Source organism: Oreochromis aureus, linkage group 10 (genome assembly GCF_013358895.1).
Source record: "Oreochromis aureus strain Israel breed Guangdong linkage group 10, ZZ_aureus, whole genome shotgun sequence".
Classification (NCBI taxonomy): Eukaryota; Metazoa; Chordata; class Actinopteri; order Cichliformes; family Cichlidae; genus Oreochromis; species Oreochromis aureus.
In genome coordinates, this window is record NC_052951.1 from 24,439,103 (window position 1) to 24,554,906 (window position 115,804).

At 41.2% G+C, this 115,804-nt stretch overlaps 4 protein-coding genes and 1 non-coding gene across 17 annotated transcripts; 3 read left to right on the forward strand and 2 right to left on the reverse strand.

Moving 5' to 3' along the window:
• The first annotated feature begins 9,791 nt into the window (after window positions 1–9,791).
• On the forward strand, window positions 9,792–83,667 carry tcf7 (transcription factor 7). Of its 11 annotated transcripts, XR_005614543.1 has the most exons (14): window positions 9,792–10,375; window positions 10,701–10,770; window positions 12,307–12,413; window positions 52,056–52,182; window positions 64,000–64,087; window positions 69,183–69,272; window positions 70,533–70,652; window positions 70,772–70,934; window positions 72,218–72,325; window positions 73,043–73,090; window positions 75,349–75,397; window positions 77,670–77,742; window positions 77,916–78,029; window positions 81,685–81,842. XR_005614543.1 is itself a non-coding variant. In XM_039618025.1 (13 exons), the coding sequence occupies exons 1-13, from the start codon at window positions 10,193–10,195 to the stop codon at window positions 82,094–82,096; spliced, it is 1,614 nt and encodes a 537-aa protein (XP_039473959.1). In that variant the 5' UTR covers window positions 9,792–10,192; the 3' UTR covers window positions 82,097–83,667. The 11 variants fall into 11 exon arrangements, 10 of the variants coding, with proteins under 10 accessions (XP_039473959.1, XP_039473963.1, XP_039473964.1 ...); XM_039618025.1 differs by lacking the exon at window positions 77,916–78,029 and having other exon boundaries at window positions 81,709–83,667; XM_039618029.1 differs by lacking the exon at window positions 77,916–78,029 and having other exon boundaries at window positions 9,796–10,375.
• Window positions 83,668–83,735: 68 nt separating this feature from the next.
• On the reverse strand, window positions 83,736–91,586 carry skp1 (S-phase kinase-associated protein 1). 2 transcript variants are annotated; one of them, XM_031734230.2, is made up of 6 exons: window positions 91,433–91,586; window positions 90,692–90,791; window positions 90,472–90,545; window positions 88,931–89,074; window positions 84,624–84,764; window positions 83,736–84,465 (listed from the first exon to the last, which is right to left on the reverse strand). In XM_031734230.2, the coding sequence occupies exons 2-6, from the start codon at window positions 90,786–90,788 to the stop codon at window positions 84,430–84,432; spliced, it is 492 nt and encodes a 163-aa protein (XP_031590090.1). In that variant the 5' UTR covers window positions 90,789–90,791; window positions 91,433–91,586; the 3' UTR covers window positions 83,736–84,429. The 2 variants fall into 2 exon arrangements, with proteins under 2 accessions (XP_031590090.1, XP_039473970.1); XM_039618036.1 differs by lacking the exon at window positions 91,433–91,586 and adding an exon at window positions 91,055–91,073.
• A 4,265-nt stretch (window positions 91,587–95,851) lies between these two features.
• On the reverse strand, window positions 95,852–110,156 carry ppp2cab (protein phosphatase 2 catalytic subunit alpha b). 2 transcript variants are annotated; one of them, XR_004199121.2, is made up of 8 exons: window positions 109,810–110,156; window positions 98,054–98,263; window positions 97,766–97,939; window positions 97,567–97,656; window positions 97,293–97,454; window positions 96,820–96,938; window positions 96,523–96,660; window positions 95,852–95,982 (listed from the first exon to the last, which is right to left on the reverse strand). XR_004199121.2 is itself a non-coding variant. In XM_031734243.2 (7 exons), exons 1-7 carry the CDS (start codon window positions 109,909–109,911, stop codon window positions 96,588–96,590), a joined length of 930 nt encoding a protein of 309 aa, XP_031590103.1. In that variant the 5' UTR covers window positions 109,912–110,156; the 3' UTR covers window positions 95,852–96,587. The 2 variants fall into 2 exon arrangements, 1 of the variants encoding a protein (XP_031590103.1); XM_031734243.2 differs by having other exon boundaries at window positions 95,852–96,660.
• Window positions 108,457–109,247, forward strand: LOC120442279 (piggyBac transposable element-derived protein 3-like). Its single transcript, XM_039618457.1, has 2 exons — window positions 108,457–108,669; window positions 108,909–109,247. The coding sequence occupies exons 1-2, from the start codon at window positions 108,491–108,493 to the stop codon at window positions 109,189–109,191; spliced, it is 462 nt and encodes a 153-aa protein (XP_039474391.1). The 5' UTR covers window positions 108,457–108,490; the 3' UTR covers window positions 109,192–109,247.
• A 1,164-nt stretch (window positions 110,157–111,320) lies between the features above and the next one.
• Window positions 111,321–111,409, forward strand: trnay-gua. The gene is given in 2 exon segments: window positions 111,321–111,357; window positions 111,374–111,409. It is a non-coding gene; the product is annotated as a tRNA-Tyr (tRNA).
• Window positions 111,410–115,804: the final 4,395 nt, after the last annotated feature.

Here is a 115,804-nt window from a genome sequence, read left to right on the forward strand (position 1 = left end):
GGGGAATCTGTATGGTTAACTCATCAGCGCCACCACAAGTGCTTCTCTGTGCCAGACACAAAGTGATTTTTTATTTTACCATTTTCCAGTCTCTTGGCAGCTAAGTCGACCAGTACGTAAAGGTGGACGCAGCGAAGATAAATGTTGAGATTTGGTTCACTGAATGTTTTAAACAACATGGTTTTCATGGGAGACTGCAAATGGAGAGTGGGTACGGAGCCGGCGAGTGAGTTTACACTAAAAGAATTATAAATCTGCTCTGACTTTACAGCTTTTTCCACGGCGTGTAAACTACAATTAAAGGAGCAAAGTGAATGAAAGAAGAGCAGCTGTTACTGAAAACGTTGCGACAAAAATCGACCGTTTTTTAAAATAAAAATTTCTCTTCCACAAAGAATTTTTTTTTTCTTTTGCACTAAAGCAAACAAAGCAGCTGAAGAGGAAAATACAAGAGCGATTGTCACCATCAAAAAATTCTGTAAACCAATGTGGTCTTAGCACTGGAAGCAAATGAGTGCAATCTTCTTTTTTTTATACATTCATTAGAGTCCTAAACCGACATGGGAAAACCAAGCTGATGAAATCAAAGGTACCCAAAAATGAAATTAAAAGAATCAGAAATTAAACTCGCCAAACATCTCTCACATCTACTTACGCCAAAGACGAGAGAACCAGCTGGATCGATTAGCACGAGGACTGATAAGACTTTATCAGTGTCCGGTTTCATGCAGGGCATTCTGACTCTTCCCAAACCTTCATCAGAGAGAGTCGGGCCTCTCTGCCTGTGGCGAACACACTAACCACTAATATCAGGTTGGCTCAGCAGAGGAGAACAACAGCACGGCCGCACTAACCAGGCAGCTGCAGCTTTCTGCATTACAATATGCTACAAGAGGGATTAGCCACTCAACTAGGATAACAACAACAATACTGACAACAATAACACAAGAAATTATCATAATTACTCTCAGACCATGTTACACTATATTGTGACATCCACTACCATAGAAATGTGGCACACTGTATACAGTAACTGAAAGTCATAATAATGGATCGATACTAAAGGTGATGCTACACGTAAGGTTTTATTGAACATCAAACTTCTGAGGGTGATTTTTTTAAGGGAGTTTGCAGGAACACGGGCAGCTCTGTAGGCACATGGCAGTGCTTCAAGCTAAATGCTATTGCAGTTGGCACGCTAATATTTGCTACTGAAAACATTTAGAGGTGGGTAGAAATTTAGTTTTGTGAAAACAAAGTTTTCTGCAGGTTTGTCATCTTTTTTAATGAAATCTACCAGGCACTTTCTTTTTCTTCTTCTTCTTCTTCTTCTTCTTCTTTCAGGTGGCCACAGCAGACTATCTGCCTCCATCTCACATGTCCTTTCTTTTACACCAACTGTCGGTCACTGAAAAAACAAAACGTCAGCCACAAGGTGATGCTAAAGTAAAGGTCAAAAGATACCGAAAGTCATAAAGTAAGCAACAAACTGCTATTCCCGGAGACCATGCTACACAATGTATATGTAGCTTTTTAAAACTCCAAAACAATTTCCAATCTTGATCTCAAGGTTGCTTACCACCAGTTGCAGCCCTGCAACAAAGATCGCTTATTGCAATATTACTACAAGGACCAAGCCTGGCTGTAGCTCGGTCTTACGCAGAGCTGTGCAGACCATAAGTTACATGTTGCAACTGCATACTTTCACCAGGGGGGCATTGTCAAAAACATGTGGGCTACTGTTGTTTGTGTTTATGCTGCCTGTTTTTGCTCCTTTAGCTCAGCACCTGCTACAGAGAACACAGAAGTCATAATGCACAAAGAGCTTCTTTGTGTCGAGGTGTCAGAAACAGTGGAAACTGTCCATTGCAACCACTTTGTGCTTTTCGCACATGCTTTTTTGATCTTTTACTACCTTTCCTGTTCAAGCATTCTTATCAACCAGTAATCATTCTAGCCACTGCCTTTTGGTCAAAGCGATGTTGGTTTTCTGGAGGACTGCACAAAAGTGTAGCTGAAGAGCTACCCAAATGCAAACAAGATCTTTAATTCCTCATAATATGACAACTAGTCTCTCCTTTCGCAAAAAGGACTTCACATACTGATCCGTGCAACCCCGAAGCATTGCCCCCTTCATCGTATTTACGCACCAAATCTCACCAAACCTGGCCCCTCGTGGCACGTTTTGATGTTGGTAAATAATCTCATTCTGCCATACGACTACCACAACCACGGCATTTTCTACCCCGGGAGAACAAATTTCTTGAGTTTACGAGCCAAATCACTAACTCGTTTTGTGATTACTGAAATCAAACAGCAAATGGTGGGAACTGACATCACAACTCAAAACGTGCAAAGAGGTGGGGGGGAAAAAGTTTGTTTCCATTGAACCAAGCTGTAGCTTTGTGGTTCATCAGCGTGTGAGCGTGTTTGCTGTCGGCTGATTCAAATCTAATACATCAAGCTTTAAATAGCAGGCACGTTGCCTCCACTCATGCAGATTGCACTCTTTTCAGCATTTTTTTTTTTTTTTTTTTTGAAAAAGGCACATGAGTACGTCTGGATGTGCGCACATGTGCATGTTTATGTCATCTTCTAAGTGTGTGTGTGTGTGTGTGTGTGTGTGTGTGTGTGTGTGTGTGTGTGTGTGTGTGTGTGTGTGTGTGTGTGTGTGTGTGGAGCAAGGAGTGAATGGCTTGGCTCCACATCAAAGGCCCCTGCGAGTCTCTGCATTAACGAGGCCCTTTGTTTCCTGCCTTCCAGATTACAGCACGTCTCTCCCCATGCTGCCAGTGTGTTTGGGTGTGCATGTATATGTGTGTGTGTATGTGTGTGTTTGTGCGCTCATATGCCTATGTATGTGTGTGAGTGTGCTGAGGGCACAGTAACCTGTAGACCAAAGGCCAAAGACGGATCCTCCCTCCTCATTTTCTTCATCTAGTGTAATCAAAATGAAGGAAAAACAAAGGTGACTGCGTTTTCCTTTTGCCTAAAATCTGCTTGATAAATTCCAAAAATTAAGAACTTATATTCAAAAGCTGTGATATTTGTCACGTTTTCCTGTACTTTTGTATATTTTACAATAAGTTTTTGCAATATTTGTTTTGTGACAATAAATTACAGCACAAAAAAGTTCCTTCAAAGTAGAACACGTGGAAAATATCAAATCAAGATTCAACTTAAGTTAAAGAGCAATGATGAGCAAATGATGACACTTTTCCTTATTTGGGATAAATCATATGTTGAAGCTGTCATGATTCATGTTTGACTAAAATAGCTGCACATTTGGAGACGTGTTGGAAGGACTGTAAAAGTGTGTGCGTCGTTAACTCGAAGAACTGAAACACACTTTTCAGCAAGACACAAGCGACTTGTAGTGGAATACGTTTCAAAACTAAACTTCCATCTCCCTGCCTCTTGCTTCAAAACCTGAAGCCTCAACCTTCCCTCACCACACACTCTGACAACCCTTGAGGTGTGTGTATGCGTGTGTGTGTGTGTGTGCGGTGACATGGGGCGACGCAGAAGCTCTTCTGCTGCTATTTCCAGCCACTATCAGACCCGTTTTGTATGAGCTGGGGCATGATTTGTTGATGCACGTCTTTAAAAAGTTCAGAGCTGTTCCAACCACAGCTCGCTTGTTCTTTCCTCTGAGAACTGGAGGAGAAGAGAGCCAACTGCTTGCACGCCGGCATGAATGTTTCGTTGAGGCAGAGATGTACGTGATTCAAAACAACGTGTAATATCAGATAGCATGAAAGAACGAGGTTGTTTATCATCTGCTGCAAAAAAGAACGCTTGTTTAAAGTGCATTTAATCGAGATAAGCATAATTAAATGGTAAATGGTAAATGGCCTGTATTTATATAGCGCTTTCTAGTCCCTAAGGACCCAAAGCGCTTTACATATCCAGTCATCCACCCATTCACACACACATTCACACACTGGTGATGGCAAGCTACGTTGTAGCCACAGCCACCCTGGGGCGCACTGACAGAGGCCAATTAATGAATTGGCAATTTAGCTTCAGATTATTCAATAAAAATCACTATCTTTATGTATCTGCAGATGTTTTTTAAGTTGCTCAGCATAAGCTCTTATTTTAGATTTTGCTCTGGACTAAAAGTTATAAATAAAACGCTTGAATCTTTGTCCACTGATCCTCAGCAATGTGTTTTCAAAGCTCTTTTTTCCACCCTTCCACTGTTTATGTTTGTTGATTTCCAGACAAGATTTTACCCCACCCCACTCCCCAAAAGCCCCACACAGATCTGTGATATCAACTCATAAATGTTTGATAAGGAGTTAACGAAGAGGTAAAGAGACTGCATTCTGCTAAATCAAAAGAGACAGACACATTCAAATCAGCAAACACTCAGCAAACTAGAACTCAAGTGAGCCTCGTTAGCTGCCACTCTATATCACGTCGCTTCTCCTCTGCTTTTTTTCCCGTCTTTTGCTTGTTTTGCTGATCCTGTATCCTCCCTTTACAGCACACGCTCACAGACACATGGGAGCTGAAAGCAGGTCTTTATCATAGGGCCAGTGAGTAGTTTCAGGTGTTTAGGTGCGGGATGACTTCGATTTGGTAGCTGATGAAGGAAAATACTGAACCTTTGCCCACCTGTTTTCTTCTTCGGTCTCAGTCTTATCATCTTTGTTTGATGCTGGTGTCGGTAACCTTTATTCTTGGTGGTGCTTCTGCTCTTACTCATGTTGCTACCTTTGAATGTAACAACTTTCTAAATAAGTGTTTCAAATTCTGAAATGATTTTGAGTTTTTTTGTTTTGCTTTTTTTCTTTTTGCAGCCTCCTACAGATATTAAACCCACCTTCACAGGAGCCATGCAACATCCTGTGAGTGCACCACTTAAGACGAGCTCTTTGTTTAAAGACGGTTCATTGGTATTTCTAGATTTTTAAAGTGCTTTGAAAGGCGTGCTTTGTCTGGATGACTGCATGCAGCCCAAACATAACTCTTTACTTCCTGTAGTGTGGTGGTTATCATGTTCTAGCTAATATTTAGAAACAATTAAGCATAAATCAGTTATACTTTATTTACCATTCCAGTCGATTAGTTCACTGTTTTATAGCCAAAACTGAGGCACAAAATTAAACCGTTGTAAAGATTTGTTGAGGTTCTACGTTGCTGGCTGGATGCTGCCTGGAAGGACATGGTTTTGATTGTAGGAAAACTACCAATAAAAAAGCACACAAGTGGTTCCAGTTAAGAGCCGTTCGCTTGGATGTGGCTTAACCCCAATGAAAGGACATGATTTAATTACTCTGCAGCTTTAATGCGCCTGGTGTTTCTTTAGAAAGCACAGTGTATAATCTTTTTTGAACCAACTGTGATTCATCTTCGAAGAAAAAAAAGAAGAAACATGTTAAAGAAAGAACTTTTCCACCACCAATGATTAGGCAATGGAAAGGGGCTTGCTGAAGTGATCGTCTTGTATTAAATGGGCTCTGTACACACTGACGGTGAAGTTCACGCTATTAGGCTCTCCATTCAGGGGCCGAGGATAAGATGTAATCCTGGTTTTTGCACTGTATCGCAGATGATCCTGATGGTTAATGGGGTTTACTGCACCACAGTTATTCAGTTATCTAGTAAGAAAAAAGGGAAGAAATCGTGTTTTTAGCTCTTCTCCATGTTGGTGTTCTTCATTAAAAAAAGAATTCCCCTTTTGCTACATGACATATTTCATGTTTCTACACTTTACACATTGTTACACACAAACATAAAGCTCATCAAACGCTCCTCCTTTATCAGTGCCGGTCTTATTCAGATGCAGAGCTTGTACTGTATCTGTGCCTGTGTGTGAAAAGCATGTCTTGTGGGGTCGCAGCAGCTACGCAGGCTTGTGTTTTCTGTGTGGGCTGCTTATCGTTTCTATCTGCTCAAGTTTCCTTTTTTGGCCTTTCCTGTCAACAGTTATTGTCTGATGTCACAGACGACACTCATTAGAGTTAGAGATAAAAAGATGATGAGAAAGGATGCACGGGGTGTGTGTGAGCATCAAACCTCTGAACTGATAAGGCAGGGTGATGTGAACTTAAAATATGACTCTGATCTGACAAGAATAATCAAACTGCTCATAGCAAAAAGAAAGAGAGAGTCTGTCTGCTCGTGTGTGTGTGTGTGTGTGTGTGTGTGTGTGTGTGTGTGTGTGTGTGTGTGTGTGTGTGTGTGTGTGTGTGTGTGTGTGTGTGTGTGTGTGTGTGTGTGTGTGTAACAGAGAAAGGCGTAGATATAAAAAGAGAAAAGGTGTTTGTAGGTCAGAGACCCTGAGAGTATTTCAAGAGCTCGTGTAGAGAAAATTTGCTCATCTCTGGTTCGTCTGTTGTTATCAGACAGGCTGACTGCATCCTTTAGCCCCAGGTGAACCTGTGAACCCATGAATGTGCGTAACTATCAGCGCAGATATTCAAGGGAACCGCGTTTGAGATCAGAGCACGGCGAGCTCGTGAGGCAGCGTGGCCCACGCAGGAGAGGTGCTGCCTCTCTGGAAAAACAGCTGTCTATATTTAATCAAGGCGAATAAACAAGGAGTTTAAACAACTCATTTATAATTTAGATTTGCATACATTAACACTGCTCATTTTAATCTTTTTATTAATATGCATCAACGATATTGTATAAATATGCAGTTTTATGCAAATACCGGGCCCATTTTCTGTTTGTATTTAATTTTGTTTCCCAGCTGTGGATCATCATTTTCATTCAAGGCAACCGACTCAGATTAAGTCAAATATTAAGTCACAGCATGGGAGTGTATAAATATTTCTCAATTAAAAACTCTGAAGACCAGCTATGCTACTGTATCAGCATTAAAAATGCATTGGCATTGGGAGGAAAATAGGGGGAGGCAAGTTACGAGTTTGATAAGACATCAGAACTTCGAGTCTACATCTTTGAACTATGTTTTTTTTTTTTTTCCTTGTTTCCCTCCTCAAATCAAGTAGTTGCAATAGCTAGCACTTTTCGCTGTTTTTGAGACTGTTACAAGATCTGGGGGATGTAAGGACCAGCCAAAAACATGCCGTGCCTCTGTTATTGATGAGCAAGCCGTGCCTTCTGATGTTTTTCACAGAATGTCCTAGATTTTGCTGCTTCTTGCCTGAGCTGCCACTTTTCTTTTGATGCAAATGAGGAGTTTTGTTCCAAAATGTGAAAACTACCAACTGAACAGTGTGACAGCAGCTGCTACAAAAGGGCTGCTGAGACAGTGCAAAGCTCACAATGCATAATTACCAAAGTTATTAACTAGCTTGATGATAACATCCCAGAAGTACGCTAATAACAATATACCAGCCACATCTTTGACATGTTGAACAATTGAGATATGTGTTACATTTATTGTGAGGTTTGAAATATGGTGGGTAAGGGAGGAAAAAGCCAAATTGAATCCCTTGACAAGGTCCATATTTTATTTGAACCAATCACAAAGAAGAGAAGTTGCAACTGTCAGCAAAAGCTACAAAACAAAAATGCTTTTAGCTGCCAACTGTTTTTTCGAATCTGCTTTTTATGTTTTGTGTGCTAATCAGCATCAGTTTTATGAGGTAAACAAAACGATGACTGCTGTAAGAACGGAGCCAGTTTTCAGCCCTCGAGTTTAACGCTGAAGACCAAACCGCTTTTTTTTAGGAGAATAAGATAAATAGAGTTCAGCTCTTACTATCCTGTAGTTTTTATTGGCATGCTCCCTGTTGGTCTCTTGAGCAACATCGACATCTGTTTGCGGCTGCTGTTGCCTCTCTGCTCACTGTCTCTGTCGCTTCTCACAGTGTCATCTGTGCTGAGTGTTGCTGAAAGTTTTTAAAAAATATGATAGGGCCATATAGACACTTTAATTTTACGCGAACAGACATCAGAGCAGCTATTGAATACACAACACATGCACAGTGACTTAACATGAAGTGTTTTTGTACATGCAGACCTGATTTGACTGTTATTTATTGATCTCATTTAATTTACTTATACACTTCTGTTTTCTTTGAAGCTACAATATAAAGATCCAAATCCATTTATCAGTGTTTGTTTAATTTCTTTGTAAATACAAGGCTTGCATTATTTGTACATTTTACTCCATATTCGGGTCATGCTTAAAACATATTTGTTTTTCTGCTTTCTTGCATTTTATTACTTCTTTAACTTACCTTGAAGTAAGTTCCAAAGTTCCGTGTTATATTATATTTCTTAGAAAAATATTTGTTGCTAGTTTATAGGTTACTTTAAAAGCAGATTAACTAATGAAATGATTGTCATATTTTGTTTATGGAATATATTCTGTGACAGTGGCAGATGCTCACATAACATGGCCAGAGTTGCAGTGAACTACTTATACTTATACTCTTTTGATTTCCAGATCTGTTACAAAGTATCATTTTTTTTTTTTATTGAAACTTTTAAGGATAGAATTTATAAGCAGTAACAATGACATATGACCTATTAAGATTTTTCCTTATTTTTGTTGCTGTTGGGATGATAGATGTTCATATTAAACATGGCCAAATTTTTAAATAATGACTGTATGGGCAAAAATTTCAGGTTCCATGCAGCTCTAAATGCTCTGTTTCTGGCGGATTTTTTATTCTTGGCTCTGTGTGATGTCATTAAAAGCAGATGTCCTTATATGGTCATTTCAAGTGCACAGCGCTAGCTGTAAGAACCGCAGCACCACCCACATGCCATTCAAATCTTCCATTTATAAGTGGCTGCCAATGAGAAGAAAGCTACTTTCCTTTCTTGTTATTTCTTTATTTTATTTTTTATTTTTTGGCTTTGGATGAGCTGAGGGGCTTGACCATAGGTCAGTTTGAGACAATACGGTTTATTTTGAATTAAAATCACCTAAAGCTACTCCAAAAGAGTCCAAGAAGAAAAAGTAACCATACTAAAACCCACAGCTCTCATTTATAAATAAATATGTAAATATAATCTAAGTACAATGTAAGCATATAAAGGAATATGTAATAGCCTATATAGATGGAAATTAATGTTCTATGGCTGAGGTCAAGCCAAAAATCATTTCCTCAAGTTTGGATAATATATTTTTTAGCTCTCTCAGAGTGCATAAATTGGCTTTAAACCAGTAGGTGAAGAAAAGAAAACTGAGATTCTGTGCGAGCTTTACAGTAGCATTATATCTAAGCACTACATGAATGAGTGATTATGATTTAAATATCAAAAACAGGAATTCTAGAGTGAAATTCTTTTTTTTAAAGTGGTAAAAAAGACTCTAGATACAGCTACTTTAGAATATAAACAGTGCTGAAGAAAGTATTTGATTATTTTACTACAATGAAAGTAACAGTATTAGACTATAAATATACTCCATTAAAAGTAAAAGTCTTTCATTTTAAATGTTACTTACATGAAGTAGCGTTACTGCAATGTATTCAAAGTATCAAAAGCATTAATTAAAAAGGAATGACTACAATACAATATAGCTGATATAACCGGATTATTGCTAATAATTGTTATGTAAATAAAGTTGATTTAAAAAATATATATATTTAATATGTTTATATTATTACATATATTTTTATATTAAATAGTAAAACAGTATCTACAGCTAAGTCTGATAAGTTGCATCAACTGCAAAGCAGCAGTGTGTATTTTACTACACTGATTCAGTGTACGTAAATACACCGCACTGCACTGGCGGAATTCATGACGAAAAAGTTGCAGAAGCGCAACAAAACTGATCTCCCAGCTCAGCTTGAAGTTTAGGTGGCAGCCGTGGGATCGTGGAAGGTGTAAAGTCGCCCCTGGAAGTCATGAATAACGTCTGTTCGCCTGAGCTGGGAGAGGTGATGTCTCTTTAAGAAGCTCAGCCCTCTGCCGAAACAATTGTACAACCCCCCAACAAGTCATCGGGCCTGTCAATCATCCGGTCGGCGCCCTTTGATGTCGGACTCCTCGCCTTGTCTTGGGCTCAAATGAGCTGTTTGCTGCTGTAGGGAAACATTAGTCTTCTACCAACCAACCAGCCGGGGGACGCCACATCTCAACTTTTTTCTGTATGCGGTGGGGGTTTCTGTACTTCGGAGGCGTCCCAGACTGAGGAGATTTTAACAGAGAAGTCCCGCTGAATCTTTTTCTTTCTACTTTTTTATTTTTATTTTTTGTCAGTATCATTTTTTAAACGTGTATAACATCGAAGAGGAGGGGGGAAGTAGACATGCCTCAGCTTAGCAGCGGCGGCGGGGACGACCTGGGAGCCAATGATGAGATGATATCGTTTAAGGACGAAGGAGAGCAAGAGGAGAAAATCCAAGAAAACGCGTTCACGGAGAGAGACCTGGCCGACCTCAAGTCCTCTCTGGTGAACGAGTCGGAAATAAATCAAAGTCCGAACGCAGCGGTAGGTGTCACGGAGTGTGAGTGTATGTGAGAGACAGAGGGAGAAAGTGTGTGTAAAGCTTGTTTTATTTTACGCACTGCTGAGAAGCTTTGAATGAAACCAAGTCGCGCAGTCAACTTGCCTCCAGGGTTATAGTAGTTAAAAAAAGAAGAGGGGGTGGTGGTGGTGGTGGTACAGGTCTACTACAGGACGAGAGGAAAATTGAATTGCACTTATTAGCGTGATAAGGTCAATATAAAGTCACTCTTGTTTGGCAGCGGTTTGTGGCTTTTTCGTGACTTTTTCGGGTAATTCTCACTCAGTGTTTGTTTACGATCCCTTCTAGGCGGTCAGACGGGGACAGCAGGGCGAGCAGAGGGGCTTCCCAGACAAACACCGGGAGCATCTCGACGTTGGTAAGCAGAAAATACAAATAAAAAAAACTTGGGAAAACAAACAAACAAACAAACAAACCAAAAAAACATGAACATACTCACTCTCATCCCTATGAGCAGTCAAGTACTGTGTAAGAAAGCGGTAAAAACCACCCACTGTGTCAAAGCAAGGAGTTATTTTGGTCACGGGCGCACGTGCTGCTGCATTAAAACTTCAAAGAAGCACCTCTCAGGTGTACACTGCAAAACAAAACAAAAAAAAAACCCAAAAAAAGATGGCCATCCTGTCTTCAGCTCTTTAGTTTATCTCTAAGATCTATAGCTTGCTGGGGAGATTTCCTCTGCTGCTCAGTCAAATTAGCAGAGCTCAGCAGAGATGCAAGCAGACACTAGCTGTCTTTAAAAAAGTGGAACCCTCTTGGCCTTAAATTGTCATTAGGCTTAGGTAAAGGCACTGGTGTGCAGGGCAAAGCAACTTCTCAGTAGCTGTAAAAATTGCTCGTGCCTTTAATTTTAATTCACTATGTTTTAAGCTTACTTATCTAGTGATCTTTTATAAGATTTTGCCAAAAAAGCAAGGTCAGGCTTCCTTTTTCTTCAAACCTACCACCCAAAAAGATAGAGAAAAAAAAATAAAGCAAATTCCCCTACCTACGCCAGGGTGCATTTAGACAACATATACAAAGCAGCTTTAATTATAGGCATCACTGTTGTGTGTACTCATCTCTGAAAGGAAGAATGCTCTCACCTTGTGATCCTTTGATCAAAAAAAGAAAAAAATCCTCATCAAATGTGGATTTGTGGGTTTTAAAAACTGGTCTATTTGATGGTCCTCGAGAAAAAGTGAAACCCGCAGAAATGAGAAAAAAAGTTCCGCCCTGAGGGATGCTGATTGCCCTCAGATTCTGTCACTCTGGTTCTGGCCACGTTAAAAGTTTTGTCATCTTCGCAAGAAAGCTCAGCGCTCACGAGGGAAGCCAGTTGTTTTCTGTTTGTGTTTTGTGTGTGTGTGTGTGTGTGTGTGTGTGTGTGTGTGTGTGTGTGTGTGTGTCTTTCTAAGCAGGTATAACCTAGTCGTATCTGACCTCCACATAGGCCTCTCGTGCTTAACATGGGTGGTGGTAAGAAATAAATTAACACATAGGCTACAGAAGTTCACGCCTCTAAGACTATGTGGTGGTTGTAACGCTTTTGTCTCCAGTATTGTTGCCTCTGCTCATTCACGGATGTAAAGTGTAGTAACTAGAATGCCTGTAAATAGCTGAGCTGCTTTATATGCACGTTTACCTTCTTTTTATTTTGACCTTAACACCTTAGCAGCATTGTGTGAGTAAGTATCAGGTTTGATTTTTATTTTAATCCTCACATTCAGCATTTGCACCCACAGCTTTACCTTTATTGTTGTTGATTTCTTTTCCCCCGAGTTGTCATGAGTTTCACTGTAAATTAAATACATTATTAAATGATAAATATTGAGATTTAGACAGCAAATCAAAAGAGTTTGGAAAAATTTGGCAACAAAGGTCACAGTTTCTAATTGTTTGTTTTTCCTGTCAGTGTCGAAGCAGCAAGATGGAGGTATGTACAAGTCGCCGGGATATCCAGGGTACCCGTTCCTGATGCTGCCAGACCCCTATCTCCCCAACAGCTCCGTTTCTCCATCTGTAAGTCCACTTCTCGTTGAATCCTTCTGCTGGCTATGGTTCTCCTCTTAGTAGCTGATGATATTATATGCTCCTGAGGACTCCTTAAGGTGCAAGTTTTTGCGCCTCAGCTTGTCTTTGTATTATTTAGTATCAAGTCCAGACTGTGAACACACAGTGCTGAGCCCCAGGAGAGAAATCCAGTGTTTTGTAGTTAGGGAGAATAAAAAGGACGCACACTCGTAGATGGAGATCTCGAGCCTGGTGTCCTCTGAGTGATTTTATTTTTTAATCTTTAATATTTTTTTGGGCTGGTGCAAAGATGTCCTCAGTAGTCTCAGTTCGAGAGAAAAGAGATGCAAAGCAGTGGAGAATTTACTCGACTTTTTGTGCATAAAAGCATAAAACATTTCTTCTTGGTATTTTCTGTTTCATAATTCATAATTTCTATTTTTTATGTGCATGCAGTTTTGAGAATTAGGAAAGTTCCCCTCACATCAGCCTAAATTTCAGTGATGTTTTCCCCTTTTAGATGCAATTAGCATATTGTGGCTCAGCTATAACCCCCTAAAACATTATACAGAATTTTAATGCTGCTTCTCTTATTTAGAGGGGTTTAAACTACCAGCTTTATTTTATTTTTTTGGAGGGGGGGTCTCTTTCACATTACAAAGCAGAATCAGTCAGCTTATGTTGCACTAAGTTTTAGATTCAGAAGAGACAACACGAGTCTGTCAGACTGAAGATGAATGGCACATCACTGCAGATCTCTCTCAAACTTTACACGTGCTCTGATTTGGCTTTGAACTGTGCTGCTAACTCCCCCCACACCCCATCCCCAACGCTCACACCATCCCTAACTGCCTTATAAAATAAAGCTGCATTTAAAACACAGCGGAATGAAATCAAAGTGCCGCAGCCTCATGAGGCAAAGCAAAAAACAGAAAAGAAAAAAAAGCTTGTTTTTGTTTACGCCGTTGCTGAAGTTGGAATTTGATTGATGTCGTCATCGCGAACCATTTCACGTGACGTTTTCCCATCTGTTTGTACCCCGGGTGAATGACAAGAGGTTTACTGCACAGCCTTAATAGCAGTTCTAAGTGTTAAAACCGCTAAAACAAACATCAGAACGACTCGTGGAAAGATTTCAAGTATGCAGTATCGCTCACCCAGCCAGACAGCCCTTAAAGAATTCATCATAAAAAAAAAAAAATCCCTTCGAGTCACCCGTTAAGAACCAATATCCATGGATAGGCTGAGTAATTGCGCCGAATGTGAACGGTTGTGCCTAATTCATTTTTCACGTGCTGCGTAATCCTGTTGCCTGAATTAACCCCCTGCTCTAGCAGACAAGACGTTGCTAAACAGCATAGATGCCTGTTTGTGAGGTGACATGTGCTGTAGGCTGATTTCATGTGAGAGCATAGTGAATAAGGAATATGCTGATTTATGGCTGGAAAATATGATTTTCTAATGGCACCTTGAAGCTTCTTAAGAGTGTTTCAAGACGCCGTCAGTGTCCAGGTCAGGGCCCGTTGGCTGGTCATGGGAGACTTTAATAGGGTCGGTGATTTTTCAGAATAAAAGCTGACAGTTGTTAGAGACTTACCTTCATTTTCCATGGTTTTTTAAATGAAACTAAAATTTAAAATTGTAGTCTGTGGGGAAAATACATAGTATGAGAGTGGCTTCTTTTCTCTGCCACAGCTCTAAAGAAAAACATATAATGGAGCTAAATGCATGTGTAAAGTAAAGACAGGTTATGCTGTTCATACATGTGATTTGGCTACACAGTGCCCTTTCACTTTAGTTTTATATTTGCTCCTTTCAGGCTTGCTAGAAAAAAAATACAGTGTGAAAACTCTTGTTTTACTGTTTATTTCTTTTTATATTCTTGTATAGAATACATCCTTGACCTGCTAGCTCCATTTAATTGTGCTGTTTTGCACATAAAGCAAAGCCTTTGCTTGTAAGAGAAGCACTTGTAGGTACAGCAGCGTCTCCTAGGAAATCACTTTTCATTTTCAGAGTCTTTATTCAGTAACCAGTTACATTCTGAGAATACGACTGAATGAACTACGAGTCTTAGTGAGCATGCTTGTTGTTTCCTCAAACGTCTTTATAGTCGAAGCTGCATAACACGGCACATCCGGCATCGTGACAAACATTGTGAAGAAGTGGAGACAAACGTGGTGTCTTCCACCTTCTTCTCTTCTCTTCTCTTCTCTTCTCTTCTCTTCTCTTCTCTTCTCCAACCACAGAAGCCTCGCATAGATTGTTCTCGTTGGGGGTGGGATTGGCGAGTTGGGTAGAGTGAGGGGGGGTGAAGGGGTACCGGTGGTGGCGGCGGTGGTGGTGGCACGATAAAGAGCACTTTCTTCCCCCCCCCCGCGTGTCTTCGAGACTCCACACAATGCTCACTTGTTGCTGCTTCCCTTGTAATTAGCCCGCTGGTTGTGAGGCGGTAGCGGGGTATCAGGCCCCGTCTAACCTGCCACTTGAAAGGGGCTGACAGTAGTGGTTTAGCGGGTGAGGTGGGGGGGTGATGATTATGGATGGCAGAGCTGGATCAGAAGTTCAGGGTCAGGGTGACTGACAGAAAAAAGAGCTGTTTGTGGTTTTCCCGTTATTGTGATGTTGACATGGGACATTTCTGTGTGCGTGTGTCCATGTCTCACTGCTAGCCTGTCTTGTCCTGGAGCTGTGATTTCAACTTCTAGTGTCTCATGTCGCACATGCACTGGAGCCTGGATCTTTTTTAGATCTTTTTTTGCAGGTGAAAAAATGTCAGATCCTGTCAGAATGGACATTAAATGGTCTTCAGCCTGCCAGTCCTGTAGTACAAAGTCTCTCCAATTGTGCCAGGTTGCACAAGTGTTAGAGCAGTGCAGGTGAATTCATCGCTATTAAGTGGTCGCCTCATGTCTTGCCCATGCACGCTCTACTCTGGCAGCACCAGAGTTAGATTTTTCAGACATTTTTTTCTGTAGAATATGTGTGTAAACAGCTTTATCATTGATGTTTGTTGTATTTTCACTCATCAAGTAGTCTTTAAAATGTGAGATGATTGCGACTTCTTGATTTTGTGTGTACCTGATGAGAGGGTAGCTTTTGCTCACATTCGGCGGAGGCAGATTTATGCTCACTGTTGCCCGGACCCTGCTATCAAACTTACCTGTTTGGCCATAAAAAATGTAAACCTTAAATCATCCGTCTGTCTTAATTCAGATATTTTATCAATAACAAGAAGTAATAACTGCCTTACGTCCTGAGGGTATACACTTATGTTTAGTTTCGTGGATTAACCTACGTGCAGTTACTTAAGAGTCAAAATAATGAATTAGTAAATCATTAATTACTAATCAACATAAAATGAATCAGGAGATAACTGAAATAATTCATTGGTCAAGTACACATATATTAATCGAAACAGTTTTGATCAGTTTTCTGCTTTTGTTACACTAGACTGTCAAATCGTTCACAAATCGCTTTTCTCCTGAGTTTATTTTTTTATCTTCAGTTACGTACCAATTCTTTATTCATTCTGTTTATTTCTCATTTTTTATCCTAGAAGAAAGCCAAACCAAATATCATTGCACTGTGTGTAATGACAATAAGATGATTCAATCATCAGAACACTTGAATATATTATAAGCACTGCTTTTCTCATGTTTTAAACGTATTAAGAAACCTATTAAGAAAAAAGAAAGTGTAGCTTCATCTGTGTTATTTTAAGTCAAACCCTTTGATATACTTTCTTTTTTTAAACATGAATTTATTTAACAGGCTGTGGTGTAAAAATTTCTGCAGTGTTGCCCACATGTCACCAGCTCACCTGAACAAACAACAACACCTTTGTGCGTTCCCGTAAACTGCTTTGAACTGTTGCAGTCATTGTGAGAACTTCAGCTGAATGACTGAAAGTCAGAAATTAATTGTAAAATCAGTCTGCTTGTGTCTGTCCTCCTCTGTGTGGGTTTATCCTCACTTGTAAAGGTCTAGCCAACTTTTTGCACTTTTTAATCGCCAACTGATGAAAAAACATTTGAATGAAAACCTGCGCAGCCCCTGACCGTCGGAGTGGGCTGACTTACATTTCACATAGGAGGGGGAAAAATTCCCTGAGCTGTTGTTATGAAAGATTAACGCATTGTTTTCCTTATACAGCTGAATCAAAGTGGCAGAAATGGACGCAAACAGACTGATAATCACTCCTTGTTATTTTGGTATTAACATTTAAAATTTTAGATTTAAAGAGAAAAGAAGAAGCCTCTAATCTCTGCTGAGAAGTGGTTTTTACAAAGCGACTACATGCTGGAGAGCGCGTATTGGCTCCTTATCCCATTCAGCGATAATACTCCTATTACAGCATTTCATGGGACATTTCACTGTTGTTGCATTAATGGAGATATCAGCCGTCCTTTCAGGGGAAGTGGCCAGAGAAGGAGATTTGTGGGATTCAGAGATATGACTAAACTCCCTCAGCTTGTTGTCTTTGGATAAAGCTTTATCTCGAGTGTGTTTGTCAGCACGCGTGCGTGTCAGTGTTTGCTGTTTAAGTTCATTACACTAAGTAATCTGTATGTATCAAAGCTTTTGGCATGTTCTGTGTTTATGTGTGTTTTCTAGTTTGTTGCCTTAGGCTTGTGTTTGTACCCAGGGTTCATGGTGTGTTTTGTGTGATGATGCTGGCCGTATACTGTGGATGCAGCGTGTGTGTGTCAGCCCTCTTCTTGCTGTGTGTATAATGCTGTGAATTACCAGCAGAAACTCTCTCTCTCTTTTTTTTTATTATTATTTTTGAAGGGATCATGAGTCTTTGTCGTCTCAGGGAGTTAAACCCTGTCGCAGGGGAGACCTTCAGTAGAAATAAGAGTGTTTTTCTGTCTTCAGCTTCCATCCATCTTCCTCCTCACTCCCTTTGCTCGCTTGCCATTTCCACATATCCATCTCTTTTATTGTCTTGTGCTGTCTTCAGCAACTGAGGTGGTTCCAAGCATCTCTCCTCACTTTCGTCATTTTCCTACTCGGAGAGATAACTTCTCGGTAATTGCGAACTATTAAAAGGAGATCAGAGGGGAAAATAGCAAAGCTTATTTTCATTCATTTCCAATTATATGCATCGGAAGCATAAGAACTTTTTTGTGTGTGTGTATTTCGTTAACCTCTTAAGTAACACAGGATCACACAGGATCAACTTATCTGAGCATGAGCACCAGCTCTTCATTACTTAATGTTTTGATTGATTATGAAGGAAAGCAGATGACGAATCGATAGAAGAAGAAACAGAAGTGATGTGAAAAACATGGTGTTATAGAGCTGCATTGCAACACATTTTGGTTCTGCTGATTTTTTGTGGTTTGTTTGCATTAATATCAAATATTTAATATGTTAGTGGCCATTTTTAGGTAAACATCTGGCGATTACTCACATGACTTCCCCTAAAACGCCTGTTATTAGTGGACAGTTTGGATATTAATTTGTAAGGAGGAGGCAGTTGTTTTTTTCTCAGTTCCTGGAACCTACAACTCTTAGAAAACTAGTCAAATATCTCAAAGTTGTGGGCTCTTAAAAGAAGTGCATATTTTACTCTAGACTGGAAGTTAACAGTTGTTACTGGTTTCTATAACACCAGCTGCACTTCCTACAGCTGCTTCACAATAAAAGACTCTTAATTTTAATCTCGCGTGAGATTTTTATTGTGACGATTCTCTGCTGCGAAGGAATCGAGAGGGTTAGACTGAAGTAAGAGGAGAAGCAAAGTAGAAGCAACATTGCTTGATTGTTGATGGGGATTGATGGATGTTTGGTTGAAATTAGTGGGTGGCCTGCCCGCTGAAGCAAAAACCAGGGTTTTTACTTTATCTGAAGTGGCCAGTGAGTCATGCGCAAAGTGATTGGTGGTTAGCGGTTGTATATTAATGAGCCAAGTATTTGGATTTTAATCAGTAACCTTTTACCACCAGTTGTCTAAGAGATCCAGCGTGCCTCGTGGTTAGTTTGAAAGAAGCACACCTTTCTGGATTGATGTTCGCATGTAGAGCAGCTTCGACATGATTCGATCAAAAAGGAATCTGTAAGACTGAAGATGTTTGAGGTTCGGTGATAAAGCGCTGAATTGTTGCACAACTTTGTCCACAGACTTCAAAAATTGTCCGTCTGGTCTGTTTGTGGGTCATTATCTGAAAAATTAAACAGTTTAAGCTAATATCTGATATTTGTCTGCATGCAAATCTATTCGCTGTCAGAGAGGCTGTGAAACTCCCTGTGATGTGGAAGCTGTGGTCACACTGTGACGTCAGCACGCTCTGAAGGCAGCAGGCTGCTCTAAAACACTTTCCCGCTCAGCCTACCTGGACACTGACTGTAAATGGCTCAGGTTCTTTGGGATAACAGTAAATGTTTGGTCGAAATGCAGTTTGACAGCGTGCTTTCAGTCAGTGGAATTTACGAGCCTGTGTTTTACAGCTCAGTGTTGTCTGATTTGGGGGAATTTCCTGCTCATTTGACATTTCGGTTCACAGAGCAGAATTAAAAATTGACAGGAAGGCTGCTAAGAGATGGTTTACATGTTTGGGAAAGGCGGCGGGGGAACGTCGTCATTTCTGTGACTCTAAAGAGTCAGCTGAAGTGTGTGTTTTGAACATTTCAGTGTCTCAGCCTACAAAGAAATATCAGTTTGATTGTTTTCACCCACTTCAGCTGAAAGCTTATGCTTTCTGTTTGAGTAATTTCACATCTTTTAGCCCATAAAGGTTTTTCATACATCTCCTCCTTTTTCTTGTATCCATTCAGAAATCAGTTGCCGTTGTGAACAAGCTCTCCTCCCCGTTCCCCTTTCCTCCTCCTCCAATCTCCCAAATAATACAAGGTCGATCCTCCAAGATCAAGGGAATGGATGTGTGTGCGCAAGTCTCTAGGATCTTGCCACTTCCTTGTTTCCCATTGTATTGCAGTGTTGACAGGGGGGTTGTTCAGCCTTCCCCTAGTCTCTTGGTAAACAATGGCAGCAACACAGGCTGAGGCCTCCCTAATCCCCCCTTCATACAGACCCAGGGGCTGGGATGAGCAGTGCTGGGGCCTCCCTGTCTCTGACTGCCTACGATAAGGACCCTGCACACTCGGATTTAAGAGGCCTAAAAGAAAAGCAGCTTTCACTAGAATGCAGGAAAAGTTCGGATGGAAAGCTTGCATCTTGTCTTTTCTAGGATCGCGTTCTCCTTTAACTATAACTGAAAACTCTGCTTTAAAGTAACACCCGTGCTGCGTTGCATCCATGAAGTAAAAGTTTTACTTTTAATGTATTCAAAGTGTGCTGAGAAGGCTTCATGAAGCCCCGGCTGACAGCATTTTCTATTGTTATGATGTGTGTAAGTCTGTGATTATGTTTGTGCAGAGTGTAAACGGGAGTCAATTACTGCTACAGCCAAACATGAAAACATCGAGTGTCCTCGTTCACAAGTTATTAACTATTAAAACTAAATTTGGGACTCAATAAAAGAAGACATGAAGCAATGTGATCACAATATGTTAAAAATAGTATCATATTACAGCAGCAGCATTTACAAGACTTTAATATATCAGTGTAACTGAGGACAAAAATACACCCAAATCCTCTAAAACTATCTATTTATATGAAGCGTTTGTATATCTAATTACTATATATCAACATTATTTAGTATTGTGTCAGTTCAGTTTAATTTACCGTCTTATTAGCTCTCCACACCTGCCCTGCTGTTCACCATTTTCCATCACAGTCACCTCACGTTGGTTAACTTCTGCGAGGACCTCTTAAAGGGAACCTGTTACGCTCATTTTCCACCTCCATATTTTATTTTTGGACTCTCCTGGAATGGCTTTGCATAATTCACAGCTCAAAATAATCCTCGTTGATCTTATACTGGGCTTCAGCGCGGCCCCTCGGTTCATCCCACTTTGCTGGGGGAAAGAAAAAAAAAAGCTTTTCCCGACATTAAGAACAACTTTCTCTCTGATCGGCTACCCCTCGCAAACAGAAGGTCTCAACACACAGATGGGCGGGGCTTCTATGCTCACAGCCAGAGACGACTTTATAATCAAGTCGGATCTTACTGACATCATACAGAGACAAGAATATAATAAAAAACAGTCCAAATGTGAGCATAAGCTTATTTAAAACTCTAGCTGTGTTTAATATAGACATGTATCATTGTAACAGTATCAAAATAAGATGAAACAAAGAAACTTTTTCTTTAAGCTTTATGGTTTAGGCTTTAAGGAAGTGGCAACTGGCTGTGATTTGAAGGAGTATTGACTAATGTTGAAACATTGGTTTAAATTGTAAGTGTATATTCTCTTTATTATTTGACAGCGTGAATAAAATATTGAGAGAAAAAAGGAAGTGCATCTCATAATCTGACGCTTTCTTGCAAATTTGCACCCATGAACGCCAAAATACTCAATTCAGTGCCTTAGATATAAAAAGATATCTATCTAAAAAGTTATTCGCCTATCAGATTATTTTCTGATGTAAATATGGCTTCTGATGTGTACTTTCATCTTGTGTCAGTGATAAAAGACATGAAAAGCAAATGCAAGGACCAAACAAAGATGTTTCTAGTTGATATAAATCATAATCTTTATAATTACTATATAAATATACTTTATAATAACATGCTTGTTTGTTTGAGGTTGCCATGTTCACTTAGTCTCAGGTAGACCACAGCCCACGGAAAATGTGAGCCCAAGATCAAAATAGATGCGGATGAAGACAGATAAATAGATTTTTATAGAGGAGAGGCTGGAGAGGTAAAGACAGCGCTATAGAAGGAGGAGAAGAGGAGGGGGAAAGATTAAAATACAAATGACCATAAGAGCCTCCTCATCGTCCTGCTGGCTTTGAAGTAGCGGGCTGTGAAGGCACCTGAAGAGAAACTGTTCAGAAGACTATTTGAAGAGGCGGTAATGTTAAGAAGAATATCAGGAGGGGGAGAAAAAAACCCTTTGGATAGCCCCGAGGTGTTTATACCTGTAATTATTCATCCACTTATTTCTTTCCGGCGTTGAAGGAAGATGGGGTGGGGGAAGTGGTAGAGCAGTAAAAGACAGGTGTTGGCAGAGGAACTGTGGGTTTATTTGATTATTATTAACTGTATTTCTCTCTCTCTCGCTCTCTCTCTCTGCCTTCATACACTCAAACGCACCAGCGGAGACAAAACAGCATGTGTTCGCTCAGCGAGCACCACGCCGAACTAAGTGTGCTAAAGTTTCTGCAGTTAGTATGAAACTAAAATGAAAACAAGGGGTCTTGAAGGTTGGTAACCTCATGTGGCGTTAGTGCAGGTGTTTTTCTAAATGAAGACCACATTTCCCATGATTCCACCTACGTTTCCTGCCAGCAAGAATATGCTAGAGGTCAAACATGTTAAAACACAGAGGGCCTTGATTTTAGTTGCCGTCTTGTAGCGTTGGCGCTGCATCGAGGTCTCCGTAAAGCAGCACTTCGGAGCACCTCAGATCCCGTGTTGTGCAACATGTGGTTCAAGGAAACCTTAAGCAAACATAAACTCACTCAAAGTGTTTTTTTTGTTTGTTTTAAGTTCATTTTTATTCCTTTACTCTCTAAGCTGTGTGCACAAGCCAGTTTTCTGCTTGAATGGGAGAGTTATGCACTGTAACAGCTTGAAGGGGGAAGTGGTCGCATTTTAGCAGGATTGAAAAAAAAAAAGAAACACAGAGAGACATAAAGGTAGTTGACATAAGGTCAAGGTTCACAAAGAGGCTCTTTGTTTAGGTCCCAGTGTTTGTTTATGAGGTGTGTGTGTGTGTGCGCGCGCACATGTATGTCTGTGTGAGTCAGTGAGAGAGTTGCGGGATGTTGCACCCAGGTGAGTCATTGGCCTGTGGAGCGAAACCATGCAAAACTTCTACGTTGTTGTTTACAGAGCGAGCTGTCCAGACCTCCCAGATGTGTGTTCACAGCCTGTAGTTAATCAGTGACAGCAATGTCTCTCTCTTACACCAGCAGATATCAAAGCAGCCACACGCACATGCATATGTGTCTATGTGCATCTTTGCGTTGCATGCATGGTTTGCTGGTCAAGTAAAAAGAACTGGAGAAAAATTTGAAGTGCTAGTTTCTCACATATCTTGTCCACAATATCATGTTTTTTTATTTTATTTTTAAAACGTGTGGTTTTTGCTTTAAGGAAGTAGTGATGCAGCAGAGTTTACTCACTGGATAACAAACCCGCATGGTGTCCAGCTGAAACTGAAAGAAAACTGCGAGCCCTAAGATTACTTTAACTTTTAGTATGCACTTCCAAAAATTACATGTCTATGCTGCCTTCAGGATAGGTCACAAAGACAAGTTGGTTCAAAGAAGTGCAAAAGGATATTATATCGAATATGTGTTTTAACACACGTGCAGTGTGTAGTCTAATGTGTCACTGTTATCATGATTGGGCATCTGGCAGCTCCCCAGAACAAGCGTGTTGCTGCTTTGTGGAACAGGCCATTTAAAGAGACACACGCACACACACCGAACCACATCACAAAGTTTGTAGGTTAGCAGGCCACACACGCAACCAGTTAACAGGCTGAATCCCTCCTTCATCCTGGGTCTTTGGGCAATGAGGACATTCGTAGTGCACTGATGAATAAACAACATATTCAGACTATATATATATATGAAGATATAAATATGAGAAGTTAAAGTAAATCTACATGAATTAATTAATGATTAAGGTTTCTTTTAAAAAGCAAAGGGTAAGTTCCTATATGTTACTGCCGTGAAGGGATTACACCAACACCTTGCACCTGCAAGAGTAGTTTGCAGAGTCGGCATGTTTTAGTTAAAGTTATTAATTCAATAGAGTTCAGTTTTATTTATATAGCGCCAAATCACAACAGCAGTCACATCAAGGGGCTTTATACTGTCACGTAAAGACCGTATAATTATAAACATTCAATTTTGTTGTAATTTAAACTTTTAAACGTATAAGAAATTCCAACATGGATGTTAGGTTTACATATCGGTAGGAGATCAAGTGATATTCAGGTGATTACACTCTGTACTGGGTTTCACAGAATGTGTAGTAGTCTGTGCGTGTGTGTTTGTGTGTGTGTCAGACAGACAGAGAGAAAGCGAGAGAGAGTGGGATTTTTTTAGGTCACATGACCTATGGGAATTAAAAGTGTAGTTTCATTTCCTCTTCATTACTGACAATAATCAGACAGTTTCGCAAAAGAAGTTGCTACCTTTCTCGAAGAGTTTTACACATAACTCACACATAATCATCTCGTACTTTCCAAAAAAAGAAACCAAGTGATGGGTTACACAATTTTATTCAGAAACAATGAGAAATATGAATTTCAGGAATGGGCCCTGATGAGTCGCTGATCAGATAAACTGAGCTAATTTGATATATGCTGTCATTTTTATCTGCACTACAAAAGTGTAAGATCTGCATCGTAAGATTGGCGCAGGACAGTTTATCACACGCAAATATTAAAAGAGCAACAACATTTAGTCCTTAAGTCCCGACTGGGTTCAGTCTAATAAGTAAATCGTGCGTTCCTGTCATCATAGTTTAGCTTCAATGTGCTGACATTGAAAATATAGGCATAAAAAACTTCCTTAAAGAAGTTCTAGGAATTGGATTTGTAACTTGTGCACCTGTGAGCTAGAAATCTAAAATAAACTGAAGTTGATAGCATCTGCTTTGTAATTTCCCCTTTATAAAATGCCCCCACAAACCATGGTTTAATCAGAAGAGCCATAGACTAAAAGACAATAGTTAAGTAAGCAGTGGGAGTGCGGTGTGTTCTGGGGCAGAAACTCTGAGCAAATGAGTGCAGAGTTCACCACAAGCTTAAATGCACGTTTTTAGATTTGTAGTACCTCTACTTAACCAACAGGGGAAAAAAAGCTTTCATCAAGACTCACAACGTCATAGTGCTTGCATTTGTTTTTCTTCTTAAGTCTTACTTAAGCTGAACATTTATCCTAATGCTTAATTTATACTTATCTGATGAAGAAGCTGTTTGTACCTGTAAGGGCAACATGGATGGCACATAGTTACATCTCCAGGGAGGTTACAGCGTAGGGTTTCACAAGGGTGTAGATTTAACAGAGAAGTATAGATGCCCTATAAGTCTGTCTAAAAAGTGACTCCTCAGGTAATGAAACTGACACATAACTTTGTTGTGGTGCCACCTGTCCAGCTGCAACATAAACTAATCTGCAGAGGACAATGTTAAAGAATAGTTCAGACAGCAGAGAAAAGCAAAAACTTTATTTCAATTCTGTCTCTTAAAAATCAGAATAGTCGTTCAGGTGTTTAAAGTATATTTCCTCTGTTCGTGTTTACAATTTTATAACCCTTCCCCCTCAGCCACTTGTGGGGCGTTTCGCCACTGTGCTGTGCTGCGCTGGCATATCTGCTGTTTGCACTGTGACGACCACATGCAGTCGTAAATGACAAATTTCCATGTGAGCTCTGATTCTTTTCATCCATCCACTGTAAGGAAATTTACAACCTGTTTACACTCTCCTACTGAGGGGTGGGCGTGTGTGTGTTTCCAGATTGGCGACACTGATGTCACATCTTCTTGTGAGTGTTGATCTGGTTTAGAACGGTACACTGTGTGCGCTGAACACTTGGTGGGTATGTTTCTTTATTTCTGCGCTAATGGGAATTTCAAGTTTTCTGGAATTTTGTTTGATGTCTTCAGGATTTCCAGAAGGGCACTTTAGACGATAAAGTACAACAGTATAAACTCTGCAGTGTTCTCTTTAGGGAATTGTGGAAAACAACATGAAACAGCAGCTTAATAAAACCTGTGAATGCTTATGTTAAAAAAATGTAACCAATGACCTAATACCAACCAAAATGACTTAATAAGAGGCCTTTTATGAGTAAGTAACTGCTTGCATGCCCACCTGTTATAAAAAGAAAACCCACTGTTGAATAGAGTTTCTCAGATAAGTTTCAAATATCATCATAGTTGATATTTAAGATTGATATGTGGTCATTAATTGAGATAAATAGGTAAGTTTGTTGGACTGATTTTGAACAATAACCTTAAATGCCTACACACTCTTATCTGACATTCTTGTTAGTTGAGTGGTCTAGCTGATCACTGACTCACTGACTTAAATTAATAATCTCCATCATCAATCATAATGGGCTTTCCACTGCAAATAAAACATTCATATTTGCTGTGTTGATGCTAGTAATTGATAATGTTCTTCCACTGACTTTTCCCTCCTCCACTCATTTCGCCCTCCAAACCTCAGCCTCCGCAGCTGACCTTTATCATCATTTTAATATGTACTTTATTGAAAGAGTGTTCATAAAAATAGTCGACTAAATGAAACTCAAACCCCATCCTCCTCCGCCCCTCTCCACCCCATGCCCGTGGCTCTGCCTAGACCAGCTGGAGCCTCCACAGCCGCATGAAGCAGCCCAGCACACATGGCTGTGATCTTAAACACACACACGCACACACGAATACTGAGACACACACACACGCGCGCGGGAGCAGAAATCTTTTCCTCCCTCTGACGATAATCGCCTGCTACAGACGGTGGCAGCCATTAACTTTATGTGCTATTTATATATATTATACGGTATATACTAGAGACCGATATGATTCATATGGTCTCTAATGCACATTTATGACACAGGACAAAAAGTCACGTGTTGTTGTTTGTGTGATTGTTAGGGTTCATGGTCTAACCCCAAGTTTATGTTACCTTTTCAAACGGTAATGCCCCAAAATGGGTTTACACCTGCTGTTAAGCACTGTGCTTTGGTGTCATTTCAGCTTCCCCGTGCAGCTCTTGATTTTTTGTTACCTGGCCAGGTCTTTCCCGCCATTTCAATGATATATCAGTGCAACTGCAGAGAATTTCTGGAATTCCTGCTTTGCTTCCTGTTTCACCTTCTCGTGTTCCTTTTCCAGCGCTAATGGGGAGGTGTTTTTGAGGAGCAACTAGACTGCAGCGAATCTCATTCCCAACGCACCTCAAGCGCTGGTATAAACAGTCATGGGCGACATCGCAGTCGGCGTGCAAAACGACTCGGGTGGCGACCGTGAACTAGGCTCTAGTATTTGGCTAAGAACCAGAAAGGGCAAAGTTATGACATATGAAGAGCTGAAGTGAAAAGTGTCCACTTTTTTCACCCTTGAAGTTTGTTTCACGGTTCTCCCACTGCCGCCCAACTGGTCAGGCAGTCAGCATTCGGCAGACACTTATGCCATCCGCTTCCAGCGATGTGCAGTTAGGATCTTCCATCTGCTGTCTGAACTGAAACGTGTATGCAGATGCTTTTTTCACAAGGGGGTCAGCACAGCAGGAAGCTTTTATCCCAGATCCCATTCCTGACACAACTCCAATGGGATTTGTCTCCTCCTGGGATCAAAGACAGGGATCTTTTGCCTGTTAGGCGAATGTGTAAACCACTACACTATGGAGACACTGCTGTAATATTCAGCTATGACGCTATGAACACCTGACATATGAAACTACTAGGATCCACTGTTTTCTTCTTTCAGTTATAGCTAAGTGTCCACACCACATTCAACTTGAGTGAGTATGAAAAAATTACAGAAAAATTACAATCCTTGGCAATAAAAGGTACTGAAAAAACTCATGTTGCAAAGCATTGCCCCAAAATTCCCCCAAATATTCCAGATTTTATCTCAAATATTCCTACGTGTCCTATCATCAGTTACTTTCCAGCACCTCGTAAAGCTGTTTCCCACAATATGCCAGCATGTTTGCCAAGCATGTTAGCGACTGGTTATAGTTTGAGTTTGAGAGGATGATGTTATGAACGGAGCTACGGGACGCTGCACGTTGGACTAACAGCTTGTTCCTGTTTGAGCTCATATGTTTTTGGCATTGTGTCCATTTTAAAGCGAGAAAAAGGAGGAATTCCCTCTTCAACAAGTTTCCTCAAAAGGAGCTCGGCCATGCGTCAAATTGATTTCCTACCTTTGTTTGGCCCTGTTCTCCAGAAAATGGGAGATACTCCCATCCCCACATTTACAGTCATGGGAACTTTTCATTTGGTCATTAGAAAGAAGAAAAAAAAACCCCAGGCTTTTAAGGAGTGCAGTACTCACGCACATGCACAGATGGACACGCGACGAGAGCATGTTTTTTCCCCATCAGCCGGTGATGAGAGAGCAGAAATGACATGCAGAAAATGTCGATTGAAGTCATGATGCAATTATCGGAAGTGTGGAGTTGACGTAAAAAGGGGGGCGAAGAATAAAGGGGTGGATTTGAGGAAGAGGAAGAGGTGATTTGAAAGGCGAGGCATTAAAAACCAACCAAAACATAAACAAGAAGCCCCACTAACAATAACATTGATGTCATTGATACATTAATATGTTTGAGGAAGTAATGGAGCTCATAAAGCATTTTTATTCAGTGTTTTGTGCGTGTAGGTGTGAGAGAAGGTGTTGTGGTAAATCAGCTTGTGCGAACGTTTTTTGGGGCCAAACAAAAAACTAGAGCAACCGTGATATGCATTGCACTGTGGTTGATCTGTGTGTGAGCGTGGGTGTGTGCGATCGTGTAGGTGTTGTACATAGTACATGACATGTATGTGGGAAACACTGTATGCACACCAAGGACAGATGAAAGGGAAGAGGTGGGTGGGCAGGAAGTGAACAACAAAAGAAACACATCATCTGATTTATCAGATGGGTACAGATTGGGTTGATCAGATGGAGGAAAAACATGGAGAAATTTGCACCAAGAATGAAAGAAGTTGAAAGAGGGAGAGACTGAGAGTGAGAGAGAACGAGAACAATGGAGGAAGAAGGTAACTGCAGTAGCGGAAGGGAGTTAGCAGTAAACAATGAGAAGCTGGAAACCGCGTTGTGCACCTGGTAGAAAAAAAACCACAGGCTCAGTTGAAACAGACTCTGACACCTTACGAACACCTTTAACCGTTTCACCACCGCACTCAAGGAAAAGGAACACGAATCCACGGCTAGCTCGAATTCTGACAGTCAGTTTCTGCTTTCAGCAATAGGAAGTGGATCTCTTTGAAAAAGAAACAAACAAAGGGAGCAGAGAGGCTGCTGCAGCCAAAATGACTGCAGATTTTTTTCCTGGCCTGCACTGAGAAACAGTGCAGCTCTCTGTTGTAGCTGATATCATTTATTACATTAATATTTGGCTTTTATTCAACATAAGGTGGGAAATGGTGTTAGATCTGCCAGTGTTAGTAGTCCTTCCCTTGTCAAATGTTGTTCTTTAAAGAGATTCTTGATCTGCAGAATGATTAAATAGGGCCATCAGTAAATTAGTCCGCACCCAAATTATTACTCTTAAATGACTGATGGTATTCTGTATACATTAAAAAGATTACAATCACAAACCTTTTTATGCAATAAAACATACACGTTAAACTTCAGCGCTCAGTGCTGTCGTTAGTCATACTGCAGTAAAAACAGGACGGCAACCTTCTTGCAACTAGGAAAAATCGGCAATGGCCTGGGATTGCACTGCATTCTTTGAATTTCCTAACTGGGTGCAAGTAGTTATGGCAACCAGAGGTTGAACATGCAAAGCAAGACTCAAGACTGCAGTCACTATCAGAAAGATTGACAAAGGGTTGCAAGTAATTGCAGTCTTAATTTATGAACGCGGTCAGGGTGCAAGTGTGTTGCCGGTTGACTCTGCACATTGAATCTGATTCACTTTGCGCCAGTGAGAACAACTTGTCTGTGTCTGCAGTATAGGATTCGACTCAGCTGGTTGCCAACTGGTTGTATTCTGATTATATCCGTATAAAAGTGCATTGTGTCATTTTAAATAGCCGTCCTGCACCAACTTTTCTAGGAGGGATTTCAGAGTTTCTGAATGAGGGTCTGAATGTAACTACAGAATATCAATTTGTATGCATGTAGACGATAACAGATTAGCAATTTCAGCTAATAGTTAGTTGCTGTTAAATTTCACATGCGATTGCCAACTACACTCCAATTAATAACAGACCAGTCGGTTTGAATGCAGCAACTGATCGAGAGAGGTCCTAGACTTGCTGCCTGTCTTCAAAGCAACCTCCGCATTGGCAGTGAGGTTGTAAACTTATTTGTTTCGTCGTGGTCTCCAAGCACTGTTTTTCACAGTGTGACTGTAGCATAAGGGATGCATGGACAAGAAGTATGTGATGGTGTGTTTCAGACTACGATATAACCTGCTGACATTTTATTTCAGTTTAAAAGAATTACCAGCAAACAGTCACATTGATCATGTCCTACAGTTTTGATTCTGTATACGACAACATGACGACACCGACAGGATCGCCCTTGAGGTTTCTATAGATTTGAGGAAAGCACAGTATGAAAAACAACTTGCTGGGAAATTAAGCAGTTTAAAAAACAAATCAAAATCCCACAAAATTCTGTGAATGAAAAGATCTGAGCTAATCTGATGCGATTTGGCCAAATGAACTCACAATCGCTGACTCCTCCACCCGTCACCACCATCTTCTCGCTGCAGATGTCACGCTGTCATTTTTATTTCATTCAGAGGGAAGAGAAGAGGACAGACTCTATTCTGACAGTCAGTCAGACAAACAGTCTCCATCAGTGATGTTTTTATGGTCCCCTTGCCGAATCATCCCCCAGACAGAAGCAGATTTACAGCAGGCACAGGCGCAGTCAACCCACTGTCAGGACCCAGAGGACTTGTTGGCTCCCCTACTGAGCTGCAAAGCGTGGCGACCTCCATCCCGTTTCGATTCTCTGTCTCGCATTCATTCTTTTTTACCCTTCGCCTCTCTTCTTCGCCCTGTCTGCGCTATAATTTGTTTTCTGTTTTTATTTTAAAACGGGCCTAGGGTCTTAATGCCTCCAATTAAAGACAGCCATAACTCTGACACTGTCTCAAACAAGCAGCGCAGCTTGAGTGCCATCCAGGCTCCAGTTGATCCCCCGCAGAGGCACATTAATCCCAGAGCAGCTGAGGGAATACTGGTTTCAATTAAGCATCCATTAGCTAAACATCAAGTCAGTGGTATGCTGTTTTGATTAGAGGAAGCAAGAGAAGAGGACTGTTGATTTTTATTTTTCTCATTTTTTCCGCCGTCTTTTTTAAAGGAGAGAATGTCCCCAAATGTCCCCGGAGAAACCCTGCTGACAGTTAGAGTTAAAGAGTTACACTCCAGAAAACAAAAACAGGACCCAAGAAAAATAACAACTTTATTGATCATTATTGCAGAACTGGATGACCTTTAGGAGGAGTGATTGCTATGAGCAGATTTTCTGGTTAAGATGCGTTTGTTTTCTTTTTTCACTGGTGGAAATATTCTGTTTGGTTAAGGTGAGAGGGGAGTGGTTAGAGTGTCATTTGTGTCCACACACAGCTCTTTTAATGTAATTTGTCAGGGATGCAGTACATGTTATTAAAGCAAGACTTCCACCTTCAACTTCTCCTACTTCCTACTTGTTTGTAGCAGTTCTATCCACTGTTTAACGGCACTGATTCATAACATATTAATGGCAAAATGCAATCCTTCATTTATTTTACTCAAAAGATGCTTCTGCTGTTGATCTGTAGGGTTTTTTTTTTTAAAAAAAAACAAGAACCTCTTCGGTGCCTGCAAGGCCGTCCAAATTAATGCGAGGTGCTGTTGCATAAAACATAACCTGGATATTACATTCAGAAGTTTCTGCTTATGGCAACAGAAACAGTATTACCAAGCATAGTAGAGCTAAACAGCGCATGTAGATATTATTTGTGGCTCTGCAAGGCACAAGTGCACTGTTTTTTCATTTGCAATAAAAATTTTACTATGTTTTGGCAATACAAATCTTCTCTGTGTCACTCTGTGTGTGTGTGTGTGTGTGTGTGTGTGTGTGTGTGTGTGTGTGTGTGTGTGTGTGTGTGTGTGTGTGTGTGTGTGTGTGTGTGTGTCCAAGTGCATTTTGTGTCTTTGTATTTGCATGTGCACACCCGTGTTTCTTGTGTACAGTTGAACGAGGTTAAGCCTACTGTGGTTTACCATGGAAAATAAAGGCCTCGAGTCTCATTGTCACCTGAACAGTGTACACACACACACACACACACACACACACACACACACACACACACCCACACACACACACACACACACACACAGCTCCTCCTTAACCGTGTGCTGTTGTTAAGTTGTTGGTGGAAAATTTTAAGGGTTCGCTTGCTCAACTGCATCTCCTTCTTTCCTATTTCCACTTTAAATGGAGATGATTTTGCTGTCTGCAAAAGCATCTGAACCTGCAGTGGAAACTGTAACAGAAACAGCAAAAAAAGATAAGTACAAACAAAACATTGGTTTAAAAAAAAAAGAAAGAAAAGAGGATGTGGTTTAGCTTTGTTGACAAAGAAATCGCCATTCCAGCCTGAACCAGCACTGAAGCTTTCTAAAGGGAGGCATTAAAAATGAAACAGGAATTTCCGCATGTTACTCTTTCCTAAAGTCTTCATCGGACAGGAGTTTGTTTTTTTTGTTTTTTAAAGCCGTTATCAGTCATGCAGCAAAGGTGGAAAAACTAAATCACTCCATCACCTGTCGTCATGGAAAACAATACCATGTTTAAAGTCACATTTTCCAGGTGTTGCATTAAACAGCACATCAGCAGCAGAGCGGAGCAGAATTCTTGGAAACTGCAAATCTTTGTTGCGCGAGATGAAATTATCCTAAGATATGTTGGCTCTGGATGGATGGATGTTTCCTCGTGAGCCAGTCGTGGAAAATGAAATCAGAGGAATCACGGAGTTTGATCAGTGGGAGTAATTGGTTGAAAGCCCGTTCGAAAGCAGCGGCGTCGCATGCAGTAGCTGGAGGGAGGGAAGCAGTCCAGGATGAGAGCAGCGATCGCTGGTTTGGCCTCGGTCGCGCTGCTTGGCTTTTTGCTCGCCCGACATGTTTTGCTTGGACTGACATTAAACAAGTGAGGCAGTGAGAGAGATAGGATGGGGGCTTTAAGACTGAGAAGCAGATAAGTACTGTCTACTGGAGACAGCATGAGGGTAACAAAGATGTCGAGATGAGAATCAGATAAATGATGTTTTACTTGTAAATTTTGTACTTTTGCTGGAAGCTTTGCCTCATATTCTTGATTCCTACTCTTTGGAATCATCTCACCGACTTCTAATAAAAACACCAACTCACTAACCAGTTGCACATTTGACTAAGAAAGCTAAGTAGCCTTACTAATCATCTGAGACTGCCCTGCGATGGAGACTGTCGACTCCATCGAGGGCAGTCCAAGCCTGAAGGCGAAGCGAGCCATAAGGGCTGCTCATGGTTAGCCGCTTGGCTCGGGTGGACCCGCGCTGAGAGAGGAGAGGCCCGGGAACAATTATGGCTTAGTAGGAGTAACAGAGCTGAGCCAGGCAGCTGCTGTTTGCTCTCTGAATATGCAGTGTGCATTTGTGTGTGTGAGCACGCGCTTGTCTGTGTGTGTGTGTGTGTGTGTGTGTTCAGGCGGCGTCAAGAGGGAGCGATGCTCTCATACGCAACCGCATATTTACATTACAAATCACGGCTAAACAATTCAGCCGACCACAGACGCAAACATTAGACGTTTTTATAGAGAAGATGGATAGATCAGAATGATAGAGGGACGGGCAGAAGAATGCACGAACGAGAGCACGAAAACAAGAAGGAATGAATGGATGAGTGACAAGAATAAATTGGTTAAATGGTTAAAGGACCATTATAGTCGCATACCAGTCATCGATTTTCTGTCATAAAAGAAGCAAAAAAGAGAGATTTTCTGCGGCAGAGGAGCAAAAAAAATAAATAAATAAATAAATAAATCCATCTGATAAACTCCGTGAGGCCTGGTCTGGTCTTGAGATGAGCTGTTCCAGTTGTTGTTGATTTAAAGAATCAAACCATACCTAATTTTTTTCTCTTTTTAAAGAGAATAAGGCAAGTTGTTTAAAAATTACGACCCCCTCGAGGCAGAGACGTGACCTTTGGTGAACGATGTCACTTTGGTTAACACTTGTATGTTTGTTTACTTTGTTAAAGAGGCAGAATGAAGTTGGATAGATGAAGACGCTGTAAACTCTTTCAGACATACTGCTGTTGTGAACTGGCACTGAATGAATATATTTTAATTTAGTGAAATGTAACAGATCAAACGTCAAAGACTTCAATGATCCCGGCTATCCAAGTCAGTGGTTTTGGTCTGTCCCACATGGCATTATGGTTACGGACAGATTGGACAGTCATAGCTGGAAGTGGCATACTTATCAGCGTCGTGAAGTTCGATGCACTTTACCCCACACTGCTGCTGCTTTTGTTCCCACCACAGCTGTGGAAGAAGCCTTAAAGAAATCGTACAAACTCCTGAGGTGGAAAATTGCAGGAGTGTCTGACACAGAAACTTCTGCGACCTCAGTTCCCACATGACACCCACAAGGAAAATCTTTTCTTCATCTTTTTTGAACTTAAAGGTGTAGAGAGGGAATTCATGCGTGAGGAGTACAAGAAGAAGAAGTCGAAAAAAATAAGTGCAGAAGTGCGCAGATGACCGAAGTTGATTGAAAGGCACAGTCCCTAAGTAGAGCCAGCTATTTTATTTTGGGGGGTGATAATTACACACTGCTGGTAAGTAACCATGTTATTTGTACATATGATCGATAGCAGAATATCAACCCTAGCCCCGTAAGCCAGCCGGGTAGCTTTTGGCAGGCGCTCTGCAAAACACAGGCGTGCCATGCCCTCTCCAGGGACCCTTTCATACACAAACACACAACGATACGCACACATCGACTTATAAAACACGTTCCCAAACAGATGGAAAGTAATAACACGATACGCATAAATACATGCGAGCGCGCACATGTGGTGCAAACACATAAATACATGGACACGGTAGGGCAGAGAGAGAGCACTGTGCCACAGAGATGGCACGCGGTGACAGGCAGCCTCTGTGTTGCTGCCGCACAGCGAGGCCCCGCGGGCCCGTGCATGCAGCTCTGTGGTCGAAACGCACCAGCGCTGGCTCTCGCAGGGTTTTGGACGAACTCCACATGTGGTCAGCTGGATGGTAGCGCCCTCGCTTCGCTCTACCAACAAATACAGAGGACTCCTGCAGAGCGGGGCTGTGTCGAAATCCTCGACACTGTTTTTTTCTTCTTTTTTTGGTCCAAACCGAGAGCGAACCCTTCTCTTTTTCTCCTTGGAGTCTTGTGTATGTTAAAAACATCAGATCTAAACGCTTTGACTTCAAAAGAAGACTGCTGATGATTTGTGAGATGTCTTTTTTTTTCTGCATTCAAATATACTGATGTGGGAAAACGGTAGTCTTGTTGCTTTGATTTGATATGGTAAATGTCACTGTCTAAGATCAAATGTCATGCTTAGACTGAGTTACGTGATGCCAGTAAAGGCTCAAAATGAGGTAAAATCCAGAGTGTGGTGCTCATAGTTCACACGCAAGGTTTGCGTGATGATACAAAACAAACCGCCTTTAGCCTCATTTACAAACTGATTTTAAGTTTAGGCTGTTTTATCAAGGATAAAGGATAGTCGCATTTGCATAAACACTATCTATGATTCTACAATTTCCAAAGTCAGTAAATGATCTCTCAACCCATCTCTTAAAAGGGCTCTGACCACCTCAGGTTAAGAAGGACTGTCTTGTAAAAAAAAAAGAAGAAGAAGAAGAAGAGAAAAAAAAACCCCAGTCTGCTTGGTTGGACCTGGTGGGGAGTGCATCTCTTCTCTCGCGCACCTCTTTGAGTTCCTGGAGATAAAAGCAGCTGGCGCAACATCAAATCAATAGGCCCATCAATGGTAACATCTCCTGAAGATTAAAGAGAAACTCACTCAGAGGCAGAGAGGGAAGGTAGGGTGCTAATATAGTACAAGACCCAGCCAATGGAAAGAGATTTAATTGATGTGTAGAAGAGGGATGGATGAAAAGGGTGGGAGCTGACGATGTTGTAATGGTGTGCGTGCATGCGTGTGCGCCGAGCTTCCTTTGGTCAGCTGTTTCCATTAGTAGGAGTCTGTTTGTCTACATGTTTTCCACTATAACACCACGATTATTTATCCATCTTTTTAGGCCTGCATTTAGCACAATGCTCATTTGTACCTATGTGCATTAACATCTGTATCCTCTTGTCTGTCTGCATTTTTCCCCCCCAAACTCTTTTGTAATTTTTGGTGGTTTTCTCTCCATCTTTTGACCTCCTAGCTTTTCATTACACTGTTTATCTGCTCATCAGATTCTCTGCTCGATCCATTAAGATATGTGGGTCTATTAAAAATATATATAATGTCATTTGTTTGTTGCCCACACATTAATTTCAATAATATATTCCAGGATTGTGATTTCTATAATTTTGTCCCGTATAATGGAGTTCTACCACTACTACTCATCTCTACTCATCTGTCCTGGTTGTATAAGGGAAATAGTGTTAATATATCTCCAGTCTGATGCTTTTTGTAATGCGAAAATAAGGAGACCTCATCTGTGATGCTGATTAGTTATCCTTGATTCGTCTCCACTCTTACCCAAGCCTTCTGTCCAAACCTAAAAACCTATGAAACTGCGTACGCATCCCTTCAGAGCCACTTGTCACAGCCACTGGCGCTCTTTGGACTCACCCCAGTATTAAAAAAAAAAAAAAATCTAAATGAGAGCAGCATGTGGAGGAGGGGGGAGTATAGTTAGGAAATGTTAAAGGCATTCAAAAATATTCTTTCATAGCATGGAGACCACAGGATGGGGCCTGCGCTGAGCTGGGCTGTGTGGTTGCAGGCCGGGGTTTGTATGCTCTCTATCTGAAGCCACATCAGAGCCCTGAGCCATGTGTAATGTAATCTGGATGGGTAGAGGAGGGTTCCCCCTTGGATTCAGAAGAACCGCCGCTGAGGTGCAGCGCAGGGACCGGCGGTCGGTGATGTAAGATGGCACTTGGCGACAAACTATTATGGCTGCGGGTATGGTTACTATGAAACGGGCTGTTTTCTGCTCCCATTACGATCACTCTGCATCTGTTTCTGTGTTACTGCTTCGCTTGCTTCTTTTTGCTTTTGCTAATTCTTTTTGCCTCTAATAATATCTTTCATGTCTTCTGTTTCTGATGAGCTTTTTAAATTTCTCATCATATACCTGGATGGATATTAGTGTCTAAAATCAGCCTCTAAACTTGAACGCAACACGTCTTCAGCTCTGTTGCAGAAATCTTGGGAGCTGGCTACAAATACACTTCCAAATGTCGCAGCGCGGGATGTCGACGGTCTTTTCAGCTCGTTTTTTATGCACATTGTTGTATCAGCAGCACAGATGGCCTCCTCAGGATTCCCAACCTCGACAGTGCTCAGCAAGCTCCTGTAGATTGCATTCCTCTCCTTTTCTGTCGTTTCCCGTTCTGTCCATCTTTCCACCATCCTTTCTTCATCTTCGCTGCTCTCTCCGTCTCTTGTTTCATCTCTCCCTCTCTCTCGGTTCCTTTGGCGTTCCCTCTGCTTACTCAAAGTCTTGAGCAAACAAACAAGCAGCGGGTGGCTCGCGTCTCCTATCTATAATTCAAGCCAGTCAAACTACAGCGAGGATGTTTGCCAGACACATGAAGTGCATCTCTCAGCATCATAGCGAGAGAAAAAAGGAATATGTTTTACCATCATGGCTTGGACTCAACACACAGGGAATATCCCATCATCCAGCCGGGAGATTAAAATCATGTTTATAGCATTTCTGCTTTTAGTTGATCTAAAACACCACAGGGAAAGGCAGAGATGATATAACAGTATTGATATTATGCGATCAAATTTGTGAAGCCAACATATTAACAGGTTTTTCGCAGAAATGAGATTTCCTGTCTTTACTAACCGAATGAAATCACAATGAAAATGTTCCAGCTGTCGAGCGTCGCGTTGTTGCAGCGCTAAAGGGACACGAGAGGATATTCGCTCTTTCTGTTTTTTCTGTCTTTTCACTTCAGACTTTTGCTCAGGGACACTGATGCAGCTGTGTAACAGTAACTGACTGCAGACGTTATCCATCCTACAGAAAAGCATCGAATCCCCCCCAGAGACCAAGCCAAACCACTTGTGGTAACAACAACTTATAACGATAAATGAGTCGAGAGGAAAACCAAAGCTGTTTTTCCAGGTGTTTGGATGAAACTCCAGAGTATAGTTTTCAACTTGAAACTGTTCTCTTCTCCTGAAAGCAGTCTTGTAACATTCAATTATTTTTTTTTCTTTTTTTGAAAAGCACGACTTGAATGCCCTGGGTGAAGCAGTAACGTGAGAGCTCTATAAATTTCTTTAGATTTAAACTTCTGCCTGTTTGGACAGGTCACATGCTACCAGAGCTCTCAGGTAATATACATATATATATTTATTTATTTATATTTACAGTTTATTCACACAAAATCGGTTCAATTTAACGTTAATACACCTTTTTTCCCTCAGACTGAGTTGATCTGAAAAACAAAAAACAAATTGCCTTTCGCCTTTTCAAAAATTCTCTTTCCTTGCGCTTCCTGATTAAACTTCCTAGATTGATTTCTTCTAATCTTCTCATTTCTCAGAAATAAGGAGACTCGGGTAACAATTTAGTAATCTTTAAAATTCAAATAATTTTTTTGATGATGTAAAGGAAGTGTAAGGAAAGCGAGAAAGAGAGAGATTTTTATAAGCGGCAAAACTTTATTCTGGGAATTGATGCCATCGCCATGCCAACCTACCCGATAATATTTCTTATAAATATAAAAACCTTTTTTTTTTAAAAAGCTAACAGTCAGTTCTAACAGTTAATATTTAATGAAATGAGTCAACCAATTAGTCAGTGATCAAAATTAGTCATCTTTGGATACAAAAGGCTGCTTTAGAGAGTCATTTCGCCACCCAGAAAATTCATGCTTTTTTTTCCCCTGACGCCTCATATTGACAAATCAAAACTGTTGCAGTGGATGAAAGAGGAAGCTAAGTACGTCTTATTATTGTTTTTTGGTTTTTCTTTTGGGTGAACTTACCCTTTAATGACTAAACTTGGCATTATTCTGTCTGTGGAATCGAAACAAGTCGCGCGGCAGATCTCAGATTAGGTGGCGGAGACTTGTTGCAACCTGCGGTGGAAGCGGTGTTATGGTTACCATGGCTACGGCACTCCTCCTGTGTTTTCTGGCTGCTCTGTGGTGAGCAGAAAGAGAGGAGTGGGGGGGTCTAGCTCAGCAGGTGGGCCTGAGAGGGGAAGAGGGGGTACAGTAGAGAGGGAGAGCAGAGCAGGTTAAGTTGCTGGGAGCTGGGTGGGGTTGGGGGGGGAGGAGGCGGGTGGGACATGCAGAGGAATCACTCCAGCCGCTGGGGTAAAAGGAATTAATCAGACAGCATAAATTAGAACATGAAAGGAGCAAGGGAGAGACAGAGTCACATTCACCCCTCCCTCTACACTTCCATCCGTCTACTTTTCACTCCATCCTGTCATTTCCGTGCTTTTCCTGCATCCGTCACAACCACCCATGTCTTCTTTTTGTCTCCCTAAATGAACTGAATGATCATATGAACTGTTTCAGCAATAACCAGCTCACTAACTCATTCCAGTCTTTCTGCTACCAATACAGATACTGTTTTAAGCGATCCCCTCCTCTAATGTCCCGAAGCTCATATTATTGAAACACACACACTAAATCAGTGATCAGCTGTGATTCAGGTAATGAATCACTTTAAGGACCCAGATGATTGTTTTATTACATTATTTTCCATTTTTTTCCTGGAAAAGTTATTTTTCGAGAGGACGAGCACACAAATCCAAATCCCCCCCTTTGTTGAATGCATGTCAGCATGCACTGAGACTTCTGCAAAACCCTTTCAAACTGTTTAGTATCTGCCCTGAGTTTCCACATTGGTTACCGCTGATGAAAAGCCTGTTTTCAAAACTGTTTGTTGCAGCGACTGTAATCTTTGGTGAAAGATGGCTCTTTAAGTGCTCCTCAGTCAGACTGCTTGATCTTTAAGAAGACAATGAAAAGAGCGCGCGTTGATTGGACAGCAGCCTCGGGGCTTGGGCTCGCTCCTGATGTCATCTGTTTGTGAGTCACCTCTTCCAATCAGTGTACATGTCTGCTGGTTTGTGTGCTGTCTGGCTGGGTTTGGGTTTATTTTTTCTCCCCCTCGCCACCTAAATGGTCTTGTATTAACAATCAAACAAACGGGGCACTTTATGTTTTTTGGAACTATAAGAAGTCGTAAAGCAAAGTTGAAATAACGAACAGATAAATCATCTCTACCTTTATTTCGAATCTTCAGCTTTCAAGAATTTTCTTATCTACTGATAAATATCACTTTCGGCATGCAATAAAAAACTGCCTGCTGATGTGTGAGAGTCAACCATATTTATAGGCCAGTTCAAATAAAGTTGTTTTATGTAACTCTATGCAAGTGTTGCAGGGGGTTTTCACTTCTTTAAATGATCATGTTAGCTGCTTCTTTAGCTGTTTTTAGCTCAGCACTTATGAGATATGATAAGAAACCAATCTTCTCATCTAGCTGGTAGCATGAAAGCCAGAAGTGTATGGTCGTGGAAATAATGCGTTTTATGTTTATTTCCACGAACAGAAAGGCAAAGCTGCAGTGATTCATTAGGTGATTAAAAAGAGAATAAAGTTAAAGCTGTATGAATAATCAGTTAACAGCGTTTGGTATTTTGTTATTCTCGAAAACTTGATTTTTGAGGTTTCCGATGGTTTAGATAAATACCTTCCTGCATGATCTATTATAGCAAAATGAATTTTACATTTTTTGCTATTTGTCGAGTAAAAGAAGCTTTCAAAAGAGAATGATTAAGTTCTGTTTTTGAAATAAAATGTCATGAGTGTTTTTCATTGTTTAATCTTTGTAGATGATTGGAATAATTATTAGTGACATCCTTAGTTTTAATAATTTTTTTTTCTTTAAAAAAAAACCCTTGACCTCGTACAAGCTCATGAGTAGAACTCCAATAAATAGACATTTGGTTTATTGGTCTGTACAACAAAGAGTGAGCAACTTCAAGGAAAACAGAAAATTCAGCCTTTTTTTTCATTAAATGTTCCAATTCAACAATATGAGAAAGTAATGCAACTAAGAATAACTTTTTCTAGTTCTGGTCAGTGTTTTACTTTGAGTTTCCACAGCAATAAAAAGAGAAATATATTATACAAATCAAATGTAAATTTGTGCAAAAACTTCTCACTTTTCAAAAAAGTAGATATCCCTTCATATTTGCCAAATCACCCATAGAGCGCAAGTGTGCATGCAAATAAAAAATAAATATTTCTGTTTGGGTTTGGGGGATGTTAAGGCCATTCAGCGCACTCTGCCCGCCGGTTATTTCTTTTGCGTGGCCTTCAATACGTCCCGTAACACAAATGCCACGGGGATGAGATGATTTCGATAGAAACATCAAAGCGGCAGATCAGACAGAAAGCACCGTACATGTGAAGCAAACCGGTGACCCGGAGGGCAGAAAGCATGTAAGCTGATTGAGTCGCCCGCTTCCCCAAAAACTTCACTCAAAAGCAGTTGGCTTATATGTAGAGTCAGCCATGTATGACCCCCTTGTCAACGCCCCGACGCCACAAACACAGACACAACACATGAAAGTTGCGTGTGCTGCAAGGGAAACGTCTTATATATATTGAAGTGCATTTCAGGAAAAAGGTGTATGTTTGTGTGTTATTTAAGTCTTTAAATTACACAATTGTGTTCATTTCCAGCTACTAGCATAGCTTTGCATGATTCAAAGTTCAAAATAATCCCTATTTAATCTATACTTGCCTTTGGGAGTACCCTCTCACTTTGTAAGGGATGTGACTCCCCCTTAACTGTAAGCAGCTTTAATTCTGATTGGCTGTACTTCACAAACTTGGGGGGGGGGGGCTGAACATTTAGAGCATTGTAAAGCCTGATCTTTGACTTATCTACATGTTGACCACATCCAGTATTTTAAGTGAATTTGTGTAGTCTGTGCCAGGGATTAGGAAAGCACATTATGACAACTTTAATAGTTTTTAAATGGATTCTTATTGGCTGGCATACATATGGTGAGCACTCTCTGCACAGAAGTTGGCAAGGAAAGCAGTCTTTTTCTTGCAGAAACTGGTTACTGGTCAGCAGTGTTAGAGCTGTAAGCTGCTTCTCCAATTAACAGATCGGACATTAAAGACATAAAAAGTTCACAAAGTGGCAAAAAATGTCCAGGGCTGATAGCAGAACATTTTATTTTCAAGTGGCAATACGTGATGCGTAACAATAGAAAATTGTAGGTGAGACAAAAAACAAGAACTAAATCAGCATTTTCCTCCTTCATGTGTCAAAAGACATTCTGAGGAGTGTTTTGTAGCTTTAAACTTAAGTAGTTGAGTTAGGAGTTCATTATGAGGTAGGCCATCCAAATGCACACTAAAATGCACATTTTTCACTTCTTTACTTTAAGCCCACCCATCACTTAAACCATTAAGTTTCACCACTGCACTTACTTGAGCTCCCAGCAGTGTAGCCGTCAAGAGTGAAACGCGCCGAACAACCGGTTTTCAAGTAGTGACATACAGAGATTTCTCGATTCACTGGAGCGATGTTTCGATTGATAATTACAAGATTTAGTAAATCTTTTCTTGAAACAAAAAAAGGGAATTAGTGAGAAAGAATCAGAGTAATTGAGAGAGCCGCTGAATCTCTCTTCATCTAGAAAGGAGGGGCAAGGGGGAAGTGCTTTCACTATGACCTGTGAGAGTCTTTTAATGTGGTATTGGGTGGCCATATTTGTGTAATAAATAGATACTGGCACAAAGGAAGCGCGTCACTGCAGGGGTTTTTTTCATGTGTGGCGGCATTTCCCATTTGGGCACATGGTCTGGTATTTAGGCTGAGTGAAAGCTGTGCTCTGCAGCCATAGAGGAAAGGTTTCACAATGAGTGAGCGATAGACTCGCTCAGTCATCTCAGCAGGGGGGGGACGGGACCACATAAACCTGCAGACGGGATCAGTATCACACTTTGGGGATCTTTGAGAAGAAGAAAAAAAACATTAAAAAATAAAGATCTCAAGTCTTAACCAGTACAGTAGGTAGGTGATTCTCCAAAAGGTCACTTTCTTGGCTTTGTTTACATCTTGATGAGTGGGTTAAAAAAAAAAAAAAGTCCATCACCAAAGCCACTAGATAAATCAGGTCAGATAAACACATCGAAGTTACAGATCGGGAACAATCCTGTCTGGCTTGGCTGACAGTAAATGCAAACAAAGACGCCTTTTCTGACAATGCTCTTATCAAACCGCTACATTTTTTTGCTTCTGCTAACAGGCTCCCACAAGACGGACAAACAGGGCTGCGGCCTGAAGTAGTCGTAGTATGTATTGTTCGAGTAAACCAAAACCCTGGAGGAAGTGCGTGTCAAAGAGGATTTATGCCTTGCATGGTCGCCTCATTTCCTGCCGACTCCGTGTGTCAATATTTTTGTTGCAAACTATCGCCGGGATGTCACAAACAACTCGTTGATTGCGGAACGCTCTGATCGAAATAAACAAGTACACCATTAATTAGCTCTCTGTAGGACCAATCATTAGAGGTAATTTGTGCAGAGTGAAACTGCCGCCGCAGTCTGAAGGAGAAAGTTGCCCGCTTGTCTGTCTCCGTCCACTCATTAAGGGAGTGATAACTCATCTCTAAATGCCATCACAGCGGTCGGATTTGATTTTGCACCCTGTCATATCCAGGGGCCGGCGCCAACTGCAGCAGAGCGTTGCCTCGCTGCGATGCTACAGCGAACCTCCCTACACGTCCCATCTCGGCTGCTTGGCAAGCTTAGGCAGTGCTACAGCCTCAACGACTAGTACTGCTGCCGCCGTCACTTATTCTCCTCCTAGGGCCGCTGACGAACAAAAGAAATGAACAAAACTTTGCTTGCAGGAAGCTCGTCACTCTTAAACATGCGACGTGAATCGAAAAAAGGACGTTAAACAGGAGCAAATATGGGCGAAGATTAGACAAATATTAGAGGTCCTATTATTATGTATAAATATTAGGAGTGGAAGTAGCAGTAGTAGAAGTGGAAGGAAAGGTTGTAGTTAGGGGACCTGATGGGCAATAAGATAAAAATAGTAATAGTTACAATTTTTGTCATTTGTATGTTTAAATATGTGAAATGAATAATTAGTTTGCATTATGTACATAAATCCAAACACTTGATAAAGACAGCTTCTTATGTAGCTCTTTTCATTTTTAAGTGCTTTTTTTTTCAGTGTGCCTCATTCACTTTAGGTTTTTTTTTACTGAACATTCACACAAACTCCAGTGAATGCATCAGGAGCTACGGGTGCAACGTCCTGCCTCAGGATACTTTGGCATGCAGACTGGAGCACCAGCCTTCCAATTAGTAGATGACCTGCTCTACCTCCATAGCCATCCAGTCTTTGCAGAACAGAAGAAAATACCATAAAGAGCAAAAAAAAAAGACTAAAAGGTCCTATGAATTGGGCTCTAAATGGTATATAGTGAAATCTGCAGACAGGGGGGAAAAAAGGAAATAGAAGGTTGGGGGATGTGTACTGCTGCTGAAGTTGAGACTAGCTCAGAATGTGAGAAAACAGCAGAAAAACATAAAAGATCATATGCATCTTTTCCTTCTCTTCGTATTTAGATTAATACTAACGCAAAACCCCAAAGAAAATGTGTTTTGTTTCTTGCTCTTCGATCCTCCTTAACACCCGGAAAAGCAGCCTTCACGTTTCAAATCAAGCTCCCGTCCTGACACTGAATTCATCGTTTTCATTTATTTTTACATTTAGCTTTACAGTTTCATATGCATAGTAATATGCATATGACAATAAAAAGCTATTCTATTCTATTCTATTCTATTCTATTCTATTCTAATACATATGGACACACATGCGTACAAATACTGCTGCTTACTGATTCATCCTGGCCACAGCCCAGATGTTCCAGTGGTGTGTGGCAGCAGTGGACGGCAGTGTGCAACAGCGTGTGTGTGTGTACTTGCATGCACTCCACTAGGCGTGTCCATGCTTACATGCATTCATGCATGTATACGAGTATTGATGTGTGTGTGTGTGTGTGCTCGTATGTGTGTGTAATTGGGGAGTGGGCGGGCTTGTTGTGGTGGTGGTGGGGGGTGTTTGGTCCTTTTTTAAACATAGCTGCGTTGTTATGGTTGCCTAGGCTTTGATGTTGCCCAAACCTCCTACTAAGAGGCTCTCATTTTCGGCTCCTGACTCGGGAGAAGGCAATGACTTCCAGATTGGGGGGACCTACAGAGTGCTCGCTACTCAGGATTGACTGCTGGGGTGGGAAGGGTTTTTAGGGGGGGGGTCAAGAAGGGCAGAGGAGGGTGCCTCGATGGCAGAGGAGAGGGTGCGACAGCTGTGCTCCGTAAATGTACTCTGCAGAGCAGATAGAGAAAAGGTACTGACATCAGAGACTCAGGTCTGCACGTGATGCTCACTGAAACACTTGCTGGCAATAAACTGTTTGCAGAACTGTTTTCAAAAAGTAAATAAATAAGTGATCCAGGAGACATTATATTTAATAATGCGCTGCATGTAACTGTACTGTGTGGAAGGCAGGATTGTCTGCTTGGCTCGAGCAACGACGGAAGAGAGAGTTGTCAAAACCTGCTGAAGTATTTGATACCGCAAGGAAATTGAATGCATAAATTAAATGTTTCGCGAGGTTAAATATTCTGGAAGCTAAAAACGTGTGTATGTGTGCATCCTCTCATGTAGATTTGTGTAAATTTCAGTCTCCGTGCAGAAAGTAAGACTTTCTGGCGGTTCGTCAAAATTCTGTGAGCCGTTTCTTTTGCAGAAACACATTAATCATAATCGTGTGCTCAAACTCACATGGGCCAGTTTCAGAATTGTTATACATTTCGTATAGCTGTGTGTGTTTTCATGCACGCACATTAATCTCATCTGAAAATCAAGTCTGATCTAGGGCAGGACTTTCCATGGGATCAAACAAACACAAATTCTCTGGTCTCTAGTGAGGCACTGCCACCTCATGTTCCCTCTTTCTCATTTTTTTTTCTGTCTCTTTTTTTCTGTGGTGCTTCTCTGTTTTGCACTTGCTCTCTGCATGCAGGTGTGGGGAATTTTACCGCGCCTTTACGCTCAGGTTTTTTTTTTAATCTTCCCCCCCCCCCGCTCCTGTTCACCCATAAACCCAAAGTCATTCGCGTAGTGAGAGTGTGTCTGTGCGTGTGGTGCGTGTTATGCTCGAGACGGTCGACCCTGCCCTCTGACCTCTCTGTGCAAAGCTTTGTGTCTTTTAAAGTTGGAAAAAAATTCAAATGCACTGCTTAATCAGTGTGAAATGATCATAGGTAACAAAACCTTGGTGTGTTGCTTCTGCATCAAACTGCATCAGCTGGAGACGGCTTTAGCTTCCACGCAGCATAAATAATCCCGGCTTCTCCTCCAGTTTATTCTCTCATAGCCGGATCGTTCCAAACAAAAGCTCAGTTCTTCAGTTTTCACTTTCCTTTTGCTCCATCCAGAGCGAGATTGACCCAAATTAAAATGATAAAGGCTTGATTAGTATCAGTATTCCTTAGCCTTCAAGAATTTAGTGGTCATAAACCACAGAAAGTGGAAATGACACTGTAGCATAATATAAAACCGACTGTGAATATAAAGTTTGTCAGTTGTCAGATTTGTATCTGTATCTAGTCAGTAAAATCTCAACTCATTTGATAGTATCATAAGAAAGGTTCTGCACAACAGTTTGATTGCAGCCACTTGAAAGGATTGCATGAGCTCTACTGTCCATACCTTCTATTTAATCATTTATACCTTCTTTTTTCAAATTTCCGCTATGCCAGGGCAAAGGGTGACGGTGAAAGAAAGAGTGAATGAACGTTTTGAAAGTGCCATCTCCATGAAATGTGAGATTAAAGACATTAAACTCAAAAGCACTCTCGAGAGAGAGGAGGCTTTAATTTCCGCTGCAAATATAAAGAGACGGAGCTACTTAGTGTGTCATCTGAAAACTAAAGAATACATTAAAGGAGGGTTTTTTTTCCCCCACTATAAGATCTTCTGAATCAAGGTGTGTGTGTGTGTCTGTGCGTTTCTTTGCACACGTGTGTATGCGAGATGCTTCCATACGCACACGCGCGTGTGCGAGGGTCAAGGTGGAGGGCCGTCATTACAAACAAGTGATGTCTGAGATCCCATTAACTCTTGTATTCAGCCGCAGATTTCTGTTCAAATAGAGAGGAGATAAAAGGCAGCAACAATATGCTGATAATTCAAAGGCCTTTCAAGTGAAATGAGACTACAGAGACACTGAGGACCACGTTTACGATTTCCTGACGCACTTAAAAAGGTGTTGCTGTCTAATTGTAATTTTTTAAAGTAATCGCCTCTTTGAAGTATTTAAATCTTTGATGTAATCAACAAATAGGAGCTTTATTATTCAGCGCAGCCGTTCTCGCTGGGGTTCGACACCGAGTTTCTTCACGTGCACGGCCGGTCGATTGATGTAGTTCACCCAGTTCAACCAGAGCTCCGCCACTGCTGCAGGAACTCGTGTTTCGTGAGCCGTGCGCCAAAACGCATCCTGGCATAGTGACATGGTTACAGGTGGTTCTTGAAACCACAGTAAGAGATTCCTTTTGAGTGTCCTCACACTAAACTGCAGGTTTACCTGCATCTCTCTTTTTAAAAGTAGTGAGTTTAGAAGCGTTGCGGCACACCAGAACAAACTCCCATCAGCAGTGAATGCAGATTAAATCAGCAGAAAAGGGGATGTGAATGCACAGAGAGATAAATGTATGCACAGCTATGCATTTTTAGGTGCACCCACCTGGTCAGTCACCGCAGATAGAGGGCATGGCTGACATTGTTTCCCGGCGACACAGATTCTGGGTATCTGATAAGAGCACACACTGGCCTTGAGTTACGATCAGCACTTCCTATAGGCGAAAGCACCCATATGCATGTTATTTTCCTATTAAAGAAATAAACTCAGGGTTCAGTTGGCCACAGTTAACTCCCCCCCCTTCCCTCTGTATTTAATATTGATTTGTACCATAAATTTATAACGCTTGGATGTATGTCAGTCTGAAGTGGTGGGTAACTCAACTGTTGCAAATTAAAGGGTGAATGAACTTTTCCCTCATCTGTTTGTCTGCGCGCGTGCACCGACACATGTGTGTCTATTTTTTTGCCTTTTTTTTCTTTCTCCAATTTACCAAAAACATAGCTGCAGGTTTACAGTCTCAGAGATGTCTTTTGCGTGTGTGTGTCCCACACATGCATGTACACGCTTGTCTGTTTCAGCAAAGGTAATTATGTGTAAGTTATGTGTGCGTGTGGGGGGTTGGGGGGGGATTTTTTTTTTTTTTTTAAACACAGAGGGGTTGATAATTATGGGTTAAATGAGTGCTCTCAGTCAGCCTCCCTGAGTGTGTGTAAAAAAAGGAAGGCACAGCGAAAGCCACTTCAAGGCCGGCTAATTACCCCGAGGAAGAGAGGAAACATAAATGGACGATTTTGCGGCTATAATGTTACAGCAAAACGGCTAAATCAACCTCAGCACGTGAAACAGAGCCACAGCTACTTTTGAAGGCTCCTAGCAGCCCTGAGTACATGTGTGTATGTGTGCGTGCGTGTGTGTGCATTTTCGCCCCATATGCGCAGGATCTGCCGAGAAGCAGAAGATGTGCGTATGTGTCTGTACGCAAACTGTATGTGAGTGTGATTTGTGTGCAGAAAAGTCACACTTGCTGAGTGCTGATGTTATTTAGCCTCTGCATTTCTGTCCCAGGCGGTCTTTTTTCTGTAACGTGAAGAATCATGTAGAGTTTTGTTGGTGCTCGCCACCTTTGTGTCATGAACATTCATTGCCTTACTTGTGGTTTTGACTCCTATTACAGGCAAAGTTTTTTTAATGTCATGCAACCTTTTTACCAGCTATACCAGTTCTGAAACTCTTTCTAGTTTTCCCCCAACCAAAGGCCTCATCTAACCCTACAGTTCATATCAACCCTTGTGAATAAAAAAGGACCCAAATTCAATTTTAGTGAAGAGAGAGGGAGAAGAAAAAAAATCAGCATGCTATCTTTGCAAACTCTTGTTTATTTTCCCTGCATAAATCACGTTCATTCCACACAGCGCTCCATATTTTTCCACTAGGTCATCCAGGCAGTAGTTTTACACCCGGTGCAGTTTGAGAACCTCCACATTCGTATGCCACTCACCGCCGGTGCCAGTTGCATCGTTTGGGGATTTTCCCTGCAAAATGTCAGTGATACCGCTGAATGTGAAGAAAAAAATGCAAAAATAAATTGCTTCCTTTTCCTTGGATAGAGTTGTGTGTCGCTCATAAAACGGTGTTAATAACAAGAGACGATTTATGCAGATCAACCACATCAATAACTTCACAGAGAGGCAACGTCGAAGAACATCGATCATCTTATTTGAATGCAAAGTTCTGCTGGGAAACCTTGACATTCATCTGACATGTCATCATTGTCATTGAAGAAAAGCATTGCCTTACAGCAGAGGGCTTTGTTTAGCACGACAGGGCGCCCTGCCCCTTCACAGAGCCAGTTTTTGCAATTTTCTTGGCTGGTTCGTTGTAAGATCTATGACAGCACAGCTTTTCTTCAGTGCAAAATATTGTTTTCATAATCAAAGAAATTACAGTTTTTTCCAAATTGCAGGAAGTTACCGCTCCCGTCTCTCGATGAAACATCTGAAAATAAACACCGAACAAAAGGAACTGCATCAGATTTATAGAACAAAACAAATCTCAGGTACTTACATTGTATTCCAGTATATTTATAACATGACGAGCTAACAGGACATTGAACCTTTTCCTTTTTTTTTGGTCATCTCCATAATTTTCCTCATAACTGCTTCAATCCATTGCTCATACCGAGGCTGCTGGCTTGTGGCTGCCTCACAGTACTGAATAGTTTTAGCTTTAGCTAAAGAGGTTGAGGGTGATTTAAGTGTCTGATTAGGTTTGTTGTTACAAATAACTTGCGTGGTGGTTCCCCATGTGGTTTACTTTGGCGATCTTTGCTGTGAGTGAACTTTCTTCACTCACAGTGAGGAGTTTCCACGCTAATGACATGTGAGCGTGTGACTCTAAGCGCACACGTGACCATTTCCCTGCACCGCTGTGTTGCAGACTGGCAAACGGACATACGGGAGTCTGACCAGCGCGAGCCGAGAGTAGCAGGAAAAGACAGAAAGCAAAAAGCTTTGACTCAGCCGTCAGACGCCTCAAATCACGATCTCTTTTAACAACCGGAGGATTCGCCATAGTGCAACCCTCAGTGCAGTCCAGATCTATCCAGTAGTTGGCTGGGGGTTGTAACAGTGTGGCTCACTGGTGTTTCTGGGAATGAAAATGCCATCAAAGCAGCAGAAGGGTCATTAAAAGACAGACGTTTGAGAAAATCTGACCCCAGTGAGTCATAAGAAGTAGAATGCCTTAATGGAGATTTTTAGCATTTAGAGCTGTGGAAAAGAACACAAATGAACAATTTAACTTATATTTTCAAATAGATGGCCATCCACATTAAACTAAAAAACAAACAATTGCTTGCCAGAAGCAACTTTTTGTATCCACGTCTGCCTATTTTGTCTCAGAGTTACTTTCATGTTCCCATAAATGTCAGTTTCCCATCTCTAACTTGAAAGGGCCAATGAAGTCACCTCGTTTGAGCCGATGCAGTGTTAATGTCCAACCTTCACAAGACCAGCTGTGCAGACTTCTGTGTTTTCACACATCCATCCTGAGCTGGCGAAGTGCAGACAGTCCCCTTTCCGTCTTCGACCCCACATGATTAACCACATGATATGCAAACCAGCAAGGCGATGCAGCTCCCCTGCCCATCTTCATTGACAAAATACTGGTCTGCCGGGTCATAACCTTAAAACTTACTCAATGTTTAACGCCTGCTGATTTCATTCTCTTGCCTTTGTTCTCGGCCTCTAAGGTGATGAAAGAGGTGTTTTGTACAATCCTTAAACCACGAGGTTTGTCCTCCGTCTCACTGTTTCTTCAGATCATTATGAATGCAGGTCATATTATCACCACATTTCACCTTCCTACTATGCAACGTGCTCCCCTGCACTTCTTCCCCCCCCCCACCACCACCATCACCAGCCCCATCCTCACACCTCCCCTTCGGCTCTTGAGCACAGAAGCAGCCAGTTTTGTTTTCACGGCATTAAAAAGCGGTGTAGCAGTTTGATCTGAGCTCCGCTGCCGGTTGTGCAGCATACACATGAGGGTCCGTTTCCGCACGCGTGTGGTCAGTGCAAGTCTTAAGATGCTGATTGATAGGAAAGGAGCGGTCTAAAGTTGTGTAAATGTGCAGTGTAACAGTGTGGAAGCTCTGCCTTTAAGTGATAAGGTGCTCGCTTTGTAACTCAGCGGGGGGTCTACCGAGCAGCAGCAGATCTGGCCCTCTCCACTGCTGATGTTACACACTTCACACATATGCACACTTATGCAAATAAATCTCAGTGTTCAAAATAAAATCGCTTGGAAAACTTCTCTTTTTTCTTTTTTTTAATGTTCGTGCAGAGGAAAATTAGCGCCTCTGCAGAGCCTCACATTTACACACATCCACCTGCTCGCAAACGCACTGATACTCGCACCGAACGGCACTATTTAAACTCCCCAAGAAAACAATACCAGTCCACACAGGGCCTGCTTCAAATGATTGCAGTGAAATTCCGTCCAAGGCCGGCCGGTTAGCTGCTTCCAACTTTGCAAACCGCTGTGACATATCGTATGTCAGCTAGCATGCTGCGAGCATTAGTAATAACTGGATTTCACGTAAGTTATTGAAAACCATTTGTAAACAGAGACATGAAAGCAAACAAGCTCGCACGCAGCCTCACTTGATCATCAAAGACTTATCGATCAAATAGTCCTCCTCCTCCACCTCCTCCTCCGCCTCCCCGCTCCACTGAAAACCAGTGTGAGCGAAGTACGGCCCATCTGTTTTGTTCCAAACCGTGTTTAAAATGTCCAGCTTTCTTCCTTTTCTTTCAGCCTTGGATGAAGTATAAGTGCACGCAAATCCCCCCAAAAATTCGGAGACACTTAACATTTGCATCTTCTTCCATCAGTGAATTATTTAAGAGGAGAACGCAGATTTTTTTTAAATAGTTCTTTTCATGTCTGGTTGCATCTTGTTATTTCTTTTGTAAGCAAATGAACGAAAGGAAAACTCGTGTAATTGCAAAGCTCTTTGATCGTGCTCAGCAGCGTTGGGCCGAACGGCTGATTCTGAATCTTGAAATCTCAAAATGCAGTTTGCAGAAATTATTTGTAATTGGAATAATATAGATTTTAGTGTCTTTGCTCTGTGATCAAATTAAGATACGTCTGGTTTTCCTGACTTGATTCCAGACAACTTGATTAGCCAAACTTAAACAAATACTTTTGTGGGTTTTTTTCCTTTTCAATGGGTGTATCTTAGATTATATCATCCTGGGTCTCTTTTATGTCTGTCACATGCAAAAGTCTTTATTTTTGCTTGGAAAATTTGAATTGTGCAAAATGTTCTAACATAAGGCAAAAACAGAGTTTTTTCTTCTACTCAGGGTTCTTGAAGGACATTCAAAGCTCTTCTTTTATCTAAATTAATTTGTGTTGTTGTTGTCGTCTCATCAACAGTCTAACAAAGTCTCGGTGGTACAGCAGTCTCACGGGATGCACCCGCTGACCTCCCTCCTGCCCTACAGCAACGATCACTTCAGCCCGAGTTCTCCTCACCTGCCCACAGACATGAGCCAGAAGACAGGTGAGAGCACACGTACACACCTAGTATAGAAACATTGTGCACACACTGTTAGTGGAGGCTTGCGCATGGAGACGCAGCTAAACAGACGTAGTTTTGGAGCTCAGTTAGATTTAAAAAGTCTCTACACAAGTGCAAGTAAACACAGACGTTCTCAGGACATCTGCCGAATAGTTGCTGAAACCCCGGTCCGCATACACACTGTTTGTGCTGTTGACACATCATTTGTCACATCTGTGCAGATGCAGCACACACACAAGTTTGTCACTTCACCAGAAGCACACACGAGAAATGTAATATTACAAATTTAATGCAGTAATATTTTTGCGCACTCCCTCTTTCATATGCACGCACACAGTATTTCTTTTTTGGCCCCCCCTTCGCCTGGAACATGGACACACATAGAAAGACACAGGCACGCACTCCGTGTGTGAAGTGGCAGCATCAGCTCCGTCAGCCTGTGGCGGTCTCATGGCTGCTCTGAAGTGGCCTGCTCCTCTGAAGGGACAGCCAGCCACACACACACACACACACACACACTCACACAAAAAGATGGAAACAATTAGGGTGACAATCGCACAAACCATTGCAGCAGCGCACACAAGGTTCTCCTTAGCAAGCACTACACATACAAACACACACTCTCCTCTGTTTGGAAGGCGCAAACAAACACACCCTGGCATTTGCAACACTATCGGGTTTTGGACCTGCCTGTGGCAGGGCCCGAAGGGTGGCACAGTGGGTTTGTGCAGCATTTCGCTTTAGTGCGAAATGTCACAACTACCGGCCACGTTTGCTGAATGTGTTCCCCAGAAGATGGCTCATCAAGCTCCTCAAAAGTATACAGGTTACTGGCGATTTCCTTTTTATTTTAAACACGCTATGTGGATTAACGAGTTTATGCAATTGTTACAATCGCAATGGTTTTTGTTCTTGTGCAACCTCGCAGGAACATGAATACTCTTGTTAAAAATAGCCGAAGCTTAAATAAGGTCCATGTGAGCCATGTGAGCTAAGCACTCTTGTTACTCCTGTTAACGCTCATTTTTTTAAATAAAAATTGCCTCTACATGAAGTCAGTGATTGGTGATTTCAGGGATGAAGACTCCAGAAACCTGCCGTTCAGGCCTTTAGCCAATCAGAAGAAAGTTGTCTTAAAACAGCTTGTTTCAGACACAGGGTGAACTGATGCACCAAGGCTAAACATTAAGATAAATAAGCATTATTCTGACCCTTGAATTATGCAAAACTACTCTGTAGTACTCTTTAACCTTACAAAGGGAGAGGAGGAGAAATGCAGAGTTCTCACACATGGTGGCTGACTAAAGTCATGATCATGTATGTCGGTGGGGGAAACTTACAGAGAAATGAAACTATAAGAAAATTTATTTAGTTATTATTTGATGTAATTCTGTGGTTTCTTGGTAAAGTGTGAGCACCGCTGGAGATAGAAGTTTCAGCTCACAGTAACAACCAGACGCTCATATGAAAACGCGCCTGTGAACGAGGGGTGTGAAGAAACCTAAATATTTCTTTTTGTTTGCTGTGCTGTACATTGTAAAACAACAGTCAAGAGTGTTAATGATCCCCTGTGAACACAATCAGTCACAAAGAAAGATGAAAATTGTAATGGTGACATGTGCAGAACACAGCAAAAGGTGCTAAAAAAAAGATCGACATGCGGTGTAGCTATCCCACGGTTCAGAGAAGTTACAGTTTAATGCTGCTGAGAGCCTTAAAATTGTCGTCCTGATGTGGAGATATGAAATCCAGTGGTCTTCTAGCGCTGCACGGATTTTCCTCAGGAAATCATTTATAAACTCTCTGAAGTTTACAGAGTCTGTGCGAGATTCATTGAAGGATTTTGTCCTCTGTGGTGACGTCCAAGAGAGAACAGGAAAGAGGAGGAAACAGAAATGGAGAAGAGGCTGAGAGCGAGAGACGAGAGTGAAGAACAGACTGGAAAAAAAAACACTGAGAACAAAAGTCTTTTATCGGCTCTGATTAGGTGTGAGACAGTGCGAGACCTCGGGCGATCTCCTGCCTGTTCTGTCTGGAAATCCCCCTTTTTCCTCCAAACACACTCCCGCTTGTCTGGCTTAGAGAGTCTGTGTGTCTTTGTGTGTGTGTGTCTAACACAGTGACTCAGCCCGTAATGACAGACTGAGCCACCTGTTTGTTACTTACACACACACAAACACACACTAACACCTGGCTGCCACATCTAACCTTTCTCAGACCATCTCACCTGAATTATTTTGGCTCCGCTTCCACAGAGGAACACCGTGGTGCATGCATACGCACGCCACCTTACCTCACTTCTCTTTTTGTCTGTCAGCTGATCACAGGTTCGGGGGTTACCTCACCAGTGATGTCAGTGTTTGGCGCACCTTTCTTCCTCTTTGTGCATTGCTTAAAGGGGAAATGAAGGGACCTGAGCTATTTCTTTGGTTTTATATGTTAACTCTTGAGTGCTCGGTCTCTGGAGGCTTTTTTGGCCTTTTGGCCCTTCATCTTTACACGTGTCTATTAAGCCTCCATTGCAGACACGGACAGCTGGCATGCCCCAGGAGTCAATCCTGTTATTCTAGGTTCTTGTGTAGTTGGTAAATGTTAAAGCAAATTCTTCCCAACAAGTCTGCACAGTCACAAAAAGCAGGCACACACATTGATGTATACTCAAATCCTCCCACTGACCACCTGATAACGTTTACCTAAGCGGTCCCAAGTGGACTTGCACAGCAAAAGTTTAACCCATGCTTAAGTAATTTAATCACAAAGTGCTACTTGCTCTGTACAGATGTTTGCTTTCCCCTTGAGTTTTATCATTGAAGTTGACACGAGGAGGCTAGCAGTGCCAAAATCTGTCGTTTTTCTAAGGAATACATTTTGGCAAAATCCATTTCCTTTCTAATATCTTGACAGCTAAAGTTACCCGCATCAGTCTGGTGGAGGATTTCGTGACACTAGCACTTTAACGGAAGTATCAGATTGCAAACTTTTCTCAGGTTGACTCCTATAATCTTGGTCACCTGTGCTCTGTTTGTGTCAGACACAAACATGATTCATGCTTTGGGCTGTCAACATGGTATCCTCACCTCAGTTCAATCATCAGTCCAGTCATTCCAATCTTTAAAATCACAGCTGATGGAGGAAAATAACACCAGCCTCGACGAGGGGGAAAAAATGCGTTGATTTTCATGCTGTGGCTGCTTTTGGAGTTTCTGTTTTCTGTGTGAAAAAGGGTTAAGGATGGGGTTACCTGCCACCCAGGTAAGGTCGCAGCATGTTTAATAGAGTATAAAATCCCGGCCTTCAACGTGTGCTAGTATGTGGGAGTCTATTTGGGTCGGGCTGATATAAATTTGAAAGTGAGGCTTCATGCGCACTTCCCCGTATTGGTCCGGTTTGAGACTACGCTAAAAGGGCAGCAACTGTGCATGCATTCTCCAAGCACACACCAGCGAACGCAACTCTAAGCTCTCTGTGTGTCTACAGGGCTGCATATAGCTCCTCTGTAACAAAGCCTTGTATTACATGGAAATGTTCATTGATAAATCAGAGGTGAGACGCATTAGTCCACTCACTAGTCTGAAATCAGCTGAGAAACTGGCTAAAAAGTGTCCTGCGGCGAGGCTGCATGTTGTCTTTGTGTTTACCCATGTATGTAAAAACCCACTTGTGCCTGACTGCTTATCTCCTGTGAAATTGTTTTATTGGCGTCACAGAACGTGCAGGCCCACAGCAAAACCTCAGTAATATAAAACAGGTAGCCGATAAGATAAGACGTATTTTATCTATCCTGAAAGCTGGAAAGCTTCTGTGCTACAGCAGCCAAAACACAGAAATAGCTTAAATAAAAATGACACAGCTCAGTAAATAATATACAATAAGACGAAACAAAATGGCTCATTAAGATGAAAATTACACAAAAGAGAGAGAAGCTCAGTTAAACAACGAGGTCATTTATAAAAAACTCTGTTTATGCTTTTTTATTTTGCTTTTAGTTGAACAATTAACAAATTATGGTTACAAATTTCCTCTGGATTTTTTGACCTTAAGATGACTTTGCTTACTCTCCAGGCTTGTGATTGTTATTGCGTCATCCGCATCACTTCGAGTAAAAGGTCAGGAAGGAAAGAGCTGTGATTACAGTTTTTTTTAAATTTATTTAATCAATCAGCTACTTTGAATCTTTCTTGTGGCCTTGGGCCTTTCTTCAGAAGCACCGCACCATCGACGTGTGAAAGTTCATCTTTCCTGTTGTTGTTCTGCTCTTTGTGACATCATTAGAGGCAATAAGAAATTCCTGTGAGTGGATGTCAATGTTAATGACAAACATCACAATACTTGTGGGTTTATTTCTGGGTTTTGTTTTTTTTTTTTTTTTTTGAACAGTTAAAGATATAAATGTTCTTTTTTTAATATCCTTTATTGTACACAGAGCCTACATCTGTCATTTATTCTCACCACACAGTTTACTTCCTGTGTTATTTCCATCACCACCCACTGTCTGTTTTCACTGCTGCCTAAATACGGAGTTGCCTTACCTTTAGCTATATTTCAACTTTACAACCCCCTTAATTTTCCCGTTAATTTCCCCTAAAGTAATGCACATGTTGCATCATCTTTCTCGTAGCCTGTTTCACCTGTTTTATTCAGTGTATTAAAATTGGCTGTTAAAGTTGTCAGCAGAAAACATACAGCGGGGGAAATACTTACTTGATCCCCTGCTGAATCGCTAAGTTTGCTCACTCACGAAGAAATGATCGGTGTCTAATTTTTTTATGGTAATTCCATTTTAATGAAGAGAGACAGAATATCAATCATAAATAAATTAAAAAAACAAATTACATCAAAGTTATAATTTGATTTGTATGTCAGTGACTGAAATATGTATTTGATCCCCTACAACCCAGACACAATTCTGGCTCCTACTGACTGCCTGTGTGGCCCAGTGGAAAACATTTGATCAGTCATCAATTACAGAAAGCATAAAGCGCTTTTTAAAAATACAGAATCAATTTCTCCCATTCTAATCTCTCCACCATCATGTCCAAGACCAAAGAGCTGTCAGAGGAAGTCAGGGACAAGCCTGTAGCCCTGCACTGTAGACCTTGGTGAGAAGGTGACACCTGTTGGTGTGATTATTCAGAAATGGAAAGAAATATAAAATGACTATGGATCACCCTCAATCAGGGGCTTCAAATGTGAGGGTGATCATGAGAAATCGATCACGAGAAACTGGCCTTCTGCCCCAACCCCCAGCTGATTGGGACAGAAGGCCAAAATAGAGCTCAAAATCAAGATGTTTGGAGGGAGAGAAATGCTGAGTATGACCCAAAGAACATCATCAGCACAGTCAAGCACGGAGGTGGAATCATTATGATTTGAGGCCGTTTTCCTGCTAAGGGTACAGGATGACTTCAATGCATTTAGGGGCCAATTAATGTGCCAGGTACTGTAAAATCTCCTTCCCTTAGCCAGAATTCTGGAGTTGGGTCATGGATCGGTCTTCCAGCATGATAATGACCCAAACATATCGCTAAGGCAACAAAGAAGTGGCCTAGCCATTCTCCAGACATCTGTCCTGTTTCTGTAAAGAGGAGTGAGCCAAAATCCTCCCTGACATGTGCGCAAACCCGGTGACCAACTAAAAGAAATGTTTTACCGCTGTGGTTTCCAACAAGGGTTTTCTCCACCATGTTTTGCTTGTTTCAAACACTTACTTCACTCAATGACATGCAAATCAATTTATAACATTTTTGTGATGTGTTTTGGTTAATAGTCCGTCTGTCTCCATTAAAATGAAACTATCATAAAACAGTTTTTCGGAAGTGAACAAACTTGGATATTCAGCAGAGGATCAACTAAACATTTCCTCCACTGTAAAACTCCAACCCAGTGAATATTTATGAAGTATTTAGAGAAATTTCAGTGACAGAAAGATCTTCGTTAATCCTAGGTTTAAATTTAGGTGCTGCACAGTCACAGACACTGTCATACCTAAGCCCCACTTTACGTCACCGAGAGACTTAAAATTAGAGGCTGCAGTGGCAATGACAGGAATGGAAGGATAACCAAAGAGCTTGTTAACAACACTGTGTTTTACTCCTGTTTTTTTGCCACCCAAAGTGATAAACTTTAAACAGTCTTGTAATTATCTAACACATTTATTTGTCTGACAGATGAAACAATCATAATGAAAAGGCAAAAATCATGGACTTTAACTAATTTTCACATTTAGAAAAAAGGCCTGGAACTTCAAACTTTTATACATCTAATTCAAGTTAAGCCTGTTTAAGCTTCAATGTCTTACCAATAATCCATCATTCGTGTAGCACCTTTCAAACTCAAAAATACAGGTGAAAGTGTTTTACAACCTGAAAAGGAAAGCAGGAAATTTCACTGTCAGTAAATCCAGGAGATTCGAACGCTGCAGTGACCTTTCTGCTGGGTTGTGTTTGACATAGTGTGACCCAGCTGGTCGGTTTAGTAAATTCAGTCATTTCTCCAGTCAAGCGTAACACCGCGTGTGATTCAAAAGTGGAACATTCCCTTTAGATTGGGCAACATCTCGCTTCAGATATGACTGTTTGTAAGTAAAAATTGTATTTATAGCACGTTTGAAGACAAATATCACAAAGTGCTAAAAGACAAAAATGGTTAAAAAAGTAAATGAATAATAAGAACAAAAAGTTACAAGTTTCAAAAGATGACTTTGGAGTCCACAGATCTCAAGCTGAGTGGGAGCGACGTACAGAGTCTCTAGAAGTCCACAAAACCTTAGGGACCTGCTGTGGATGCAGGGATGTAAAAACCAGAATCTTAAAGTAGACTCTGAAGCAGCTGAATTAGCAACAGTGTTAAATGACAGTACGTAAGGTTCAAATTCGACTCGAGGTTTTATTGAGACAAGTGAACAAGGAATTACAGTAAAGACGCGATGATGACATAAAGACACGAACAGCAATTTCTAGTTCAGACCGTGATGCAGTAGGGCTGAACCTGGCAATGTTTCTCAAGTGGGGGAAAAAAAGGAAGACAATATTTGCCCAGACAATAGATTATAAAATACAGAGAAGTGAAACATGCCTGCTCACCCTCACCCTGCCATGTGATTAACACTTACTGTATGCTATTGTATGTATTACTGTAAATCGGAACGGGGGGGTGCGTGTGTGAGACAGTCTGTTGTCATATAGCAAGCTTTGATTACTTCTGGAGTGCCAAGCGTGAAATAGCTGACGAGGCTGGAAATCAACTTTTTATTTATTTGTTTGTTTGCAATAAATGAATAGTTGTTAATGCAAATTTATTTAATCGTATTTTTTAAATAGTGATTATAGTTCCAAGCTTACCGGAGTAATTGAGACATAAACATCTCAGATCAAGAAGGTTCCTGGTTCGAATCCCGGTTGGGGCCTTCCCATGTGGAGCTTACACGTTCACCCTGTGCCTGCCTGGGTTTCTTCCCATTGTCCGACATTACATGCAGGCTAACAGGTGATTAAACTGGCTGTGAATGTGAGGTAGATGACGTTATTGAAGTGTTTAGAATAAAGTGCTGCATGAATGTGGAATATAAATGCAAGTAAATTTAATTATATTATAGTCACATCAGTTTAAAGTGCAGGCTATTAACTATTTGAGGCTCTTTAACCTGTAGCGCTTTTCTTCATTAAGCGATCGCCTTATTTTGAAAAGAAACGAGTCGCTGTGCAAGAGAGACGCAGTGAAAAGAGTATAAAGACGAATGAGCGCAAGAGTTAAAATAATAGAGTTAAATTGGGGTAAAAATGCAAAGCGTTAAATTATTTTAAATTGGGTCATCGGAGCCTGTTTGTGCTAGCTGTTACATTTTTTTGAATTGGAAGCGAGAGTGTGAGTCACCCTGTTTAAAAGGAGAGACTGTGTATCGACGATGAATAATAAGAAAAAAATAAGAGTCATATTCGACAATCTGTAGTTTTACACTGTAAAAAACTGACTTTTACTATTACTGCAGCTTTTGATGTTTGCACTTAAAAAAAAGGAAAGAAAGAAACAGTTCCAGTACTTGTGTAAAATTTGTCAGCACTTATTACTGCCCTTACTGTAACAAAACTCTGCACAGTTTCTTCTGGTCTTTGGGCTCTTTTATGTACACCACACTGGCTGATTGTCAAGTCATTTAATGGCTCAGATGCTGCATCGCTTTCACTCTCAGTGGTTATAACCACCGCGGCACATTATCAGTGCAGGAATACTATTTTCAGCTTCTCGACTCTCAGTTTAACATGCACACGTTCTAATACTGAGCTCACACGCAGCCACTTTGACTCAAATGGTTCCTCTTTGAAGTGTTTCCCGAGACGCCAACATGGAGACCGTGAGATAGTTGCTTCAGTTGTTATTAGACGGCCACGCTAAAAGGGGCATTCCAAAGAAAACTGCCCCATTACTGCTGCTAATTTTCCCCTTCAGGTTTCCCAACAGCAGACAAACTGATAGCAAGGGCAAAAAGGTGACTTACAGAAACCATCATCAAGTTTCCTTCGCATTAAGGTGTGAAGATTAACTGCTAAAATAAAAATTTGTGTGCAGTTCGCATGTAGGATTTTGACTTTGATGTTTGCCATACAGTCATTTTAGGGAAAATGGGTAATTTCGAAAAAGGATGTTAAGTTTCAATATCACAAGAAGTATTAGCATCTGCTGTTGTTATTACTGCCGATCACATGTTTTCAGAACATTTGCACTCGAAGGGGTTAACTAGGCAGTCTGACACTCTCATCAGATTAAGCATCTTTAAGTTAACCATGTTGATAGTGAAACTCACATGAGGGCACATTCAGATTGTTACTAACAAAGGGACAAAATGGCCCATGTTGGTGATGCTGGTGAGGCTGTGCAATTGTTCTTCTGAGGCAGCAAACGGTGCTGCAAGCTGCATGCTCCAAGATGTGTGTGTGTGGAGTCCTGGATAATTTAATTTGTGGCCACCAGATGTAATTATTTCAGCCACTACTTCTGAGAAATGTCAGTTTGGCATGGCAGATGCCTAAAAAAACACTACAATACCCATGAGCCTCAGTCGCTGTTGCCTCAGAGAGGAAATGGTAGAGATATGAAAAGGCTTTCATGCTGCAGTTGAAAATAAAACACAGTGTGACCGTGTTCTCAGCAGTCTAGCAGTTTAGCATACATACAAGTACCTGTAGGAGTTTTTTTCATGGTTAACTTCTGTTTTCAGAGTTTTTATGTATGCAGATGTGTACTGTACCTTCACCTTTTTAGCACAGCAGCAGACATTTCTGACACATTTCTTAATCTCGTAGAGTTTCAGTTACATCTAAAGTAGTCGCAATGAGTCACCTATGAGTATGTATGGGAAAAAATGCCACTTTGTAACTTTATATCCTTGTTAAGATAGCACATACCTCATTTATCATGTAATTCATATGTTTATAGCAGCCAAACCTTTAAACACAAACTAAAACAAAATATTAAAGTGGAAAAAAGAAAGCGCACGCTTACTATTTCCATAGGATTTTAGGGGGTACGTAGCAGCCAGGCACTGCTAATCAAATCCATTTCATCAATCATTGATCGTGAACCAGTGTCAGCATCTGTGTAACAGCGGTTTTGGTAGTTTGCTCCTCTGGAGCAATGTCACAAGACTGTGCAATGCTCAGAAAAACTGCAGAAACTCAAGAGCTACATTTCAGACTCTAGAGGCTGTTAAATGTTAAAGTTCATGACCGTACATTTAGAAGAAGACTGAATAAGTATGGCTTGTTTGGATGTGTTGCCGGAAAAAAGAACATGGTAGCATGGGTTAGGTTGAATCGGCGATGAAATCCTCTGTAGAGTCAAATGTGAGGACGTCTGTCTGACAGCTAGAACTGGGCCAAAACTCGATCATTCAACAGGACAGTAATCCCAAGGAATCGAGGTGTTGCAATGGCCCAGTCAAAGTCCAGACCTCAGCCTGATTGAAATGCTGTGGCAAGATTTCAGGAGAACTGTGCCTCCAAAACTCAAATAAAAGCCCAATATGACAAAACAAATATCTCAGCAAGGTAAAAAGAACACAAGCTACAGTAAAAGTAAAAATAAGTTATTTAACTAAAATATATATTAATATTATTTTTAAGTACATCAAATCTGAATGTGATATAGTAAAATAGTTTCATGTAGTGGAACAGTGTAAACACTATAAAGCATAATAAAAGAGAGTAAAAAAATTGTATTAAAGGTAGAAAAACAGCAAAACAAGCAGAGTAGCACATAAGTGGCACCCAAAACCTACTTCTACTTATTGTCTCGGATGACACAAATTGTTGCAAAATGATACAGCACTTTGCCACGCAACAAAAAGTCCCCCCCCCCGACCCTTGTTTTGCTGCCGTTGGTTGTGCGACTGTTATTGTGCAGCAGCAGCAGTTTTTCGTCAGTACGAGCACACTCTGAATGTAAGCCTGATGTTTCCAATAAATGGAATTTACCCCTCATCAAAAACTTCTATATGTTGAACAATCTCTGAAGGGAAGTGGCTGCAGCAGCCCAAAAGTCCCTTCTTCTTCTTGATATACATACAAAGCGGCGTACTGAGCGCGCTCTGTGGCTACTTTGGCTGGTCAGCTAATCATTACTGTACTGCTGCGGACCAGTTTGAGTCAAGCACTCGCTGCAGCATTTTTAGATATTCTGTGTGAGTGAAGCTTAACAAGTTTAACTAAATACTCAACTGCTTACTTACACTTCATCGTGCACGCAAGGTGAAGTTTGTTCACACAAGCTGCATGAATAAAACTGTGAATTACTGAATGACATTATTTTAAAAAAGCAAGAACAAAGAGACCGATGAAGACTTGCAACTTGAAAACGTCGCCATTAAATACTCGAAAGGTGTGCAGGGGAGGGAAGGATGACAAGGAATGAAGGTGTAATAACGAGGAAAAAAGGATGAAAGGGGGATTTAATGAAAGAGGGAGAGGCGCGAGGGATGGGAAACAGAGAGGCAAAAGGGTCAAGATGGGGTGAGAAGCAGGGCAGAGACAAGCAATAAGAGGAGCCCGGACAGTGGAAGGGTGGAGGGCACCAGGGGAGGGATGTGGGACAAGAGGAGAAGGGAGGAAGGGCGTGGTGGGACAGACAGAGGAATGGGAGGAAGGGTTGAGCGGTGAGACAGGTCGACTGACTCAGTCTCATTCCTGTCATCCAGATTTATAGCGGCTCGGGGTCCCGAAACAGGCCCGGAGCCGCGGCCAAATTACAGTCATCTAGAGCATTCCTCTGCTGCAAACACAGGTTAGCAGCCGGGCCGCGCTAAGTGCTAGGTGCTGCCTGTTGACAAATGACTTCCTTTGAAGGGCACAAAGAGAGAGAGAGAAAGAGAGAGACTGGATATTTTCTGTGTGAGGGCACAGAGTCAAGCAGTCTGTGTTTCTTTTGTTCGAAAACATTTCTGCTAAAAGTAGAGACAAAGAGTGTTTGTTTGGATGCTCGTCTGGGTGTGCGTCTGCCCGTGTCGCTGTGGGTTTTTAAAATGTGGCCGCTTTTACGACAGACCCCGACTTGTGTAGAATAAACCAGTGAAACCGACTGGCATCACTGGTTTCTAGTGGAAGACACAAACACACACACACACACAGAAAGACAGAGTATGCCACAGTGACCGAGAATACGTGAGTCAGTGTGTTAACGTGTTTAATGCCAGGTTCCTATGCTGCTTACACTGCTAAACCCATCAGACCTGTGGGCTGGGGATGTTCAAACACTGAGAAAACCCTGATTACAATGATGTTAATGTGTGTGTGTCTGTGTGTCCTCCAGGCGTTCACAGGCATCAGTCCCAGGACCTCTCAGGATATTACTCCCTCCCTCCTGGTGGCGTCAGCCAGATCACTCCCTCGATGAGTTGGTGAGTCAAATTAGCCCCTTTCTTAAATCAGGCGGGCGATACGTACCTTTGCAAACTTCACCAGTCTGTTAAAGGGATGTCATTCAGGTGCTCACATCAAAGTTCAGACACAGCACAGACTTTCTCTCTGTCTCTCCTTAGTATTCATACCATTTGTTGTACTTGTGCTTCAGTGCTGTGAGACATTCACACTCTTGAGATAGATCTCTCTTATGGATGGGGAAATAGTGAAAATGCAAGAAATAGTAATTGAGAAAAGTCGTCATCTCGCTGCAGCTGATTTAAGAATTAATGTCATGGTGTGCGTGTTATTGATATTTGCGTCCCTCTTCCAAACAGTCGTGTTTTATAGTGAGCTGAGCAATTCAGGGACACATGATAGAGATTTACAGCTGTAATCTTCTGCGTGCCTGTCTGCTAATGTGACTGCGTTCAGTTCAGACTTGTGTTATGTTCTGTAAACGTTACCAGGTCTGACTTGGTAAAATTGCTGTTGTGGCTATTATGGAAAAGTGACCAGATGTTGAAGCCCTGCACTGGAAAAGAACTGCATGTCTGCCTGTCTGCACAGGACTTTAGATCATTTGTGTCATTCCTAACTAAAAGTGGGACAAAACAATGCCCTACCCTCTGAATCCAATGGGGGTTTTTTTTCATGTTTTCTATGCTTTGGTGATGTCTGATGGACATTTTTCAGTATTTTCCACCGTCCTATAAACCTATAGGGATGTCAAACCCATTTTACATTGTGTCCCACTTTGATCTTAAGTGGGACTGACCAGTGAAACTCGTCTTTCTGTCAGTGTAAAGAAGTTTAACTGCACATTTAATCCCTGACATATTTTAGTGTTAGAAAAAGAAGTGCAGTTTCAACAATACAGCTCAGTTTTTCTACAGGATAAAGACATGTGGCTTTGGGTTTCAATTGTAAGAATTACATGTGTAAAATTACAGAAATTACTTTTTTCTTTTTTTCTTCTTTTTTTAACTATGAACCCACTGTAAAAGTCATACATTTCTATAGTATACAGTAAAAAAATATGAACTTTCTGGTAGTTATTTGTTTATCTATTACTTATTTTCTTCTGTGAAGCCATGGAGAAGACATACAACTAATGAAAACGCAGTTAAAAATCTAAATAAAATGTCCCATTTTCCAAAGGCATCCAGTGGGCCAAATTGGTATCTTTGGCAGGCCAATTCTAGACCCCGGGCCTTATGTTTGGCGCCCCTGCTATAGACTAAAATTGTCAAAGAGAAATATCAAAAAGAGTTATTAGTTGAAGCCACAAATTAAAGCTACACTATACTTTGCTCCAGCATAGTAATCATAGTAAACTGGATATCTGTTGGTCAGAAATATCAAAGATATGTGAATGTCATCGTTATAGTTTAGGCTTCTTAATCCAATCAGTGGTGTTCTTCTGGACCAGGTTTCCCATCATAAACTTGTAACTAACCATTAACCCCACCAATGTTCCTCTTTCAGCCTGATTAAAGGAGCCGCAGTGGCCTCCAAACTGTTATCCCCGGTTCTTCCCAAACACCGTTATCATTTCATTGACCTATGCCGATGTGCATACATCACAGGTTCATCTGGTGTCAGCTCAGATAACCCGTTGTCATGGAAGCCACAGCCTTTGATCATGTTTGTTGAGGGCTTCGACCCGTGGCCTCTGGTTAAAACATAATGAGTGCCGACAGCTGCAACTTTTAAATGAAATGTCAATCAAAGTAATGGTGATTGGCCTCAAGAAAGTCCTCTGCAGCACATTTTCTCTCTATATAAAGAAGCTTTTTGTGATCTTTAAACTGAAGGATGTTGCTATGAAACACGTCTTTAAAGATGTCCTGATGGCTGCAAACATCACAATCGGGTGGGTTCAAAGATTTCCAAACAATGAAGAAAATGTTTGTTTTGGACTTTTAGCCACTGCACTGTGTTTCTAGTGATAAAACTCCTTAAGTCTGTTTCTCATGGGCTCAGAGCGACCACAACGGCGATGCAGAAAGCTACGCTGGACACCTAAAACGGGCACATCTGTTCCATATTCAGTCATCCAGGTTTCCATCCATTCAGAGCTGATTGTGAGCCTCCAATGTCATGCTGGTTGATTGTGAACTTATAATGTCAAACTTCCCATTGATTTATGGATCAACACAAATCCATTTATTCCAACCTACAGCATCTGTGCCTGGACAAATCCCCTCTTAGAATAGTTAAAGGCTTACATCAAATGTCATGGAGATTTGGGATGAAAGCTTAAAAAGTTTTTGTGGGCATTAGCTTACATGTGTGTGTGTTTATTTTTTTTTTCTTTGTGTTTTCTTTTTTTTGTGCTCCTGTAGGACGAGCTGCCCGTCCCTAGATGTTTCTCAAGTCTGTGCTTTCCAGGGGTTTTATCTTTTTCAGACAAGAGCACTTCATCATGGATTTTCACAAGTATTACTAACAGTTAATCTCCTTTAACCCAGATTATCTGCTTTGTTTTGGCCCCTTATAGTGTGCTTCTTTGTGGAAGGAGGAGGCGGGGATAACATGGAGAATGAGCAGTTAAATGTCAAACTGTTGTTTTCTGTTCTTTCTCTCTTTTTTCTTTAAGTCCCGTCCCTCCACGACCACCTCCAACCATCCCTTTAGACTGTTGGCTGGTTAAATACATTACATCAGGAATTATATAAGCTTTTACCTCCTGCTGACCAAAGAGCCTTGCTTTAAGTGATGCAGACATTTAAAATCAAAATTGTAAGCTGTTATCAGAGAACGGAAAAATAACAAATAAAAGAATATGAAGAACATGACTATTAACCTTATCTTCTATGAATGAGCAGCTTAAATTACAAGTATGGAGGTCTGGTTGACGATTGAATGTCATGTGACCAATTCTCACTCTGTTAATCCAAAACAATTATATTGTACTTACCGACCCTTTGATAAAGCACCTGAAGTCTTTTTGAGGGTCTTGACATCAGAGCAGTTGCGGTTTCTTTTGGAGATAAAGCATCAAACTCTCTTCTTGTAGGCACAAATGAAGGTCCACATGAGGAGTGGGCAATTAGATTAATATTGTATTCATTTAAAAGCTCATGATTGAATCTTGAGAGTCTACTAAAATGGGTTTAGATGCTTTAATGTTGAAGAAAAAACATGAAAAAAAAAACAGCGCAAGCTTGAAACACTGTTTTGGATCTTGGTTCTTTAAGGCTTCCCTTTTTAAAAGCCGAGTGTGCACTGGCTGGTCAGCTGACCTGGCAAAAATGAGTGTATTAGTTGCATACCATAGCTCTTCAAGTGTAGCCCTTTAAGAGCTGTAGGCTAACAACCCCCCGGCCCCCCGCAGAGGTTAATACGTCACACATTGGTTTCATGCATTGACATTGTTTCCAAAACCAACCCGATCGTGACCATTTATTCCTCCACCAAGGCGGAGACCAAGTAGCTGTCAGCGAGATCGCATTAAAAAAAACTAGCCGAATTTTATTAAAGTTAATGGAGAGGTGGTGAGTGGGCACAGGAATAACTGAGTACATTTTGCAGCAGCTCCAGATCAATTTCTATCAAACTGTGTAAGTGGGTATTAACTTGAGTATGCCTCAAGTTTTTAACAGGTTTACAGTCAGATGATTCCTAACAAGCAGTTGAGCTTTTTTTCCTCTTTGGTTGCAAGGACATTGCAATCAAAAATAAAAGTCATGTGCTTGTTCCTGGGTTCTTCAGGTGCAGGTTGGGAGGCAGCTGCTCATTGTTTTGACTGCCAGCATGTTGAAGGAGCTGTTAGTGCTAGGTGTGAACTATGCAAGCTTGTTACATAGTGATGTAAATAAGTCACAAGAAAAGCCTGGACTACAAACGAGGAGCTTCGGGTGGCACAGCAGCAGTGCTTTCTGTGGCTTCCTAACTTTGCAGAGCACAAGGAGCTATAGAGCACACTAAACAAAGGGGGGAAACCCTAAATGCATAACATGGGAACTTAATTTATTTTAATGGCTATGGATTAAAGAGGATTGGACTGACTAGTGGACTGTTTGACTCATTAGATTTAGTGATATGAAGGAAAAAAGAAAGAAAAGTGGATGGGTCATTTAGTTTGAACTGCTTTTGTCTAAACTGTGTCGTAGTGTGGCCTCAGCTGAAACAGGGTTACAGCCGGAGCTGAGACCAGTAATCTCCAGATCTCATCCCAGCTTAGGGTTTCTGCTGCTGGGCTTTTCTGAATGTAAAAAATCTCTTGAGAACAGATACAGCTGAAACAAAGAGGAGGAGATTAAAAGGAGATAGCAGAGTGATGATAATGATGATGATTCCAAAGGTGGTGTAAATGGTAGATGTGGATTGGAGCGAGCGAGCGTGTGCTGACATTCACAAACACCAGGATGAGTCAGTCGAAGGGGAGGATGGTTGCATTTGCTCTCTGGAGGTAGTTTTTTTTTGGGAGGTGTGGTTTTTCTACATATCAAAGGCTTTTCCCTACACCCGCTCCCCACCCGCGACCTCCCACGGTGTGAGTATTTGTTTGTGCTCCCAGTAAGTCAAGTATTGACGCACAGCTGTCAACAGTGCTGATCCAGGCTTTCCAGGGGGCACCGCCGTGCATCACAGCATCACGAGGGGCATTAAGGATTGCGAATTAACTTTATGTTAGAACCATCAAATAACACACAAGTCCTGAAGTTTATTTTATTTGGGTTTAATTCTGTTTTGTTTGCATATTCAAATGCAATGCGGTATGAAATGTACATGGGTGACTTGAAGAAATGTATGCCTGAGCACGCACAGAACAAAAAAAGAAAAGCTGAATGAGAGTTTGAAAGCATCTCTGCAAAACTTTCCACCAGATTAAGAGACAACAATTTATGTTAAAGGATGGGAAAGGCACAGGAATGACAGCAAATTTCAGGGGAAAGGAAGTTTGTTAGGAATTTGGAAGATTATGCAGTGGAATAATGGTTCTGGAAGCATTCTATTAGGTGATCTTAATGAATCTGTTTCCACCTAATTCCTTAATTTAACCATTAAGGGCAACAACAAAAAAACTTTTACCTGTTAAATTAAAATCTTCTGCTCCCGTCTCTTCCCTCTGCTGTGCTGTGGCAGGCAGAGCCAGCCTGTCTATCCTGCCCTGTCCCCATGTGGATTCAGGCAGCCCTACCCCTCCAATCTCCCCAGCGCATCGTCCTACTCCAGGTACCGTAGCCGACTGGCCAGCTTGAGCCAACCCGATCCGAGTTGGGGTTGGGGAAAAAAAAGGGCAACGCTCTGCATCACCAACTCCTGTTTATAGCACATTTCAAACGTCTGAGCAGGCGTTTTCCATTCACCGTGGCAAACTCATGTTCGGGCCGATTTCTTTGGACAGCTTCTGTAAAATCTTCTATTGGAGCCAGTGTGCTGTAAACAGGACCAGTTCAGTGTTTCGCCAAAAACAAGCTGAGTCAAGCCAAGCTAATCGCTGCTGCAGAATATGTTACACACACACACACAGAAATAGAAACAACCATTAGGACAGCTGCTTTATTTTTTCTTTTTCGCTGCCCTTAAGCTTTGTTCTGGTTGTAATTGTGTCTTGTCTTTATCTCGCTGTAAAAACTTCAATGTTTTTAAAAAAGAGAGTTCTTTTAGTCGCCATTGCAGATGCTTTTTTATGTTTGCAAGCACACGCACGGGAACATTAAGTGTGAACCCACTGTGAGTTTAAGAGGGTTTTTGTGTTGAGTTAAATTTGCGAACCCTTAAAGATCTCTGCTTGCAACACACAGATGCTTTCTTTTTGTGTTAGTTGCCTAAAATAGGTGAAGAATCCCCAGCCTGCCTGGCATAACAGGCTGGGGATTCCTCATAGGCTGTTGTCAGTGCCTCTGGTCTGTTGACAAGAGGCACAGTGTTTAACAACCTAAAATGGAACAATTAGGGACAAATTACTGATAGATATCGCATAACTAATCTGCAAACAGGTAGGAAAATATGAGGGAAATACAAAGCTAGATCACATCATGATTGGTGGAATGCATTTTTACTCCCTACGAGTCAAGGTGTGTGACACGTGAAGAAGCGTTTTCCCCTCAGCGCCCACCTCCCCTCTCTCTCTCGCTCAGTAATGTTTGGTCGCCCTCTAGTGGTGATAAATGATAGCATCACTCTTACACAAAAATAAACTTTAAAGAGCTTCTTTGTCACACTGCAGTCACATTTGTCCCGTGTTCTGTATTGCATTTACTCAGCTGTAGACACAGGATGAAACACAAACAACACTGATATGAAGCCCAGTGGACTTTCCATGCTTTCAGGCTCACTGCTTACATAAAACTGTCGCTCCTGCTTTGATGCTTACCGCTCTGCCGCCTCCTATCCTCAGTGCATCTCTATGAACTCACCTTTTTTGTCACCCTTATCCCCCCCACCCCCCTTTCCTCTGCTTTTGTTTTTTTCCTCTTTACCCTGCACCAGGTTTTCTCACTCGCTGATGCTCGGCCCATCGGGCATGCATCCTACAGGGATCCCCCATCCAGCCATAGTGCCCCCTACAGGCAAACAGGAGCACGAGCAGTATGACAGGAGCATGTACGTGTAAGTATACCCCTCGCTCCATTTTAGGTACATTTCTATTCATGGCTCCACCCTTTGTCAAAGTGTAAGAAACTATGAAGTTCTCACAGCCTCATTCCTTCACCCCACGTCTTCATCAGGAAGCCACAGGTGGAGCCCAAGCGGGAGAAGGAGCCCAAGAAGCCGGTCATCAAGAAACCTCTGAACGCCTTCATGCTTTACATGAAGGAGATGAGGGCAAAGGTCATCGCCGAGTGCACATTAAAAGAGAGCGCAGCCATCAATCAGATCCTGGGACGAAGGGTGAGGGACGCACACACACACACACAGGCATGCACATTGAAAAGCAGACTAATCCTGTTTCCAGGTCAGTCAGTAATTTCACACATGAGGAACATGAGCGGTAATGTGAACTCTGTTTCCCTCACTTACCAGACTGGTACTTATCTAGCACCTCTCTACTTTACCTGCACACTCACAGCACTTTCTACTACTACACACACATACTCCAGTGCTCATGGATGCTGGGAATCGTACCACTGACCTTCCGATTAGTAGATGACCCGTTTACCTTCCTGAGCCACATCCGCCCCTTATTCATATGCAGTAGTGCAAAAAAGTAAGAGGAGTTACAGTTTATTGAACCTGGAGTACCCACTCAGGCACAGGGAGAGCATGCAAACTCCACACAGAGGGTTCAAGCCAGGAAGCTTCGTCCTGTGAGCCGACATTTCAAACCACTGTACCCCCCAAATCCTTACATGATTATGTTATAAAGAGAGCGTCCCAGAGAGGCACTGCCTTTCTTTTGGAAAAATGGAGAGAGGTTTATCATTTTATTAAAGACTTCAATAGCCAGTAGTTAACAAAGTTTAAGAATTACCCTCCTAAATGTAAAACTGTGTCTACGGTACATAACATCATTAGGAGAGTCAAAGGATTTGAGCACAGGCCTGGAAAACTGAGCCTGGGGCCCTCGGGCTGCGCTGCATTAAAAACAGAAATGATTCTGCGATTGTTATCACAGTAAAGGCTCAGGAACACTTCAGGAAACCACCGACGGCAGCAAATGCAAATTAACACGCGATGAAGAAACATTTAAAAACAACATCCAGCTCATCTGTGCCGTAGAAAGAGAAAAACCGTCCTGCAGTCATAAAAATCTCAGTTAAAATTGATTTATAGTGAAAAATGAGCACATGTTCCACACAGAAAAATAACATTTAATTTTCTCTCTTTGTACTATTTTCACTTTTTGGTATATTCTCAATAGAAAGAGAGTTTAATGATCAGATCAGTTCATTTTGTAGCTTTGAATTTTTAAAGGCATCTTTTTGAACCGTTGTTATACTGCAGTCTTTATTCCTGTGTTTTCTTTGCAACATCAATGTATCAATTTCTAATGATACTTTATTCAATTCAGTAAATACAGTGACTTTATATTTTTATTCATATTATTGCAATTAAATGCATCATAATGTAAAGCCGAAAGCCATTATCAAATACTTTATTGCCCAAAACCCAAAAACTGTTTGAAGGCAAGTCTGTGAAAATACTGACCTTCCTTTTGTTGTGTGTGTTTCCAGTGGCATGCACTGACCCGGGAGGAACAGGCCAAGTACTACGAGCTGGCCAGAAAGGAAAGACAACTGCACATGCAGCTCTACCCAACTTGGTCTGCTAGGGACAACTACGTAAGAACATGTTCTTCTTATTCCTCCCTCCCCTGTGTTCATGAGCCTATTCAGAGTGAGAAGAAAAACAAGCCGATATGACTAATTTCCTGAGCCGACTGAAAACAAAAGCAGGGATATGCAAAAGCTCTCCCACTTTTTAAAATGGAAAAATAAAGGTGTGCAAGGCAGGGAATGTTGCAGTATCTGCAGTGAACATCATTTTCCATTGTTACTGGTTTACCGCAGTTTACGGAAAACAGTGATTTCTTGTGGCGAGCTCTAAAAATGCACTGAAAACTGTGCTGAATTACACACAAAAAAGAAAATTGGAAGAAAAAAAATGTCCCCACCCCCTAAAAAAAACCCCTCTAAAACTGCAGTTCTAGTGATGCAAATGGTATTTTCTGAAATAACATCCTCCCCTTGGATTCTTGGGTCATTGATTTATACCAATCTGAGCTTCCAGATACATTAAAATAAAAGCGAGGAATCAGCAGAAGCTATTCACGCTTTGTTTTCTGTAAGGAGAAAACCATTTAATCAGAACCTGCTCTCTGGTGTGATTTCTGTGCAAGTGAAATCAAGAACAGGATCAGTCTCATGAAATCTGTTGTTTCTGACACCCTCAATGCCACTGTTCTTAAATACAACAAATAAACTTATGTGGTGCATGCATTCTAGTTTCTGGCCTGCTGTGTGCCTTTGACTTCTCAGTTTGCTGTTGAACTCTTGCAGGAGGCGGGCCTTAGCGGGGTCGCAGGGGAAAAGAATAAAGCTGATTGGGTAGGGACACGTCTTATGGTGGATTTATACCTCTGTGGTGGGGGGAAGAAAAAAAACTAATGTGAGAATTTGCATGAAAGGGGTTGTGGGTATTCCTGTTGCAAAGTTTGCATGCACCTTCCAAAAAAACAAAACAAAACAAAAAATCTGAGTGACTCACCCACGTCAGCCTCCCAGACAGCACGCACGCACGCACGCAGCGGCAGCCACACGAGCCGATCTGATTGGTCAGTTATGGATATGGCCTACGCTTTTGCAGCAGCTACAGCTGCAAGTATGTTAACCTTTGAAACACTAAATCACACAGAGGTATAAATCAGCCCATTTGCTCGACTAACAGAGAGCAGGGCTGCATGGCTGGCCTCACTGCCTTAATATACAGCTTTAAAACACAGCACCTTCATTTTTGTAGCAACACAGCAAGACGTCTGTAAAGAAGGTTGTGGATGTTCTGAAAGAAGGAAAGCCCTGTTTATTTTTTGCTGTGCCTGCACTCTCTTGCTTCTCTACACGTGATTGGTTACCGAGCTGAACTCTGCAGGCAGGCAGGCAGGCGTGGGAACTTGGTAACACTTTATCTGGACTGTGGTTTCTAACATGTTTGAAACATCTAAACTCGCGCTGCATGTCACACAGATAACAGAGTAGCACAAGAAGATACCCTCGTGACCGCATATGTCAAAATTAAGGGTTGCGAGGCGACCCGGAGAGCGTTATTTCTGCACTCAGAAATTACCCTCATGCTGTTGTGAAGGTGTTGTAAACCAGAGCTTTAATACTCTCTGATCGCAGGTGTAGGAGCCGTCGCTGTATGCACGGAGCTTTGAACATTGTCTTCACCTCTTAAATGGCTCTTAAATGTCACGATTCTAAGCACTGTAATTAAGCATAATCCACACTCTGTGGCTTTTTGATAGGCATACGGTTCAAGTTTGGAGAATTTAAAGGGATAGTTCACCTCAAACTCAAATATGTGTTTTCCACTGGAGCCCGTTTAGATTGTTTTGGCTTGAGTTGCCCAGATTGCACTTGCTTCCAGGTGTTCAGAGAGCAAAAACAGCAAAACCCCGTTTTCAGATAGGAACTATTTTCTTTTCACTGTCTACATCCGCCAGCCAGAGACAGCTTGCAGATGCTCAGTTTAAAAAAGGGGGTCACCATTAGTGTTTACATCCTGTCGTGAGTTCTCAACACAGGCAGATGCAGTTCTCCTTCTGCACTGTGGATTAGTCTGCAGTTCCATTACTTTTAAGAGAATTTCTTCAAAAGTGTGCAACTCAAATCAGAGCAGTCTAGATGGATAAATAATTAGGATGTAAAAATATTCTTGGGATATATTGTTAGTGACACGACACACTCCAAAATGCTTTTGAATCGATCACCAAGTCCAGGATTGTAAAGAAAGAGCCTGAAAGGGCCACTTGATGATCAGTCCACAAACTGTTTATTTAGGACTGAGCTTTAAATATCGTCTGTTGCATTTGGAAAATAAAAAAATGTAAAAAAACAAACTACCAAGTGTCCTCGCTGCCCTCTGTTCTCCTTCTGAGTTAAAAAAAAACAAACCACTGGACCTACTAGCAAAACAGGAAGAGAAGTTCCACATATCGCCCACGCACCTGTGGAGGGTTTCTCCTCCAATTCCCCCACTCAAAAAAAAACAAAATACATACACTACTATACTACATATAGGCTAGTATATGCACACACACACACACGTACGCCCACGGACTAAGAAGCTTCAGAATGGTGCACTTGCAAGAGGAGTAACCACATATACAATGCTGACAGCGAGCCGAGGAGGGTTAGACATCGAAGCGTAGGCGGTAGATTTCTGTACCCACATCCTTCATCGCACCCAAATATGAGGCCTCACTTCACCATCACCGGATCTGTGTGAACAGCTCTGATGTTTACCTCAACAGTCACACATTACAATCAGCCTGGGGACACGGAACAAATGCAAACACGAATATGAAAACAGTTAGGAGTTTACAATGGCTTTAATCTGAATTCACGTTTCCCCCCCCTTTACTTACGAGGCCTTCAGCTTCTTTACTGTGCAGATTTCAGTTGATAGAAATGCAAGCCGAACACGGTGATTAAAAGTTATCTAAGACACTTGCACGTAACTTTTTTCCTGCTTGAGATAAGCCAAATGAGCTGGAAGATCTGCTGGTAGTCAGCAGTGCAGTCAAGAGTCAGACTCATTTCATTTCTTTGGCTTTTTTTTGTTTTGTTTTTTTCTCCTCAAACAGGGCAAGAAGAAGAGGAGAAAAAGGGAGAAGCAGCAGGACTCCAACACAGGTAAACCTCTAAATATGGATTTCCTTGCTCTCGTCTGACGGATGGTTAAACGTTTTTTTAAAAACCACACACACAGAAAATGACCAGTGCCAAGACTTCTGGATTTCAGAGAATTCAGTCGAGCTTGAGTTTGCGTTGGCGCTGTGTGCGGCACGGCATCTCGGTGTGCAGGATGTGTCTCAAACGTCAAACCACCCACCCACTCTGCTTTCCATGTAACCTCAATTACAAACATTTGAATCCCAGTGTGCAAAACTTTGTGCTGATCTTAGCTGTTCCAAGTTTAAAAAAAAGAAAGAAAGTCAGACATCATGGCAGAAAGGAAATCAAAAACTCTTATCGCATGACTAGCATTTTCCCTTTTCCACCTCCGCCATGTATGAACAATAACAAGCTTCTCAGCTCTGACCTGTTCGGTTTTGAGAATGCAGACGTGGTAGTTATCCACGTCCCAAGTAAACCACTTGAGTGCTTGTGGTAATACTATAAAAGCTACTACAGCATCGGCACGATGGCATCAAAGGTGAGACGATAAGAGGTTGTAACACTTTTGTGATTGTTTTAAAGAAGGCCATGGATGTTCGGCGTCTTCTCGATGCGCGGCAGATAAAAGAGCCTCGGTCTCCCCTCAGCTCGTGCTAGAGCGACCTGAGTGCTCTGCCTTAACTGGCATGATGCTTCATTTTACCGTGCAGTAACAGCAAAGTATATTTACTTACAGTACTGTGTAGGTCCAGAGCCATCCCTCATTTCTTTGTAAGTGGTCTTGAGCAGTAGCTCTCCAGGCTTTCTGAAGGTCTTTCAGTGTTTTTCTTTTCAGTCCATAACTTGTACCTGAACATTTTCAGAGATTTTTCTTGTTGTTGTTTCTTTTTTATGATTGAAAGATTGATAGGTCAGGGTTAAGTGGTTTTAACAAAGACACCAAACACAGAGTTATTACCCAAAGCTTCATCACAAATGGTGTCAGTGAAAGGATGCCTGTCAAGAAGCCATTCTTAAGGGAGAAAGGGCTGAAGTATACCAGATTATGCAAGAAATGGATTAAAAATCAGTGGGAACAGGTCTTATGGAGTGATGAATCCATCTGTAAAACACGGTGGAGACCCTGTCATGGTTGGGGGCTACATTTTAGCCAGTGGTGTCGGGGATCTTGTCCGAGTGGAACTATGTCCAGTAGTACCGCCAGGTTTTGATCCACTCCAGGCCTCGAGGGCCAGTGTCCTGCAGGTTTTATATCTCACCCTGGGTCAACACATCTGAATTAAATGATTAGTTCATTACCAGGCCTCTGGAGAACTTCAAGACATGTTGAGGAGGTAATTTAGCCATTTAATCAGCTGTGTTGGATCAAGGACACATCTAAAACCTGCAGGACACCGGCCCTCGATGCCTGGAGTTCGACACCTGTGCACTATGCAATACCAGCTGGAAATTGTCCGATTGGCATGGCAATAATCCCAAACACACTGCAAATGCAGTAAAATCATACAAGGATAGAAAAACGCACAATGAAACACTATTAGCACTATTAGTCATGGATTGGCCTCCACAGAGCACAGGCCTCAGCTTTATTTAAGCGGTTTGGGATGATCTTGACAGAAGCCAGAAAACATCCAAAGAGGAGCTCTGACTATTCCTCAGGAAGCCTGGAGAACTGTTCCTGAAGACTGCTTCAAGAAAGCTTGACTAAGAGAGTTAAGGGCTGTGTTGAAGAATAAAGGTGATCATACTAAATATTGACTTTAACTCTGTTTGTGTCTTATAGACTGTATTTTCACATATGGTTGCACATTTAAGTAAATCTCTGCACGTCTTTCCTATTTTACATAGAAAATATAAAGAAATGAGGGGTGGCTCAAGACTTGTGCACATTAGGGTATTTTCAGCAGATGTTTCAGAAACTGGAAAATATATATTTTTTCGATTTGGGCGTCCTTTTAGAAACTGAAAACCCTTGAAAGTCCAGTACTAACAGTGTGACAGCACGGCTGCTTCTTCCTCTGTGTGTTAACTGACCCACATGTTTAACTAAGTTGTGTTGGGTGGTTAATCTGCTGGTTGTTAATGTCGCATTGTGCCGTAACCGTCTACTAACAGTTTTACTTGATGGCTTTTTCCGAACAAACGGTGCTTTTGTCCTGCCCTGACGAGCTTGTTTCTCTCTTCGTCTTCTTCTTGTCTGTGTCTTTTGTCGTCTAACCTGTTTCCTCCCCTCTTCCTCTGCTTTTCCTCCTCCCCTTTTCCTGTGCATGCCACGCATTGTGCTCAGACCCGGGCTCTCCTAAGAAATGCCGGGCTCGCTTCGGCCTCAACCAACAAACGGACTGGTGCGGTCCTTGCAGGTGTGTACCAACCATCCACCCCACTCGCTCCGCTACGCTCATGACTCCCCCATCTTTCTTCTCATACCGCTCAAGTGCATCGTGTCTCTCTGATGCCGTAGGAGGCAGAGCAGTCTTGGAGGTGGCATCAATCTCATTAATCCCATCAAGCTTGTTTTTTTTCTGTTTTCCAGGCCTTTTTTTCAGCCTTTTCATTTGTCCAACAAGTAAACTGCTGAATGAAGACAAGCCCCCTCCCCTATTGTGATTATACCTGCCAAGACGAGCTCTACCTCCTCGTGTTTGAGGTCTGCATGTCATCTCTCACTAACCTGCTGCTCTGCAAATAGAACCCATACATATGCAGTTAATATATAGCAAACAGCGAAACATGCTAACTTTAGTTGGGCTTCAGTTGTGTGTTTACTTGCAGGTAAAAGGTCAGACATGCAGATATAGAGGTGTCACATGAGTTAAAATGTTTTTAGAGACATGTTTTCACACCCCGGTCACTCCACCCCTATATTTAAGTCTGTAAATATATATATGTGATGTCTCACCCCGACCATCGAGGTTAGTTTGGGTTCTTCAGCACCACTGGCATAATGCCTTGCATAAGCAGGCCCTCTGTAGTGAATGGCTAGAGGTTAAAGGGGAATACCACTCATTAAAATGCTCTCTTTCAAAAAAAAACCCAACAAAAAAACAGTATTATTCACGCAGGTCAAGGGAGAATTAAAATCAGTAATAGCAAACAGACAGATGGTTGAGCAGTATTCCTTCCTTATGTAATTGTAATATCATCCCCGTTTGTCAAAGGTCAAACTTCCACATAATATTTCTTTGAGTGAAGAAGCTCAAACAGATGTTCTGTTTCCAAGGTCGCCATATTGGAATCATTAAAACATGTCGGGAGCCACGTTTCTAAACTCAAGCTGGGAATTTCCCTCTTTTCCCTCTGTCAGCACTGGATTAGTCCGAGGCAGTTGGTGTTTTATAAAAGTAAAAGGAAACTGGGTGCGCAGGGGTTATTTAGAGATCAGGTACGCCGGCTTCACCGGTTGTTTTATTTATCTGCCAGAGCAGCTCATTTGTCTTCTTTATTTATTTATTTTTAAATCCATTCGCAAAACTGCAGCGCCCTCGGATGCGTTTCTCCCCAGCAAGAGCTGACAAATGGCAGCGGCACAAGATAAATGATCAGAAGCGGGCCCGTCAGCAGCTCGCACGGCCGGGTCTGAGACGCGCCAGGATTCACGGTGCACGGCAGCCCAACGGCTTTGGTGCAGGAGTCAGGGATCTGTGTGGTTCTGCAGAAAAAGTTTCTACCACCACAGCACTGTAGAAACCCTGTCGTCTTCCCCACCATCACGTCATGGAAATCTGAATGTGTGTGTGTGTGAGTTTGTTTCGCTTTGAGAGAACAAAGGGGGCTGAATGTGGTTAGAGCAAATCCTTATCACCACAGCTCCACACAAACACACACACACTAGCGCGCTCCCTGCAGCTTTGCATTTTGACGGCATTCTCATGCCCATCTGCTTTCAACTTTCTCCATTCATGCGATGTGGTAACGGGCGCCTTTTGATGGTGAACTCTGACATTTAGAAATCACTTTCTATTGCACTCTTCCTCCCTCTCTCCCTCTCTAAATATGGCCTAGCGCCTTTCCTTGCGGTTAAACCTGGTGACTCATATCATATTCTGGTAATGATCATGGGATCCTGTTAACTGCTTTGATGCTGCACTCAGCGGTACACAAGTCTGCTTTTAAGTATAACACCTCACAAAGCACAGCAGGGTTACTGCTGATTGCCTATTAGACACATGTAATACGTTCGGTTCAGAACAAAAGAAGTAGAAAACTGAAACTCCGAACTAATCGCTACGCAATTCTAATACTACTTTTGTGGTGCTTAGGTTAAGTGAAAGTGTCGACTCGCAGGCTCTGTGTGTTAAATCCTTAATCAAAGGAGTTCATTCATTCATGCTAATAGCACTAATATAATCATGGGGGTGATTTTTTTTTAATTAATTTCAAAGTCGAGTGGTATTCCCTGGTCTCAGTTATCAGGATTTTGTGAGGATGAAAGGATCAACAAGGTTTATAGCCTTTGCATCAACTATAGAAGCAGACGTTCACGAGTTTAGCTTAGCATAAAGGTGCGAGAAGAGTTCATAAATGAAATCTTTTTAAAGATTTCAACAAGTTGCTTTATTTCACAAAAGGTCAACTGTCCACAATTCAGATGAGAGTTATTATATTTTGAATTTTTTCATTTAAATTTGATTTATTCGGCTTTTCTTGTTTTGGTTTATTTTCATTTTAATAGGGATCACTAAGGGGTTAAATCTAAGATGCTCAGAAGGGATATGAATATGTAGATTCCCTTCTATCAGTATTTATATGCATCCCTGGTCAGCTGCAACTATTCTATTGCCAAGGACCAAAGTTAAAGATATTTCCTGCACAACATTGTTTCAGATGTTTATCTTTATCTATTTTTTCTTTATTTTTTTAAATATATCTCAGTTTTTCAAACTTGGGATTAGAACTGTACTGCTGTCATTCCTATGACATCATATTAGTGTTGCTACAGGACTATCATTTCAACTGACCAATAGGGCTTTTCGAGCCTGTCGGATGAAAGGGGCTATTTTAAATTACACTATGTTAAAGCTAAATTAAAAACTTCAACTGAAAACAGAAGAAAAATTACAAAAACAATAAAAAATAATGTCTGACTTTTGTGTTTTCTTTTTTTAAACTTCTCTTTATCAGATTTTATACAGTACTGTTTGAATTTTGGTTTTTTTAATATAGCACCAAATCACATAACAGTCGCCTCAAGGCCCTACAATACTACAGAGAAAAAGCCCTAACAATCAGACTCCCCATGAGCAAGCATTTGGTGGCAGTGGGAAGGAAAAACTCCCTTTTGAAAGGATGAAGGCTCCCTTACAGCCTGCTCTGCGATTCAGTTCTAATGTGATGCAGTCAACATTTAAATATAAATGACACAATTTCAGAATAGGGGTGCATAAAAGAAGAACGACAAACAACTAAAACAGCAGCGCACACAAACGAGCATAAACAAAGAAAAATTGGTTATCACAAACCTGGATACAAAGACATTTGTTATGGACATTCCCATGTAAACAGGGCCCTTGTCTTACACAACTAGCATATTTAAGCTTTCTTAACTTCAATGGTTCATGACATCCCTCAGCCATCTCATATGGGAAGGGAACACGAGACCTTTCCAGTTTTAAGGATAAGATGACAAGCTAGCAGGAAAGCAAACTTTCCCCTCATTCTCAAATCCCTGTCACTGAAGCTCTCACTATATCCTTACACGTCACTGCATTTAATCATTAGTTGTCATTAAACTCCGCCTCTCTTCCACAGTGTGTTTTTTATCCTGTCTCCGTCTCATCACCCCTAACCAGTTGGCTGCACCTCCCTGAGCCTGGTTCTGCCAGAGGTTTCTTCCTGTTAAAAGGGAGTTTTTCCTTCCCACTGTTGCCAACTGCTTGCTCAAAGGCTCTCATTTGATTGTAGGATCTCTGCCTGGTAATATAAAGCACCTTGAGGTGACTGTTGTTGTGATTTGGCTCTATATAAGCAAAACTGAATTAAATAACAGCACGACTGGTCAGCTGCTATTGTCGTCCTGGAGCAACACAGACTGACGCTGTAGTAAGCCAATCTGCATCTGACACTGTTGTGATGCACATTGCGTGTCTAACAGAAAACCACCCTTTTGCCATAAATGCACAGAGACTCACAATGTGCAAACGGTGGCATTTGCATTGCTCTGTAACTGACCTCCTTCATGTACAGACATCCACATACTGCTGTTGTTCACTGTGTCCATTTGTGTCCCTGCTCATTGACCTCAGTGTGAATGTTGCATCTTCACTAAAGCCTGCTGACATTTACCATCCACACTTTATTCACAGATAACTCTCTCTGACTGTTCCTAGGAGGAAAAAGAAGTGCATTCGCTACCTTCAAGGAGGAGGCTGCCCCAGCCCAACTTCTTCAGATTTAAGTGCTATAGACTCTCCCCCGTCCCCTTCTCCCGCCCGACACCGTCTCTTCCAGCACCAGCGGCCCCCCTCCCCGGGCTGCTCCCCGCCGCCCACCTCCCCTTCGGCGCGTCTCCCCTTGTCTCCGCCAGCGCATGCACTCTCACACACGCGCTTAACTCCGGAGCAGTCTGCCGGCAAACGCGGCGACCTCCGCCCGCCCGCAGCAAAGCACCCCCACGCACACCCGGAACTGTCCAGCAAGCAGACGCACAGCTCGTCGGTGCTGTCGGCCGCCAAGGCCGCAGGACTCTCTCTCAAAGTGCTAACGGAGACCCAGTGATGGCCGTGGTCTGCTCGCATCAACAACCCCTGCACTCCTCAGCTTCCTCCAGAGCCGTTACGATCATCCTCATCAGCTGACATCAGTCTTATGTACACCCCCTCCCCCGAGGTTCATTTGATGTTACAGAAAAAGGAGCAAGTTGAAGGCATCGACCCCTCCCCTCCCCTCCCCTATCCTCAGTAGGACAGTAGCTGTCTCTTAGTTCAGAGGCTGGATTCTTCAATATCTGCATTTTTACAACGGTCACCAAGTCCTTCTCAAAGAGATCTGTCACGTGACATTACATTAAGCTGAGGACACAAGCCAATCTGAAGGATCCAGCCGCTGAACTGGTGACCATAAATCCACCAGCTTTAGAACACATAGTAGCGAGCAATGCTAATGTGCATGCAAAAACAAAACAATAAAAAAATTATTGCGGTTCTTTGGCTCCACCTGCTGCAGTTAAACTTAACTGAAGTGATTATCATACCTTATGGATAAGTAACTCCATAGCGATGACAATCTGACATACTTTTACACTTAAAGCTTCACCATCACATCTATCTCCTGGAAATGTTATCACCCATTTATAAGAACCACGAGAGGGGAGCAAGGACCAACTACCACCCAACCTGACCAGCAGAACCTCAGATTCCAAGAGGCATGGATTCACTTTCATTAGCTGCCATTTCACAGTCTGACTCTAAGTTTCCCCCTTTTTTTTTCAAACATTTTTATGAATACTTGTGCAGCTTCTTTGACAAAAAAATATTATAAATACATATATATATATATATGTTTCCAGCAGTTTTAAAAAGAAAATTCTGAAGTTCACATTACTTTTAGGCACTTTCAGGCTGTCAATCTATGGCTTCACCAACTGTTACATTGTTTGTGTTTTTGCATAATTAGTGGTATTTTTTGTATGAATCTCATGATTTTTAAGGTCAGGCTTTCTACAGGTGGGAATCCCTCAGAAGAGTGTTGTCTTTTTTTTTTTTAAGTCTTGTTTTCCTTTGAACATTTTCCAGTGCAGCAGATTAAACTGAGACCAAATGGGTACTATTATATTGCATTGTGTTGTAAAGTTTTATAATTAAACTTTTATATGGTTTTATGTAAAAAAAAAAATTAAAAAAAGTTTTAAAAAAAAACAACTATTCTTTAAAAAAAAAAAAAAAAAAAAAAAGTTAGTTTCTACCATTTCTTAAAGGAATATTTGTTTGTCCTGTGCAGTTTTTTTTGTTTTTTTTTTGGTCAAGTGTCATGGTCTTACTCTGCATTTTTACAGCTAACGTAACAGACATTTTGATTATAATTTTTTTTTTTTTTTTTTTTTTTAAAGGCTTTAATTTTCCTTTCTGCTTCCAGCTTCCAACTCTGTGGACAAACTATAAGCTGAGTTTGTTGTGCAGCAATATAGTTTCCCTCCACCAGAGAGAGCTATTGTGCTAGAAGTAGTTTGCAATAGTGGCAGCACCTCACAGATCTCAAGCTTTTTTTTTTCTTTTTTCTTTTTTTTTTTTTTAAATGCCTTTGATGTGTTACTGTGTTTTTGACTGTTGTAATAAAGTGTTTTGATTATTTGGTCCTTGATTCCTTGAGATTTAGACCCCCACCAACCAAAACTAAAAACAACAAGTGACAGACAACATCCATTTAATGTTTTATTTACTCCTTCAGTATGTTTGAGCATCCCAAAAACCAGCATCAGAGCTTAACTGGGAAAAGTTTAACTCACTACAACAGGGCACGTGTTACCCAACGCTGTGTGATAACACAAGTACTTCGAGTCCAGGGGGACATTATGCATTTAAAAACAAAGTCATCTTTCTACCTCAAACTTCACTTTTCCTATAAACGGCTCCTTGACATGGTTTCACAAAATGGACACATTTACAGAGCAAAAAGAAGAAAACAAATTCACCCTCACATATCCATCGTCAAAAAAAGCATTTTATTCATTCACTTAACCTAAAAGAAAACAAAATGTCAAGTTTTTTTAAAAAAAAAGTCAGAGCAATTAATAACAGGGGAAATCTGAGGAGTCTTCGAATCTTTAAAAGGATACAAAGCCGTGAAACCAGGACTATTTATTTTATGTCAATACACAACGTGAGTGTGCGCGAACAGAAGAGCTTGGCTTTAAATTAATGACACCACACAGGCAAGTTAAAATAGTCATGCTATTATCAGAAATTAAGGAAAAGTGATGATGGGGGGGGGGGGGCGAGGGATGTGGCTCTAAATATACTAAATGTAAATATTAACAAGTATGAACAACGCCAGTGCAACCAGTTAGCAGAGAGAATCATTTTCAGTGTGGTAGTGTTGGCAAGATCTTCCTCTTATTTTTCTTCACACCACTGGTTCTCTTTGCGTACCTGCGGAAGAGAGGGACAAATTAATCATCCACAAAGGTGTGGAAGGCAACTTTGTGATCACCATTTTAATCCCATCCGCAACATCCAAGTGATTTCTCATTGCTTATGAAAGCCTTTTTTTGTTTTCTGACAGACAGCTGATGGGTTGGAATAAGTACCTGGGCTTCCTCCTCCTCTGTGAAATCATTTTTGATGTTGAAAGTCTTCCTGATCTCCTCCGGGGTTTTGCCTTTGATCATGTTGGCCACCGTCTTGCAGGTGACATCTAACAGGCCTTTGATGTCCAAATAGTTGGCGGCCTAAACAGAAAACACGGAGATATGAATGAGTTGCAGCAGGAGGGACGGAGGCGGTGAAAGAGTACACAAGGACAACTGATACCTCAGCAACACTTAGAAGATCTCAGAACACAACAAAGCATATTGTGTTTTGGATTTGTTATTTACACCTGAATAAAGTAAAAAGCGTAGTTTGAATTACCGATCAATGAGTCTGATGAGGGATGATAGTTATCCCTGAAAAGCATTTATATACAATTTATTTAAAAAACAAACCACACACACGCACGCACGCGCGCACACGCACACACACACACCACTTCTTTCCCATGATCCTTAAGTAAATTATCCTGTAGATACCATTTAGCCTTACATATGCTGAGCAGTGATCGCTTAATAACACTTCTGTATTGATTTTCATAAGGCACAGGAGCAGCTGCTGTGATCTTCTGAACCCCTTCCTCTCTAGCATCCTCAGCCTTTGTGCTAGTAAACATATTCAAGTCACGGGGGGTGGGGTCAACTCAGGTTACTGACGCAGGACCATCGTTTTCATTTCCAAAGAGCTACAGACACACCCACCCATTTATCCATCTCTTCCAGGCATTGCTAAGGTTACATTTTACATGAAGCCCAACATCACTCCATGTCGTTTCACACACTGAGAAAGGTGGAGGGGAAAGGTTTTTTTTTTTTTTTTTTTTTCTTAAATGAATAAATCAGTCTTTCCAAATCCCTCCCTCTTCTAAACACAGTTGCCCAAACCACCAGACCTCCAGCTGTTGCTAAGCAACATTTGTGTTTCGTTTGAACTGGCCACTGAGCGAACTAAATAAAGTATAAGAAAAAAATTTTCTAAGCAAGATGAAGCATATTAAAAAGGACTACAAATGAAAATAAACACTTTCTATACAAAGGTGCATAAAAGTGATTGCAATTTAAAAAAAAAAAAAAAAAAAAAAAAAAAAAAAAAGCCACTGTATGTACACCATCAACTCCAGCTGCTGACTCTGGATCAGCACTCCACAGAGCCAGACCACTTCCATTTAAACCAATTCTGCTACAGCCAGTAGGATATTTCACAGACCTGTGACAGGTCCTTGTAGATTCCAGTAGATTTTGCCAACTGTGAAGTTTGAATATATAAAGAAAAATAAATGCCATTTCCACAGCTCAACTATATGAATGCATGCTGCTCTCCCTCTCTCTCACACAGACTACTTGGAGTGGTAAAGATATCTGAGCATATTAAGGCAACATTTAGCCCACAGTGTTCTCTTTACATCTAATATTACCAGTCTTTGACCCACCAAGGCTGGCGATGTAACAGCAGGCACTAAGGTGTTTTTCCTGATTTTATAGAGGATTCAACTGGCCTAAAATTCTCAGCATGAGACAATTATACAACTCAAGCTACAACACTATAAATGCATTAATTCACACAAGTATTTGGACTTCTCAGTGTAAAGCACAACCTGAACATTTAAAACCCCAAGCAAAAGAAATTAAGACTTTTGTTTAGCGGAAGAAAAACAAACAAACAAACAAACAAACAAACAAACACACACACACACACACACACACACAGAGTGCATGACAAAAGCTTTTGCCTCCTGTGGTCAATACAAACAAATGTTGAATAATTCCCTTAATTGTAACGCACAACATCAACTTTCCTTCTACTTTGGTTTCTCTGCCTGCTGCCAGCTGAAGGTCTTGTTTTTACTGTCCGCCGCCACCACATGTCAGAAGTTGTTGGTAGGTTTGTTGAGCTTTTGACAGCGGTGACCATAAGACCGCATCATAGTTCTGATGCAGCACTGAGAGCACTGTTGTGAAGCACAAACCCACAAACCATTAAAAAGTAGTTTCAGAGAAAAGCTTGTGTTCTTTTTTTGGCTGTTTTTGGGAAAGCACCTGAACAGTTACGAAACAGCGATTAAAATCACACGACCAAAGTCCACAGCATAGTGTTGTCATTATAGCTTCTGATATTGTACCCTTTTGTCATTGCGCCTATTAAATAGAAGATGACATTAAAAGTTGGGTGAAGTCCAGTGATGGGTTTCCTTTTCATGGTATAAGAAATTTGGAAAAGAACTGATACCCTTACTCCACCTGACTTAATTGGATTCACACTAAACGTGATTCCCCCCTCTTCGAGGGAGGCAATTATCACGGTACTACCAAAACCACAAAAACAAAAAGAATACTGCCAAAATTGCAGGCCTACATCCGTGTTAAATGTTGATTATAAAATCTACACTGCAATCTTATCAAATAGGCTGATAGATGAGGACCAAGCAGGTTGGACAGGCACAAGATAATATTCGAAGGACCCTACACATTATACACCAAATACATAAAGACAAGATACCGGCTGCATTGACAAGTTTAGATGAAGAAAAAGCCTTTGATCGAGTCAGCTGGGACTTCTTGTACCTAACCATGGCAAAGTTGACAAAGAGATTCCAACTAGAGAGAGGAACTAGACACGGTTGCTGTCCAAGTCCAACTTTATTTGCCTTGTATATTGAGCCATTAGCGCAAATGATTAGACTAATAACAGGAATAGAAATCAATAAACAAGAGCATGTAATTAGTCTGTTTGCAGATGGTGTGTTGGTGTCAAGTTCTAATGTTTAATTGTGCATCAACCCAAAATCTTGAGGAATTGGAAATAAAGTGGGAGGCAAAAACTCTTAAATATTTAGGTATAAATATAACCAAAAACTATGCCAAACTATATCAAAGTAACTATGGACATAAATAGCAGCATAAGGCAGGATATGGAAAGATGGAATACATATCCGCTAGGATTAAGTGACAGGATAAATGTGATAAAGATGAATATCTTGCCACGATTGTTATACTCATTCCTCTCTCTTCTGATAAACATACCGCAAACCCAATTCTCAGAATGGGATAAGTATATATCTAGATTTGTCTGAGAAGGCAAACGGCCAAGAGTACGGTACACTACTCCACAGGTTTCTAAAGAGAAAGGAGGAATGTCGCTTCCTAATTTAAAAGAATATTTTCGTGCTGCACAGATACGCCAGATAACATATTGGTGTAGTGATGATTACGGGGCTCGCTGGAAGGATGTGGAGCTCTCCACACTCAATGTCCCAATTCAAACAAACATAGGTATAAAAAAAGACCCCTGAATACATAACTAAAGACCAAGATAGGAACCCGATAAGATCCTTTACATTAAATATATGGTATGGCACAGTAGAGGAGTTAGGAATTGGTAAAGAGCTTGGATTGCCAAAATGGGTTACTTTCGATGAAAAATTTAGACCAGGAAAACTGGACTTTGGTTTAAAAAAAAATCACTGAGAAAGTGTGGTATGAAACATGGAAAGAACATAAAAACAATTCAATCATTAAAGTGGAGAGAATTCATTTGGAAAAAATCAAATTTGCTATCTTATTACACCTAAGATTAAAAATAAACAAACCAATACACAACAACAGTGTTGGAGGCTGTGCGGATGGAATGAACCAGATCATACACAAATTTTCTAGAAATGTAGAAACATTTCACAGTTTCTGGGTCAAAATTCACTCCGCTCTCTGTTATATATTAGATTATATAATTCCTAGAATTTGCCTTGTTTTGTATCTTGGATACTTTGAAGGTGCTGTACATGTAAAGGACCATTACTTGGCTAAAATTCTCCTTTCTGCAGCAAAGAAGGCCATCACCAAAAACTGGCTTAAGACAGGCACCAGGAAAGAAGCAGTGGGTAGCAATTGTGGAGGACATAAATAAAATAAAAAGTAAAAAAGAAAAAAGTTGGGTGAAGTGCAGTAGCTCAGAGCTCGGAGGAGGAGGATTAAGTGACAGACACATCAGTGGGATTATGTGACAGTCACTGCAAAGAAAGGAAGGGATACTTCACTGTAGCTAACTGCAGGGACACCACTGACAGGCCTGCAGTTTAACCGAGCATCTGTTAACCACTGTTTTTGTTTTCTTTTGTTTTAAAAAGGTCCTTTTTCTATTAAAACTGCTTCAATACAAATATAGATAACTCAGTAAGATCCATATGTAATGATATGATAATCAACCATGTGCAGGTGTTGCTGTTAAGGTTAGGTATAGGGCAGGGTTTTGCTTACACCTGTTAGTTGTAATTCAATCCAAAGAAAATGCAAAATAATGCAAGTATGTTTACCAGAATGAGTTCAAACAAGGTGCCTTGGTCCACTTTGAGGAACTCCTGATCCCATACAGGGATGTCATCTGTCCTTTTCTCCTTGTTCTCATCGTCCTCAGGAGGAGGAGGGTCATCTTTGTGATGAGTGCACCACTGAATGACCTGAAAAAGAAAAAGAAAGAAAATAACAAATAAACATATGGTTTTAACCAAGGTAACCCGTTATGCACAGCACCCATCAGCTGTGTTAAAACTGCCCGTAAAAGGTTTGAATACCAAAATTAAATGGCAATTATTTGCCACAAATTAGGATCAAGTCACACAGATTCCAGGTCGTTACCTCCTTGTAAGGAAGTGTAGAAATGAGTAGTAAGGAGAAAGAAGAAAAAAAAAAAAAAAATCAGGACTTGTCTGTTGCCAAAAATGTGATTAGATGATTTGCTGGCATGAAAATAAAAGCTAAAACAGGATGAGAAACAATCGCATTTTGTCCATTTTTCCAGGTCCACCTTCAAAACTTTGATGTTCAGATTTTGTTGAAACTCTGAACCACATCTGAGCACATTACCCTCAGAAAATACATCAGCAGCTCTTTCCAGCTATAACACTGTTACACTGTCCAGCTATAACACAAGTTTCCTAGATTATTACAATGTGCTTCTAAGATGCATTTTGATTGACTGGCATAGAAGATCATTTCAGCTTATTATTTCAGCTTTAGCCTGGCAGTGCTAAAATGTTAAAACTATAAGAGGAAGACAACCAAACCCAATTCAAATTCTTAGGCAAGCTTACCCATAGGACACAAAGTACCACTCTTTGCCACTTCTTACGATCTCTGCTTAGACCCTCTCACCATATACAAAAGTCTACATCATCGTCGAGGACACCATCACAGGCTTTGATTTATATTTGCCTCCCAACTACAACCACGAGCAAAGCCAAAAAATTCAAGGCACACAGATTCTATGGCCTCTTCTTCCAAATTCTTTTTTAGATTAGCAAATGATTACATGGCCAAACAATTTCTGCCAACCCAGACCACCTGAAGCCACGAGAGTTAGCTTTAATACTGCTGTCTTCGGACATTTATTCATTTTAAATCTGTGGACCAGTGTTTACTTACTTTACCAAAGAAAGTCATTCACTCCCCATCTCAAATTGTCATCTTCCTTCTTGTCAGGCTTTGTGTCAGGCCACACAACAGGCTGGGTTCCACCTTACACTTTGGTAAATATAATTTGCCTATGTATGGGAAATGAGTGTGTACCAAGTAGGTCTGCTGATAAAGTAAATAAGCAGCTCATTCCTCACTTGTTCATATTATAATAAACAAAGGTTGTAAGAAAACTCCAGGGCATTTGCCTCACAACATACACCATTTGGGAACCATGGATCTAAACCATAACCTTCTCCAGACCAGGCGAGATGAACGCAATTAGTTAATAGCATCTCAGGAAACAAGGAATCAACCCCTCCCACATCCAACAAAACACCACCCACACAGTCTGTGTGTGAACAAAAAACCCACTGGACACTGCAATATGTGCATTTTGTACCTTCTTGAGGATGGCAGCATTCACGTTAGGAAGGGGAACTGGATCATCATCTCCTTCATCATCCATTCCCAAGTCTGTCAAAGATTCAAACATTACACATTTGTCCAAATTATGGTTTAATTAAGTGAAGTATAAACAATATATTTGTGAACTGTGGGGTTTCCCATTTAGGTCAGTTGTGAATTGAAAACCTAAACGTTTAACGCGATTCAACACTTACCTTCAAGCATGGTCTTAATGGTGACAGACTGTTTGGCTATCTCAACGTCCACCTCGAAGATTTCCCCATCAGAACTCTGTAGTTTTATTGTGGGCATTATCTATAAGGCAACACATTAAGATATTAAACGCCTCTGCAAGGAGACAACACTTCTGAAAACAAACTTGCGACCCTTAGTAGTAAACACGCATTAGCAACTGCTATTCTACGTCTGGGAGTTAATTTGTCAGCTATCGCAAGAAAGACAGTTTATATGATTATTAGCCGAATACGGGAATAATATCCCACTACATAAATAAATAAAATTACCTGTGCGGACCTTAGTATTAGAAAAATTAACTCAAAACAAACGTTAAAGCTTACCTCAAGCTAACCAACGATTAGCTACCGACGACACGGGCTAAACAGCGGCAATGCTAGTCGAGCAGCAACCTTTTATTTGAATACAGTTTATAGACAACTGAAGGTGGTGCGTGTTATTACTTAAAACACATAAAAGTTGGCTTCTCTGTTTTTTGTTCAACCATAATATTTTAATATTATCGGTTAATATTTAGGCTAACCAGGAAGCTAGCGTTACCATGCACAATGTTCTAGCTAAGCTAACACCTAGTGTCGACATTAGTTGAGGCCTCTTAGCCGCCACAGCGAGGCTATTCAAATAAAGACACAAGCAAAATTAAACAAAGAGCAGTTCATTCCAAGCTGCAAAACTCAACCTGGGCTAACTAAGCTACGTACCGTGACTGTTTTAACGATAATCCAGAGGTCAATTTCCTCTGTAGTCAGCAGCAGCAGCACCCGACAAACGCGCAGAAACAGACAACCGGTGGTAGTCTCTGGACCAACCTAAGAAGAAGCCTGAGCCTACCTTCCGGCGTCTTTTTCTCGTAGGGGAGGGGTTAAGCATGGGCTCAAATTATCCACCCTTCTTTGACTGATAATCTCAGGGTCATTCTGCCTTTGGTATTCTGAAGTATCCGAAGTCTCTTAAATTATTCCAAGATATATGTATAATGTGATAGGCATGTTAGGTTTGCACACTTTTTTTCCCGTATATTAGCATAGAACAGGATAGCCACCACACGTGTCATTGTACGTGTACAACGAAATCGTGGGTGCTCCACACCAACTGTGGCGGACAGCAAGAATAAAAAGCAAACAGGAGAAATATATACAGCCAAGAGGGAATGTATACAAAACAATATACAAAACTCACACATTAGAGAGATAGTGTTTGTTGACAGTCCGAATGACCCAGGGGAAGAAGCTGGTTGGGAGTCTGGAGGTGTGGCCTCCATTGATCTGAGGCACCGACCAGAGAGCAGCAGGTCAAACAGGTGGTGAGCGGGGTGCAAGGGGTCACCTGTCTTGGTTTTCCTTAGACAGGAGGAGCTAGTGATGGTCCCCAGGGGTGGCAGAGGGCAGCCAATTATATTTTGGGTGGTGTTAATTACCCTCTGGGCAGCTTTCCTGTTCTCAGTTGTGGCCTCTGCCTACCCAGGCAGTAGGAGAGCACGCTCTCCACTGAGGAGCAGTAGAAAGCCAGCAGCAGCTTCTGCTCCAGGTTATCCTGGCTGACAGTAGCGGTTTTTGATACGGGCGACACGGGCGGTTGCCCGGGGCGGCATCGTGGTGGGGGGCGGCATCACGGGCATCGGCAAAAAAAATAAATACAAAATTGCTGTACTCATGCTGCCACCGACGTCATGCCAGCGCATTTTGTGAATGTCATAGGCACCGATCGGTTTTCTATCGCCCATTTGCTGGGAGTAAGGGCGCCCTCCGTTTGCGAGGTGCGCCTGCTGCTTGCGGCACAGGGAGGAGAGGGCGGGTCGGCGGGGGATTCTCTGGCTGGCTGGAGCAGCATCTAATAACCAACTCGCAAAATAAAACAAAATAAAAACAAACCAACAAACACGAAAACACCAGACATTATGATACAGACTTATAATTTGCACCGATGTTTTTTCGAAATTCTATACGCGAAAAGTGAGCGCGAGAGCCCTCGGTGCGCCTGCTCGCTGCTGAAGTCAAAGTAAACTTTATTGTCATCTCCGCTACATACAGTAAAGTATATAGAGAGACGAGACGACGAGGCTCCAGTTACAGCAGTGCAAGTAAACAAACAATAAATATAAGAAGAGCAAGAAAATAAATATACACTTTAGGACTCGGGGTAAAGGGATCAATAACAATTTAAAATTTACAGTTTTAAGATTTGAAGTCTCACACACAACCTGTCGAAAGGGGAGGGGGCCGGCTGCTTCCAATTAGCGCACATGTCATTCATCATGTTGTAAATCCAAGCCCATTATCTATTCATGATTTGAATCCTGGGTTGTGCGAAATCCCAGAAATAAACCCTAGACAAAGTGACTCTGTGAACTAAGGTGTAGCTTTGTTAGGTTATCTTGTGGTGATCCTCGGGTTGGGGGATGGGTGTTTATACTGGAGTGCAAGATTAAAACCAATGGAAGATGGACAAGAAAAGTTCAAAGCCATGCTCAGTTTAGAAAAAAGAGAAAAGAAGAGGAGGAGAAACGAGTAAAAGATACAGGTAAGCAGATGTGTCATTGGATAATGGCAGGTCATCCTGAAACAATCAGAATCAGAATACTTTATTAATCCCTAAGGAAATGATGTGGGTTACAGTTGCTCCAAGAAGAAATGGTAAAAATAGTAACAGTAACAGACTAAACTCCAAACAATACATTATGTTACAGATTTTACACATTTAAGAAATAGCACTAATATATACAGATCCCTCAATTATAAATATCAAGGATTAATAGAGGTGATTATAAATAAATATTAAGAAGACTGACAAGAATATTACAGAGTAATAAAGAGCGTGTATAAAAAGGGTGTAACTAAAGGAGGAAGTGCAGCCGCTGCTGGGCCTTCTTTTCCAGGATGTCAGTGTTGTGGCTGTAGGTGAGATCAGCAGAGATGTGGGTGCCCAGAAACCTGAAGATGAAGACAGATTCAACCCATTCTCCATTTATAATGAGAGGGCAATGGACTTGTCTGTGCCTCTTGAAGTCCATTATGAGTTCTTTTGTTTTAAGGACTCTCAGCTTCAGATTGTTGTCTGACCACCAGCAAGACAACTGGTGGTCTCAAACTGAGTAAAGAAGGTGTTGAGTTCCTCTGCAAGTTTGAGGCTGCTGTTGAGGGTTGGAGGGCTCTGGCCATGTAGTTGGAGAGGGCTTGGATGCCTCTCCACGCTTGGTGGGGGTTGTTAAAGTGTACATTGGCCCACTTTAATGCTGTCCTACCTTTGCAAGACTGTTCTTTTACTAAGACAATCTAGCAAAGTCTCAAACATTTGAGATGTTTAACATTGCTGTGTAATTAAAATCTTTTTCTTCTGGTTGTTCCCTTTAACAATCTGCTGAGCATCATCTCCATCATCACCCCAGTATCCTGTCCTGTCAGAAAAACCCTCTGTTTTTCTTCCTTGTCTGTGGTCTTGCTCTTCTGCTGCTGCCTGGGAGCTCCCTATTCATCATTCTTTGTCCTGTATATCAACTCTGTCTTCTCTGCACATGTCCAAACAATCTCGGCTTCGCCTCTCTAACTTTATCTCCAAACTGCTCAACCTAAACTGTCCCTGTGATGTACCAATTTCTAATCCTGTCCATCCTGCTCACTCCCAAATAAAAATTTGAACATCTTCAGCTCTGCCACCTCCAGCTAGGCCTCCTCTCTTTTTTAGGGTCACCGTTCCCAAATCATGTAACCACCTGCTCCCCCCTGTGTACTCTTTTCTTCACTGTCCGTTGCTGGATAAGCAGAAAAGAATGGCTTGATGGATGTATGGAGCTATATACTATTCTAATCAGTTCAGCTATATTGTTTATAGTTTGTTATAATAACTGGGTTAAACACAAAGGAATTTCTCAGCTTTTCAAGCTAAAACTATGCCTCATCATTTCTTTAATCATTTGAATGACTTTAAGGAATTGCTTATAAATCTTGGCAATACCATAAATTCTGTTATATATTCTAAATGCTATCTTAGATATGAATGCAAGATTCACTTGGGATAGATTATATTAAATAAGCCTTGTTTCATACAGTAATTTCCAAAATTATACCCCTGCATGTGTTGTTTATCAAACAGCAGCGTTTATTGTAGTATTTGGAGCTACCATTGGATGGCGCTTTTCCCCTATTACGGATTCTCTCAAGCGGTTTCCATGGTGCGTTCAAGTGCTCATTGAAAGTCATCCTTGAATTGATGCCACTTAATTTCAAAATAGTAAGTCATCACAGCACTTTAGCTGCAGTAGGACACACAAAAAATGCACAGTGGGTGTTATGACAGCTAAAAACTTTAATTTAAAAAAAAAAAGTCAGATACAATCAAAATTTTATAAATTGTAATGTATCAGTTCTATAAGCATCCTTGTTCATAAAAGATCACTTATCTTTGGGGATATTAATGTTCTTTGAGATTTCACCTCATAATTTGTGGAGTGGTCAAGCTTGGTTTCCTCAAAAATCAATGCATGCAGCAAAATAATGAAGATTTTCTATCACTGAGATGTAGTGACTGCCGTTCACTGTACTGTGGTCGACTGGTGGAGCAGCAGCTTTAAAGAGATACCAACTGAGTAAATTAACTGCCTGGCAAGGCTAGCTCTGTGATTAGCAGCAAACTGGACACTTTTGAAGCACTGGTGGAGAGCAAACCATCATGGAGGATCCTGACCACCTTCTCTAACAGACTGTTTCAGCTCTGCTGAGACAAGCACAGCCATAGGAAGTCTTAGCCACATGCTATCACCTTCTATAAAACAGTGATATCTGGCCGAGAGGCATCTGCCAGATTTTATTATTGGCTTTGCATCATCACTTAAATTGCTATAACAAAAATAATTCACCAAATATGGGATAAAGTTCTTGACATCATAAGTAAAATACTTCTAACTAGTATTCCTAAGACATAAAAGAGAGAAAAAAAAAATAAAAAAAATAACCAGGTTCATACTTGAAATTCATCGCTGGGAAAAATGCTAAATTGTGGTAAATTTTGGCATCAATGTAAATTGAAATTTAATCCCAGGACAATGCAAAGACAGTGTAATTCAAACCATAACACTGTTTTATATGAGGACAAACAAACAAACAAACAAAGAAAACAACAGCATATTCACATCAAGAAGCCACCTTCGTCTTTATTAATAAAATTGTTCGGTTAATACAGATGCTGTAGCTCAGAGGGAGTCAGTGAGCTGAAGTGGATGAACACTCCATGTAATCTTAAACACCAAGCTGTGTGACTGCAAAAAACAAAACAAAAAGCAAAAAAATTAATTAATTAAAAAAAAAAAAAAGTTACACAAGGTTTCTTGTTCCTGTGTGTAGAACTTGGGTTGGGAAGAAAAAAAAAGGAAAAAAAAGAAACATCTGTAGTGTGAAATCTTTTCGATCTTTTGACATATGTTACATTTCTTTTCATTTACAAAAGTGCAAACAGATCACGTTCAGATCTACTCAATATAAGCCATGGCGCGTGGGACTCAAACAGCCGCATTCAAAGTAGCAAAATTTATCTCTTGGACCTCGGTGCCATCAGTCCAGCTACACAGTAACAGGAAAGGGAATTTAAACATTGCTGTTTTGTTTTTTCCATATAATGGGAAGATTCGCAATACAAGTCCTCGGCAATGGATATTGTTATGATTATGGCACACACTTTTTGGTCCATCCTCAGACACGGACATTGTTTTTTTGCTAAATGCTTAAATAGTTGTTTTTTTCGTGTGTGTTGATATACAATGTGTACCGGTGTGCCTCCTGCTCCACCCCAAGTCTCTCACCCTCCCAGTTCATGTTGTCATCAGTTGAAAGTCATACTGTACAAGGGTCAAAGGGCGATCAGAGTTTACAGGAAGTAGTCTGGGGTGCGGCGAGTGACGTGCGGCTCCCCTCTGCGAGGCGCTGGATCAAACTGCAAGCTGGGTAGAAGGAGTAGAAAGAATAAATACGATTTGTTAACCACTATATGTTTTATATACAATTACAGCTGCGTCCCAAAGCTACCAGAATGCATCGTGCCTTAGACTTTACAGGGTTTAAAATAAAACCTAAAGGATTTAAGACTTTTCGGTACTTACAAGGAGTATTTTAGGGTGTCGTCTAGTTCCATGATTGCCGCCTGGTTGCCGCAGCGGTAGCAGTAGTTGGGAGCGCTAAATATTGTCACCACGTTCCTCTCGTGGCACCAGTTGTAACCCTGAGGGAGGCAGATGCATTATTCACTGGAAATGTATAATTCAGAATGAACTGCAACTCTAATGCAAATCTAAAACTGAACTCGCCCTTGAACTCTGTACGACTGGTAGATGGTGATATAACCATTTTGTTCCGTTGTTCTCTGTAGCAGCGAGGCTTTCAACTCCATTTTTTTGTCACGGTTAGTGCACTTTTCAAGGTTGGAGGAGCTATTTATCGTAACGGCTCTTTGTTGCAGTTAAATTCATATTAGCGTGCTGACTGCCGGTTGGAATCAAGCCGTCTTTCCTGAGCTTATTCACCCTCAGCAGCAGATGGATTATTTGTATGCACATCAAATGAGCCTGTGACATACCTCCATAACCAGCTGGTGGGCACGGGACACCAATGTGAGGCGGTTGGCGTGGTTGAAAGTCTCCGAAATGTCCTGACCGAATGTGTAGCCGGCTCCTCGCGGAGAGATGCCCCAGCCACCGCGGTCATCCGGGTCCGACCACAGCAGGTCACACATGGGACCCTACAGTAGACAAGGAGGAGGAAACAAATTGGTTTATGGACTTAAACAGCCACTCTTTTTAGCCCAGTTTAGCTTTCAAATATTATAGATGTATTTAAAATGCCATTGTTACCTCATGTGGCACTTCCTGTAAACGGTCCAATGCCCTAATGTGATCCAGTGTATCTATGGATGGTGACAGGCCTCCATGAAGGCAGAAAATCTAGAGGGAAAGGAAGGAAAACATGAATCAAATCAATATTTCCTCTGCTAATGATTGATTCTTTCAGAACATTACGCTTACATATGTGAAACCGAGCTTATATTCTTACCTGAGAGTCTACCAAGGCAGTGAGGGGGAGGTAATCGAACAGGTCTGTGAAGTACTTCCAAACGTTGGCGTTACCATATTTCCGTAGGCACTCGTCATAGAAGCCGTACACTTGTGTGATCTGTCTGCTCTCGTGATTCCCTCTGAGGATTGTGATGCGCTCCTGGAAGCGTACCTGAGAAAAAAAAACATAACAGCAGAGAAAAGATCTGCATGTTATTTTTTATTCTCATTCAAATAAATAAATTTCAGTTTTAGACTAAGTCAAATGTCCAAACATATCACTTACCTTTAATGCTACTAGTAAAGTGACAGTTTCTACGGAGTAGTACCCTCTGTCCACGTAATCTCCCATGAACAAGTAGTTTGTGTCTGGAGACTTCCCTCCGATCTTGAACAGCTCCATGAGGTCATGAAACTGGCCGTGCACGTCTCCGCACACAGTCACCGGACATCTCACCTCCTGAACGTTTGACTCCTTTGTCAGGATCTCCTTTGCCTGGTTGGAAAAAAGAAATAATTAAAAAAATTAATCTGACTGGTTCAGGGTTTGGCAAAACAAAAATTATCCTCACTATCAAAACATGCCAAAAATGTACAAGTCTGAAATACCAAAACGGCAGCTGGGACAAACCAACAATGACCTAAGAACATTTTAAGTTTTATTCATTTAAACCTGCCACTGATTAGTTCCAACACAGAGGAAGTCATGTGATCCGTTAATTACATGCACAATACAATGCAATTTCCAGGGTCATTCTTTGTTCTTTATTTGAGAGCTGGACAATTTCCTGACATCCCCACTCCCCAATTTCCACATCAGCCTCCGGGGAATCCATTAAGATGCTACAAAGTGATTATAGCACAAACCCAAACACCACCACCAGAAGCTCCCTATGGATGTAAGCCTCTAAAGTCCGTGCATGTTTGTCTTTTATTAGTTTCCTGCAGGTCTGGCTTGCAGTGCTTGCAATTGCAGCTCTGGCTGCACTGCAACATTTCCTAAAAATCAATTAGTGTGACGCTCCAAAAGCCAAAAAAACTGATTGGAGACTGGCTGCTGCCACTTCTGGATGGAAAAACGCTTGGTTTGCTCTGATTATTCATTTAAGAGGACTCAACCAAAGCCAGAAGTGCTGTAGCAATGCAACATGACCGCTACAGCTAAAAGTAGATGCGATGAGAAATGTTATTCTTAGACATAGTTCAATCGACTCAGAATTCACCGTGAAGCAGTCGAAAACCTGTCGCTGCTGAGCGTGAGTCACTGTGTGGCCTACAGCTAATGCTTCTGGAGGTGGAAAAAATAGGATACTGCTGTCTCATTCAATGCACACAGGAAAAATACACACCGAAAACCTGAAGCTGATGATTTATTTGAACAACCACTTTTTGGAGCCTCTCAGTTCAAAGCAGGGTTTTTTTTGGAGGGGGTGGAAATGTGTATTTTTTTCCAGCTGAAAAATATAAAGCAGCATTCTGTGAATCATTTTCACCAGCCAGCTGCCTGCTTGTTATGCAGCCTTTAGTTGCAGTGCCAGATTAAAACAAAACAATAGGGGAACACTTTAAACGGCATCAATACTAAATCTGGACACCCACAACAAGGCCTGTTCCTGGAGTCAGTCTAACGTGGCTCTCTTCCAGCCCCGAAAGCCTAATGTTTTTTCAGCGACGCAATCTGAGCAGCCGTGCATACTGTCCCCTTTAAACAACAGGGTGAGAAAGAGAATCGACAGAGTCAGAGTGTTATAGCTGGCCTGTAAGCAGCAGATGGGACAAACTCAGAGTTAAAAGGACAGAGCTGCATCGCCGCACAATGCTGACCTATATAAAGCACGCCCCTCCACGTGCCCATACTGCCATGAGGCAGGAGGCTTTTCAGTGACTGGGCTTAGCTTGGCAGGCTGACCGCTGTTTCTGCCTTTAAAGCAATTGAGCTGCTAAGCCCAAGAGAATATTCTCGATGTCTGCATTAAAGTCAAACAGCAGTAAGTTTTCATCCCAATCTCACGCCAACCCCTATTAGTGGCGTGAGGGGAAATAAACAAGCACGAGCAGGTAAAGTAAGCAAACAAACACGCACTTTAAGTAGGCCAGGTCAAGCTGTCTGGGATCCTCTTTACTTTTCACCGCTCTGCACTCAACTTTTTCATTTCCTTTGCTCACAGTTTCAGTTTAATTAAGCACAGCATGCATTTAAAATACCGTATAACTGGAGTAGAGCTAAAAAGACTAAATTAGTCTCGCAAAAAACACGTAGCTATGATAGGAATTTATAATGGTTTTTGGTATTGAGCACAATGACTACTATTCACTTTCCCAATAAGGCAGGTGAGAAATATAAATTAAATAAACAAATAAATAAATAAATAAATAAAATGTGTTATTTCCTCAGCCTTGAGGTTATCCACCATGTCTGAGGAACTCTCAGTTCCTCCTCCAGCTAAAATAGTTTCAATAAAAACGGCAACTGCACACAGATAAAATAAATTAGACTTTTACTACTATATTTTTTTTTTTTACTCAGAAGAAACCAAAACAAGTATTTCATTAAGGTAAATAATACAAAAAAGACAGAAGCACAATTAAATATGAGCAAATAAAGTTCAACAAAACAAATGAACTCTTTCCTGCATAGAGACGGCATTTGATGACCTCCTCTGTACCCTTCATGACGAGTTTTGACACGTCAATATATCTCAATAAAGATGTGGTTTGATAACCTTTAAAAGAGTTTCTGGGTTTTTCCGAGAGTAGTTGCATAGGCAGAGATGCAAACCCAGTCATTCTGTTCTATAACCAGGCGTCAAATGTGTCAGGCACAGCTCAGTTAAGAAAAGAGCTACGAGGACTGTTATCCACTGACACATCAAGGTTTTCCACTGAGTACATACACTATAATGATGAAATCACAAAAAGATATGAGCCTTTGGCTTGGTATTTGTGACCGACCCACGAGCGTCTGCGTTCATCCATTTATCATTTGAACACTCTTAATAAGTTTTTGGGTGTAACATTTGATCTTCGGCTCAGTAACCTTACACTGAAGTCGATGTGTAATGTGTTCAGTGACATATCAGGTGTCACCTCTGCGTCCCAAATTGGGTAAACTGATAACTTGATTAACGTAATGTGCTTTCTCTTTATTGCTTTATGCAAAAAAAAAAAAAAGAAAAAAAAAGGGGTGGGGTGTCTGTTAATATCCTTCACAAAATGTCACTTTTATCACCTAGGATTAACTTCCGATTAAATATTACATAAACTGGAGAAGGTAAATCAATACAGTGTGACCTGATGTTAGGACTTTTCACTTCTCGCAATTTGAGATAAGATTTAGTGAAATCCACAAAACACAGTGTGTGAGGCAACTGTTTATCCATGAGATGTCCAGTAACAGTATGTACTCTGGAAACCAGACAAGCTGTGATTGTGAAAAAGGATGACGACGCTGATTACTCAAGCACCTCGTCCAAAGTACAGACCACACCTGCCACGGAGAGCAAACTCTGCCCAGATTACGACTGCACTCAAGGCGCAGGATGGCCTGCGTTCAACAAAGTGCTTAGTCAAGAGCCCCGACATGAAGTCGGCAGTTTTTGTCAGCTAAATCAGCCCATCAGTCTGGAAGAACCAGCCGAACGCCCACCTGCAGACAGCTTCAGGTGAAATAAGCCTGACAGCTCTGCAAGACTGTAACCACAAGCAATGACCTCACTCCTGATTTATGGTTGCTGAATGTTATGCATACTGCCGACCTCACCGAGTGAAACCACTGTAAAAATAATTAACATGAGCAGCAGACAAATGGTGGCAGGTTACGTCTGACTTCATCAGCATTTCTGCTATGACAGTATGAATTTTGATGACATGTATTTCACAACTCATTTTGCCTTGGATGCACTCACAAAGATCACTGAGCAAACATCCATTTCTGATGTTTTTTTAATGAGTCATTCAGAGATACACAGTGACCTCAGTTGCCAAAGAAAGCTTTATTTGCTCTGTTGACTGGCTTCATCGGCGATTTCAACACAGAAACAACAAAAACAAGGTCAAGCAGATGACATCACTTCTAACAAGTGGGTCAACTGCAGCAATACGACCAAATTATTGCATCACTGGGGCACACTTCAGAGGTCTCTACGCACCTGCGTCATTGCATTTCTTATCTACCCTTAAAGATGGTTCACCCAACGCAAGATTCAAGATGAAGTAGACCAAGTTAACATGTTTCGAAAGATAAGAAAATGACTGTGGCTGACTACAGCCAAAATACCAAAAAACACACACACAATATGGCTTTAATGAAGCAGAAACAAAGTAGCACAAAAAGATGAAGGAGAACAATTAAATAGAATAGAAAAAAAATAGGCCAATCCAAAAAAATATAAATCTACATATAATACAATAAGGAGCTTACAATATTACACACAGAAACCATCTCTGGATGATTATGTAACCCTTCAATAGGTTTATTTTTGGCCAAAGGAAAAAGCAGAAGGTCACAAAAAGGTTAACTCTCCCCATCTGTGACACATTATTCATTTAATCACATTTTCTCTGCATAATTGACGGCAACATCAAACCAGTATGCAGTAGGCAGACCCCAGTCTGCAGTCACCTAATTCAAACCTGGCTCAGTGCTAAATTTTCAAACCAATGACCTTACTTCTGTGAAACAAACAACTTTTGCAAAAACATCCAGACTCTTAAGAGTGAGGAGCCTACAATCATGCAAACTGGGGGAAAAAAATTAAAATCGGAATTAATCACGGTTAAACAGGCTTCAAAGCATTCCCTCTCAGCACACTGACACCAGGCTGAAGCTCTGCTATGACCGGCCTTCTTGTGAGACAACTGGAAGGACAGATTACACAGCACATCTCATTCCTCCGCACCCACACGCATCCCTAAAACAGACACGGCCTCTATCTGAGTCACAATGAACAGTGTTATCCTGAGTCACATACTCTGATCCCCTTAGCAACAAAGGCTTTCACAGTGTTAGTGATGCAACTCACAATCAATCATATCCTCGGCTATTTTTAAAATCGGGGAGGATGTTGTGTGGGAGCGTTCTGCTGAATGTATAAACAACATTCACTGGGTGGGAGGGGTGGATGGACAGATACAAGTAGACAGTGTGGAGCAACTGGGCTCCTGACAATGATACAGCCCCCCCACCCACTCTCAGCTGCTTTAATGGCATCTTTGCTCCATTAGGAAGGAAACAGGAAAGAGGAACGCTGCAGCAGCTCTTCCATCTACAGCACATGTGCTGTAAAGCGGGGCCGATATATCAGTCGATTATTAGCTGTTTGCTGATATACCACTATCAGCATTTATTACAGCTGATATATAGAGATTTAAAAAGTAAAGAGGAGGCAGGAGAAACACCCTTCAACCATGTTATAAGTGTTGATGTGGCAGCCTGCGACTCCCCTGTCAGCAACACGTGCTTGGAATGCCACAAACATGACAGCTGGCTGAGTCTGGCGGAGAATATATGGGCAATTTATGACTTATTATGACAAGTAAACAAACTGAATTATCATATCTTAGTAAGGATTTATTTAGAGGAAAATCTACAGTTACAGTTGGAGAAATCGATTTTTTTTGTGTGTCTGTAAAGAAAAGACTGGCTGAGATATCACATTTTAAATCCCTGAATATTGCCATCACTCTTAAAAATCCTATATCAGTCAGGATCTAATGTGCTGTGCCAGTATAGATGTCTTAACAAGTGTTCGCAAGATCTGTCTGTCTTCGAGATAGTTCAACATACAGAATAAAGCTGAAAAACTATGTGTTAAATCAAAGAGGCTAGTATAAACAGTCCCTGTGTGCTTTCCAACTAACTCCATTAATAAAAAGGCCAGTTTATATGCTCAGCTAAGCACTGACTACCACCACCACCTTCCCTCTAAGCCCTATGGAAAGGATCCAGTCCCTTTTTGGGATCCTGATACATAGTGTAATGAACATTTAAAACTACTGGGACTCAAATGGAAACAAATGTTGGGATTAACGTTCCACTTGAGAATACCAGACCTTTAAACTTCAGCACACAGAACTCCAAACATGGTAGAGGGCCCAGTCTCTGTATCCTTTTAAAAGTCAAGGAGGGGGGGCAGAGCTGCAGCATAAAAAGAAAAACAGACTCTGAAAACTGTCCAAAAAGAAAAGAAAAGAAAAAGCCTCTTCTATCAGCGTAAAGCCTAACAGCAAATTTATCATATTCACTATACACGCTGTCAAGTTATGGTGTCAGTCACTTGACTTCTGACACATAAATCTAACAATCAGAGGACAGGGTGTCAATTCTCCAGCAGGGGGAAGCCTAAAAATGGACCATGACCCAAGGCAGCAACAATATATAGCACGCTTTGGGCAAGAGAGCTTTCTAGAAAACAGAAATCCTAGACAGATCAAGATCAGGATTAAAAAGCACAAAAAACAAATCCAAAAAACAAACAAAAAGAGTATTAATCAAAACAATCTGAGGAGAGAAAAGTGGTAAAATGTTTCAGAGTAAATTAGGGCTGCCACAAACGATTATTTTGATAGTCGACTAGTCACCGATTATTTTTGCGATTAGTCGACTAATCAGATCATGCATCCATTGGACGTAAAATGTACACCTGAAAATATGTTAAACGTTTATTTTGTGACCCAGAAAGAATAATAATTGTAATATTAAAACTAACTAGCTGCCGCCATTGTTGACAACTGCGCTGGGCCGCGCTATGAATTCTGGAACACAGTTTCTTCTTCTTCGGGGTTTAACGGCAGCTGGCATCCTTGTACATGCAGTGCTGCCATCTTCTGTTTCAGTCCGTTATTACACTCTTAAATACTACTACTTATTCCTGCGTCTTTTGGGATCTTACAAAGCTTCAAACGACGCGTCGACTATTAAATTAGTCGTCGACGATTTTAATAGTCGACGTAATCGTGACTAGTCGACTAATCGTGGCAGCCCTAGAGTAAATGCTCCTTTACAACCAGACATCCAGAGCCGGAAATCAGCACAGAGCAGAGAGATTGGGGTTAAGCTCAGCTCAGACCACAAAATCAAATGGCCAGTTATCAACCAAAGCAGAAGCATATGGGCATAATGACACTCAAAACAAGTTAATTAAGGTTCCTTTAAAAAAAATTATAATAGTAAAGGAAGGAACAACCTTACACCAGCTTAAAGGTCAACTTCACACTGTGATGATAACATCAAAGGTCAACCAACGTCTGAGGGAAATTACCATTAAATCACTTTTCAGCTATTTTTAACTATCTCTATGTTTCCAAAGCTGAATGATGCAACGCAGTGATGCAAAAAATAGAGCAAAGGACTAAGGAACTCAAATGTGAAAACTACCATTCACGCCACACATCACTTTCATCCATTAGGTCATGTTAAAGTTTGAAAACTGCCCACATTATTGCCTCGAACAAGTCATCCTCTCCATTTATAGACATGAGTAAACAGAAGGTAGATAAAGGACTCAGTTTCCTGACTACCTGTGAGAGCTGCTGAGGGGGAAAAGTACCACACACACAATCAGCTGGCAGTTTATTAGGCACATCTAATTAAAAACTAACAAGATTATGACTTTGATGGTACAATGTTTGTGGAAATTGTCTTGATTGAAACTTGCAGTGTTTTAGGAGTTGCTGAATTGTTCCGAATTACAGGAGGTGTTTCTCTCATTTAGACTAGCCCTCATTCAGGGTGTTTCTTGGCTCAAAATTAAAGGATTTTTATTGTCATTCCAACATTTGATGTGAAACAAAGTTTTGCACTCAGCAAACAAGAATGAGAACACCCAAGAACAATGCATACAGAAACAAGGAGCAGGAAATACATTTGCAGTGTAATTTAGCATAAATAAGAAGTGGTGGATAGTGCAGAGCCCAGTGGTTTCTCATGTTTGTTATCTTTGGCTGGGAGCAGCAGAGACTATAAAGCACATTTAGGGCACCGATGGGGCTTTGGCGACATAAACAAACTTTATTCATCCACATATAGTGAAGGTAAACAGACTGTGTTACCTTAATTAACAAGTCTGAGCAATTTGCTATTTTTTTTGTCATTGGATAACCAAAAATGTATTTTAAGCTCAACTAAACTAAGCCCCACTTAGAAATAACTTTTTATAATTACACCCCTGGTTATTTTCCTTTAATGGAGGGCCAAATTTCTTAAGTAGGTGCCAACTTTCTTTCTTTTTTTTATTGCAGGAAAGAAAAACCTCCTCGTTGACATAAACTGACTGGCTGGATTTATTACTGGATTGATTGCCTTGATCACCATACCCTGTGCCAAGAGCTATACAGTAAGCTTTTCCTCACATTTTCATTGCTCGAAGTGGCTGCACCTAAACTGGATACAATCAACCTTAATAGGCTATAAAAGGACCCCAAAAGCCTGACTTTCTCACAAGAAATCAACTTTATCTCTTTCCATTTTGATGCAGGCTGGCCACATTTTTCCTTTACTGTTTTCTAACAGCTTCCATACATAAATATAAAGGGAAAAAATGAGGCAGAGCACTTCCACTCAGTAGCACGGCTAAAAGAGATGCTGCAGTCACTGTCAGTGTGAATGAGCAGGGCTGTAAATGTGGTATGTGACTTGAATTCAAAGCTTATGGGTCATCCTGCCTGCCCGATAAAGTACCAAGAAGCCCGAAAACTACCACATGTAATTTCTTATTTAGCGACATATCACGGTGTAAAGCTGTTTAACCCGTTTTGCCCCACTGGCAACAATTGTTGCCAAAGTTTATCACTGTCATTTTCGACTCACAATAAAAAATCTCAAAGGTACTAATGCAACTTTTTCCACTTATATGCTAGTAGACAACTTAGACAAAGGTTTTGATTTTTAAAAAATCGTTTCCAAGTGCTTCCTATCGCATGACATCATCTGCTTCCCGCTCTTTCTGGCTGAAGACATGGCGGATGCAAATCATCCTGGAAAGAGGTAATTTTCATAAATTTCTTATGACTTTCCCCCAAACATATTTATAATTATTTAATCATTCAAGTCTCTAGAGTAACCCTCCCAAAAAAATTGTACCTAGGATAAATATTTTTTTTTGTTCATGGGCTTATTTCTGTGAGTGGCAACAAAAGTTGCCAGTGGGCACATAGCATGTCGCTAACTAAAGGAAAACACTGTCTGCAGGATTGCTCCTAATTTACTTATTTAAAATTGTAGAATGATGTACAATGGCTCATTTTAGTCCTTTTAGAATAATTCCTAGCTAAATAAATTCACAGGTATTCAAGGCCTCTGTGTATAGGATTTTTATACATTACCATACATCATTTTCTTGCTAGCTAAAATTCGCTTGCTAGCTAACATGTATGTTGTCCTTTCCTTAGGTACACCGTAGCAGAGATCCTGGCCATGCTGCAGGACTCTGAAACTGTGGCGGACATCACAGTTGTGCCTGAGTCAGAAATGCACGCACATGACACAGACTGTGACAGTGACCAATCTGATGATGAGGCCACTGGTGACCATAACCGCCTCCCATCAAGAATACTCAAAGGTGAAGGCTTTCTACCTAATTCGGACATGCAGCTGCCAAACTCCCCGATGATGATCCTGGGTGCTCATCCTCAGTGAGTCAGACAGAGACTAGAAAGGTCAGTGGCACAAATGAAAAGGTGACCAGTCAGATTGTTGGGCCCATGCTCCACAAAACTAAGAACCAAGACAGGAAATTCAAAAATCAAAATTGCAGCCAAAGCACCAGCACAAGCCAACAAAAATATCAGATCCTCGCTATGTCCCCAAAGAACATGATCCTGGCTTCACATCAGATGATCCAGTGGATATCTTCCTCACATTTTATCCCAAGTCCCTCAGAGATGTCACACTGGAAATGTCCAATCTCTACGCTGAACAAAAGGGAAAACGCTCAACCTGACTGAGGATGAACTTCTTACATTCTACGGTATTCTGTTGATCAGTGGATACAACACAGTCCCAAAGGCGGCGTCTTCTCTGGTCAGACGATTGTGATGTCAGCAACAATGCTGTAAAAGATGCCATGCGGAGGAACAGGTTTGATGAAATTATGTCTTCTGTTCATTTAGTAGACAACATGAAGATCACAGCTGACCCGTTCTTCAAGGTGCGCCCCTTTTAAGCATCTAAATGACATCAACAACGCAATCCCGATAGCAGAACATGTGGCAGTAGATGAGATGATGATTGAGTATTTTGGAAGGCATGGGTGCAAACAGTTTATTAGAGGAAGCCTATTCGTTTTGGGTATAAAATATGGAGCTTAGCATCCTCCTCCGGGTTTGTCCATCAGATGGAGCCATATGTAGGAAGCCACACACATCTGGTGGAAACTGGACTTGGTCAGGGTCCAAGTGTGGTTCTTGGCCTGGCAGAGAAAGCTGAAGTGCCACCTGGAGTCAAGTTTTACCACGACAACCTCTTCACAACCCTGTCCCTGGTGGATGAGATGACCCTGAGAGGCTATGGCAGCTGTGGCGCGATGCGACAAACTCAGCTCCATAACGTTCCCTTCACAGCACCCCAGACCTTCAAGAAGACACCCAGAGGAGATGCTGAGTATCTGGTTGAGGCAGAGAAGCTGATTGTAAGGTGGAATGACAACAGCGTGGTCACCGTGGTGTCGAACATGGAGAGGGAGTTCACGAAACTGAGGCGAAGAGATGGAATAAACAGAAGCGGACTATGGACAAGGTCAGACAGCCCAAGTGTATCCAGGACTACAACACACACATGGGAGGAGTGGACCTGCATGACCAGTTTGTCAGCCGCTACAGAGTCAAGATCCGGTCCAAGAAGTGGTGGTGGCCATGCTTCAGCTGGGCCCTGAACAGTGCCATGGTGAACAGCTGGTGCTATTACAGGTACACAAGGCTGTATGTTATTTAGTGATATCACAATCGAGTTGGTGATGTTTGACTCGAGGTCATCGCTAGTGCTCTTGGGTCGACAAGAGCAACAGTGATGATATCCAGACCAACATCACAAACTCAAGTGTGATATTGCTTTTACAGAACATTCTACATATGGGGCATGACGTTGTAGAAAGGATGAAACGATGCACATTCATGCATCTATCATGCTTGTTTTGTCATTCATTTAGGTCCTGGAAAAGCGGGGAGAAGGATCTCCTCTCCTTCCAGAGGCTGGTAGCCCAGACCCTCCTCCTGCGCCATGGAACAAAGCCAAGTAGGCAGGGCAGAAGATCTTCAATGGCGGTGGCGATAACTGATGCCACCAGGTTTGATAATTTGAACCACTGGCCCTGCAACACTGGTAGCAGGTACAAGCGATGCAAGAACTGCGGCGGACGCACATCATTTGCGTGTGGAAAGTGTGATGTGCCACTACATGTGGAGTGCTTCAAGAAGTACCACACTGAGTAGAACATGCATGAAAGATGATGGAATGTATGGGAAGAAATATGTTATATATGTATATATGTTTTAGAGGTTCTAAGAAAAAAAATGTTTGTTGAGTTTTTGAGTATAAAAAAATTGAGAATAAAGAAATCAGTTCAAATTGTTTGATGTTTTGAATTTTATACAGGGGGAACCTGAGGCTCCACCTTTTTGTTATTATTTATTATGACTATATTATTATTTTGTTCTTATTATATTATTATTATTACTTCTCTATTATTATTATTAGGTGACATTTGACCTAGTGACAAGCTGTGTGACTACTGGCAACAATTGTTGCCAGTCATAAAAATGCTATTTTCTTCAAAAAAAAGTACAAAATGGAAAAAATAAATACATAACATGATTCAGAGGGACTCAACTGATAAAATGATATGCCTTACAACTCTGAAAAAAATCTGGGCACAAACGGGTTAAACAGAACAGAAGTCTGGGGCAACTCGTAATGATTGTCAAATCCATGTACAACGCAGTGAAATATACACTATAGACGCCATTTTAAGAATGTCTGGAAGGCGGCGGTGAGGAGGGAGAAGACGTTAGGAATAAGTTAAGGGAGGGAATTAAAAAATAAAATCTTACCTTTTCACATAGTGTTTTTACTTGTCCCTCGGACAGCTGCTTGCATTCATTGAGCTGCTCGATCCACTGATCCAGTTCTTTCGTAAACGCCTTTTCGTCCATTTCTGTGTGTTTTCGGGTTTGCTGCAGTTTGTCACGTTAGCTAATTCGGGTTAGGACTCTCCCAGAGGTTACCGTCTTTCGAGGGCTTACAAAACGGCCACAGCAGAAGCTAATCACTCTCTTACTAACAGGCGCATGTATCGCTAACTGCCAGATCACTGTGATGATTTGACTGAATTGAAACTGGGAGAGGGAGGGAGAGGTGACAGTTAAGGATCCACCCTTGTCGAGCCGCTGGCGAGCAAATAACAAACTTCCGGTTGCGCTTCGAAATAAAAGCTTCTTGGCGGACAAGTTCTGAAATACACCCTTACCTAAAAGAAAAAAAATAATAATTATAACTTGCTAGGGTTAAACATAACAACAATGCAACTAGAAAAAAAAACTAGCATCTGGCAAATAATTAAAAAAAAAGAGTTTTAATTGACCACCTTTTACAACTTTTCTACGTATGTAAATTTTAATTTTATGTAAACAGCTTTTGTAAACATGGTCTGAATAAACTAATTTCTGCCACACTCTGAAACTTACACAGTGACAAAGGTTGGTAAATATACATAAAATATTTCCCAGAATGTGGTCACGGTAGATGTTTGAGGATATATTATTTTTATTATGATGACGATGATGATTGTTATTATTATATGAAGATTGCGTCAGACTGTATATTGTTGAAAAATCTAATAATTTCCGGTCTAACACTGTGTGGTCTACCTTTACTAAAAACAGAGCGCCGCCCGACACAAATAGCAACCAGAGACCTATGACGGCTGCTCACTGATTGGTTCGCTGAGCTGCTTCCTATGCAGTTTCATTGGCTCGCCGTTTATTGGGGAAGTTACCGACACAAACTAAAGAGAATACGTCATGGCTCTGTGAAAGCATGCGGTGCATTTCTCGGTGTGGCTATGATGTCACTGTTTTATCTCCTTGTTGTCAAGGCCAAAAAAGTAAACAAAACAAAAGACAGCGTTGTCTTTTAACCACGCTGTCTTTAACAGGCTTACCTTCCACATCGTATCCATTCCTCTCAGTTTTCGGTTATAAATAAAGGTCGCTAGGCCCATTTAAAGGAGTTTATTGTTTGTGTACGGTATCAGCAAAACTGCCAAGTGATCTCACTCAGACTCAGTCCTAAAGCCAGTGACTTTCTAACAAAGACAACGATTAAAGATTCATTGATAATACATCTGTGCGTCACACATATGCACTCATGCTTCATCACTGTAATAAACATAATCAGAGTTAATCTTTCACAAAAAGTTCTCTCTTCACAGAAACACCAAGTTCACCTTTAAATAAGACTGTTTCCAAACGGGTCGTGTCCAAATATTGAATTGTTTAGGAGGCACTTGACAAAAACTACAGTTCCCAGGAGAATTTCTACATTGCCTACATTTTGGCATGTCCCTTCGATAGCTCAGTTGGTAGAGCGGAGGACTGTAGGTGTATGATAACAGGAATCCTTAGGTCGCTGGTTCAATTCCGGCTCGAAGGAGGTTTTTGGGTGCTTTGAGTACTCCGGGAGAGCAGAAAAGCGCTAAATAAGAATCAGTCCATTTACCATTTATTATATGTGAATTAATCAGCACGGTCAAGCCTCTTCTGTTCTTTGAAATTATGTAAAAGGACTCAGTGATTGAGAGTGAGAGCAACAACTCAAGAAATATTTCGAATTAGAAAAATGGGGGGGCGGGAATAAGCTTTAATTGTGAACATTGATCATCCCATACCAAGCAGTTTATTAGAATGTGGTAACAACCTTTTTGGGATAAATTTGCTGACACTTTCAGCAATGACCCTGCTGTCGATTCACAAGAACCTCCTGTATATGTATGGGAAATGTATATCAAACTATATTCTTTAAAAGGTTACTACACACTGTAAGTTTCTGACTGTGGCTTTAACAGTTTCAATTCAGCATACAACGTGTTGTTCTTCTTTAACTCTAAATATAGACTTATTATATCATACTGTTATGTGAAGTCCAAAGCAGGTCTTCTCTTGTATTGTGCAAAAATATAAAATAACGGAGACTACTAAACCAGGTCCCAGTTAATCTCAGTCTCAATTAAACTGGTAACATAATAAATCATATTTATTTTAGCTGGGGGCTCTGTGTGGGGCAGTGATCCCACATCTTTTCCAATCACCCAGAACAATATTTGTCAGTTTGTCTTTATTTTATTGTGTCTTCATATATGTGTATATATATATATATATATATATATATATATATATATATCACCCCCTAACCCTAATCTAGATCGATCTCTAATCCCTAAACCTAACCAAGGAAGGAAAATGGCAGATTAGCCTGGGTAAAAGACCGAAAGTTGAGGTACACAACAATGTGTGCTGCTGGCAAAGTTTCTGGGCTACCTTTCCTCATAACAGCCATCCCTCAAGAGTCTCTCCATCTAAAGCATTATCAGGGACTGTAACATCTATTAAAGAAAAAAAACTATCCAAACCTACTTCGCACTGTGTAAAAAAGTAATTGCCCCCTAAATATAATAACTAGTTGTGCCACCCTTGGCAGTAAGAACTCCAAACAAGTGTTTTTGATAATTGATGCTTTCAGTTTGTCTTTTCACTCTTTCACTTTGTCTCTACACTGTTTCACTTTGTCTCTACACTGTTTCACTTTGTCTCTTGACTCTTTCACTTTGTCTTTTCACTCTTTCACTTTGTCTTTTCACTCTTTCACTTTGTCTCTTCGCTCTTTTACTTTGTGGTGGAAGAACTTCGACCCTCTCTTCTTTGTGAAATTATTTTAATTCAGTCACATTGGAGATGTTCCCAGCATGAATGATCTGTTTAAGGTCATGTCAAAGTATCTCAGTTGGATTAAATTTGTTAAAGTTTGAATGGACCAAACCCTCATTTTGTTTGGATTTTTTTTTTTTTCACAGTTGGACTTGGATGGTGTGTTTTGGATTAATGTTCTGCTCCAAAACTCAAGTGTTCTTGAGCTTCAGAACAGGAACTGATGGCCAGATATTTTCCATCAGGATTTTCTGTTAGACAGCAAAATTCATGGTTCAATCAATTACAGCAAGTTGTCCTGGTCCCGAATCAGCAAAACAGCCCCAGACCATCACACTACCACCAACATGTTTGACTGTTGTTACTATCTTTCTATGAAATGTTGTGTTAGTTTTACACCAGTTTCAACAGGATTCAAACCTTCCACAAAGTTCAACTTTTCATCATCAGTCCACAAGACATTTTCCCAAAAGTCTTTGGGATCATTAAGATTTTTTATTTTTTTGGCAAATGTAAGATGAGCCTTTGTGGGGTTTTTTGTTTTTTTTTTTATTCCTGGGATGGTTCATCACTGTTCCAGGTTTTCTCCATTGGTTTTGTAACCCTTTTCAGACTGATAAATGTCAATGACTTTGTTTCTCAGTTGTTTCTTGAGATTGTGATATGATGTGTTGCTTTTTGAGATCTTTTAGCCTATTTCACTTCGTCAGACAGGTTCTATTTAAGTGATTCTTGATTCAACATGTCTGGCAGCAATCAGGCTTACGTATCACTAATGAAATTGACGTCAGCTTTCCAAAAAATGTGGTTAATCACAACTAATTCATGATTTAACAATGGATAGCTCTTCTCCATAATAAATGTAATCATCACTTAAATGCTGAATGTTGTTTTCTTTCCCTAAGATTAAAATTTGTTTGATGATCTGAAAAAATTATAAATGTTTGACAAATATGTAAAAACAAAAACAAAAACAAATGCTTTTTCAGAACACTGCGTATCAGATCCATCCATCTTCTTCTGCTTATCTATGGGTCACGTGTACCAGAGCCAAACACCAGGGTACACCCTGGACAAGCTGCCGCAGAGGACACTTATAATCACACTGTGGCCAATTTACAATCACCAACCCTGGAAGCATGTCTTTGGACTGTGGGGGGCAGCTCAGCTGGCCAGTGGATACAAATCCAGGTGTCTTGTGCTAACCATCAAAATGATCCCTTTCCAGTTCCGACCTACAGTAGCTGTCTGTTTTGATACTAAAACTGTTGCCTTAAAGGATTTTCAGGACACAGTCATTTACAATTCTGCCTTCAAACTACCACAAGCTCAAGGCAAGCAAGTGCAGTTTTATTGCTATTCCATTATTTACTACATCTGTTGTATTGCTGCTCTGACTGTAGCTTCTCTGTCATGACTTAACTGTATAGTCTAATTGCTTGTGTCAGCAGGAGGCCACCAATACTCGAACAGAGGCATGAGACTTGTGCCAGAGACGTGTCAAGACTGTTGTGAGCAGAGGCTGACAGAGGTCATAGGGGTTACGTCTAAAAGAATAACCATATACCATCCAGGAAAGCCAGTACGTGTCAGTCTTGGTGTAGCTCTAGATTTTCAGCAGACTTATGAAAGCTTGACACGAGCATATCCAGGCCCATTCAAAGGCAAATGCAGCCTTTACAACAAACAGAGGCCACACATGAAACAATAACAGAGATCAAAGGCTGTATCTGCTCTTCCAACACACTGGCACATGTTCAAGTATGTCACGGCAATTAACAATTATCCTATTAAATCGTGAAGCTTTGCTGCTGTCGCACAACCATCAATTACTTTTTGAAGGAAAAACTACTTCTCAATTTTCTGAGTACTCTTATAACAATCAGACATGACATCAAGAAACTAAATATCTTCAGACAGTGTATATTAATCATGGGCATTCCAGCGATTCCAGCAATGATCTTAAGTCTTAATGTTCAGCATCAGTGAGGGGAATGTTATCTCCCTGAAACTGAAATGAAATCACCATCTATTATTGTTAAGCTCTATTTGAGAGAAAGAAATGCACCAATACATCTATTTTCCTCATACAGTAATCACACAGTCCTACAGAGGATGTAATGACGCATCTGTCCCTCTGTTTTTTTTTATTAAAAAGCAGATTAAAATGTCCCTGGCAGTTTTTCCCCTCTCTCTGGTTTTCCTATTTGAGCCTCTCCTGCAACAGCAATTCATGTAATCAAGCAAATTTTCGAGAGCGCACTCCTCATAATTAGAAATTTCTGTTTGCAAGGTCACAATAGAAACAAGCAGTCATCTTCTGCTTTGCACAGAAAGGACACAAAAGCATCGGCTGCATCCTTGAAGTAAAATCTAACCAGTATCTCCCTCCGGATCACGCTAATCAGCGAGGGGATTGAATTTCAGATCCCTCCTTTGATGAGCCGCTCCTCTTCTCATGTTTGCGTAAACATAGTGGATCATGATACAGTTTTCCACATTATTTTCCACTTGACTCATGATAAGCTTACAGTTCATCAAGTTTCAAGTCTCTCAAACGGTGACCCTGTAGTCTATTTTAGATCACGATAAGCATTCTCTGGATCGTTGTTTTCCACATTAACATTTCATCGATCACTTTGTGAAAGGCTCATTCAGGCTGCCTGATTGTTGTGGCCCTGGCTTTCCCAGCCAGTGGAGTGGGCAGCCATCCAAGCAGGCACACCATGATGATATTCCTATCTACCGTAAACAGTCTGCCTGCATTTAGTTTATCTCCTTAGTTGGTTTTCAGTTAAAATCCTGTCCCAAATTGGAAAGATGAAGATCCTTCAGCGTCCCTTTGAAAAGAGGGCACTGCGTGTTTTTTGGGGGTTCTACCCTATCCAGATCTACTGTATGTATGCCTCCTTTGAACTTTATGTTTCCAGGTGACATTGTGATCTGTAGTGAGAGTAGGTAGCAGGAGGCTGTATGCGGTGGATAAAAGAGAATGAAAGTCAGCAGAAGCAAGACAACATTATTTTGAAGAGGCGGAAAAGAAGGGACCAAGAATGCATCAAGTGGGGCCACAGGAAATCCGAATGTTTACTCAGAAATATATAATACGTGTAGATAAGTGGTG

What these genes read in the sequence shown, in the direction of transcription:
- ppp2cab (XM_031734243.2), bottom strand. Translation starts at nt 109,911, where the DNA reads ATGGACGAAAAGGCGTTTACGAAAGAACTGGATCAGTGGATCGAGCAG. An exon ending in CTGCCTTGGTAGACTCTCAG is followed by an intron (nt 97,657 to 97,765) that starts GTAAGAATATAA and finishes CTTTCCCTCTAG; the next exon opens with ATTTTCTGCCTTCATGGAGG. An exon ending in CCCACCAGCTGGTTATGGAG is followed by an intron (nt 96,939 to 97,292) that starts GTATGTCACAGG and finishes TGCCTCCCTCAG; the next exon opens with GGTTACAACTGGTGCCACGA.
- skp1 (XM_031734230.2), bottom strand. Translation starts at nt 90,788, where the DNA reads ATGCCCACAATAAAACTACAGAGTTCTGATGGGGAAATCTTCGAGGTG. An exon ending in CATTAAGACCATGCTTGAAG is followed by an intron (nt 90,546 to 90,691) that starts GTAAGTGTTGAA and finishes AATCTTTGACAG; the next exon opens with ACTTGGGAATGGATGATGAA. An exon ending in CCTTGTTTGAACTCATTCTG is followed by an intron (nt 84,765 to 88,930) that starts GTAAACATACTT and finishes TTTTCTGTTTAG; the next exon opens with GCCGCCAACTATTTGGACAT.
- LOC120442279 (XM_039618457.1), top strand. Translation starts at nt 108,491, where the DNA reads ATGGACAAGGTCAGACAGCCCAAGTGTATCCAGGACTACAACACACAC. An exon ending in AACAGCTGGTGCTATTACAG is followed by an intron (nt 108,670 to 108,908) that starts GTACACAAGGCT and finishes TCATTCATTTAG; the next exon opens with GTCCTGGAAAAGCGGGGAGA.
- tcf7 (XM_039618025.1), top strand. Translation starts at nt 10,193, where the DNA reads ATGCCTCAGCTTAGCAGCGGCGGCGGGGACGACCTGGGAGCCAATGAT. An exon ending in GGTCTGCTAGGGACAACTAC is followed by an intron (nt 72,326 to 73,042) that starts GTAAGAACATGT and finishes GAACTCTTGCAG; the next exon opens with GAGGCGGGCCTTAGCGGGGT. An exon ending in GCAGCAGGACTCCAACACAG is followed by an intron (nt 75,398 to 77,669) that starts GTAAACCTCTAA and finishes CATTGTGCTCAG; the next exon opens with ACCCGGGCTCTCCTAAGAAA.